General features: G+C 44.8%; 1 protein-coding gene across 1 annotated transcript; it reads left to right on the top strand.

Annotated features, from left to right (window-relative positions):
• Positions 1-46398: 46398 nt before the first annotated feature.
• Positions 46399-142773, top strand: Map1b (microtubule associated protein 1B). The gene is made up of 7 exons (XM_021644124.2): positions 46399-46698; positions 54713-54814; positions 118160-118242; positions 120579-120719; positions 127648-134131; positions 136991-137229; positions 138353-142773. The coding sequence occupies exons 1-7, from the start codon at positions 46515-46517 to the stop codon at positions 138506-138508; spliced, it is 7389 nt and encodes a 2462-aa protein (XP_021499799.1). The 5' UTR covers positions 46399-46514; the 3' UTR covers positions 138509-142773.
• Positions 142774-144179: the final 1406 nt, after the last annotated feature.

Below are 144179 nucleotides of genomic sequence, written 5' to 3'. Positions count from 1 at the left end.
GGCTGGCTTTCTCGGCCTAGCTGACACACCTAACTGAAGTCAATAGGAAAAAGCTTGAAGCATGAGCCGGGTCCGTTACTATAGTTAACCCTCAAACCCACAATCTCTAGCTCCTTCATTCCAAGGTTCAGAGACAACTGATGTGGTCCCTGAAGTCCCTGAAGCACATAACGTTAACTGCAGGGAACAGGCAGTGCCTCTCCTGGTTGACATCATCATGGGCCTGTGTGTATTTTTCAGGAAGCTATGAGCACCCACTGCACAGCTGCCCAACTTAAGAGACCCACTGTTGCTCCATATCTTAGATAACAGCATACATCTTTTGCTGCGGGGTCCTTTGCCTAGCCACCATGCCTCTTAGGCATGTGTCAGGGAGAGAATGGCTAAGGACCAGACATGTTCTGCAATCCTGAGCCTGGACCAGCCTGATCATCTTGCTTCAGTTATCTTCTCCTTATCAGGTCGGTAAATCCCACCCTTAGCAAATGCACCATCCAGGGCCTGGGACACCGGCCACAGTGGAGTCTCCTTGTTTGCACTGACTTTATTGGGGGAATGAAAAGCCACTCTCCATGAAGACCGACCATACCGTAGAAGATCCCAAACACTCGTTCCTAATTCTCTCCCACTTCTTGGCTCATGGAGCCAGAATCTTGTGGTTGGTTGGATATGGGCAATTTCTGTTGCAGACCTCATTCTATGCACCCTATGCGCTCTGAAGAGGACATAGATTTATATGGTGTATGTTGAACCCTTTGACCTCCACTTTTGACCTCAATGAGTTATTCATACAAAACAAGGAACTGAACACAATGCCTTATATTTTTAAAAAACAGACTAAGTTTAAGAGATAAAATTGTAAACTCCTAGAAAAAAATTAGATGCAAATTTACATGAGTGTGAATCAGACAATAGTTCCCTATATTTAACACAAAAAACATATAAAACAGGTTAATTATATGCTGTGAAAATTCAAAATATTTGTATTTTAAAACAAGAAAGTAAAAAGATGATCCACAGAAAAAGATGCAGTCTTTGTAACTAATATAACATGTCTAGCATCCAGAACATGTAAAGAGCTCTTACAAGTAACCACATTTGAATGAGCAAAGTATGGGAATCCATATTTTTCCTCAGAAGAGGTGTTCTGGCTGGTAAGCTCAAGAAAGGATGCACAGTACTGTAAGGAATTAGGGGAGTCAGTGAGATGTTACTTCAAACTCATTAAAATGAACAAGTAGAGTGCTGGGAAGATGGCTCTGTGGGTAAAGTGTTTGTTGCCATGCAAGTGTAGAGACTAGCATTTAGATCTCTGTCACCCACAAAATGCTAGGCAGGTGTGGCAGCCTGGCTATAATCCCAGTCTTCCAGGAGCAGAGAAAGAGAATCTCCAAATATAGTCGTCTAGTTGGACTAGCTGAATCAGGGAGCTCGGATTCAGTGAGAGACCAGCCTCAAAACACAAGTGGAGAGTGATTGAGGAAGACACTTAGTGTCAACCTCTGGATTCCATACATGCACAGACAGAGACAGAAAGAGAAAGAGAGAGAGAACTATGCAATCACACACATGAATGTGTACATGCATGTACATACCTATGCCTAAAATTATCAAGAAATGCATTAATAAAAATTAGTCAAAGGCAATTGTTGACAAAAATAGGGAAACTGAAATTCTTCTGCCTTGCTAGTGATAATGTAAAATAGTGTATTACCAACTACCCAACAGCCCAGAACTTCAGCACAACTATTATGTACAGCACAAAGAGGGGGTGTTAGCTACTCTTGGTAGCAATCTCTGTGGGGAAACAGTCTCGGGTGCACTCATCCCAGAGAAGGAAGTTTTTGCATACTTTGGTCAGTTGTGGAAGAGGAAAACTTTGTCCTCACTTCTGAGCCTCACCCGGGGAGGCTTTGCCACTCCCATGAGTCTCAGGCATTGAGGTCCTTGACATGGCCGCCTTTATGTCAACAACACACATTCACTCAAAACTTCATCCACTCCTTACGCATTCACTTGGGGCTTTTTCCACTCACCACACATGTGACCCAGTAATTCCTAAGAATATGCTCAAGTAAATTGAAAATTTTCATCTGACCAAACACTTGTACACAAATACCCATAGGGGGCTCCATTCTCAGACACTCCTTCCCTGATACAGCCAGAGGGCCTGCAGACCCTCCCGATATACGTTAAGTCCCTAGTTTGTTGTTTGGTTGTTTTTTTTTTGAGACAGGGTTTCTCTGTGTAGCTCTGGCTGTCCTGGAACTAGCTCTGTAGGTTAGGCCACCTGCCTCTGCCTCCCAAGGGCTCGGATTAAATGTGTGCATGGCTATGCCTGGCTTTTTGTTTTGTTTTGAATAAATCCTGGAAAATCCTAAATTATCTTTGATGAACAGAAAATAACATTGAAGATCCAAAACAGAGTAAGCTCTTGTAACATTGCTGTGTTTTCTAATGCTTCTATTGTTACACATTATTGTAAAGGCTACCACAGTGTGGAAAAAAAAATCACTGTTCAAAGCCAACAGTTCCTTTCTTGCAATAAAAAGGAAAATAGGCATCCTATTTGAGCCTATCTTTTATTTGCACTAGTTTTTTGTACATACTCTAAATGACAAAGTAAAGTTACAATTATAATTTATTTTCAGTTTCTGTGTTTTAACTCCATTAGTCATACCTTTCAATAAAACACAACTTATGAAAACATATTCATTTGTTTGTAACACATATATAACATAAAGATGCCTTACAACTTTGATAACTAAACACCATTATTATTTGCCTATAAAAGACCCATTAAAAATGTGGAATTTTACTCTTACACACAGACACACACACACACACACACACACACCTGACTAATTTTTGTGAGAAAAAAAAAAAGTTTTATTACATCAGAATTAGTAGAACAATATAAAGATAATCCGGTTGAGTGCTCTTATCAGGGAGTTGTGACCATGTATGACATTAATAAGTTGGCTGTGTAACCCTTAAACTGTCTGTAAAATGTTGTGGTAATGTAAATTAGTGTGGTTTTCTCCTGGAGTGAGAACCTATAGTTCTCAGAAGATATGGAAACTGACAGCCTGTGATGGATGAAGACACTTGTACTGATAGAATTGAAGGTCATGTTAGATGGTCCTGGTCCCGTGTGCGAGGAGATGGCCACTGTTCAGTGGCCTTTAAAGACAAGAATTTATCTTGCAGAAAAACAGAGGAGTGATGGAGTTTCCAGTACTCTCAGTGTTTATAAGGATCCACATGTCCTCATGGGACATGGAGGTGGTAAATTGATGCAGCGCTCTTCTAGGGTGTAATCATCTATCAGCGTGGAGGACAGTGAGTCCTGGGAGCACGTGTGCAAGGGAAGGAAGAAAAAGTGGCCAAGGACAGAGAGAACTGTTGTGAACTGAGCAGAAGCAGAAAAATCAAATGTGGTGGTCTAGATGAGAAATGTCCCCGTGGGTTCATGTATTTGAACACCTGGTCCTCTGGTGGCAGTGCTCTATCAGGAGATGATGAAACCTGTAAGAGCTATAGCTCGGGGAAATACATAACATTATAGATTTTCCCCACCTCCAGTTTCTCTCCACCTTGAACATGTGGTTGAAGATGAGACCTCTCAGTTTCCTGCTCCAGCTAACTGCTGCTCTGCCCCATCCCTGCCCCACCATATGGACTCTCTTCTTGAAACCATAAGCTTAAGTATACTCTTTCTTCCTTACGTCGCTTTTGGTAGTGGCATTTTTTTACAGCAACAAGAAGTAACTAGTATAGAAAGGCATTGGTAGGTTGGGCTTTTAACATGGTCTTCAAGGAAAACACAGAGCAGACATGATTAACTGCTCTTAAAAAAATTGGAGTTGGAGGGATGACTCTACAGTTAAGGGCATGCACTGCTGATCTAGCTGAAGAACTGAGGTCGGTTCTCAGTACCCACATCAGGTGGCTTTGTAACTCTAGATCTAGGTGACATAAAAGCTTCTTCTGGATTCTATGGCCACCTGCATTTGTATGCATGCACACACATAATTTATAAACATAGGTAAACTTTGTTTTAAATGTCTTGGAAGAGGAAGTCAAGCTAGGTGTCACGATCATGCTTAGTTAGCTTTTTCATACAGCCCAAGACCACATGTCTAGGAACAGAACCGCTGGCAGTGGTTTGGACCCTACTCTGTCAGTTAATAGTTGAGGTTAATTTTAAAGTACCTGTATTTAAACTTGAGTGGACAGAGACATTAATAACTAGTACATTGCAACTGAGTCTTGTTTGCAGATAGAAAAAAAAAATATATATATATATATATATCACCTGTGAGGTAGATTCTGGGGAATTTCTTACCTGTCTTTTCAGGTTCTCACTGAAAACTCGGGGTACCTGATCTTGCTAAATTCCTCCAGCAAGGCTTTCTTGTTTTTGTTTTTTCATTTTTCTTTTCTTTTTTCTTTTCATTCTAGGCTGGGTCGAGTTGACGATTAACACTAAATAGGACACAGAGGGGATGAGAAGTGATATTATAAATATGAATACATTAGAATCATTATTTCTAAGCAGCTTCAGTTTAATAGAAGATAAGTCTTTCTAATCAAAATTTTATAATCTGCAAGATATTATCCAGCTACTTGTGCCCCAAAATAATTTGACCAAAAACTGATGGTTGCTCATCAAAGATTCTGTGGAAGAAGAGGTTCTACAGAGATGTTTGTCTTAGTTGGCAATATTCTATAGTGAGTGATGTATGAGCTTGACTGTACAATATTTCTGGTGTAACTTGATAGCTAAGTTAAGGCTAAATGTGAAAATAGAGTTGGGATCATGAATTGGGGCTTTTTGATTCATTGTACAAAATAATGGGTTTCCTCTTTATATGAATATCTTACATGTACATCACATACCTGATCATGTTGTCTTTTCCCACTGCTGCTAGTTCCTCCATCTTCCAAAATAGTCTTCTTGACACTTTCACACCTTAAAAAAAATCTAGATTCAGCTGGGCCTGGTGACACATGCCTGTAATCTCAGCACTCTGGAAGGCAGAGGCCAGAGGATCTCTGTAAGTTCCAGGACAGCCAAGGCTACAGAGAGAAACCCTGTCTCAGAAAAACAAAACAAAAAACAAACAAACAAAAAAAACCAAACAACCTATATTTCACATGTAAGGGAAAACATACAGTGTTTGTCTAAGTCTGGCTTATTTTTCTTGGCATCATGATCTCCAGTTCCATTCATTCTCCAGAAAATGACATGATTTCATTATTCTTCGTAGATAAGCAAATACATATATGTAAATATGTAAGTAAATGTATATACAAATATATATAAGTAAGTAAATATATATACTTGCATGTGCTCTCTCGAATACACACACACACACACACACACGTCACATTTCTTTTTCCTCATATCTGTTAATGAATATCTAGGTTGATTCCATAACTCAGCTATTGTGAGTAATGAAACAAATGTGCATGTGCAGATATTTCTGCTGTGGTTTGAATTAGGTTCCATCTGGAATATACACAGGAGTAATATAGCTGGCTTCATTTTAGACACCCTGGAAATGTTAATGCTTGGGAAATGAGGACGGTCGCTCTCCGTGGTACTGAAACATCAACAGGCTAATGGTCCCCTAACTTGCTGACTTTATTCTCTTAGGAGTCGAGGCTACCAGGTTTGAGCAATCACCTGAATAAAGGCAGGGTGAGTTGAGGAGCTTTAAAACCAAAGAATGAACCAACCAAAGAATGAACCAAGAAGATTTCTTAAAATTCAGGATGCTATGACTGGAAAGGATTTCAGGTGTATCGGAGTAACCCCTTAGTCCTGCCACTGAGGAAACAGATGCAGAGAGCAAACTCACTTGTCCCATGCAGCAGAGACTCGGGACCACTGGAAGAGATACTGTGAGAAGTGGCTAGTTCTGGAGGGTTACTCTTAACATTGCCAACAAATAGTTCTACCAGTTGAGTGTGACCCCAGCGTACCAGTGCAAGGGCATCCATATATCATATTCAGTCAGGACTTCACAGAGCCCCAGCAGAAGCCCAGTGCAACCTCCTAGGGTCTGCGGACGACTTCTGCTATTTTGAAACGTGACCATACATCTGACTGGCCTATGGTGATTTCCAAGGCTGGGGTCTGAGGCAGCTAGGCATGTAAGAAGTGTACCCTTCTCTTACATGGCTGATGTCACTCAGTGAGGTTGTGCATCTGTCATTTGGTGACAGCTAGTGAAATGAAGAACAGGAGAAAGAACAGATGGGTGAGGCACCCAGGAATCCATCCTATAGAGGTTCAGTGAAGCAAGGGTTCATTGACGAGTTAATCATCTGGTTAATTTTTCAAAGGGAAATAAAAATAAATAAATAAATAAATAAAACAGAATTTGCTGACACAGATAATCACACTGGTCAAAACTGGGGAGGGTTTTTGGTTTTTATGGTTTGGTTTGGTTTTGGGTTTGATTTTGATTTTTGGCCTGGTATCATTTAGATAAACAAAGACATGCCTAAGAGATAAGATTTACATACATGAGGAAGCTACTTTAAAACTTTCATTTTAATTTTTATATAATTCTAACTCTGTGTGTGTGTGTATTTTTAACACCAGGCACTTGGAGACATTAATAACTAGTGAATTGAAGCTGAGATAGGAGAAAGCTTCCTGTGAGACAGAAGCCAGGGAAGTTTCTGCTTGCCCTTGCAGAGGCTCACTGAAACCTCGTGCCTCAGATGGAGGCAACTCAGGTGCTGTAACAGCCTTGAGGCCCCAGAGCCAAGAGCAGGTGCAGACTGCTGGCCTGCTCTCCCGGGGGCCTGGAAGAGTTAGACTGAGACTCACACTGTGAACAAAAGCCAGGAAGCAGGACCCTCTGGGATGCTTCAGGAGCCTGTGTCAGAGATAGAGACTCAGCCTCGGGTACGTCAGTCCTGCTTCTTGTCTGTAACCATGAGTCTTCAGACCCGGAGATGCTGAGGGTGGGTGCCTCCAGTTCTGCCTTGGTGTCCTCTTTAAATCATTCGAGCATTGCTGAAGACTCTGCCATGGCTGCTCTATCCTTCTCCCACACTAAAGGAGCATTCATTTATCTGTCTGTGCTCTATCTATCTATCTATCTATCTATCCATCTATGTACTACCTATCATCAATCTATTTATTTCTCTATCATCAATCTATACATTTGTCATCTATCTATGCATTCTGAATTATCTTTTCCACTTAAGTTGATGTATCATTTCCTTATAGTCATAAGGACTCCCTCTTGCAGATTTTTTTACCCCACAAATGAAGTGTACTGGGGAAGACCAGGGCCCCATTCTCTCATTGTGCAGAGAGAATCTAGGAGTCCAAGTTTGCCCCAAGAAGGACTATGACTAAGAAAGTGCTAGGTCAAAATTCTGCCAAAATGACCTTCCACCCACAGAGCTCAGATTTCCTGAGCCCAGGGTACATCTGACACCAGGGATGTTTGAGGAGACTAAGTAAATGATTGGGGGTGGAGTAAGGAAGGTTCCTGAAGGGCTGAGCCCTATTCCGGAAAGGCTCTCTGGAGGCTACAGCACAGCACCGGATCCTGCATTGCAGGCTGAAGCCGGTTTAATTGCTGGTAATTAAGGCAGGATCTATAGTTTCTGGGCATGCCCAGTGGGGGAAGGGCTGCATTTCTGGCCTCCAGTGAGCTGCATGGAAGCAATCAGTGCTCCACAGAGCTTGCAACACCGCAGCTCTTAGCCAGGCCTGTTGCTGGGCAGTTTTTAGCACCAGGGGTCTTTATAAAGCTGCTTTTTCAGGACAGAAACTTGTCTTTTCAAAGGAAATCAAGATAGAGTAGAAATAGTTAATCCTTATGGAGCATTTACTAAAGGTCTTGCATTGTTTTAAGCATGCTTAATTTTCAAAAGATAGCAGTGGGTGAATTTTTAATTGATGATGATAAGATTAGATAATTCACTCAAGATCCACAGTTGGCACAGAATTAAAATCTAATTAATTGGATTCCAGAATTCCAGCTGTTAGGCACTGTGGTCTTCAGCATGTAGTGCAAACTGGGAGCCTTATTTATAAGCCTTCAAGGTATATGGCTCCCCCATTCTTTTCCTCCTTTCCTTTCCTTTCCTTTCCTTTCCTTTCCTTTCCTTTCCTTTCCTTTCCTTTTTTCTCCTCCTCCTCTTCCCCTTCCTCCTTCTCTTCCTCCTTCTTATCCTCTTGTTTGACTGCCCTAATTTTTTTTATTAGGTATTAATTTTTACAAGCATTGCTTACATCTTACATTAGCAGCAATGGTGGAGCCTGCTGCCCAGGTGAGAACCACCAACCATGTGATGAACCTGTGACCCCTTTCTTGCCCATGGTCCTTGCCAGTGTCAGAGCTTGTGGACTGGTATGGTGACTCACTGGGTATCATGGCATTCTTCTGAGAACTTTAAGGAGTAGCCCAATGAAGACAACCTCAAAGATTTTATATGTGGAATTTTCACTGACCAGTAAGAATTCAAGATTCCCAAAACCCCACAGTGAGGTCCGGCTGTCTCTTTAGTAACAGACTGAAGAATTCCAGCAAACTCGATGGTCAGCATCATGATGGATGGTTTGACGTAGTATGCATCTTTAGGAACTTAGTGTATGCAGCCACCATGGCAGACAAGAATCCTGTATATGACATAACCTTGCTTGGCCGCTGTATCCCAGCCTGAGTGCCTTCATTCAGCCCAGTGGAGTGGGGATCGCAGAGAGCTGGCTGTGTTGCCAGCAGCGGACCCTCAGAAGAAAGCGCATCTCTGTAGACTGCCTTGCTCCTGGATGTGCTTGTGTGCCTCCATCTCAACTCACCCAATGACTTCCCTAGACAGAAAGGAAGAAGCCTTTGCCCATAACCCCTTTAGTGGCTCTGCCCACATCACTTTAAAATATGGAAGTGTCTAATAAAATTTGAGATTTCTGATTTTCTTGAGGGGGGAAAAAACCCTGCTAACACAGGCATGGCAACAATGAATCAGGTCTGGGTAGCCACTGCTCCTTCAGTGAGGTAGCCTGTCATTTTCCCAGCTTGTACCACTCCCTCATCTAAATCCTGGCCTATTTCTGGCCCTCCTTGGCAGGCTGAGATTGTGACAGTTTCCCATTAAGTAAGTATAATAGAGCACGAGGAAGGATTAGCATAAAGAGGTGGGGTAGTGAGGCTCAGATCCACCACAGCAAGGGCGCTTGCACTCTTTCATTCAAAGAGGAAAAGCTCATTGCTGAGTCCAAAGTATCCCCAGTCTCATTTGTCAGCTCACAGATAAGCAGAGACGAGCTGGCTCAGGGTGGGGTGGGAGTCGCAAAAATCTCAAGACTGCAGCTCCAGACCGCGCGTCTCTTCTCATCTGCTTTTAAGAGATTACTTTTCATAAGGCTTGGCCATAAGCTCTGCTTTATCATTCCTGCAGGTGCTTCCAGCTGGACAAAATCCTCAAGCTAAAAGCTTGCATCTTAACAGAGAAGAAGGGCATTTGGCTGTCTGTGGCCGGCCAGCCTCACCAGCCTGCTTGCTTTGGCGTAACCAAATGGAAAATCTCATCTGTGTTTTGAGTTTCTTGAAATTTTTGTCTACTCCTGGCACTGGCAGGATTCAAGTTCAGGTTCATGTGTGCACACCCACAACCCTGCCTATTAAAAGGCTCTAGGGACTTGGTGGGGTGAAGAGGCAGTCAAAGGGAAGGACTAGCATGAAGTGAGGGATGTGCAGCTTGTGACATACATTAAGGAAGCAAGAAGGGCCCCATAAATGCTTCCTAAGAGGCACAAGATCAAGTCCACACCCCGCCCCCAAGTTCCTCCAGGCTCCAAAGGGCTTTGTCTTAGAATACTGCCTTCTAGAGCCAGGAAGGTGTGATAGTGCACACCTTTAATCCCAGTACTCCGGGAGGGCAGAGGCAGGCTGTGAGTTCAAGGCCAGCCTTGTCCACAGAGCAAATCACAGCCAAGGCTACCAGAGAAACCCTGTCTCAAAAAAACAAACAAAAATATATCCTTCTATACATTAGAGAGAGAATGAAGTCTGGGCTACTGACACTGTGGACGGTTAGGCTATCCCCCTGGTGTCCTGGAGGGCAGCTGGTATAGAGAGCTGTGGGACACAGCCAGCCTAAGGGACAGGTCCAGAAGCTCAATACTGAACCCACAGGGCGATACTGGAAGACACCAGGAAAGGTGTGCCTGCTTTTCGTTTCCAAGTCTGTAGTTTAGCTGGGCAGTCCGGATGCTCCAGGTAACCCGGAAGCCTCCGGCACCTGGATACAAACGGCCTCTTGCTAAAGCAACACACCTGCAGCCAAGCTTGAAGAGCTGAGCTGGATCACCAGGACGCACACTGTGGTGTGGAGAGCTGCTTGTTAAGCTGCTTTGTTATGCTTTCACCTGGGGAAGCAGTTTTTGAAAAAGGTTAAGCGTTTCCACACCTTTTTTCTCTTTGTGTTGATGTGACTTGTTTTTGCTTTGCCTGTAAATAATGAAGCCTGGAATAAACCCGCACTGCTTCAGTCAGACTGACAGCCCTCTCAAGCCGATCCCGTATGTAGTGTGATTTGTTCTCACTCCCCACGCAGGTACTGGTCAACTCTGCTGGCAGGCTCCGGCAAGCTGGAATGTTCATGCTTTGCTCAGCTGCAAGACTCTAGCCTGCTATGTGCATGCTTTCTTTTCCTGGATTAGCCCCTCAAGACTCTTCATAGACGAGCTCGAGTAAAGTTGCTTTTTCCTCAGCCTTCACCTCAGAGCATCCTGGAGAATGAGTACAGATAGTGCAGCAGGACTGTTGTGGTCTGAATATGAAACCTCTCCCACGTGGTGTTGACTGCTGGCTTCCCAGATAGTGACACTCTTTGGGGAAGGTTCTGGAAACTCTAGGAGATGGAACCTAGGTAAAAGAAATAGGTCAGCAGGAGCCTAGTGGGGGTGGCACTAGGCCTGGGGGGGGGTACCTTGTGCCTGGTTTCTTCCTTTCCCTCTCTGCTTCCTGTCCACCTAAGGTGAGCAGCTTCGCTCTGCCACACAATCCCACCACTGTGATTCTCTGCCTGACTGTGAGGGGCCAAGACAGCAGAGTGTGAGCCTTCTGAGGCCATGAGCCATTCCAGCCTGTGTAAGGAAAAAAGCCTGGCGGCTCTTGTTTGAATTTCCCTGAAAGCTAATGCTGAGCATCTTTTAGTGCACTGACTGGCCATTTATATCTTCTTTGGAGAATATCTATTCAAAATTTTCACCTATTTTAAAATCATGTTTTTTATCTTCTTGAATGAGGTATGAGAGATTCTTAATATATTCTATATATAAGTTTATTATCTGATAAGTGATTATAATTCAACACCGAAGACCAATTGTTTTATATGTATGTATGTATGTATGTATTTTTTATATATTTATATATAATATATTTTATATTTATATATTGTTATATATGAATATATATGGAAATTTCTGTCGATACTTATACATTCATATATATGACATATATTCATATATTACATATATTCATATATTGCATATATGAATGTGTAAGTAGTGACAGTTTTCAAGTTAGCTTCCTGGTTGGGAAGACAAGCATTATGATTTGAACATGAAATGCCCTTCCTACCCAGGCTTCTGTCTTGAATGCTTGGTCCAGCTGATAGGGCTATTTGAGGAGGTACTTAAAATTTTAGGAGGGGGGAAGTAGGTCTCTGGGGAGAGATCATTGAGACAATATTTGTCCTGGGTCATGTCCTGTCACTCCGCCTGCATCCTGTCTGTTATGAGGTCAGGGAGTTCCTTTGCTACATGTTCCTGGACAGAATGCTCTGAAACTGAGAGCTAAAGCAAGTCTGTCCTCTCCCTCCACCCCTGCTGTTATGTCACATCTTTTACTAGAGCAACAATATAGTTAAGACAACAGCAAGCATCAAATGGGCTCTGAGCAAACGCTCCACTAGGGAGAAAAGGCGCAGCCCTGAGAAGGCACAGGACCACCGGAGGTGAGAATTCTGGTCTGTCAGATAACCCATATCCAAATAGGGAAGTTATGCACTGTCATGCTTGGGGGAAACACTAGTACATTTCTAGCACTGACTGCCCTTTCATGTGTTTTGAACAAGTCTCTGTGGTTATATAAACTGTATAACTCTTTTTCCCTTTCCCTCTCCCCTTCCCACAGCTGCTATCATAGTTCCTGACACCAAGTCCATGGCTGAGATGAAGCTGGAGTCAGAATTCAGAGCTTTCTGGCAAGAGCCAACCTGTTTCTCTCTCCTGGCTGTCACCAACAGCTTCTTTTTAGCTAGTGCCTTTCCCATATTTTCAGTTGTTCCTATATAGACAGCTTCAGAGGGCAGAAGAGCCTGCTGATGTCACCAGCTGAGGAAGTAACTAGAGACTGGGAAGGAACAGGAGGCCTGCCTCAAGGTCGCCAAGGGGGCAAGCACCTGGCTGATTGGGGATTAGCATAGATGTTACCCTGCTAAGTCCACAGTGCCTGTTTACTTCAAAGGTGGGTTTATAGCCATTTTAAAGAGAAAAAAAATGGCCCAGACTAGTGTGTGTTGTGTTAAGGGGGGTACAGATCACATTTTTAAGAGAAGAGAACCACCAAGGAAACAATAAAGGTAGAGAAAACAAAGTGTCTGTGACCCCAGATTCCCTAAGACCCTCTAACATACACTCTCCAGAGACAGAGGCAATGACCTCAAGCCAGCATGGATCTTTCGTTGGCATTTCTGTTCTATTTGATTTATCATTTAATGTATTTGTTCATTTAGGCCATGACTCATTGCTTCTCAAAATCTGTTTTTAGCTATTGCTTCTCAGTGGGATTTTTCCATGTATCGGGTGATCAGCTATGTGCCTAAAGGACAGTGTCTGCCTTTGGGATGGAAGACTGACCATCCAGTTTTATTAAATTATGAAAGGCTGTTGTAACAAACATTGCCCCCTAAACTTGCCGAGATCATGACGTCACCCTAACACCTTTAATCCCAGCAACCAGGAGGCAGAGCCAGGTAGATCTCTGAGTTTGAGGACAGCCTGGTCTACAGAGTGAGTTCCAGGTCAGTCAGTGCTACACAGTGAGACCATATTTCCAAAAGAGGGGGCTGGGGAAGGGTTGGAATGAGATGCAAATTATTTTTAATATGTCCTGAGGAATGATTCTGAAGTGCCTAAAAGAAGATGAAATTATCTACTTGAGTGTGGGGTTTGCAGAGAGAGGAGACGGGATGCCAGCAGAGCTAGAAGTGAGGCTGATAGCAGCACAGTAAGTAGACTTTGGAGAAGGGCAGTCATTCTACAAGAATGCCTCGGACTCCAGGGAACATAGATGAGGAACATAAGCAGAGAGGGAAGGGTCTCAGAGGAGATCAAACTCAGATCAGCAACATGGCAGACTGCGTGGCTGCTGAGACATTTCCATTTGTTAGCCTTCATTTCCCCTAAGTTTATAAATGATATTTGCATATGGCCTAGGTAACTGCATTGGTAAGTTCTGGAATGATATGCCAGATTGGCAAAATCTGGAAAAGAGAAGGCAAACTTGAATTGGTAAAAAATGAAATGGCTACTTTCCATTGTAAATGCCTCAGTGCTGGTTGGTTGTTCTAAATAACCAAACAATGCACTAATTTAAAAAAATAAATAAATAAATACAGTGGCTAGAGAGATGGTTCAGAGCTTAAGAGCACTGGCTGCTCTTCCAGAGGATCCGGGTTCAATTCCCGGCAACCATAAGGCAGCTCAAAAATGTCTGTAAGTACTGCTCCAGGGCATCCGATATACGAGCAAAACACCAATGCACATGAAGCAAAAATCAATTAATTAAAAAGTATGTAATTATTTAAAAACCCTGTGCCGAGCCAGCTTTACACCACCAGCTATGAAATGAGGTGAAGTCGTATAACTTCAAGACTGCAGCCTGAGATTCCATGCATTTTGGAGGAGGGTAAAGAAAGCGAGTTGTCTGTTCCAGTATGAGCACAGGAAGAAGCGTGTTCTTAACCCACCCCAGCGTCAAGCACCCGTCAGTACAATGTGGGAATCCCGCAGCTCAGGATCTCTGCAGACTCTCAGTGAGATGAAAAGCAACAGCTCACAGGGGATAGACAGTAATCGACCAATAAGCTTCGGCTCTATTTTTAGGTGCACATCTTTTGACGTCGCCATGATGGCACAGAGACACTGTCCTGAAAGAAGGCAGCCTTTTATTTGAAGAGGAAAATGCATTACACTTCTGGGTTTGTTCACATTCCTTTTCATAAACAGGTGAATTTCTTGGCCATATTTGCATATGTGTTTTCCCCTGTATTCTGTTTCTCTCAAAAATTAAATAGCTGAAAATAGTTTTTGGTTTGTTTTCTAAGTTTGACAACACTGTAGTCCAACAAAGCAGATCACAAATGCAGGGACCGGAACTGTGGCTGTGGCTCTGGTCTGCCAAGAGAGAGCCTGGCTTTATACCATGCACAATACCATGCACAAAACAACTAGATACAGGCCCTTGAAAGAGACGACCAATGCCTCACCTCTGGAGAACTCTAAGGTAAATGGGAGAGAGTCTCCATCTTTGCCCTTCAGGCAGAAACTGGGCACATCAGTGCGGGCATGTGGCACAATCTCATTTCTTCATTCTGCGGAGCTCCTGTCAGTTCTGAATGAAGTCTTCCATCACCGGCTCAGATACCCATGGCAACAGCCCTGAGCACTTTCTGAATAGTAACCCTGGGTATTACATCATACAGAACACTTCCCAGCAAGATCTTATTTAAATTTACACTGTGTTAGTGTAAGTTTACAGACACGAAACTGCGACCCCACTTAGGAGGCTGAAGAGCAACGCTTGGCCCAGGGCGGTCTCTGATACTTTCTCAGGGAGAGGAAACAAAGGCAAGCAAACATCTTCTGCCTTTCTGTGGGGTCCCAGAGAACACGGGGGAGCCAGACATGGACAGAGGGCCTGCTCATCGAGTTCTGGTATTGTGAAGCCAAGGTAGGCTCTAACGATTTCAATACTCTCCCATGGAGAGGCTCACAGGGCAGTTTTAATAGCTGGTGTGAGGATCACGTAAGTCCTCTCTGTGGACAGGAGGGAACTGGCCTCTGTGGCTGGTCCCTTCCGTCCTGCACTCATTCGGCGTCTTCTCCCGGCAAGCAGGGAGCAGCTGGGCTCAGTGAGCTGGAGCCCAGGCAGACCAATAACATGAACATGCGAAGGCCTCATTAGCAGAGCACTGAGGCTCGCTGCGCACATCCAGGGCGCCAGGCACCGACCGAAGGCTAAGTAGAGTCAGCCTCAGGTCAGAGGATTCATTGTACTGGAACACGGGACGTTTTTCTGCCTCACTCACTTAATATGGCTTCAGTGAGAGGGAACTCCATATTGTTTTCGAGTATTGGCAATGATGTTTAGGTGCAATGTTGACTTAAGTAACAAAAATACTACCTGTCAGTCTGTATTACATATATCATATATATGCAGACAGTGTGTCTACTAGTTACAGTGTGTGCAAAACAAATTCAAACGTAGTTTTTGTTGCACTAGCACATAGTTTAAGGCAGCCAGATGCCAAGTTCTTTGACAAGTGACCGTGCCAAACAGTCACTCCCATGTTTTTGCAAAACCAAGTTTCAGCATGTTTGAGAGTATTTATTTTTTGTTGTATTTTTCTTAAGTGAAGGCACAACACTATAGCAATGAAAGTGACTTTTTGTTTGTTTGTTTGTTTTGATTGTTTTTTTGAGACAGGGTTTCTCTGTGTAGCCTTGGCTGTGCTGGACTCGCTTTGTAGACGAGGCTGGCCTCAAACTCACAGAGATCCACCTGCCTCTGCCTCCCAGAGTTGTGGGATTGCAGGCATGCCCCACCAGGCCGGGCATGAATGTTGGCTTTCTGGCTTTTAATAAGTGTGCTGAAAGTCCTTGCTGATGTTTTGCCCCCTGCTGGTGCAGGAACACTCCTCTGTAGGAGTGAGCAGAGGGGCAGACCTATGCCATGGTGTTGCCGCCTTCCCGACAGTCACTACCTATCTTTTCTACATTGTACTGGGAGGCAAGGTTCTTGACTCAAGCTAAAAAATAAATCAATAAATAAAAATCCCCTGTATCCCTTTAAGAACTGTGAGGGGGGGCATACAGGCTCAGTAAAATGGAGGAGGAAGACAGATACACTGGTTTTTCCTGGTTTAAAAAAAAATTCCAGGAATGCCTCTTTTCAAAATTAGATAGATCTCATAAAATTTGACTGAGGCCATGCATGCAAAACTGTTAGCTATATCAATGACTAAGAGGTTTGTGTCTCTCACAGGATCTCACATTTTCTCAAACACTTCTGCACAGATGCAGCACAGACAGAGACATTTCGTCAGATGTCTAGCCGCCCAGATAAAACTGCCCTGCTTGTCATTTTTCTCACCTACAGCCCTAATAGGAGAAAAAGGAACCACACGTTCCTGTTGCCCTAGGCATCCCTAGGCCCTCAAGGGTAACGCCACAAAGAAATGGAAATCCTTTCAAAGAAGACATGTAATGATTGATCTGCTGCTATTTGGAAAGATAGAACTACCAGACTAGCAAGGGACTAAACTCATTTTGTCTGAATCCTGATAAGCTAGAAGGCTGGAGTCAGGAAGATACTGGCCCTTAAAAGCAGCCCACAGATCTAAACGCCTTGCTTACGTATTCAAGGAAAAGTGCTGTGTAAGGCTAAATTGCTGAGGCATCTGTCGGCCCTGCTGCTTATGTAACTGGGTGGAGCAATTGCCATTACGGGCTATTTATTTATGCAATTGCTGTCTTTCTGGGACATGGTTGACCAAAGGTGGACTAGGATCTATTTGTCTTGTTGTATTGGCCTTCTGCTGGATTAACTGAAAACAGCTCTTTAAATAAATTATAAAGCCCTCCAGATACCTCTAAACTATGGCTGTGCATATAAATATTTGGGGGCAGTCATGGCATAATGTAATGGGCTTCTAAGTCTTTCACAAATACACATGAAAGTGCTTGGTACACAAAGGCAGACTTCTCCAAATCACTGCTGTTTATTAACCAAAAGAGCTGTCACCTACAGGAGACATAGGCTCAGAGATTGGGGCTTGGAAGGAATTGGAAAACGCTGACTAGTTACTGTGCAACAGAAAGACAAGGAAAGCCCTCTACTTGCGTGCTTCACACCCAAGCTGAGTTGTTGGAGCTAAATCAGACAAACTAGGCAACAGCTCAAACAGCTCAACAGCTCAACCTGTTGGAGCTGATGTACACACCTTCCAAGTCCAGGCAGCTCAGAACCCCAGTTTTTACCCCAGCAGTTGCTTTGTGTTCTGTGGACCTGGGCTTGGTGCTTTCTGAGGAGCATTAATCACTTCAGCCCTAGGAGAGGCATGGTGCAGAAACACAAGCCAGCAGTGGAAGAGCTAAGGCGACCTTAAATTACTGCTAGAGTGCCTCAGGGGGACCTTAAGAAGTCCAACAGAGCCTTCCCCTTTCGGATCCAGTGCTGTGTCTGCCCCTCAAAGAGGGTGCCCAGCCTTCAGGCCATCATTGCATTCATCTTTACCACCATAGGGAAAGGACACTGCTGGAAACCTTCCTTGGGGGGAAGACTCTTGAAACAACACAAAGCGGATTCCAGCAACTTCTTTTAAGAAACTGTTTGACCTGAGTGGGATGACCTAAGTGTCTAACCCCAGTGCTCTGGGAGGCCGAGGCAGGCAGAATGGGACCCTGTCTCAGAAACAAAACAAACAAACACATAAAGCAAACACACAAGGAACCAGTGACCTGGCCTAGCAGTTAAGAGCTCCCACTGCTGTTGGAGGAGACCCAAGCTCTGTTCCCAGCACACACAGCAGCAGCTCCTAACTGCCTGTGGTGCAGTCTCCAAGGTGCCTGCACATACCCGCCCTCACTTAGACAGAATTTAAAATAATGCAAGTAAAGTATCAAACAAGCAGTACAAATGCAGCCCGTGCGGCGGTGCCTGCCGGTGATCCCACACTTACATCAGAGGGAGGAGGACCTTTTTCCGCCCTTGTCCAGCCTCATCTGTAGACTGAATTCCAGGCTGGCGGGGGGGGGGGGAAGGTTACACACTGAGACCCCCTCTCAAAAGAACTAGCAAACTAAACACACACAAATATATTTAAAAAGAAATCCAACTGAAATCCATCCATAGTCTCATTAGACAGATACAGTTCTTTAAGTATTTTCTAGGGACAGTTCTCCATAGAATTGTTATAGACAATAGACAATAGACAACCCCAAGCCAGACTGGCTGAAAATCAAGGGGCTGAAAAGCTAGCAAGGCACAAAGGGCAAGGTGCAGGTCGTAAAATCCCATAAAATGTGAAGTGTTGTTTAGGTTTATGTGTTTTCCTGTAGTCATGTTTTTTTTTAATCAAGATGATTTATTCATATTATTTCATTGAAACTAATAGATTCTTTACCCATCTTTACCTTCCCGTGACCTTGGCTTTATGATATGATAACTGTGTCAATTACAGCCTCGTTGGATACAAATCAGCTCTGGGACAGCCTGCTTGACAGTATGGAAGGAGCCACAGATAAACAGGGACAGCTGAATTAGCAGATGCAGAGGGATCGAGGACTCAAAGAGGAATGGCGGCCTGCAGGGTGGGGGGTAATCTTCTCAAGCCCCAGCAGGAAGGGACCAGCCTGAGCTCAGGATGGAAGAAAAAAAGCAAGCTCTGAGCTGGCCTCCTCCCAAGGCCACTCCGCTTCCTTCCCAACCTCCCCACCGTCCTTGGCTAACGGCTCCTCCGTGTCACGCAGCACGCACCTCACAGGTGTTCACCATCTCACTTCGTCCTCCCAGGAGCCCCGTCAGGTGAGCTGTTTAGTCTCTGCCGTAGAAATGAGAAGTCTGAGAGGCAGAGATCGGATGGCTTGTAGGTGGCTAGGGCACAACTCAAGGTGTATTAGCGCAGTGCCAGGCAGAAGTTTGTCATCCTTCCTGGAGTTTTTCTTTCTTCCTCGATTGCTTTTTACCCCCCAAGCTTAAACTACCTTGGTCTTCTGGCCCACCGCCTTCAACTTTGGGGAGCTGGTGTTTGCGTTCTTACGGAAGAAATACTGACGAGGCACTTAGCTTGTGCTGTCATCTGGGGGGTCAGCCATCTTTGTCAGCAGTAACGTTGGGGGTGTCGGGAAGAGGGTATATGGCTCAAGAAATGCATCGTTTTTAGGTTCTGCTATGCTGCTGACCGTCACTGAAATGCAAGGACATTTAGAAGACACCAGGTCCTAGGGCCTCTTTGAAGCACAATGTCTGAGTTGTTTTCAGATATCAGCCAGAGAATCCATTTCCTCCCACAGCCTAGAACTTTGAGAACCTCTCCTGCAATGGCTCCTGAGTGCCTATTTATATCTCTGTCCAGTTATTGATGAGCTGAAGTCTTTTCTTTCCACTGACGAGCATCGTTTTGCTATTTATTTTAGGTACATTTGATATTGTAAGAAACAAAACTTCACCTCCACAATGCCCAAGAGGAGCAGGGAGAAAGCCCTGCTTCTTCCCCCAGAAGAAGAAATTCTCCTAAGAAATCAGGTAGCAGAAGCAAGGAGAAACCAACCATGTCTTTATAGATGTGATGCTGAGAGTCTCCCACAGGTCACAAGCTCCACACCCTGGAGGGCTCAGCACAGTCTAGGCATTATCACGCCTCTACCCAGACAAGAGGAAACCCGAGTCACTTTCTGAGCTCTGCCCTACCCCCACCATCATAAAATGGGGGTAGGGAGGGGGTGCCCATCACTACAAAAACTGACATGGAATCCAACCAGAATTCTCTTGCTGGAACCCTCCAGCCTTTCGCCTCTCATGTGAGAACTAAAGGAATGATCTGGGAAGCAAAAGTATGCTTTTCAAGGATCAAGACACTATACCCTGATGCTTTGCTTCCTGTTAACTGTGAGCCCAGAGGAACTGTTTTTCACGGGTGAAGTCGAGATGGAACACTGCCCACGGTTTATTTTTCTAAGGACAAGCACGTGAAGACATTTGACTTGTAGGCTAGAGTCAGATTCAAATTGTATTCAAGAAATGGTAACATTGCATTGGGTGGCAGTGAATTATACTTTGGGTTTTTATTTATGGTTAGAGTAGGTATTACAGTAACTTGAATCAAAATTCCATAAAGAGTCCGGCCTGGTGGGAGGCAGGGAGATCCCAGATTCAAAACCTGCTTATGAATGAGTTCAAGACCAGCATGAATGCCTTGGTGAGACCCTGCTACAAAGTAAAAAGAGGGCTGGGGTGTAGTTCAGTGTTAGAGCACTTGTCCAGCGTGCGTGAGGCCCTGGTTTAATATGAGGGCTAGGGCATGGGCAGTACGTACCGCCAAAAAGATACACGGTGAAGTTTCCCATCCTTCCCTAGTCACAGCTACTGTCCCTGTGTGTCCTTCACAAGATGTCTGCATTTCTGTCACTTTCTCCATAAGTAACAGCACTTCATGCCCAGCACTCTGCCTTTTACCATTTTACAGCATATCTTGGAAATATTTAGGTATAGATACCTGACATGCCTTCTCCCCTTGCAGTCATATAGTATTCCATTACGCAAACAGACCATTGTTATTTATATACTATCTTCTAACATTGAACAATAACTTTCTGTGTTTTGGATATTTAAATCTGTTTTGACCACTGAGATCAGTTAAGTTTTTGTTTGTTTGTTTGTTTGTTTATACTTGAGCTAGGTTTTCTGTGCATGGTAGTTTAATAGATACCTCAGTTTGAAAGAGAAATGTCCCCCATAGTCTGGGGCATTTATTGCTTGGTCCCAATTGATGGTTGTTTAGATTTAGGGCCTGTGGCCTCATTAAAAGAAGCATGTCACTAGAGGAGGGTGTGATGGCCAACCTTTGATTTTCAATCTGACTACATCTAGGATTAACTAAAACCCAAGCATCTGGGCATACTTGTGAGCCATTTTTCGTCATCAGTTATCTGAGGTTGAAAGACCCACTCCAAATCTCGCCCATGCCTTCTGGTGGCAGCAGCATTAAAGAATATGGAAGAAGGAAGCTTTTGCTTTTTGCCTGCTTGCCTTCACTCTCTTTCGTGCCCTGTTTCTGAGGCATGCCTTTACTGGTGTTAGAACCCGTTTCTTGGGGATTCCGATGAGGAGTGAGAACTGGCAGCCCAGGACATCCCTTGGACTCCCAAGCTTGACTGAGATTGCTGGGACATCTAGTCTCATGGACTGAACACTGGGCCCTTGGCCTTTCTGTGGGGGGAGGGCCATTGTTCTACTACTCAAACCATAGCCTGTCAAGCTACACTAATAACTTCTGTCAGTTCTGTTCCTTTAGAGAACTCTTACTAACACACTGGGCTTTGAGAATTTAAAGATTCCACCATTTTGAGTTAGCTTTCTCTTTTGAGACGTGTTTCTCAGCTCTCGGCTTTCAGCTCTGGCCACCATGTCTGCTGCCCTGCTGTCCCTACCAGCATAGAGCCTGACCTGGAACTGTAAGGCCGAATAAACCCCTTCTTCCATAACTGTCTTAGTCATTATGCTTGTTACCATTGCAACAGAAAAGTAACTAATACACTTGGAGCCAGGGTTCCAAAAGCGTTCTTTTTGAACCACCATACTGTCACCTGAGAACTGGGTCTCCAGAATCTTACACCCACACAAACCGCTGGGTGGTTGCTAAAAAAAATTCTATCCCTTTGACAGAATTAAAAATAAATAAATAAAACGTATAAACTTTAATAAATAGCATTTATTATAGCTTAAAATGTATCTGTGTGTGCTTAAATGGGATTATGCTGGCATTGTTTTTAACGCAGTGAGCAAACTCGTTAGAACAGAAAATACACTGCCGCTGTTCCGCTCTGCCACTGAATTTCACTGGGTACAGCTCCCTTGGCCCTATACACAACGCACTAGAAAATGATTAAATGCCTCTAACTCGGAGTGCTGGCGATTAACCTTAAAGAACATTCAAGCTATATTTAATTATAATCCTCAAATCTGTTCTCCCCATTTTTGGAACTACATTATTCATATCATTGTCATAATGACATCTATTTTTTGATAGTGCTCAGGACTGAGTTTCACCAGCCGTGCTGTTAGAAGAGAGGCTCTTGGAGCATGCGCTTTAGTGGGTAAAGAAGAGGTTTGAGTGCAGCAAGCAGTGGCAGGCACAGTGGCCTGTCCTTGGAGTCCAACTGGAGAGCTAGTGTTCCGGATGGAGCTTCCGGGCAGGCCCTCTGCTGAAGCAGACCGAACACTGTGCTCCGGGAATCCCTTCCACTCTATGAATTCACAGGCCATCAGGAGATGCCGGCTCCCGGGCCTCAGTTACTAATAGAGCCTGTGCCATGCAGTATGCCAGCCTTTGAAATGAGAAGTTTGCAAAACATAAAAGTTCTAGTTTAGTCAGGTGGCACTTGCCTACAGGAGGCAATAGTCCCAGACTCCCAAATCTGGCTTCTGGAGGCTAGCATTTGTAGGATTAAACCATGGTGGTCCCAAGTGTAGAAAACCATGGTCACTGAGCTAAAGTGAAGTAATCTACGACCTGCACGTGTGCAAACTCTGTAGGTGTTCAGAGGGCGCATGCTCAGAAAACAGAGGCGTCAGCGTGATCTGAGGATGGAAAGGGATGCTCAGCAGACTTCTGCCCGAAGGCCAAAACAGAAAAAGAAAAGGAAAGGGGGGAAGGGGGAAATGGTTTCAACTAGTTTCAACTGGTTTGAGATAGATCGATAGAGAAGACCTCCAGGTCTCTGAGAACGAGCCGTCGTTTCCATAGTGACCATACATCGGAGGTGTTCTGGGTAGCGGAACCAATGAGGCATGGAGATGAGCTGTGGCACCTTTGAAATCCCTAATGAAAGCAGCTGATAAAGGAAGGGAAGCTGGAGGCTTTCTCCGGGTTTCCACCCCGCCCATCTGCTGCATTCCTGTTTGGAGGAGGCGCTTGGCCTAGGGGCTTTAACCTCCTTAGTCGGTGCCAGGTACATGCTAGGTGCCCAATGTCTGTTTATTGTGTCTAATTTTCTCTGCTGTCGTCTTAGGGGAATTGTGAGGATAACGGAGCTTGTGGGTACTCTAAATGGATGTCTATTATGTATTAATGCTCAAATTGGAAAATAAACAAAGGCGTGAATACACAAACCAAACTGGGACAGGAAGAAAGGAATTTACTGAGTACAATAATGAGCCTTAAATTCCAGAACCCCCTGTTTGCAAAACCCTTCCACAGTGTGTTTGCATTTATGACTTAAAAATACTTTCTTAAAGGCTCCCAGTGCTCAAAGCTTTAGAGTCACAAAATTTATATCTATCCTGGCCTCAAATAGCCCTTACAGTATGTATGAATCCATCTTCAAAAGTAGAAAAAAACAGTATACATTCCACACACACAAGGCAGGGCAGATACGGCTTAAAATGTAAAACTGCTTTTCTCTGTGTGGCTGTTTCATTTGCTGATTTCAATGTTCTATTTTACAAAAAGGATACATTTGTATCATAACAAAACTTAGATTTTTTTTTCCCCTGTGCAGAGAAATGTTCATTGAAGTTGCTACTCTCTTCCCAGTTTTTACTCCCATATGATCATTGTCTTATATCTTCTCATCTGTCAATAGCTGTCTCCCTCCCTCCCCTGTAATTATAACTCTTAACTTTGGGAAGATGATGTGTGAGTGAAGCTGGTTCCATCTGAGTGACAGTCTCTGTCTTCCCTAGACGGTGTGTTTACATCCGTGACTCTGCAGGCAGGAGAGTGTCTGTTACCGGTGTGTTTACCTCAGTGACTCTGCAGGTTGATAACGCAGGCAGGAGAGTGTCTGTTACCTGTGGTCTTGCTGTCTGCCCCCTCACCATGAACTCTGCCTGTACTCCACGCTGTACTCTACCTGTAAGTCATGTACCTTAGCCAGCTGGCTCCTGCCTCTCACCACCCCTGCAAGCAGGATGGACTGAAAACTCAGATTAAAAAGACCATCAGTCTTTGGGGCTTTGTCCTTAAACTCCAGAGCTAGATATACTTGGACAATACCATGGCAGGCCTGGTGCCTCCTAAATTCCACTCTTCACTGTGCTCTTACGTGCTTGGAATCACCTCCACCAAGAAGGGAAGACAAGCAATAGGAAAGCACTTCTCTTTCTCATCTGCCATGGCCTCGGCTGGGAGCCAGGTCTTTTGTTACATCTACCTTTCTTGAAAGCACTCATCTATCCCATCTCTGCATGGAAGACTAACAACCAGCATGCTGAGGAAACCGTGGCATTTAGAGTCATTTCTTTTGCAGTGCCCTCTGTGACCTGCCATGAAAACCAATCACAGCAGAAAAGGCCACACCATGAATGGGAGACTATCATCTTGGTAGGTTTGACTACATGAGGGAAAAAAAAAAAAAAGACAGAGGCCAGCCTAGAGGGGTTGATGGGACGCAGCATTCCGCCACAAGCATTGCATTAATTCATGTATTCACTTAGTCACTGAATAAACTTACAGTATGTCCGTCTATGTGCCAGGAAATTGTTTCATATGTCCTGGATACAGCCAGCAGTGAACAAATATCGTTGCCTTTATGAATTCACAATATGCTGAAGTCATTTCCTAGTCATTGTTAGTATAGTTTTAATTTTCCTAATAATACACAGATACAGAAACATACACCCAAAATAGAAAATAGCAGGCTTAGAGCTTTGTAATAAAGTTCAGTTACAAGTAAGTGTGTGCCTCAAGAATACTAGCATGGGCCAAAAGCCCTCTGCTTGAAATCTTAGTTTCGTACTTGAGAGCCATGGTACCAGCCTCTCATGGAAGATGAGCAAAGATGAGCAAGGCACAGCATCACTTTAGACCTTGAAGTTCTAACAGGGACAGGCTCACAGCCAGCACTCTGTACGTCAGGCATCACCGCATGATCATCATCATCTTTATCATGACTTAAGGCAAAAGCAAGAGGCAACAGCACAGACATGACATACTTGAACCCCAAGAGGCTTGTGGGAGAAGAAGGCTTGAGACACTGATTTAGAGACAGTGGAGGGACAGAGGAGAGAGGCCTCTTGAGTCATGCTGCTATGGTTTGAATGTGAAACATGCCTTCTGGTATCATGTGTTTGAACACTGGCCCCTGTTGGCAGAGGTGTTTGGGGAAGTTGTAGAACCTTTTGAGAATGGGCCTGGTTGATAGACATAGGGCCAGCGGTGAGGCTTGAGTGTCATAGGCCAGCTGAGGTTCAGGTCCAGGCTCTCTGCTTTCTGCTCTTTCACCATATCAAGAGTGCCACTGGTGAGAAAAATAACCAACAGTGATGCTAATAAAGGTGGACTCTGTTAGCTCATCAGAGGAGTTGCTGACGAGCCGCCAATGTCTTCTACCAGCCTGAAGTTAAATCTTTAGTTGCATCCTTGTGTGATTACTGTTAAAATACTATTGGCCTCTCTGCTTTTCCTTTCTGTCCTCTGCCGTATCCCAATCAGAGTCCTCACTTAGAATATGCCTGCCATTCAAACAAGTTCTTACTTTGGTATCTTATCTGGCCAGTTTTCTCAGTGCAGCCTGCAAGCAGCATGGTGCTTTGTTCTTCAGCCGACCTGTCTGGGGCTCCCCCTTCCTCTCCTTCACAGGGCCCTGAGACCACTTGTTGGCAAGTTCTCACTCACATTCTGTGCCCTCACTGAGGTCCCCCGCACGCAGCCTTGTCAATCGCGCTTCTTCCAGAAGCCATTTTTAGACTCACAAGTAGACTGACCTCCTTGCTGTCTCTGGGCTTCCATCTTGCATTTCCTCCAAGCTGCTTTTGCCACCCTGGCAGTCAAGTCTGCTCCTTTGCACAGGATCACAGCCTCTGTGACAGAGGAGATACACTGTCCTGTCTTTCTACCTCTTATAGGAGCTGCGGCAGATCCGTGTGGTGGTGGTGCTCATACAACGATGACTTGCATTAAGTGGTGATAAGATATAGCTACTCAAAAGGCATTCCAAAAAAACTAGGACAGCTGGGATCCTCCCGCTCTTCAGCTCCACGGCAGAAGAAACATGTCCTCCCCATACTACACAGAAGGGCTCCCTGTGTTATCGAACATACTGGCAATATTCTCCACACTCTGGACATTAATGCCGGGAATCTTCCTTTTGTGTGGACCCTTTGGGGATGGGTGTCCCTTACAAAACGCCCCAAGAAAGACAAGGGGAAAGAGCAGGGACCAAGCCCCAAGGTGGGTTTTCCCTATTCCCACCTTCTCAGATTGGCTTTGCTTTGCAGTGGAGGGTCTTGAAGGAGAGAGAGGAAGAGCTGAATGCCCAGGGCAATTGTCAGTGACATCTGGCCCATCGCTGAGCCCAGGAAACAGGCAGCTGAGACGTTTCAATGTAATCAAATGATCCCTGGTACTGAAGCCATAGGCTGCCGATAAGAGGGGTGAGGCTGAAAGCAAATCAAATCATTCTCTTCCTGTCCTTGCTTCCCTTCCTCCTCCCCTCCTCCCTCCTCCCTCTTGTTACTTTCTTCTTTCTTTTCAGAAAACCGCCCCTGCCAGGTGGTTAAAAGCCCTTGGCCTTGTGCCTGCAGGCTCGCCAACATTCGCTCGCAGGTTTGTTGCATTCTCAAGCTTAATTACTGTTATCGACCCTCTAGATTTTCATAAATTCAACACACTGAGTAATGAGATTAATAAAGCCAGTGAACTCCTTGGCCATGTACACAGACTATTTCTATAAAAATGCCAAACCTGTGATTAGCTTAGATTTAATCATCTTTTCTACCATCTTATAAATGTTTCTAATGAACCGATTTGCTTTCCAATGGGGGCTCTGCTTGGCCTGTGTTAGGTTTTTATTCCTCAGGGTTTGATTAGAGAGTGTGTATTTATAGCTTCCAACATTTCTGCAGTGAATTATTTCTCCAGTGAGTATGTATCTGAAATTCAACAAATCAGATGGGCTAGAAGTCATGACAGGAGAAAGAATTAGCTCTGGCAAGCCCTGTGCTGGAAATCACCTCTGGGCAGCAACTTTACCTCATCTAAAAATGTTTCTTGTCTGCTTTTAGGTAGCAGGGTCTCCAGAGCCCCGAATGATGCAATATGCCTGAGTACAGGATTTTATTTTTTAGTTAGGTTTGGTTTTTGTTTTTTCAAGAGGTTTCTCTGTGTAGCCCTGGCTGTCTTGGAATGTACTCTGTAGAACAGGCTGGCCTTGAAGTCAGAGATCCGCCAGCCTGTGCCTCCCATTAGCATTAAAGGCACGTGCCACCACCACCTGGCTTTTTTTTTTTTAAGTAAAGTACTAGTCTAAAAATTCACATTTTCACTCAACAAACATCACCCCACCCAAACTGCACACAAACAGCAAGACATAAAACCAATCAGATAGATAGTGTCATTGAACCCACTGGCCTTCTTAAACTTATGCACTCACAGGACAGGCAGACATCAGAACTTTAATTTTTGTTTGTTTGAAACAAGGTCTTGATAGTTAGCCCAGGGTAACCTTGAATTCCTGATTCTGTCTGAGTCTCCTAAGTATTGGGTTCCAAGGCCAAATAACCTTTTGACTTGTTTTCAGTTACGTACAATAATTGGTAATCGGTAAGCTTATTTTTGACAGACAAAATAAATAGGCTCCATCAGATCACATGTTAAAATTTGGTTTTATTAAGAATACAAGTAGACCATGGGCATGGATGATACTTTTTGCTTTTAGGGATGGGAACAGTCCTGAAAACTACAAAATCCTTTGGACTGAATTTCTGTCCTATTGAAAAGCTTGAGCCCAAATCAAGAAAAACCACTGTTGAAAGAAAGAAAGAAAGAAAGAAAGAGAGAGAGAGAGAGAGAGAGAGAGAGAGAGAGAGAGAAAGGAAGGAAGGAAGGAAGGAAGGAAGGAAGGAAGGAAGGAAGGAAGGAAGAAAAGAAAGAATCAGGGTGAAGCAAAATTGAGCAGGATGAGTCAGGGATATTTCAAGGGTGATTACTGGGAGCAGTGCATTTAATGAAAGCACCACATATGGAAGCTGTAAAAAACCTAACGTGGTTTCGACTTGATTGAGCAGGTCAGGCTCCGATGAACTGAGCTGGCACTGAGGGAGGCTGGCTGCTAATGCTGCAGCTGCAAAGCTGGGGGTTGTGGGACGGTTCTTTGGATACTCTTCCTTAGCCTCAACTTACAGACAGCTTCTGAGTGTGGAAGAGTGCTGGGGAAACTCTGAGGAAGCCTAGCTGGACCTTCGGAGATTACCTCATTTAAAGTGATGCTGGAGACTGGTCACATTGGGCACTGGATCCATCCAAGGATAGCAGGAGGCAGCAACACAAGAAGATACTCCCCACGTCACCTGAGAGGGTAGTTAAACTCCCCAGACTCCCTGTTCTGTGCACCTTAGTTGTTATTGTTGTTTTGGTTTGGTTTTGGTTTGTTTGTCTTCCCTTCAATACTCATTTGAGTAAGTACTGCCTTCACTCCATTTTAAAGACCAAAAAAAAAAAATATATAGCACACACAAGTTCAACTCCAGCTGTTGACTCCAAGAACCAGTGTGCACCAGGAGCCTCTGTCTGTAACCTTGGCTGCAGGGATGACTGGTGCCTTCTGAAGATTACAGCTACCACCTGGGGCCAAGAGGAACTTCTTGTAGCACTCCCATTCCCCACTACGTGATTTCCTCTGTTTAGGCTGCCACAGCGTTTGAAAGACAAATTAAGAGAGGCTCAGTTCATTCCCCCTCTGAAAGAGTCAGCACTAGTCAGGCTGGGGGAAAGCTTTAATGGCAATCAAATAATACAAGGATTAAGAAACTCTCAGAAAACGAATATTCAGGAGCCAGTGAAGGTCCAAACAGAAGCAAGGCCCATTCCCAGGTCACTAGGATCAAGGAGCGGTTCAGTGGGAAGGTGACATGTGCCAGCTGCTGAACCCCAGAACTAGAAGGCACTGTTGAGAGAAATGCGTGCTTGGGGATCATAATGAGGAAAACAGAAGTGTAAGGAATGCCTGCAGGGGATGCCTCCCTCAATGCAGGTGGCACTAGGAGAAAGGACCCAGCATACCTAGTGCCCAAGAGAGATGGACGCTTCAGAACAAGACTAAGGCTGGGTTCCTCCACGTGCTGCTCTCTGACTGCTTTCTATGAGGCAGACACCTCTGTCCATTCCATCCCTTGCTCCCAGTAGAGTGGGGGCCTTACAACATGGGAGGAACTGAGATTTAGATAAAAGGGTGGAGTCTTAGTTTGGATTTCTATTGCTGCGAAGAGACACTATGATCACAGAAACTCTCATAAAAGAAAAAATAAAAGGAAAGAAAACATTTAATTGGGGTTGGATTACAGGTCAGAGGTTCAGTCCATTGTCATCATGGCAGGAATCATGGCAGCACGAAGACAGATGCTAGAGAGGAGCGGAGAGTTCTACATCTAACGGGCAGGCAGTATGAAGGGAGAGAGAGAAACACTGGGCCTGGCTTGAGAGTCTGAAACCTCAAAGCCCAACCCCCAGTGACATACTTCCTCCAACAGGGCTACATCTCCTAATAGTGCCACTCCCTGTGAGCCTATGAGGACCACTTTTATTCAAACCACCACCACAGACGACAGAAAAGCTATCTTCTATCAAGATTAATTTTTATAGCAGGTAATTTGTAAGTCAGAGTATGTACTTGGGAACACTGAGCACTTTATAATGGTAAAGGAAGAGAAATAGGAAGTGAGCAGAAACAGGAGTCCTAAATCCCAACTATGAGAAAAATTGCTTTGAACTCCCTTTTCCTCCACTGTGACCTATGTAGTGAAACTCTGTCTCAAAAAGGTGTGTGTGTGTGTGGGGGGGTGTGTTCCTTGGAAAACTCTAAGAATGTCATTGTGGGAGGTAGCAGTACAAAATTCATATTCTGAAGATAGACCTCTTGTTCTGAAGCCCATTGTCCTGTTTCTTGAGCAGTTTCATGTGGGGAGGCAGGGTAAGAGGGTATGAGAACTAATAAGTCTGTTGGCATGAACTGTTCAACTCAGTGTCTGAACCCTGGATGGAGAGACGAGGACTGTCAACCATATTTTTAGCTATCTTTTCAAAGTTCCAGATACCAGGTCAGCAGGGAAATCGTGACGGGGCCTATTTCAGGTCAGCCCAGGTTTCCGCAGCTTCTATCCGGGTGAGTCTGCTTGGGAATTACTGGCCTTGGTATTTCTGTGTTCTGGCCTCTCCATGGAGCAACTGAAAAGGTATGTAACATTTGCTTACCCATCCATATTCAGCCATCCACAGGCTATGTGCTGCCAGGATGAGGCAACCACACATGGTCAACAGCATGGTCCCTGAAGCCAATGGAATCCCAAGACAATGTGACTTTGTTGGTACCTACCTCCTCCTCCTCCTCCTTCTTCTGGAAGATGAGCTAGAAATAACATATGCCCCCTGATTTCATCCCTGTCTACCTACCTCTTTAACCTTACATCCCTCTGTTCTCTGCTGTCCATCTCCCAACACACCAACCCTGATTTCACCCCAGCCTCATCTAGAAGACTCTCTGCAGCATGGCTGGCTTCTACTCCTTGTGCGGGCCATCCCAATGTCCATTTTGAAAAGTTCTTCCTTGGCCAAACAACCTCAAGATCCTTTTCCCCCAGACACAAACAAGGCCTCCCCCTTTGTTCTATTATTTCACAGATTTACTCTCCTTTGAAATTATCTTATATGTCTGTAACTCAGAGTGAATAGAGCTCATAAACTTTTCTTAAGCTTTCCGCACACCTCCCTATTCCCTTTCCTGCCTTTTCTCCCCATCAGTTATTTATCATGCTTTATATTTCTTCAGTTGGTTGTCTCTCTTCTCCCCCACTACAATGTAGCTTGATGATGCAGGTATTTGTGTTTGTTTAGGTCACAGCCATGCTCCAGTGGCTGACACAACAATCAGCATATAGTAGACAATTCAAACTATGTTAGTTGAAAACTTCACGTGCTCATTGTTATGGTTTGAATCTGAAATTTTCCCCATGGTTTCTTATTTTGGATGCTTGGACCCAAGCTGGTAGTACTTATGTAGGAGACTATGAAACCTTCAGGATGTGGGGCTGAGCTGATAAAGTAGTTCTCTACTTTACCAAGGCTCTGAAGGATTTTAGCCCCTGGTTCTACTGTGTTTCCTGTGTCCTGTTCAGTCATGGTATGAACAGCCCTTGCCTCACATTTTCACAGCCGTGGACAGAACTACTATGATTTTCCTTTCTGTCTATGACTCATATCCCCTGAAACCATGAGCCAAAATAAAGCTTTTCTCCCAGAAGTAATTTCTGTTAGGTGTTGTGGTCACAGGAACATAAAAGTCACCTGCACATTCACTGAATGGCTCCCTACAATAGAAGCTAAGTGGGGATTCAGTTGTGCTAGGAGGAATTGTGTCTTAATTAGGGTTTCCATTGCTGTAACAAAACACCATGACCAAAAAGCAAGTTGGAGAGGAAAGGGTCTATGCAGCTTATACTTCCACAGCACTGTTCATCATTGAAGGCAGTCAGGGCAGGAACTCAAACAGGGCAGAATCCTGGAGGCAGAAGCTGATGCAGAAGTCATGGAGGGGTGCTGCTTACTGGCTTGCTTCTCATGGCTTGCTCAGCCTGCTTTCTTATAGAACCCAGGACCACCATCACAGAAATAGCACCACCCACAATGAGCAAGGGCTTCCCCCATCAAGCACAAATTAAGAAAATACCTTATATCAGGATCTTATGGAGACGTTCTCTCACTGTGTGTCAAGCTGACCTAAGCCAGCACAGATGGAATGCTGAAGGTAAAAGTTAGAGCATCTAGGGTACAAAGGAAAGACTACAGCTGAATCGTGAACACTGGTTATTTGCAAGGGAAAGTTTGTGGTGAATTAGGTTGTACTGATTGCATGAACATTTCAATGAAGTAGACATGTATGTATAACAAAGGGTTGAAAGCTGACACTGCTTTTAAGTATACATAATATTAATAAGAGGGAAAAGAGCTGGAAATGGTTTCTAGCTCACTTCCAGAAGGCTCTACAATGAACAATGCTCAGGCTCATTACCTGCCAAGTTAAGTCTACATAGGGGCTGCTTGACTAGTCTGTCTTCCACATCATCTGCTTGTGTCTTTAACAGCTCCTGAGAACTACAAAGGACAAATACAGTAGGTTCCTAGAATGTGACAACTATCGTATCTTATTTTAAGGCACTTGCAAAAATTGTAAATAAATAAGGCGGCAAATAAAGCTACCTTAAAACTAACGTCTGCTCTGGAGCTGTATCACCTGTATCTTTCAGTAGATGTTACAAAAGCAAAAAGACACCAGGTAGTTAAATATGCTGTGTCCTCAACAACTGCTTTCAGGCCTGACACCCCGAGGGTATACAGTCAATGTTTAATGCAAAAATATACCAATGAGTGATTGAACTGTAGGCACAGAGATGACATAATTTCTTTATTTTTCAGGTGAGGAAGCTGACACACAGGTTGCTGAAGGAGACTAGTTTGGGATGGGATTGGACTAGGAAATGAAAAGACTGCTTGACAGCTTCAGCCTGCACCTGATGAGCTATTGCATCATGCTGTAACATACACCAGGGACATCTCTGGTGATTGTTTGGATGTAGGTAAGGGGATATTTTTCAAAACACTGATTGAATGTTTGAACCTTATCTTGCAGGGTGGTAAAGAGTCAGATACATAAATATTGGACTAAGCTCATCACTGTCATTAATTCCTTACTGGAATGCCCTCTTTGGTGTTAGTGGGAAAGGAAAAATGGATGCTTGAGAAGAGAGCATATATGATCACATACACACAGGCACCACATGCATGACACACATAAACACACAGGTATGTGTGAAAGCTCCCTACACGGTAACTGTGTGGTGATGCTATGTTAAGTAACCTGATGGTGGTAATTGTTTTATCCTATGTGACACAAACCATCACGCCATGCACATTAATATCTACACTTGTCAGTTTGGCCTCAAAGTTGGGAGAGAGCAGAATGTTTAAAATGCCCATTTCTCCACTTTTCCTGTTTCTTCTGTCTACTTGATGAGCATTGGTCCAATCTGTCTTTTCTCATTGTCATCTCTCCCAGGACCCACACAGTATCTGGGGCATGGTAGATCCTTTTAAAGGCGTTGCTTTAAGAATGTGAGTGGCCAGACAAATGTCTCTTTTTTTCCTAATACCACAACCAGAAAAGTGTCTTTCATCTGGATATCTGAACATGCTTTTCAGATACACACCCCACACACCCATACACAGTCCCACTGGGAAGTAACCAATCCACAAGTAACCACAGAATCCTAAGCAGAACCAAATCTTATAGAATAGCAACATACCGTCTAATAGGAAACCAGATACTTAGTGACCATGGACTTGAACAATGAAACCCAGTTTTCAGTGGGTCAGTGTTCACAGAATTTTCAGGTGCTCTTGTCGAGCCTCAGAATGTGGATGGCCAGGTCCCTGACTGCTCAGACAAGGAGCTCGAGCATGAGAGGTGGCAAGCCAGGGTTCCTGCAGGAAGCTTGCTACTATCCATGACCCAGCCTGGAGGGTGGGCAGGGTTTAGCAGAGCTAGCCAGAATCCCAGACCATATGAGGACATTCCAGACACAATCATGCAAAGAACAGTCTCTCTGAGTGTCTCACTCATTGCACTGGTGTCCTGTTGCTGTGTAACAGATTACAGCAAACTCGGTGACTTAAAATACCTATTATTACACAGTTCTGGAGCTCTGAAGGCCTGTATCTGGGTGTCAGCAGGGTTTTGCTCCTTCTGGGTTCACTAGAGGGAGACTCCATTTTCCTAGCTTTCCCAGCATCCAAAGGCAACCTACATTCTTGGCTTCCAGCTTCAAATTTTTACCTCCTCTGCCCCCTTCCCTTTCCCCATCCTTCTGTCTCGCCTTCCATGGTCACATCTTCTGCTCTGACTCTGATACTGAATCTTCTTTACAAGAATCCTTGCAACCAGATCACCGCACCTCAGAACCCTTTCTTCAATCACATCTGCAAAAGGTCCTTGCCATTAAAATAGCAGTTCTCAACCAGTGGGTCGCTTCCCCTTTGACAAACCTCTCTCTCCAAAATTAGTTACATTATTATTCATAACAGTAGCAACAAAAATGCTTTCATGCTTGGGGGTCACCACCACATGAGGAACTATATTAATGGGTGTCAGCATTGACAAGGTTGAGAAGCTCCCTCATTAAGATGACAAGTGCAGGCACAGGGATTAAGGTGGGGCCATTATTCTGTCTCCATTGCCCCCCAGACTCCATCTGAATTGTTCTCAACAGCCTCTAAAGGTGACCTTCTGACCCTCAGCTCTGATGGCAACTGTGTCCCTCCTGAACTTTCTGATATAATGGCTTCCTCCTTCACACTCTTTTTCACAATCTGGATCTGGCTCCTTTTCTGGGCCTGACACTATGCTTCTGTATAGTCTGTTACTTTCTTGAGAAGGTCAGATCCAACTGTGTTCCCACCCTCCTATGGGGTGGAGACCTGAAACAGCACAGGAAGGGTAACAGGTGCTATTGCTCTGTGCTCTGCAGGCAACACTGGCACTTCTCCCTGGTCCAGTGCCACCTAGATGTTGCCCCTAGGGTCTCAAGGCACACCTCTTACCTCATGAAAAATGTCTCTGTTAGCCAGACATACCCATCATGACTGTGAGCTAGGTGGACCGTCCCCAGGGGCTGCTGGTACCCCAGGAAGGGAGCCTGCAAGTGTACCTGCAGCTTTGCTCTCCACTTGAGCTGCAAACTGGCTGGCTACAGCTCTGCTGTGGGCTGGGAGGTTGCTCTTCTGCACTGCCAGCTGAGAAAGCCATCATCAAGCAGGCTTGGCTATTCTCAACATAATTCTCTTTCCTTTGGCATATAGTCCTTTGGTGTGTCACAATGACTCACTTGGCATTTGTACTTGGTAAGAGCCAGAGTTTAATGAAAAGGCACTGGACAAGAACTTCCTAATCTCATTTCAGTCTCCCCTTTGAAGCTTCATGCCAACTCAGGTGGAATCTTAGCTCCCCCAGCAGTGGACAGCTGTAAGTCTGAGCTGCCCAGTCACTGACACCAGAAGAACTTTGGGCTACAGTTAAAGTAGGCAGACGACAAGGTGAGTGAGGGAATAATAGCATAAAACCAAAACACCCACTCTCATAGATCCCAAAATCAATTGGGGAGAAAGATGAGACACCAAATGATTACATCATGTTGTAAAATCTCATATCAGCAAAGTGCTAAGGAACTTAGGAACTAATAAGTGATAGATCTCAGTCTACATCTGGATAAATCCAAAATATTAAATATTTAAGTCTTCAAAGCACTGGACAAAACCCATGGAAATTCTTCTTGTATAATAATTGCAAAGCCATTTTAAGGCTGAAGTACAATAGAGAACCCAGAAACCAAAAATGAAACAGCTGAATTAAGATGTTCTCTATAGCAAGATCTGCAAAAGAGTCAAAACAGATGCCAACCTGAAAAAAAAAATATTTGCAAGTCATACCACAAAAGGTTAATTCCCCTAATATAGAAAGAGTATACACAAATCAATAATAATAATAAAAACACAAATCATCCATCAAAATGTAAGTGAAGGACAAAGCATACAGCTCACTGAAAAGAAAACACATAAAAACCACTCAGCCTCCCTGATAAGACAGTGCAGCTGGGCTGGGGAGATTGCTGTGGAAGACAGAGAACTGAGTTCGTGTCCCAAGAACACATGGAAGAAGCCTGGGCAGGAAGGGGGTTCACAGCAAATCCTTGAAGCTACAGCCAGTCTCGCCAAACAGATGGACTCGAGGTTCAGCAAAATGTCTGTCTCAAAAGGTAAAGTGGAAAGTGGTCCAAGAAAGCCACATGAAGTTAACCCTTCCCTTCTCTGCCCCCATGCACCTCCGTGCACGCTCGCACGTGTACACACACACACACACACACACACACAAAGACGATGCAACTAAAATCATGGAGATACTATTTATTATCTATAATACGAGAACAAATAAAGTTTAAAAATAGTTGCATGTTGAGAAGCAGCCCAGGAGGCAGTCACTGGTGGAGGATATACTGAGCCAAAATGTAAAAGAGGCAACTTTTCAACGTCTTTCAATATTATAAATGTGCTTCCCTTGACTCAGCAATTTCTGGAGCATTTTTTTTTCCTGTGGAGAGCTTCTGATTTAAGAGGAATGACATAGACTGCAGTGTTGTTTGTATCACCTGATTTGTTTTCAACTGCAGTACTGCTACTTTAAACTTGGAGTCATCAAGACAGCCATGATGCAGTAAGATGCACACACAGGAAGGAACTCTATGCATTGGTCGAAGGCAATAGGGATGCCCGCCGTTCAAGATGAAGATGAGGGTGTGTGGAGAAGCACCCTCAGCACGGTGCAGGACCGTTTGTTCAGCTCACCACCATTTCTTCCTATATATGTGAGGAAAGTACCAGCTGTTTTCAGGAGTGAGCTCAGAGTGTACCTGTTGGCTGGTTTTGCACATGCTGTCCCTTCATGGAGGTTTGTCCTTTCTCTATGCCTGATACAAATAGATAGTTTAAATATTTCTTCCTGATACTCTCTTAATTGAACGTGTCTGTAAAATTATTAGAATGCTAAAGTTTGGGGAAGATATATCCTAATAATGCGTAAATAAAGAAGAACTTTCTTCCTTATAGGTTGAAGGAAGTCAAGGTTGAAGTGGTTGAAGTGGGAAGGTCAAGGAGGTCAGAAATGGACGAAAACACAAAGGCAGACACAGAGAGGAAACATCTGTAACCCATGCTGAGGACAGAGCCTATTTATCCAGATGTATTGAGACCCCCACAATCAAACCAATAGTTCAGCCTCGCATGTGGTCACAAGCCAGCGATCTCAGCATGTGAAAGGCAAAGCCAGCAGAGCCAGGAGGTCAAGGTCATCTTCTGCTACACAGTGAATTCTAGGCCAGCCTGGGTTGTATCAAACCCTATCTCAAAAGCAAAAACAAAAGAATGGCTCAGCAGGTAGAGGCAAGCGCTGCCAATCCTGATGGCCTGAGTTCAATACCCAGGATCTGACTGATGGGATGAAGAACCCAACTCTCGAAAGCGTGCACCAGGGCACAAACCCTCACCCACCTCGTCGTCCTCACACAGACACACATGTAAAACTTAAGAAATTAACAAACACAACAAGGACAGACAGACAAAAAGATCGTATTTAAGAACACATGAGTGCAAATGAAAAACACACATAAAAGGGGAGAAATATGACTTTGAAGATTCTTGGGTGGGGGCAAATAAAGATTTTCAATTCTTTTATAAGTCTATTAATCTGTTACGAGGAAAACCCATCGAGACTTACACTGTGATTTGGGGGGAGAGGTGGTGGTGTGGTGGGAGATCAGCAGCTGACTTCCTTGGAGGGTCACTTGGCCCATGTTAAAAAGCGGTTGCGCGTTCACCCCGTCTATTCTGCTCCAGCCATCTGAGCCCAGAGAGCTGAACACACACAGGAGCATGGTCACTGCCACATGGCTTAGAAGAAAACAAAGAGCTGCTGAAGGACTGCCGCCAGAGGGAAGAGAGGATGAGTGGTGGACATTCAGACTGTGGGCTCCTGTGCACGGGTCCTGAAAATGAGGTCGGTCTTCGTATATCTGAAGAAAGCTTCAAGGAAAGGCTGATATTATATAAAGTATTATTGACTTGGGGGCAGGAACTGTGTCTATGTGTATATAAATGTGCATATTTGTGTGCACAGGTCTACATACGTGTGTGTATGTGTGCATACACATATATACATGTATATATATGTGCATACATGTAAAACACACTTATGCACACACACAAACAGTTGCTAAATAACAATGGGGGAACCTACCCTTTATGCTCCATCCAGTTGAGGGTTTTTGTTGTTCTCTCATTTTCTGTTGAAGAAGCATCATGGGAGGGACCAGCTCATGCAGCTAAGAGGGATTTTACCACAGTTGCCTCCTGAGGTGATACTCCCCCACCCCCAGCATTTTACCAAAAGAAGAGGCAATTACCAAGGCAAGCATAATCAGACATAACCTAGTGGAAAATACTTCTTTATAGCTAAGCTTATGAGCACTGAATTTACAGGAATGCTTGACAGAAATAATGTAAATGGCCCTGAAAGAACAGTGGCCCTGCCAATGACACAGTACACAATACTATTAAAACAGTCTCTAATAGCTCATACATTATAAATCATTTCCCTAATTTCTTTTTTCTTCCCAAGCTTTTCTGTTTTCTATAGCGAGCTTAGAATTTGGAAAGGCAAGGCAATTAATGCTGAGTGAACACTGGCTATGTCCTCACGTCTAAAAGTGGCCTCAAATTACATTCTAGAATCGTTTCAATTTTAAATAATGTTTTCATTTACTCTTTGAGAACTTCATACAGCATATTTTGATAATATTCTTTGCCTTCTTCCAACTTTCCCCAGATGCTCCCTCCCCTTTCTATCCACTGAACTTTGTATTCTGTATTCCTAAAAACAAAACAAAACCAAACAAACCACATTACCAAGTGCTAAGGATGTTGGTGGGAACTGACTCAAGCCATGCAATCAAAATGATTGCTTTGTACAGGGACACAACTCAGAGACGCCAGGCTTTTGTCATCAGAGAGGCTTTCAGGTACTAAATGTACACAGACCTTATGTGGGGCACTGGGGCACTAGAAACACTGACGTGAGCTGTAAAGTGCTTGTGTGAGCACACGTGTGCACATGTGCATGCGCACTCCAGGAGCACTCTGGGATTGAAGATCTGGCCTTCATCCTATAGAGCACAGGGTCTAATGGAGAAGACAAACGGGTTTTAGAAATCACTTATATAAGTGATAGTGATCAATACTGTGGAGAACTGAGGCCTGGAGATCCAAGTGGCATATAAAAAGCTTACTTTGTGAGGCCTCCCATGTACTGATAGCTGAGGTGCCATCTGTTGGATTAAGGTGTATTAATCCGGAGCAGTGAACTAATCAGTGACAGGAAAAAGGACAGAATGGTCTACATAGGGAGGAAGGAAAGACTGAACAGGGGCCAGGGTGGCTGAGGGTGAGCCACAAGAGCAGGCTGGATTAGGGGTGGCCCAGAGGAAATAAGTAGGGGCTAGACTTTTCCGGGTGGCCTTGTAGGCATCTTAAGAAGTTTGGTCTTGGGATGAGCATGGTGGCACAGGCCTTTAGTCCCAGCACTTGGGAAGTAGAGGCAGGTAGATCTCTAAGTTTGAGGTCAGCCTGGTCTACAAAGCCAATTCTAAGGCAGCCAGGGTTACATAATGAGACTTTTTCAAAAGAAATAAATAAACATTAAACAAACAAACCAGAACAAAGACAGAAGAAGAAGAGGAGGAAGAGAAGAAAGGAAAGAAGAAGGAGAAAGAGAAAAATAAGGAAAAGAAGAAGAAGAAGAAGAAGAAAAAGATAGTTTGATCCATTTTCTTAGGACAATATGAGACTTCAAGAGGAGTGGAGTAAAATGACCAATCAGGTAGGATCATTCTCCTTGTGCTATGAGGGTCAGAGCAAACGTGGGAGCCAGTCGGGTGACCCTGTTGTTACAGAGGGAGAAAACAACCTAATAACAGCTCTGATGACTAATTTTCACTGTTAGCATGACAGGATTTAGGATCTCTTTGAAGGCATCTTTAGCACGTCTATATGGGCATTTTCACCAAGGTTTCACTGAACAGAAAAGACCCATCTTGAGTGTGGACAGCACCATCTCACTGCTGGGGTCCCGGAATGAAGAAAAAAGGAAATGGAAGAAGCAATCCTGTCCTCACTGTGGACACACAAGGCCAGCGGTCTCGGGCTCTGGGCACCTCAGCTGGGGCTGCTCTTGTTGCCACACCTTCCCCTGCATGAGGGGCCCCACAGGACCATGAGCCAAGGTGAAGCCCTGCCTCCCTCAAGCTGCTTTTGCCACAGCAGGGAGAAAAGCAACTAATCCAAGTATTGTTTATAATATAAATCAAGTTAGAGAGAGCTCAAATAAATGTCCACCAACAAAGGATTCACCGATAAGTTATAAATAAACATAATGCGTTACTATGTAGCAACAGAAAAGAATGAGGAATATATATATCAATATATCGATATTATATATATATATATATAATATTACCATTGTTCGTCTTTTTTTCCTGTACAAACTGTATCTTAAGCTAACCAACTGACAAGGTAAGGATTCTTTTAATTAATGCCTTCTTGCAGTCAAATAAAAGCCCAAACTTCTTAAAATGGCCTACAAGGCTTCACAGAAAAGTCTAGCCCCTGCTTCACTCATGTATGATATATGTATATATGGATATAGATAGATAGATATCAATTATATATATATATATCTCATTTTGCCGGATATATTATTGCATAGTATTCATTTGCTAAGTTGTTGTTGCTGTTGCTATTTGGTGCTAGGGATTGAGCCCAGAGCCTGGTACAAGCTAAGTATGTGCTCTGCCAAGAAGTTACATCCTCAGCCCTGTATTCGAGTTTTTAAAAGAAAAGACTGAATAAGCCCAGGCAACCAGGGCGGAAGGTGGTGGTTAGGTGGGGTGGAGGCGTGAGTGGGGTGCTTCTAGGGAAAGTCAGGGAGCATGGTAAGAGGGAGTATAAGTAGGGACTGAAATCATCTGGATACAAATTGCCTTATAAATTTGACCTTGAAACCATACATTCATAATTATAAGGCAAAATTAAATTTAAAAATCAACTCAGAAATACTGGAAATGAAACCAATGAATCTATGTATTGAGTTAATGGCATCATCCTATAAAAAGGAATTAATTAATTAGACTACATAAAACTGTATGCCTTAGGGAGATAGCTATTGAGAAAAGAAATTGCAAAAAGAAATTGCAAGCTGCTTTCAGTAATCCTGTTGATACTGGTGCCTTGCTACTATCCCAACAGTGCTGTGTTCATAAGCTAGAAAGGACAAAGGAATGGTCATTCAGTGTCTGATGACTCAGTTTGGGTTCTCTAGTGTGATACATGCTAAGAACAAAAACAACTGCAAAATGTTGATCTTTTAGTAACCATACAGCTTGCAAAAGTGTTGCTTTTTGTTTGTTTGTTTCATCTACAGCTATTGTGAATATAGGGCAGAGAAAAGGAGGTACTCTGTTCCAATCCTGTCCTTGTTGTTGGGAACTAGAATTCCAGGTATAGGACAAAGATGAAGGATAAGCAAAGCCCTCGTGGTCTTCCTCCTGTTACTAGTGTTATTGTCAACTCATAGTGTCTTTCATCTTAAAACAAAACAAAGACCCCTCATCAGTGGTAGAGGTCTCTAGTCATGATTATGGTCTCTGAGTCCTATTCTTCATTAAGTAGCGTGGGTTCCTTAGAGAAATGGATAAATCCTGGTTCTGAGGGTAAATACAAGGTAAATGGGGAATATTCTGTATACTTCTGGCCAAGACGGGGGAAATGAAAATGTCAATAAGAACAACAGCTCTACAGTAGATATTAATGTTGGAAAAATATCAGTCACTTTGGGAGAATGGTATGGGATGAACAATGTTGAAAATGAGTAAATAGCCATGTATTTGTCCTTTTTTCCTGTACAAGCTGTACATTAGGCTACCAAACTGACAAGGTAAGGATCTTCTACTTAATGCCTTCTTGCAGACAAATAAATAATAAAATATTATACTAGAAGTTTTGTATTCTTTTTTATTTTGTTTTGTCCTGGAATTCACTCCAGGCTGGCCCTGAAGTCACAGAGATCTGCCTGCCTCTGTGTCCCAAGTGTTGGGATTATATGTGTGTAGAATTTTCAAATTCTTAATAAATAATGTATTAGGTAATGACCTAATGAAAATAACAAAATGAAACCACTCTCATCTATGAAGTATAGTTGCAGAAAACCCAAATCTGGCCAATCTTTTGCTTAACTGACTTAGACATAAGGTCTCGTATAGCTCTTGCTGGCCTCCAACTTGCAGCATAGCTAAAGATGACCTTGGACTTTTGTTTCTCTTCCTTCTACCTTCCAAGAGCTTGAATCAAATACAAGGCCTCATTCTTGACTACCCCCAGCTCTCTGATTAAGCTCTCAGATCTTCCTATTTAGAAACAAAACTTTCAGGAGACAGAGAATTATTCAGTAACAAAACATTCATACACCCAGCAAAATTCAGACTTTGTGACACTCTTGAAGACAAATGTTTCAACAAAAACAGTTTAAGGAAAGCAAGAAGAGCGGGAGAACACAGAGTAAAGATCAACAGTTGGAACATGGTGTGGTGGAGCAAGCTTTTGATCTCAGCACTGAGGAGGCAAGGCAGGCAGATCTGTCATGGCCATCCCTGGTCAGCATGGTGAGTTCCAGGACAGCCAGGGCAAGCAAGCAAGCAAGCAAACACAGCAGCTAACAATTGATTAATTTAAATATATAGTACTTATTTTGACCTTGACTTAAACAAGCGAACTATTAAAAACATCATTCCCTGAAATTATAATCTTACATTAACTTGTCTAAGCTGTATATGTTTTAAATTGTTTATACTGAATGGTAAGCAACAATAAAACATCAATGAACCAAAACCGAGTACTTACCACACACACGAAAGACACTTTCAAGTACTTGTTTAAATCTCGGATGGGGATGGAACCTAAACCATTGAGAGTGGCTGCCTACCAGGTGCACAGCTGTGGGGTTCATCCCAGCATGGCGACAAATAAACAAACCCATAATCAGAGCCCTGTCCAGAGGCTGGTACTCATGGCCACTATACACGAAAAGAGACCAGAACCTGGTACTTAAGCACCTTGCCTAAAGTCACATAGCTAATAAATTATGACCTCGGGGAGGAAGTGGCAGAGCAGGTCCCAGTTTTATCGCCAACATGTCTGGATGTGGGGGATTTTACTCCAGAACTTTTTTGTTTTTTTAAATCTATACATAGTACCTCTCATAATAGTGAGGACCAGGGTTGTGATAATGGAGAGAAGTGGATGGTTGAGGAGGCATCCAGAAGGTCAAAGTAAAACTGGCCAGACTCCATGCAGGGCTGGCTGTACAAGGTGGCTAAGGAAGGTTCAGGGAAGGGTCCCACGTGTCCCAGAGGGTTCCAGCTTGCAGTGTGGGATAGATGGCGCTACTAAAGAGCAGGAGAAGTGAGAGGTCAGGTCTAGAGGGTAAAGATGATTCAGGCCTGAAGCACAGCCAGCTCACAGTGCCGTTGGAACACTCAGCTGAAGTCACTGAATAGCTTCCTTATAGGTGAGTTCTTTTTCTCTGAAACTGCCTCCTTTTTCCTGGGGGCGGCGACATCTCTAACTTAGAAGAGCAGTTGACTATGCTGGGTTTTGGTTCTGGTTTTCTCCTAGAAGTGTTGGTGGAAGAGTCCCTGCACACTTCATAAAGCGACGTTTGCTCCTTTGTCTAAGGCAGTGGGGGCGGGGATGGCATGTAAGCAGCCATGCCTTGGTTGCTTGTTGTCCCGTCCACTGGATTAGGTGTTCCCGAAGTCTCTGTCATTCACCCTTCCCTCTCACAGACACAAACATATGATTCTTCCCACTTTTGCAACAAAGAGAGCGAACATATAAAAGAGCCTAACTACTTGCCTGGAGCCACAGAGGTAAAAGTAGCTCCCGTTGCTCACCTCCATGCTGCCATTCTAGCTCTGGCTTGTGCGGTGGGTGTGGGTGAAGACTGGGTGGCTCGTGGCCATGGCCTTGTTCTACAGAACATCACAGTGAAGATGCTCTTTCTTCTACTGCATTTTTCTCTTTTAATTGATTAACTAATGTGTGCAGAGGTCAGAGGACAATTTATGGCAGTCAGTTTGCTCCTTTCATTGTGTGGGTCCTGGGGGTTGAACTTAGTAGGTCCTCAGTCTTGGCAGCACGGACTTTAACCCACTGTCATCTCATTGGTCTCCTGTTGTACCTTTCATCCAACATTCTACTGCAACACATTATACAATTCAGTTAGGTGTTGGTATATTTCCACACAGCTCAGTTTCTTATATCAGATAGTATATACCTCAGCCTCACTGAGTATATTGTAACAGTATGTAGCAGAAATTCAATTGTTATCTCATTTTCAGAGCTACTTCCTATTTATTTGTGTTACAAGTATTTCTGCGTATACAGAAACACGGACTTTTTTTTCCAAAATAAATTTAAGTAAAATAAACGAGGTAAAAGAGCACTGACCCCAATTTGAAAATATTAACTTGATTGTGTTGAGAGACAGCTAGGTTATTCGTCAAGCACACCTCTCTGGGTATGATTGTTGGGCTGTTTCCGGAGAGGATTAATTAATGGAATAAGAACCACCGTGGATGTGAGCCATACCCCACAGGCCGGGCCCAAATGGAAGGAAGGAGGAGAAGTATCACTGCTCCCTGGCGTTGAGGAGGTGAGGAGCCCTTGCACTGCCCCCTCCCTCCACCATAATGTCTGCCCTACCTCAAGCCCAAAGAAACAGAGGAAACAGACCATGCTCTGAAACATATGTTATGGACAGAAATCCATCTTCCCAACCCAGCCTCTGGCAGGAACTGGTGACATAAAGCAACAGAAACCCTCTAACACACACAGGAGTGATGGCATCTCAGAGAAATGCAGGAAACTCGATGAAGCCACTGTGGCGGCTGACCTCCGGAAGGGGGTTCTTCATCTCCTTGCCCCCACCGTGGGCCATCCTGCTGCCCTTAACTGAGTGTCCCACTTAAGCAGCTTCTGTCACCTGTGACCAAATGTCTGCAGCAAGCTTGTTGCAGACCCCTAAGGTCATAGGTCAAACATCATTATCACCACGATGATCAGACAAGCATAGGCTTTGGTTGCCCACCAAATATCCTATCCAGGCTTCAAGCAAGAAATGGGGCAAAGGCATACGATGATCATGTAAGTCATGGCAGTCAACGCCTAAGACCCTGGGTTATTTTGAAAATCTTACATGGCTTTTTCTCTTTCTTTCTTTCTTTCTTTCTTTCTTTCTTTCTCTTTCTTTCTCTTTTTTCTTTTCTTAAGACAGGGTCTTATGTATCCCAGGCTAGTCTTGAACTCATTAGTAGCTGAGGATGACCTTGAACTTCTGAGCCTCCTTCCTACACCGCCTGAGTGCTGGGACTCAGTGTTTTTGTTGCTGGCATAGGCTTGCATTCTAACAGCTGAGCTACAGCCCCTTCAGATGGTATTTTAAAACTAGTAAATACTCCTATATTAAAGGTTTATTAGATGGAAATAAGAGTCTATTTTTCCTATTCCATCTAATTCCATCTAATTTTCTTCCCTAAAACTCTGATGCCCAGTTCTGATGATGATGCAGTTTGCCCTCCTCTCCTGATACAGAAATGTATTCATTAGATTTGTTAAAGATGAATGTATATGGTAGCCTTTAGAAACATTATTATGAGTTCTTCTAAATATAGACAAAGGCAATAAAAACCTCCAGAGCCACATGTATCTTAAAAGACATCATTGTCACACAAAATAATTTTGCCTGTGTATCCCCCAAGGAACTGAAAAGCACATTCTAGTCACTGAAATCCTGCTGGGCAGAGACAGTATCTTCTCTATTCTTTGTTACGCCTGATGCTATCTGTTCAGCATATTAAGAAAAGAAATCTGTATCTAACATAATAGGTCTGCCTCTTCTCATTCATTTCCCATGAGCACCAGAGGCCAGTTCTTTTTCAGCATTTGTCCTTCCAGACTAGACTCCACAGTCTGAACAAATCAGGCTTAGGTCTTGCAAAGTATCTGTTAAGTGAAGGTGAAAAATATTCTTGTTGTTGGGGGGGGGGAACTGACAAAAACGCTTTTCTAAATCTACAAGGTCAAAAAGACAGGTTCGTGCTTTTGGGTGGGGTACCCTCACCCAGTGCCCACTAGGACTGCCACGGCTACTCAAATCCCGACTTCACGTGGATGGGACTCTGGCAGAGGACAGATGATGTGCAGTCAGACTCAGGACGTACTCCCACTGTGAAACGGGAAGTCATTCCCACTCTCCGGCACAGCACAGTTGAGGGTTTGGGGCAAGAAAGCTGTGCGTACGTGAGGGTGGTGATGCCCACCCGCCTCGGGGCTACAGCACAGTTCTTCGGGTCCCCCAGAGCCTGGCTCCTGGCCCTGCCCAGACCATTGTCCACACACCTCGTCCCTCCAGCTTCCGGGCCGCCGGCGAAATGATTTGCTGCAGATGACATCAGCCCTGGGCCAAGGGCTGGAGGAGTGGAGGCAGCCACCACGAGGATGTGCCGGGTGGTCCTTTCCTCCTCCTCTTCCTCCCAGGCTCCTAGCCTAGTCTCCATATAAACGGCACCGCCTCCCGGCCTCTCACTCCCCGCTCCTCTCTTCCGCGCAGGGAGAGGGCGGAGGGGGAGGCGGCGCGCGCCGGGAGGAGGGGGGACGCAGGGGGCGGAGCGGAGACAGCACCTTCGGAGATAATCCTTTCTCCTGCCGCAGAGCAGAGGAGCGGCTTGAGAGGAACACTTCGCCCAGGCTTTAGCAGGGCCGGCAGGATGGCGACCGTGGTGGTGGAAGCCACCGAGCCAGAGCCATCCGGCAGCACCGCCAACCCGGCGGCATCCACCTCGCCCAGCCTGTCACACCGCTTCCTAGACAGCAAGTTCTACTTGCTGGTGGTGGTCGGCGAGACGGTGACCGAGGAGCACCTGAGGCGTGCCATCGGCAACATCGAGCTGGGTAAGCGGTCCCGAGGCCCCCGGGGACGTGCGTGGGGACACGCGCCAGCACGACCCCACCCAGGGCGCGATGGCCACCTTGTTCTCCCGCACGCCCCGCACCCACGCCTCTCCAGGCCACCTCCCACACTCCATCTGGACTCTTTTTTTTTTTTTCCCTGAGCTAATTTCCAAATTATTCTATTTGAGATCCAGAGAGAGAATCTTTCATAGCCCTGAGGGTGGGTCACCTGTCCGGGTCCGTGGCCACCGCCGACCTGGCCACCTCCTCTCGTGCTCAGTGAAATGCAGGTGTCAGGGGAGCGGAGGCCATAATAAAACCGCAACTGCAGGCGGAGAAAGGGTGGGGTGGACCTGGCGGAACGGCGCCTTCTCGGCTGCGATCTCGCCCCAGCCAAAGGCTGAGACCTCCTCCCTCTCCTCGAAAATCTGGGGTCGAAACACCATGTGCCAAGGCCCGCATGGGAATCATCCTTAATAGCCGCCTCATGCCCCCCGCCCCCGACACACACACACACACACACACACACACACACACACACACACACCACGCACGCATCTGAGAATGGAGAATGCCTTTTCTGACTTAAAACTTCCCGATCCGTCCGTTCTTTCCCGGGAATGACTAGGCTAGTCCTAGGGCCACGCCCGGCCCCCCACCCCCACCCCCAAGGAGACAGGCGTGGAACCCGTCCGCGCTCTGTTCCCAGACGAAGCCCGGCCTCGCTTCTGCCCCTGAGGTCCAGGCTGCAGCTTTCGGAAAGGACAATGGGGCCCCCAGGTTGCTGGTTGGGCTTCTCGGAAAAGTCTCAGCTTCGAGAGCTGTGGTTTGAATGGGAGGAGGGGGTGGCAGGGTAGGGCCCGCTCCTGGGCTGCTGCGCGCACCGGGGACGGGCTCTGCAGAGCCCGAATAGCGGTTCCCGGGGAACCCTGGGCGGGGCTGGGAGGGGTCCGGGAGGACACAGCCTCGGGCGGGCAGCGATCGACCCGCCCTTTCAGCCCCACCCGGCCTGCCGCAGTGCCCGCGCTGGGCAGCCGCACCTGCCCCCGCACTGCGGCGCCCCCGGCTGGCGCCGAGCTCGCTCTGCCCGCGCTCCGGCCGTGGGGGGGCCTCGCGCCCACCTTGGCTGTGCGCGGCTTTGTTGCGCCCCCCGCCCCGGTGGGCAGCTCTGGCCCCTGCCTTATTCCGGCGCCCTCGGCATCCCTCCCTTCCCTCCATCCCTGCCAGAGGGCCCGGGGTCTCCGCACAGCAGCACCAGCCCGAGCGCTCTATTCTCTCGGGGTGGTGCTGAAACGCCTCTGCCAGGAGACACCGGCTGGTGGGCGTGGTGCAGTCCGCACTGCGGTCTCTACGGCAGCCCGAGGCGGACAAAGGGCGTTCACGCAGCCCTCTTTTCCCTCTCTCTTTCACGCCAATAAAGATGGATGAAATGATTTTGGTTTAGATGAATAAATAAATAAACAAAAGCTTGTCACCTGCCTCTGCATTTGGAAATGGCCACTTGTCCCTAGAACAAAAGGCAGGGTGGGGACTGGAGTTGCAGACCGGTTCTTTTGTTTAACTTTAAAGCACGGATTTTCCCTTTCAGAAGAAAAAAAAAAAAGTGAACAGAAAGCCAGACGTGATTTTCATTCGGAAAAAAAAAAAAATCAAGAATAAGAGATTTCAGAAGTGCAACGCTTTTTCTGAACGACCCAGTAAACCTTCATTTTCACACTACGGGCCTTTGATCAAATGCTTCTCAACTTAGTTTATTTGCACATTTTTTTTTCCACCTTGGAAAAACTCACACGTGCAGACTTTGGGTGTGGCTATTGTGGGAATTAATGACTGGATGTTTTTGAAGCCTTTTTAGCGTATTATTTCCGGGAAATAATTAATACGTTAAGAAGTGCTTTTTCAGCTCCAGAATTTTCTGGATCACCCATTGTGGTGCCAGGAGAGGGATCATCACGCCCATTTTCAAAGGCTGGGGACTGAAGGAAGGCAGGAAGGGTGAGAGACAGACTCAAGGTCACGTTGCGAAGCGGTGACTGGAGAACCGGTGCCGCAGCGTCACCGCTTGCCTGACCGGGTCACGATGACAGAGCTTCAGAGCTTGTCTTTGTACAGTTGTCCACTTGTGGGCAGCTCGTGGTGCAGGGAGGCGGCTCAGCCGTCACCTTGCAACCACAATTATCTCCCTGCTTTGTTGCCACAGCGTTTGATCGCCGCTAAGGTGCTCTGCCCCAGGCTTTATTCAATCCTCTTTCTGTAAGGAGAAAATAGATGCAGCCGAGGAATTCGGTGGTGTTCGTCCAGTCTTTACTCCTCTTGACACTGGTAGCATTTTAGTGCTAAAATCCAGATTTGTCTTCCTAACACTAAAAATAAATTTTTATAAAGGATTCGATATAAGTATTTGAGAGAGAGAAAGAGAGGAAAAGGCACAAACACCATAGGCAAACGGTTCGCCGAATTTTCACAAAGTGAGCACACCTGTGTTGTAAAGCTAAGAAATAGCCATCACTATGATCCACGTCGCCCCACCCGCCCACCCAACGTTCACTTTGCAATCACCGTGCTTTTCTGACTTTTAATTTCCTAATTTGGTCAGGTTTCTTGCATGGATCTCTGAAATGGTTGTATCGATCTCGTTAAGAATCAACCAAGTGTGTGAGCCCAGCCGTTTCCTTCAGGGCAGTGACAGATGTTGCTGATCCTCCAGGGAGCGCTCTCCTGGGTCCAGGGATCTCGGATGCCGCGCACACTGCCCGGCTTTTCAAGGAGAGTGAAAATCCTGCTTCCCCAGCTTTTCAGACAGCCTGAGATGACTTAGCAACAGGGTGGGCAGGCTGCGTTTCCTTGGCTTGCCACACTGCTGCTTCAGCTGGCAGATCCCAGCTGGGCCTCCTCCAGAGGTCACTACCGTGCCCCGCTATTGTTGCTGGTGCCTGTGGGCTATGTCGTGTGAAGGAAGATGAAGCTGCTCCAGGAGGCTCAGCTCTGATGAGCTGCCTGCAGGCTGGGAAAACAGCTTCTCTCATTTGTTAGCCTTTCTTATTTCCTCTTCCTTTCCCATCCAAACTCGGGCACTGTGCATTTGGAGACCCTGGAGACCGGCATATTTGCCATCTGATTGATTACCCAGAGCACTCTAGAAAGGCAGAAAAAAAAAAAAAAAAAAGAACCCTGCAGAGTGATGGTAGATAATGCAGTAAATCAACAGGCCTGAAACACCCCAGTGTGGAGGCTAAGTGCTTCTTGAGGCTAAGGAAGAAAAATGGTCACTCTTACTTCCTCAGCTGTGTCATTTCTTCTCCAGAGCTTCAAACAATAGTGCCTCCTTGCACTGGTCCAGCTATCCTGATGTAGTTATATAGGACTTGATTCCAGACCATAGTGGCTGCCACAAACTGATTCATTTGTCCCTCCCTAATTAGCCCCAATGGGGAGTTAGCCTGATATTTTTATATTTAGCAAAGTGCTGGCAGTTAGGTATATTTTAGTATCTAGGCTCTATACAGCAATACCCATCAAACTGAATTTTAAAGCATGGTGCAGTGAGTTTTTGTGCCTTTTTTTTTTTAAGAAACCAAATGTTAAGTGTCAGTCTGATGCTTTCAATTATAGTTAGAAGGCAGCTGTCTGTCCAAGTCACATAGGAAATAAGCAAGGTATGCTAATGAGAAGGTAGATGCGTGTGAGTTGAGCTAGTTACATTGTCATAGTCTGATGAAGCTTTACTGAATACGCTCTGTCCAAAATTATAGGCAAGAAATGAAGAATCCAGAAAGGCTTTGGGATTCAATTTTCATTTTCTTCTAGCAAGGGGGGGGGGGGAGTGAAAACTATATATGGTAGGAGTTGAAGAGATGCTAGAATGTGTTACGTTTGTTGTATTTGTCTTTACACACTTCCGAAGTCAGAAGGCAGATGGATTCTGGCTTGTGCTGCCTACTAAGGGCTCTGTGATCCAAGCTGAAACCCCCAAATGGAGGGTCATTAAATCAATGCTTTATTGTAAATCTTCCCTTAGAGCTAGCTTTTCAAAGTCATTTCTAACTCTTAGATTAAGAAATAAATCCTTATAAATCACTATTTGCTTTTAATCTAAGATGTTATCTTAGGCCTTAGTTTTTTACTGTTAGTGCTTTGAAATGTTGTGTTGTCCGTGAATGATATTGTTTGCATTATACACGAATATGTGACAAAGACTCAGTTACCGGCTTTGTAAAGAGAAAAGCAAAGGTTAAGTCAAAGGAAAACTGGGAAACCTTTTCTCTAAAGACCTGCTTAGGGTTTTCTTTTTAGTTGCTTCTCTGGTTTATGCCTCTATCCTCAGTCCAGGTCACCTTTTAGTGTCATTTTCCAAATAGAATCACAGGATCTGACCATTCAGATATTTACAAGAAATATTCAAAAGCCTGTTTCTCAAAGGGAACAATTAAATTGGGCCCATTGAGGAAAATAACTTGCAAAGGGCCCAGGTAACTTTCACATGGACCCTCTGGGCATTGGCGGGCAGTGTGGTCCATTCAGCTTTTTTCTTTCTTTGGGCTGCCGCTTTCTTAGAAGTATGCAGTTTTCATCCGTTAAAGAAGTCCTTTTTGGTTTTCCTTTTTGGCTTTATTAAACCAAAAGTTCTTGCAAGATGAGAGTAAACTTTGTGTAATCCATCCTGCAGCCCTGTAGGGGAGCCAGGGTATAAGGCTCCTCTTCCTTCTGTACCCCAACCTGCTCTGAAATGCCCTTTCCCTTCTGTCAAAAACCATGTGCTTGCTGGCTCCTTTGTGCACCGCTACCACATGGGGTGAGAGAACTGAAAAGAAAATACATTCTGAAGCCTCCTCTTCACCTGGGATGGACACAGTGACAGTGCCTGCCTCCCGGGCTGAGCCAGAATCTTGGAGCAGCCTGGAGCATTTTGTGGTGCCAGATGCCCCTTGAACCAGTCCACCCAGGCACTTGAAACACAGAGGTTTCCTACCTCCAGCTGCTCCAGTTAGTCCCTGGGTAATCCAGTAAGGACAAAGCCCTTACTGGCTACAGAAGCAAAGCTTCAATCAAGAACTTGTCCTTCCGATATGGGGATCATCAGAAAGAAAGGGTCAGGAGCATGGCATGTTTCTCCTGCTTCAGAACCTCTCTCAGGACCTCTTTCAGAATTCTCTCTGGCTGTGGAGTCCAGAGGAAGACTGTGGGAAGGGCTGGCTCATCAGCATCGGGGATCCAGCATTGGCTCTCAGACATGAAGGGAAGATATGGAAACTTGCTAAAAATCGGTCACCAAGCATTACTAAAGTGTTTTCTTTCTAAAACTGATAATGCTGCAAAATGTTCATTCCCAACTACAGTAACCAGGAAGTCCATATAATCTTTATTTTATAAATTGCAGCCGTGTTTGCTCATCGTTAAGAAACGCTTAGGCTGAAAACTGCTAGCTTAGAAACAGAGAACCCTGAATTTTTACTTTCATTGGGAGTTTACACACAGGAAGTTATTTTTCTCAGCTGTCTACTGGCTTAATTTAAAAATTAACTCGATGGCTTTCTTAAAGCCTAGCATTTTTTCCTATGGTCAAATTATATATGTAAAAATACGTAAATGGACACACAAGGAGTGTTCCGCCACTTGCGTCGTGACAAGGGGAAATGAGAAACAACAGTGCAAGAGCAAGCGGGTACCTCGCCCCAGACGCAGTCACTCAAATCATGTGGCCATTTAGATGCTACTCCGAACAAAGATGGAGAAATAGTATGAATTTAATTTAAATACATATGTCTCATTATTAGCTTATTGACCCGGCCTGACAAGCCGAAGACAAAGTGGAGCTCCATCAATGGTTCCAATTAAGCCACTCAGACAGGAACTCAATGGCTTTCTGCACGAGGCTAGTATAGAGTGTATATGTTGAAGTAAAATATTCTAATGAATTCAGACCTCTCAACCTGTCAAGCTCTGCAGGGAACAAAAAGAAGCCATTTATCATTTCTCTACTAAAAAGACCCACAAACTCTCAACATGCCTTTCTTGTTAAAATTTAAATATTCCATTAGCACAAATGCAAACTGAGGCCATTTAATGTTTCCAGGGAGACTCATAAAATTTTCCCTTATAATTTAGCCTCTCCTTAGGAATGTTAACTCTTTCTTATCTGAATGCTTCCCTCTATTCCTATGAGAAATTCTTTCTCTGTCTAAGGGGCATACAGCTCTTTGAGAATGTTCCTCCAGTGGAAAAGGTCTTTGTCCAACAATCTAGAAGCTCAGGCATCAGAATTACAATTTCAAGGCCAGTATGTTGTAGGCTGGTTTGGCTATGTAGTAAGACCCTGTCTCAAAATAAATAAATAAACAGATAGATAAATAAATAAATAAATAGATAAATGAAATAAAAATGAGCATGAAAGAGAAAGAATGAATTTGAGGATATCTTTGCATGCACAGTGAACTCTACAATCTTTTTCTTTAAGATTTATTTATTTATTATTTATACAGCATTCTGCCTGCATATGTACCTGCACACCAGATTTCACTACAGAAGGTTGTGAGCCTCCACCTTCTGGGTTGCTGGGAATTGAACTCAGGACCTTTGGAAGAACAGCCAGTGTTCTTAACCTCTGAGCAATCTCTCCAGCCCTACAATCTTTTAAAAGATGTATTTAATATATCTTTAATCAAGATATTCATATAATTAAGAAATATGTTACACATCTTTACTGTATGTTCAATGCACACGATTATTCCTAAGATAAGAACATTGAATCAGTTGTAAATGGTGGTAAACAGGCATACATTAAGGATTTAGAGATGGGCTTCATGCACTGCCATTTAAACTCTGTAGGTTGATGGCACAAATACTAACCAGTCAGTCAGTTACTGACCTTTTGGTTAAAGATAGTTCACTTGCAGAGTTACACCTAAGGGCTCAAGTCCCTCGCTTAGGAGTTGGCTGAATCAGTATTCGTTGCTTCAGAAACTGGTCCTTGCCAGTGGAGGGTGCTTACATCAGTGTACACACTTGTGGCACCATGTACTGGCTTCATCACGAGCAATCTGATGGGGAAGGCCTAAGTGCACACATGAGCACGTGCACACACACACACACACACACACACACACACGCTGTCGGGGCCCTGCGGCTCACAGCTCTTCCTGGCTTCTAGCCAGGGTTCTCCTAACATGATGCTCTCTGTTTTCCCTCTGAGGCCTCTCCTTTGGGATGAGGAGGGGGAGGAAGGAGTAAAGAAGAACCTGGGAAGTATGCCCAGTATCAGAAACCACCAACCTCTTGGTTGTGGGTCATTCTGGCCCCTGATGGCTCCCTCCAGCCTAGTGCAAGGATGGTCATGCCCATTCTCAGATCCATCAGAGTTTTATCAACTATAAAAAGTTGCCTTTTTTTCTGCTTCTGGATAAAAAATATTCAGTACAATCCACAATTGAATAAAAACACTCCCTGATAAGTTGATTAGATAAAATAAATGACTGGTAGAACTACTAGGCCAAATCTTGAGTTCTTTCTACTTATCAAAGATCACACAAGTTTGGATTGAGAAACCAAAGTCAAAAATGAGTAAAAGAAAGAAACCACACAAGCACACAGCAAGAGCATCCTTCGAGAAACAGAGACCCTGGCTTGAATGGCAGATGTCCATCCCACCTGTTTCAGACCCTGGCAGCCTAGTGGTGGAGCCCGAGGACGCTGGTGCTAGCCTGGGGCCTCTTAGCTAACTCTGCCATCTCTGCCCTCCCTCTTCTTCCTTGATTCTGCTGTTCCCCTAAGAACTATTTCCCCACCCTCCAGGAGTGCTGCATTTATGTTTCATGAAGGGCAGAACTTCAGCCCCAGTGTTAGTTACCCCTCCTTGGGGTCCCAGTAGAAGGGCCTCCCTTTTTCCATTTGTGGGCATCCACTGCCAGCCAAGGAGCCCTCCAGAAAAAGGCCTGTAAAACATTTGTAGGGACACTTTCCAAACCTGTGTGAGATGACTCACTGGAAGCCTGCCAACTGTCTTCCTCTTCCTCCACAGGGATCCGATCATGGGACACAAACCTGATTGAATGCAACTTGGACCAAGAACTCAAACTTTTTGTATCTCGACATTCTGCAAGATTCTCTCCGGAAGTTCCAGGTGAGGCTTTTGTTCAGTGTTAGCCTAGAACCTGAAAGGATGAGGGCAGTGACCTTTCGCTGTCAGAGTATTGCCTGGAATGTAACCAACAACAAACTTCCTGTTGTTGCTAGAAAGCTCTTTGTATTTGTATCAATGACTTTAGCCACTGCCTGAGAAAGTGGGTTATTTATGGTGTGAATGCTTAGTGAGAGGTTTTAAAGTCCAGGTTATTTTCCCTTTTGGTTTCAGTGTACTCTGTCAGACCTCAAGGGATTACAGGCTACTTCAATATTACTTTTACTCAAAGCTATGAGTACAGATTGGGTGCTCCTACTTCCTCCAACTCCCTTCTCTAGAAAGAAAAAGGACACATGGTATTTCAGACACAAAAGATGTTTTTCAGTTCACAAGATTTTCCTTAGTGTGGGGAAGAGCCTGATGTCCCAGACTGCTGTGATAATAGCCTTTCTTTCAGAATAGAAAAGAACGCAACGGGAGAAGCAAAGGTAAGGACACAGACAGTGGTCATATGCGAAGTTGTTCCCTGACAGCGCGCTCTGTGAGAATGTGCCCCGCCCACATCTCTGAGTTTTGGTGCCGCTTATGCGGATTCGGATCTTCCTTTGTGAGCTGAGCATTTCTCCCATCTGGTCCCATTTGGCCATTACAGAACAGTTTCTGGCTTGTGAACTCCCTAAACCCAGGTGTGTCCCTCAAAAGGGTTGGCACTGAAACGATATTACATTATATTTCTTGACCATCATGTGAATCTTAGGTAAATCAAAAGTTTCCTGTCTATATGCTTCTGTTCTCTGAGTTCTTACTGGCATTAACAGACATCAGGGATGAAGGTTGGGCTGTCTTAGAGTGCTAGATCATATTCCATAATCCCATCTGTTTTGAGGTTTGAAACCATTTGTGAGGAATGGCTGTGCCTCCATGAGTCACTCTTAACCCGGTAATATGGCCGTGGGACCTTCCCCAGTTTTTCCTTTAGAATTTGGGACTAGAATATATATGGTTCAATGACCCTCAACTGTAGCTTTTAAGCACAGAACTGAATGTGTAGAGAAGATGGTGGGTGAGGTGAGTGGGCGTTGGAGGGAGGTTATCTGGAAGCCATCAGCTCCAATTTGCTAAAGACTAGCTACAGCTTAAGGTGTTTCCTCTGGTCATTGCTGTGTTTTACATTTAGGTCTTGCAATCTCTGTAACCATCTCCCAAAAGCTAAGTGCCCTTTGCCAACAAGCATGTTTGTTTCAACAAGTAAATGCCAAGCGCCTGTCACTTCTCTGTAGTTGTTTTGGCTTTCTGTTTTGAAAGACATTTTTCTTTTCTTTTGTAAACATGTGGCTTTCATTGTATACATTCATATTTGGATTGCCTTTCTATGATGACAAATGTGTATTGCAAAATGAAAGGTTGCAAACAAAAAAAAAAAATGGCTGAAGAGTTAATTCTTTCCAGACCAAAGGCTTAGCTTGAACTACTCTTGGAGACTAGAAAGAGAAAGCTCTTCAGTTTGCCGAGTTAGCCTGCCATACCCTGTCCCTCCTTCCTCTTGCTGTCTGTCACCTGCTAAGAATGGGTCACCTATCTAGGAGCATCAGTGCAGTGCTCGGTGATGGGTTTGGGGACTGGTTTCTGGGCACGCAGCATCATCCTTAGCATTCTGGCCAGCTTTAGGATGAGTTAATGTTAGGACTGTCCCTCTCCAGAGTGCAAAACTCAACTTCCCTCTGAGCAGAGCCTTGCAGTGGTTTCCCTGTGAAGGCATGAAATTTTCTAACCAAGACTGTGCTACAGGTTGTGTAGCCCTTATCTAAAATGTTCGAGACCAGAAAAGCCTTAGATTTTAGAGATTTGGAGTTTGGGACATTTACATGTTTAACTGCCAAATCTAAAATCTCTAATGCAAAATCTAAAATTCGTTGATGGCAAAGACCCCAAACTGTCCATGACAGAAGCACAATTGAGATTGCATCTCAGGGTTAAAAGACGCCAAAGGGGAAGAACGTGGATTGGGTTGGGCAAAGATCGCAAGATTTTAATTTAAGTCCAAGGAAACCTTTAGTGAACTTTCTTGAACAAGCTGGAGAAAGCTGGTCCCATTCTAAGTGCCTTCAAGCCTAGTGGTCCCTCCCCCACTCCTTGAAACTCACTAAAAGTCGAGTTGTATCTCTCCTTATAGTGGAATTAGAGTTCCAAGAATCTGTCTACTTAGAGACCAGGAATAAGAGAAGTGATGGAGTTCTTAAAAAAAAAAAAAAAAAGCCATTCAGTCACTTTAAAACTATTTAAATGGAACCTGGCACTGGCATGTGCCATATACTCTGAAAGGTGAGCAAGGTGAGTAACCCAAGAGTCATGACCTACGTCACACTTCTGTTCTTAGGTGAGGAGGAGGCATTTAGCAGTCAGTGACATGAAGTCCTGTGCCCTATGCATCAAACATGTTTTTCTTTTTTGTTTTTTGTTTTTTAATTGGTTGGTTGATTTGGTTTGGTGATTTTTTTTAGCTGGTAGCAGTACAGCGGGATATTTGTTATCATCCATGACTAGGTAGACGAGGGCTCAGTGGTGATCAGATCTACTCTACGCTCATGTTGATTGTTAATTCTTTCATTGGTTTTGGGAGTCAGAGGCCATGTATGAATGAGTGCTCGTCTTAAATTGCAAAGGGCAGACCGTGTGGATGGGGCTAGGATGTCACTCCCGGACCAGTTTGGACTTTGTAGTGTGGCTTTGGGGCTCAGTGGGAGACCACTCTGAACAGTCATGTGGGACCTGGGATGCTGGTGGCCTTCTGTACGGCGGGTGGGTTGGCACGGTGGGGATTCTTCCGAACATCAGTCCAGAGCTCTTCAAGTCCTGCAGAGTGCTGGCAAGCTCTAAAATGTTTGGATTGGACAGTCACTGACATCTATGCCGGCGTCTCGAATCAGCCGAGCATGGACTGGCTTCATGATCGCTTGGTACACACTCCTGCTGTGTACCAAGCCCATTCATTGCCTGTGGATTTCCCCTGACCAAGGCTTTCCGGCCCCATGAAAGCTGGACTGGTAGGCACAGTGGTCCCAAGAGAACAGTCTCATCTTTTACTCAGGAGAGGGCTCAGCAGCTGAGCTGTTGCCACGTAGAACAACCTGTTATTTCCCCTTCTGTCTCTGAATCCACATGCCATCGTAAAGCTTTTGTTTGTGTGTATGATTTTTATACCTTAATGATGTTGGACCTGAGTCACTGTTGCAGGTCTCCAGGAGTGAGAATGGACAAGACTTTCCGAGGAAGCTCAAGCTTGCCATGATGCATAGAATTAATTCACTTCCATTTCTATTGTTTCTTTCCTAGGTCTAACTGTATACCCTGCTTATAGTTATAAGGGAAGTTATCTTCTGAGAGCAAAGGAAGTCTATGATTGTCTGTAATGGGAAAACACCCTCTCATACAAAAAAAAAAAAAGTCATTTCCCAAAAGGCCAATCTTCTCTTTTCTCTCACTTTGTCATTTTTATCTATTCGTTAAAATAGTTAAAAATTTTGATAACCCCAGCTTCTTGCCATTAACACAAGGTAGCAGTTACATATTCTGGAGCCTGCTCCCCACCTTTGTTTTTAACCCTGTCATGGCTTTTTCTGAATGATCCTGAACACTTAAACATTTTCTGTCTCACATTCCATGTTTGCGAATCAGAATGCTGACTTCTATTTCACATAGTTTAGATGACAACCAATTGAATTAATACATGTAAATGCATTGAAACCAATTTTCTGGGGTAACTAAATATAAATGAATAGCCACCCCCCATCTTCACAGGGAAAATCTGTGTGACTTGTATGTGCGGTGATTATTTTTGTCTGTGAGAAGTACCGAGTTCAGATACATGGCTGGTTTCTTTCTTGTAATAATTTTTAATTTACATGAAAGAAGATCCTCAGAAGCAGCTGCCTAGGGCATTCCCAGAAGGCATGTAGCTACTCCTTTTGTGAAGAGGCAGTGAGATTCTTTGAGTTTAGTCATAGGTATATTTTCAGCACTGCTCTCAGTTCTGTGGGCACCAGAGCAAAATGAAGTCAGTAGGGCTAGAACACTGAAGAGTGGAGCCACAAGAGAGGTTAGACCGTTTGCATAGAGCCAGAGCAGAGGTTAGACCGTTTGCAACATGGCCTACCATGCTGAAAACAAGGATGGGGATGTGGGGGTGAGCCCTCGCTGTTTCCCTTGCTCTGATGACCCAATCCCTCCAAACCTCATCCTCTCCAGCCCACCAGCGCTTCCTCTTCTCTCTTCAGCCACCAGCGACTGGAGTCTCTGCCAATTTGAAGAAACTCACATTTCCTGTGGTTTATTTTCTTAGTCAGCTGAATAAATAGAACAGCTTTGGCATATTTACACTCCGTGACTGGTTTTATCACCACTAGCTACTAGACCACATTCACAGAAGCCCTCATACAGTTGGGATTGATTTTGAAATGTGTACATGGGCTGTTCTGTTTGAGAACTAGTGCCTTTCCTGTACAGGATGAAAGATAAATAAACCACAGGTGAGTATCTTTAGGTCTGTGCTGAGTGACTGCTAGAAATATCCTTTCCAGAGACTGGTATAGGTAGAGAATGAAAACCAGTCCTTTAAATTTCAGCCAGGAGGGTCTTTTCCTCACTTTCACGTTAGTGTGATGAGGTCTCGTAACTAATATTTGCCTGCAGAGTTGTAAGAAAAAATGTGACAATGCTCTTAGGATGCGTTTGCCATTTCTGGGTCTAGTCCTGTATAATTATGGCTTAGTCGTGTATGCTTAGAATACATCACTGCCTTAGAGTGGGGAGCCATGGATATATTTTCAGCCTTGCTCTCAGCCTTTAGGTAATAAAGCACACAAAATCATGCTGCTATTGTGTTCAAGGGACTGACCACTCAGGGAACTGTGCTCTCAGGAAAGCCAGGCTTTGTCCTGCTGCCTGTCCTAGGTTCATACACAGGGTAGGGTCCCTGTCTCCAAGCCCACAGTGGCTCCCTCATCCTTTTTCAAGATGACAGAAAGAACTCTGAGGTTAAAATGACAAGTCTTATTTTCATGAAATAACCAGACCTCTCTTTAATACTCTTTGAGGTAAATGGTGCCTGTGTGAGAAAGAGGTATTTTAATGCAAATCCTCAGCCTCCTCCCTACCCTCCTCCTCAAGCCTCTGTAGCCTGCTTGCAGGGAGGGCAGCTCTGCCTGCCTCTGTCCCATTGTTCCCCTTCAGACTGCAGCTTAGAGCCTGCCATTTTCACAACAGTCGGAAAGCTAAACCTTTCAGAGCCTCATGGTATGTGTAGCCCAGGTTTGGTTCCTCTGAGACCTGCATGCCTCTCGGCTTTGAAAGTTCGGGGGCTCTTTATATTCACATCCGAACACACTAGGCGATTTCCCTCTTCTGGTACAGGTGAGGCCAACATAAAGGAAAAAGCATCGTGTCACTGCTATGTACAGGCACCTTCATTCCTCAGGGAGTTAATGGTGGCTCATTCAGACCACCTAGAAATAGCTATTCTTCCTTTTTTTAACCTGGGGAGAAAGGATGTTTTAGTCTGCCGACAGTAATGGCTCTCAAACGGTTCCTAATGGGCACTGTGGATACTCCACACAGACCGACACAGGCAGGGAAGTGTCAGGAAGTGGGCTGCTGGGCTCAGGGGCCACATCAGGGAATGCCAATGACCTTCCACTGAGTCCAGCTAAGTGCAGCCCAGAGCAGCTGCCGTCACTCCTCAACAAGGGCGGCATCACAGGCGGGCTCCACGCTTTTTATCTCCCTTTTCAGGGACTAAAGTGCCCATGATTTTCGTCAGGTTTTAAAAACCCCCAACAGTGACGAACCACACAGAGATGAACCCAGTTCCGCCCTTGCTCGGTCCACCTTTGGGTCCTCGTGGGCCACACCCTGCGTTTGTGGTAATGTGCTAGAGAGAGTGGCAGATGAAGGGTGAAGCTTCTGGAGTCTCAGGATCATGGTACTGAGTACTTATCCGTAAACAAAGAGGTGTGAAGGGAAATGTGGGGGAGGGCATCCCCACTGTTCATAATTTAGGTGTGAAAAGACATCATTCATTCTTTTAAAACTCACAGTTATTTTACAGAGAAGAGGCTTCCTTAATTTACAGTGTGTGTGTGTGTGTGTGTGAGAGAGAGAGAGAGAGAGAGAGAAAGAGAGAGAGAGAGAGAGATTTTTACTCTTAATTCCTGAAGACGAGGAGTGAAGATGGCAAGCCTAACGAGTTCCATGTTTTGATTGTTCCGACCCCGGTTGGGTTGTGATGACAAAGGTTGCCCAGGTACCAGCACTCCTCCCCCAGCAGCAACCCAAGACTAATTGAATGCTACCTCGGCAACGATCAAGTTTCTCCAAACATCATGCTCTGGGGCTCACCGCTTTTGTGTTGTCACTGTGGTGTGAGGGTGAGCGCTATTGTGTGTGAAGTTGTGTTTCCTTGGTCCTGGGGACACGTGGGGAAGCAAGAAGTAACCTGGGGAATGGAGCCAAAGGCCCTGGGCAGCTAATGCGGATGAAACAGCAGCAACGTGACTTCAATAAACTCTCCCAGGGCCTAGTGCGCTGCCTGCTCTTAGGACGAGTGAGATGAATGTTCCCACGAAATAAAACCAGAGCGTCCATGTGGGCTTTGAGAGGAGAAGCAAGTGATTAGAAGCAAGCACCCAGAGCCCTGCGTGCACTACTGCTCAGCTTAAAAAACCCGAAGGAGTCTGCCTCTGACCGTTGCTGCATGTTCTGGAGGGACTGAGATAAAATCCAGCATCCTAAAGACTGCCTGGGAGGAAAGGCCCTGCATCTGCCCTGTGCTCTTCAGGCGCTTTCCTCGATAAAATGGGATTTCAGTAGTTACGAGAACAGTCACTATTGAGTGTCTGGCCCAGATTCATGGATTCCTGTGGGAGCCCCACCAGGCTAGTGGGGGATGGAGTAGCTTAGCTATGAGTGTTCAGCTCTCTGACCACTCACCGGGGCCAAACACCTGGCCCTGAGGCCCCACCTCACAGTGCTGCTTTTGGGTTTATGAAATTCAGAAGGAAAAAAAAAACACATTTGGCAAAAATAAAACAAAAACTAAGAGCAGATCAAACATGGAATATACCCTGCTGCCTGGGTGAAAAATACTCTCCTGGCAGACGGCTCTGTGGCCATCTTGTGAAGTCGGTACAGCACTTTCAAGCGTTCACCAGGAAAACTGTGCTTGCAAAACACCACTGCAAGCTGCTTGCTAACTGCAGCCGGTGTACTGAGAGGGCTGGAGGCAGCGGGCACACTGGATGCCCGCTTAGATAAGGAGTGACTGTTCGCTCACCTAGAATTCCAAGTGGTTTCTCAGTACAAAATTCAGAATTTGAGTGGTTCAGGTCAGTGGGAAAAGATTTTGTGCAGGTGTCTGAAGCCCCATGAGCCCACAAGGTGTTCAAGCACTTACGTGTTTAATGCATTGTGTGTGTGAGAGAGAGAGAAAGAGTTTTAGTCTTACCCACTGGAAAGGAGACAATCTCCTTACATTTCATGGTCTGTCCCCTGAGATGGTGCCATTGTCAGGCAGCCTGTCATTAAAAACATATGCAACAGACCCAGTTTGGTTTGGAACTCTGCAGGCATAAGATGACTCGCTGCTAAATCCTAGCCTGAGAGTTGGCTATAATTATTTTCATAAACAAGACAGCTAAGCTTACAGTGTGTGCAAATCAGGAACTTGTAAGAGAGCCCTGTAAATTCTTTTCATTGAAGATATGCTAAACAAACAAACAAACACAAAACAATGTACATAGAGTATGCTCCAAAATATATGATCTTTGCAATTTGGAACATGGATATTGAAATCTCTTTGTGGTCTGGGAAATTTTGGAGCCAAACTCAAGTATTCCCTAGTTTGAAATTTTGTCGTAGAGCTAACTTTCAGTTAACTTTTGGAAATAGCTCTTTTAAGGATCCACAACCTCTGAAATGACAAGAACAGAACTCTGGCTGGTTGTAGATGCTTAATTTCCAGCCGATCTTCATCTCTAAGTGCTGAAGAAGTGAAAGAATCGGGAGACACTAGGAGTGATCGTGAGAGAGTGTAGTTCTATGGAGGTAAATGTGAAATAACCAGTTCACTGCCCTCAGACTAGGTAGAATGGACGCTTTGGAAAAGGCCAGCTCCTTTGTCAGGCGAAGCAGGACAGGGCTGCTCCCTTCCTCAGAGGCTCTGAGAGCCTGACCTGTGCAGTGTCTCTGGCCACATAGAAGCCTCTTGTCAGCCCTGGAGCTTTCTGAAAAGTTGTGGAGTCCTTTCTTTTTCTGAAACAAGTAAAGAAATAAACTGCTTAAAGGCCGTGCAAATGTTCTGCCCAACACTCGCAAGTGGTCAAAAAATGGACAGGAATTCTGTGGTGAAACCTGTTGGGGCACTGTAGCATGCTTACCCATTGCCATAATCTACTCTGCACAAACTGCTTCAGTTTATTAGCTGATTATAAATTTTGACCAGTCGCTTCCCCTGTGGATCAGGCTTCTTCAGAAAACAGTTTGTAAAAGGGTGGAGGGGACTGCTGAGACCACTTCCGGGTTCTATAATCCAGGGCGCCATGAATGCTCCCACAGTGCCTCAGCACCGAAACACTACAGGCTTGTCCGCCATTAAGCTTAGTATGTTTTTGTTTGGTTGGTTGTTTTTTGTTGTTCTTAAACAGGGTTCTCTGTGTAGCCCTGGCTGTCCTGGAACTTGTGCTGTAGACCAGGCTGACCTCAAACTCACAGAAATCCACCTACCTCTGCCTCCTGAGTGCTGGGATGAAAGGCGTGTGCTACCACTCCTGGCCCATTTAACCCATTTTTAAAACCCAGTTTAAAAGTTCCATGAACAAAAATTCTTTCAGAAAATCTGCCTGTCCCATCTACTAGGACTGTCAGTCAGGAAAGACCTACCCCCTAAGGACGCTTAGACTCTGACCTCCCAGGATGGGGACTTTGGGCCCTTGCCTTTTCCCATCTCTGTGGAAAGTGCAAACCAGACAAATCTTAATTGTGTTTGCACAGTGGCGGACACCTGTGAGGAAAGTATTTCAAAATTCAAATTTGTGGGTGTTCTATCTACACGGTGCCCAATAGAAAGGAACTGCATTGTCTTTTCCCGTTTAAACAAGAGCTTGCATGTTGGTGCTGCCTTACTCCTCAGACTAGCTACAAGTGTTTGGAAGGGGACGGAAAGATTGCAGCCTATAAAGTCTGGGACTGACCCTGATTTGAGTGTGTTAAAAGTCCTAGGCTCATGGTTTGTGGTACATAGTTGAGAATGGCCTGCATTTTAATGAGCATGATCAGCTATGCATATCTTGTCATGTGAACCTTCAATTAGCACAGCATAATTTAACAAGTCAGTACACGCAGATATGAATACCCTTGGGGCGCTGTGATCAGATCAGATTATTACCAACAATGTGTGATCATCACCAGAAAGCCGTGGTTATCCAGATGGAAAAGTGATTTTTATGGTAATATGGCTTGTGATTGGCTATTGGCATCCAAGACCCTATTTATTTATTTATTTATTTATTTGCTTACTTACTTATTTTCGTTTTTCAAGACAGGATTTTCCTGTTTAGCCTTGGCTGTCCTGGAGACCACGCTTGCCTCAAACTCTGAGATTCGCCTGCCTCTGCCTTTGCATGTGTCACTGCTGCCTGGCTTGCCTATGAAACCTTTAAGGTCATGGCTCAATTTGTCCCATCTCTATTTTGATCAAGCTTTTTTATAAAAGCTTATTTTAGTTTACTTATTAAACTCTGTATGACATTATTGTGTGTTGACAGCAGACCATACAGAGCATGCTCAAACGTGAAGGAAAAGATTTGTGTATAGTAGCATTGTTGGTGATAATGCATGTAGATGACAGTGTGGTGGCTAGAACTCAAAGGTTCTGCTTCTAATTCCTTGTGGGGTTATTCTCCAAGTTTTAAAATCCGACGAGACAGTTGTTTTTAAAAGCAAACTTCTCAGAATTCACTTAGAATCACTTAGACTCAGTTTTAAACATCAACCTAAGATATATTTAGACCATTTCTAGTAAATATGGATTTGGAAACTTATTATTCCTTCTTTCTAGAGGGATGTGTTTAGAGATATGAGAGCGGAAAGAGAGACAGAGATGAGATTTCTTTATCTTTCTCTATTTAAGTTCACTCTTTAAGTAAATATTGTCATTCATCGGAAGCATGGGCCAAAAGGCCCTCTCACTCAAGAGGAAGCCCTGAGTCCCAGCCACGCCTTCCTTCTTCCTGGGCCTCATCTGTGGAAGTGTAATGTTTAAAGCACAGTTCTTTTTCTCCATCACACAATCCCGTAAAAAGCCACTCACCACAAAATCCAGCCAAGATTTAGAGTAGTGGTGCTCAGCCTTCCTAATGCTGCGACCTTTTCATACAATTACTCATGTTGTGGTGACCTTCACCCATAATATTATTTTTGTTGCTACTTCATAACTGTAACTTTGCTACTGTTATGGATCATAATATAAATATCTATATGAAGGATATCTGATAGTAAGGGTAGTTTGACCCCAAAGTGGTCGTTACCCACAGGCTGAGAACCACTGATCTGAAAGGAATGAAAAGTGAAATTATTTTAAAGATCCTATTGCCCAAAATATCCTTAAATCTTATAATTTTTAAGGCTACATTTTGCAGTCACTTACATGTCCATGGATCATAGTGTGTGTGTGTGTGTGTGTGTGTGTGTGCAAGCATGCGAGGGCATATTACTTTTTCTCTTTAAATTATGGTTGAGCCCCATATGAGCATGTTTCAGACAATGATCATCCACATATGCAACAGAGGGTCTATAAGCTCCTCATGGAGCTGGGCAGCTCCCACTCTTTGGGGATGCCTTGACAGCGTAGTGAAGCATCTCGAGCTTCCGGCCATGCTGGCGTAAACACCGGCGCACTGCTAGTGGCGTGAGACTGCAGCGCGTTCTACTGTGACAACACACAGGGCCAGTTGTGATCATCAGCTGTCACTAGCTGACGTGCTTGCTAAAATATACTTCTTACTGTGACTTAGAATACACTCCTACTTGTGAGAAAAAAATGTTTTTTTGCTGGAGTGTGCTATGTGCAAACAGTAACAGCCCCACCTATCTCCTGTCCATCCATTGTGCTTTCGTGCATGTCTTCATTCACACACACACATCCATATCATCTGTTTCTCTCTTGTTCTTCCTCTCTTCTTTTTATTTTTTTTAATACCATGTCTCTCTACTCTCTAATCATAGCCATGTTTTCAACAAATAATATTGGTGTGGGTTATTTTTAGACACCCAGCATGAGGTCAGTGTTTGTTTTTAAAATAAGCCTTACATCATGGTCAGTTGGATATGTCCTGTCTACTTTTCGTTTTATTGTTTCATACATAGAGCAGAGATTATTTAGAGCCTTCAGAATATCATTCCAATACATAAATACAAATGAAATAATGTGTCAAAATAACTCACTCCGTGAGGATCATCTTGAAATAGGATTCCATCCTTAGACGCTACCAGTGAGGCTAGCACACTGGCAAACTCTACCCAGAAAATGGATTTTCCATGCCTGGTATGCAGGCTCCTCACAAAAACTGAAACTAGTTAGCAAGAAAAAAAACAAGTAAAGTTCCAATTTACAATTTAAAAAAAAAAAGAAATAAACAAAAACATACTTTGAGTAAGTAAAAGAGAGACCACAGACCTTAAATTAATCATAGAGCAGATTTCAGATCAAAACCTTTCAGGGTTCTAACTTTTCAATGCGGTTCTTCTCCCAGTTTCAACAAACTTGTAAGAAGGAATGTGGCTATCTTTTAACCACAGATACAAAGAGGCTTTACGCTAAAGAGCCTTAGAGGGTGATGCCAGGAGCTAGGCCTACAAGGGCAAGATGATGAGTCATGAGGTGTCACCGGCTCAAAAAACTATAGAGTGGAAAATAAGCTATATCAGAAAAATGAAAACTTGCAGCCATTATTGACACTATAAGCAATTTCTTTGTTATGCATTTCCTTTAAACATTAAGGTGTAGGATATTTATTTATAAACTATCAACTTTCAGAAACTGAACAAAGACAAGTGACAAAGAGCCAGGTTCTGAAGGCAATGGGCAGAGCCCTTCACTGGTGGGCCTGAGTTGAAGCTTTAATCACCTCTGTGCTCTTGTGGATAAATTCATGAACTCCAATGTTTTCTAAACTTTATTGCTAAGATTCCTTTTATATTTACTCTTCTGTGATTTTTAAAATATCACCAACCCATAGTGAAAAAGCCATTCATATATTTGGTAAAATCCTTTATATGTAAAGGTAGCCGTAACCGTTAACTATGAACATAGCCAATGGGTCAAGCAAAGTTGTGTTTGTGTGGAGTTCTTTGGCATTCGGAATAAAACAGAAGAACCTGCCTGGATAAATGAGAAATGCAACTATGCCCACTCACCTGTTCATTCCCCCTGGTACATATTGCTTGCTTGGGGAGTGTATGGACTGTGTCAAACATGAGGTTTAATAACAATGTGACGAATAAATAAAGAGCTGGTCCCCATACAGATCTCCTGGGGAACTAATTCTCCATCAAGATGAGGAGGCACTTACCAGTCACACAGACATGTATCTCAAACTGCCGAGTTAGGAGGGGAGGGTGTGGTGCTGTCTAGAGTATGACAAAGAAGCAGATCTGCTCAGAAGCACAAGTGAAGGGATGTCCCGGGAAACTCACAAAAACAGGAAAAGTCTTTTTCTTTTATGTTTAAGATGGATGATGGATGCTGTTTCTATTTCTTTCTTAAATATAAAATTAGCAGTTTGAAATGCCTAGTGTTACAAGTTGAGGGGTACGCAGGGTTTTTTGTTTTGTTTTGTTTTGTTTTTCATAGACTGTGTGTGGATCACTGAGAGCTTGCAATCTTCTTTTGCTTAGGAAATAGGAATCATTCAATATCTCTCTACAGATGTGTTAATATTCTCGTAAGGCTTGCACTATTTCTGCTGAGATGTAAGAACAAAAGTTAGAGGACAGGAGCTGGAGAGATGGCTCAGAAGTTAAGAACACTAGTTTTTTTTCCCCAAAGGTTCTGAGTTCGATTCCCAGAAACCACATGGTGGCTCACAACCATCAATAGTGAGATCTGGTGTGCAAACACACATGCAGGCAGGATGCTGTATAAATAATAAATAAATCTTTTTGAAAAAGTTAGAGGCCAGTACGAGTCCTCAGTAACCACTTAGACCTGGGATTAGTTACAAGTGGTAGGAGGGCAGCAAAAATTCCAAGGACCAGAGAAAGAAAGCCATGCAAACATATGGGCATCAGAACTTGAAGGTTTGGGTTATAACTGTTCCCAAGTCTCTGTAACAGAACCACAGCATGCTGAGTGGTCCTCAGAAGGTCATCCTTCTCGGCGTCTTCTTGCCTGCCTTTGCCTACAGGATGCTTAGGAGGAGGTGATGATGCTCCAGTCTCCATCAGGCCAGTTATCACCACTGTGTGCTCTTCATAGATCAGTGTGGCATCACTTCCTTGCACAATGGTTCGCCCTCCTTTGGATGGCTCTCTATTTCAAAGAGAAGATATCTGCCATATTTTGGGAATACCAGTTATCTTCCAGAACTTCACCTTATTCCTTTTAGAAAGCCTTTTTCTCTTTCTTTTCCTTTCTATCTGTCTTTCTTTCTTTCTTTCTTTCTTTCTGTCTGTCTTTCTTTCTTTCTGTCTTTCTTTCTTTCTTTCTTTCTCTCTCTTTCTCTCTTTCTCTCTCTCTCTCTCCTTCCTTCCTTCCTTTTCTTTCTTTCTTATATAATTTTTCTCAGACCAGACTACTCATTTTTTTCTTGTACTCTTGGCCCTTTCTAAAAGTCCCACTTTGAATTCTGTTTGTTTTCTCCCTGGACACGGACATGTTTGTCTAGGCTCATCATCTGTCAGCAGATAAGGCTGCGCGGCCACCTTAAAAGGAAGAAGCCTCAAGACATGGGTATCCCTTTCCCCTGAAGTATGTCTTGCAGCCTAGCATTGTGTCCAGGTGTGAAGGACTGAGTTCAAGCCTTTCCATTCCTCTTGAGTCTGACAAAACAGTTAAGGGCACGTGCTTGGCGCCAGAGCACACAGGTTCAGATTTAAGCCCCGTGTCACACTTTAGTCCCTTGGGCCTCAGTTTTCTTACTGATAACCCTGACCTACATACAGAGGATTTATGAGTATTAAGAGGCTACAGGCCATGTGAAGGGTGGAAATATTGAGACCATAGTGAATGATCCATGAATTTTACCTGTTATTAACATGTTGCTTTTTTCCTTGGGTGAAACATGCTAAAATGTATACTTCAGTTCCTTTTTGTGCATTTCTTCTCTTGTCCTTTGCCATACCTTTGAGCATCATTTTACTTTATATCATGTGGGCATGTTTGTTGTTGCTGCTGCTGTTGTCAGTAGTGGTGGTGGTGCTATGTGTTTGCAAAGACTCATAAATTTGAAAAAGAGCGTATTCTTGTCTGTCTCCATGTCAACGCACTTCTATAACTCAGCCCAAGTTGAGGCAGCCATTGTATGCTAGAATCTCTGTTGGTGAAAATCTGCCACTCAAAGCTCTCACCATGTTACAAACAATTCAAAAGCTGTATTTTCAAGAGGGAGATAGGCACTTATTTCATTTTCATTCATTCCATTTATTTTCATTTATTGAAAAGTATTCCAGTGAGGCTGGCTGGCTCCCTGGTAATTAGCAGAGCATCCTCTGTTTGTTTGTTTTGTTCTGTGAGGCAAGTCTCAGCAGGCTGGCCTCTAACCTACGGTGATCCTCTCCCCTTTGCCTCTCCAGTGCTGGGGTCACTGGCATGTGACACTGCCCTGAACTCTGGTAGAATGCTCTTTTTCTAAGTCACATGCAGATATTTTGAACTGTGATCATCAGGCTGGTTAACGTCTGTTTTTCAGGTTTGCAGATTTTCCTTAAAAAGGAAAATCTCTGTCCTGAAATACAGTGCTTTTAACCCTTTGGGGAAATGCTGAGAAGCGTTAGGAAAGCGGCTTCGTCTCGGCTCTGTTTAAATTGCTCCCACCACTGGCCACTCCGTAGAGTGCTTTATCGCACACAGTCGCCTTGAACTTCCACTTTCCTGACAATACTAGCTCCAAGTTCCCTGGAGCCCAGTTTTGTTTTGTTGTTTGGTTGGTTGTTTTTTTTTTTCACTTTTCTTTGTCTAACCAGGGCTCTTCACATTTTGAAACTGATTTGAGATCCCTGTCTTCCTTATGGTATGGTTCAAAACACAATCCCTTCCGGGAGCCTCGCCACCTACCGAGAGAAGTGTAAGATTCATCCCTAGTGTCACTCTAAACGTTGCTATTCATGAATTGCTTGAAAAATGCCTAGATTTGAATAAGGCCTATTGGAGTGTTCCAGTCTGCCACCATTCAAGCCCACTGACTTCTTTAATCCCGTCTGACCAGAGGTAAAATAGAAACTTCATTTGTAGAAATATGTCATAGAATGTGCTAGCTACTGTCTTGTCATTTTTGATACACCTAAGGGACGTGTGTTTTTAAAAGGGACTTACGAATATTATTTTAACAAAGGAAAAAAGTGTCCGCTGGTAAGGTTAGTTGCCTTCATATAAATCAACACACCGTCCATACCCCAGGCCTTATTGTGGGTATTTTGTGCGGTGAGTGTACAGGGTAGCAATGCTTTTAAAAATGCGCTTTCCTGTTTGTGCTCATTTGTGAGATTTTTTTATATATATATACATTTGGGTTGTCTTTTGAGACACTGCAGTTCAACTGGCTCAATAGGGGGAAAGTGTAGTTCTACTTCACTAGTCTCTTGGAGATGTTTTCACATCAGAAAATGAAGGCTGGCCAGTGTAGTCCTTTGATTTCTGCTCCTTTTTCTATTGCCACAGCAAGACCCCACACTGCATTACTGTGTCCCATTGTATTCCTCAGGAAGCCCCGGTGAGAAGGGCTTGCCTGCAGCTCACACCACCTCCCTGATCCTGCATATTAAGCCCTGTAATTATAGCAGACATTACATCGTCTTCTGTCCACACCCACCCTCCCTGAAGGATGATGTCATTGCATGTCAAACAGGGGATTAACATGAAGAGAGACATTCTACTGGCTTCTTTCTTTCTTTCTTTCTTTCTTTCTTTCTTTCTTTCTTTCTTTCTCTCTCACCTCTACTAAAAAGAATTTGGTTCTGATAAATTTTGCTACCAATGATTGTTGCCTTGCTTCATAGGAGAAGTTTTTAAAAGGAGAGGAAAAAAAACATCAAGCAAAACTTGAACACATACAAACACACTGGCCTCAGGAACGGAGATGGGCACTACAGCTCCGTCTATTAATTAGTGAAAGCGCAGGCACACAAAGCGTGTCTGGGAAATCGCCTCCTTGCCTTACAAAAGCACAGTATCATTCTTCTCAAAGCCCACAATGGCCCTGGGCCCTGCAGCAGAGAAAGGCTCTGAGAAAGGAAGGCACAGCGCAGACACTGCTGGGTGGAAGGAGGATGCAGGCAGCTGGTCCCCTCCGTCTCTGAAGTGTTTGTTTTCCATGATGGCATTGATGAAGGGTGTCTTCAAGTCCTGTTTGTTAAATTTCAGGGTAGAGCGCTTCATTGCCTTCCCATTAAAAGCAAGTGCAAGTCAGGGCCCAAGGTGGAAGGAAGCCAGGTGCCACAGGGTTTCTGAGCCTAGATTGGAGTTTATCAACCGTTTCCATTTCTTCCAACAAATGTAAACATAGACTTGGAGAAAAATAAATAAAATCAGTAATTAAAAAAAAAATAAGAAGCTAGGCAGCAGTGGCACATGCCTTGAATCCCAGCACTCGGGAGGCAGAGGCAGGCAGGTGGATCTCAGTGAGTTTAAGGCCAGCCAGGTCTACAGAGCACGTTCCAGGACAGCCAGGGCTACACAGAGAAACCCTGTCTCCAATCAATCAAGCAAGCAATCGTTATTCGGGGGCTAGAGAGATGACTCAGCAGATGAAAAGAACTGGGTGCTCTTCCAGAGAAGCTGGGGTCAATTCCCAGCACCCACATGGTGGTTTACAGCTGTCTGTAACTCCAGTTCTAGGGGATCCTACACCCTCATATAGGCATACATGGAGGCAAAACATCAATGCATGTGAAAAAAATTTAAATATGAGAAGCAAATCCTTTTCTGATGTGTGTGGGGGAGTTGTTGTTTTGTTTGGCGCAATCTGATACCTCTCTGGGGAAAGTTAGGCTCAAGTACAGGCTGGTCTTGACTTGGCTGTGTTGCTCTGGGCAGCCCACCAAGCTGCTGGGAGCTTCAGCCTGTTCACCTGTGCAGCGGTGTTGGCTGGCCTCAATGGATACACCTCACAGGCTAAGTCTGGCAGCTCTCAGTTGCTCTACACTTCCTCAGATCAGTTCCTTTCAGATGCTAGCGTCCGAGAGTACAGTGTGAACGAAAGGGCGAAACCTCTCTTTCTTTCCCTCCCCCAGTTTTATAAGGCAGAATCAGGCAAGGAAATTAACTCCAACCTGCCTAGCCCCTCTCCTTGAGGAGAAGACACAGGGCTTGTGAGATCCAGGCCCACCTGCATTAAAGAGCCTTTGAAATTGCAGGGGGTTTTGTTGCTTGGTTTGGAAATTGAAGTTTTTAAACATTTCCCAAAGCACTGAAAGGAAAAGGTCCACAGGGACTAGCCTTGATGGTTTCACTCAGGTCTCTGTGCTTGTAAACCCAAACCCTCCTTAGCATTTAGTTTCTTTGAGTCCAGACCAGGTTTCCTTGTCAGGAATGACACTGTATACACATTACCCACTTTTCCATTCTTGTTCTGCCTGGGAGGGTGGCTGGTGAGCTGCTTTTCTTTCCGCACTTGGTTTTTAGTCTGCTTTTTTTGTTTGGTGGTTTTGGCTTTTTTGAGACAGAGTTTCTCTCTGCAGCCTTGGCTGTCCTGGATCTTGCTCTGTAGACCAGGCCGCCCTTGAACTCACAGACACCCACTGCCTGCCCTGGCCTCCCAAGTGCTGGGATTAAAGGCGAGTGTCCACTGTGCCTTTCATCTTGTTTGTTGTTCAGATCTTTCTCTAGCTGGGCCTTGGTTATATGAGTGATATTTTAGGGATAAGATTCTGAATGATGTTTAATTTGACCCAAAGTCTTCAGTTGCAGTTCTGTAAGGTCTGGGTTACCTATTTGGTTGGAAGGACCCTGGGATGCGTCTGAGGGTTCTGGAAAGACTGACCTGCTGAGATCCGCTGTCATGTTGCTCCTGTGTAGGTAGAGTAGGAAGAATGGCGATGCCACAGCATGTCTCGGCTCTGTAACTATTCCACGCAGAGTCAGGGGGTTCACCAAACTTGGCTTTGGGCATGGGCTGTCATCTCAGTTTCCCCCGAACTCTCTTCTCGATTTATGGGATGTTGCCTTCACTCCAATGCCAGTAGTCCTTGGGTCCCTTGGAATACAGCATAGCTCTCCTACCTTGTCATCATGGTAAGGCTGTTACAGACAGGTTGTTATTACTTGCTCTAGAGATCTGGAATTACTGTCTGGAGATGGCCACATCCTCCTCCCCCAGGTCACTGAAGGGACATTAGGGCTGTCTTCCCCATAACCCCACGTGTGGCCTGCCCAAGCTCTCAACATGGCCATCATCTGACTCATCCATGGTTTGGGTTTCTGGGATGAGGTTGAATCTGCCTCCTAGGACCTCCTTGCCTGGACGAAGGGAAGAGGGAAATAGTCTTGGTTGCTTTTCACAATCATTTCGGTCTTACCTCCTGCCAGATCCTGCCTGCTCTAAGGCAGCCTGGCCTGAAGTTTTGTTCCATTTCCTCAGTTGCTGGTCAGCTACTCTTCTGGATCAGAGAGGGGACCAGCTTTGTTTTCAACCTTTTTCTCGTTTTGTTTTTCCTTTGAGAGGAAGTCTTGCTGTTCCTCAGCCTGACCTCACGTTCCCTGTGTCTGCCTCCACCTCTAGAGTGCTGGGATCGTGGGTGGGTACCCCACATCAACTTCTTCACATCCCACAGACCCCCACTCACCTTTAAGAAATAAACTATGATCTTGAATTTTTTTTTTTTCTCATTTAGTCCCAACCTAACAAGCCAAATGGGGAAAATCTTGTCTGGAAGTTGCTATTTTTTTTTCTCCTCCACCAAACAAAATCAGTTGTTTTCAGTGTTGCGGGTTGAATTCAGGACTCTGTGCACACACTTGCCATTGGGCTACGCTCGCAAACACCTGCATTCATTTTATTGCTAAAAAAAAAAATCTATGTGCCTGGCTCAGGGTATTTGCATTTGAGCATCTCTACTTGTACAGAGGCTCAGATTTGTACAACTTCTGCTGTCCAGGGATGAAGCTCCCCTTCCTGGTCCTGAGGGCTGTGTTCACGGCACGGAGTCACAACGGCTTCTTGCGATAGTTTGGGCCTTGGTTTCTAACAGAACTCCCAGGGGCTGAGTAATAGTTGACAGTCCCCGGAGCTCAGCTCAGTGCGGCTTCCTATAAAGAGGGGGTCTACTCAGTTGCTGTCTGTCTAGGCAGGTCAGTGATGGCACCGGGATGAGGTTGAATCTGCCTCCTAGGACCTCCTTGCCTGGACGAAGGGAAGAGGGAAATAGTCTTGGTTGCTTTTCACAATCATTTCGGTCTTACCTCCTGCCAGATCCTGCCTGCTCTAAGGCAGCCTGGCCTGAAGTTTTGTTCAGTGTGGACCTGCGTGGATCGGAGCACGAGAGACCCACTGTACAGTTACTGTGTCCAGCTGATACTTCTGCAGCACCTTTGAACACACTGCTTCTCCTAGAACCGCACCCAAGGGACTGCGTGGCCAGTAAGCACGAGCCGCAGCTCCTGTTTTATGAGAGTCCCTGCCTGAAGCTGCACTTTCTCGTTGGATTCCTTGAAAGTCTTATGAGCTTTAGCTGATAAGACCCATCCTGAACCTGCCGCAGTATCTCCTTTACTCCCTACAAGCTTTGGCTTTAAAACAAACAAACAAACAAACAAAAAAACAACTCTTGCTTGGAGAGGTTTCTAATACAAGTAAATGCAAAAGGCACCTTTACAAATTTATCTCATCACAAAATTTGGAATTTGAATTACTAGGATTCCTTTAAATAGGTCTCACATATCTGTGTCCAAAAGTCACAGAATTCAGAAGTAGCTATGATAGGAATTAGAGCTCCCCTTTCCCAGGCATGTCTGACATGCTGAAGCCTCTTCCGTCTGCCCCCCAACCTCAGTAACCCTAATATTCGAATGTGACTGAAGGTCTGTAGTCATGGGATTCGTGTGTACTTCCAGAATGTCCTAAAAACCTCTGATCAGCTGTTCATCTTTGGTCTAATAGTAAAAGAACTGGTGTGGGGAAAGCACCAATGCACTTACTACCTTAGACGTATGAGTAGCTACCAACCATTCTGCTGTTTACCAGCAGATGGCATGGCTTAGATCTTATTGCCAAACAATTAAAAGTGATTCTGAAAGTATTTGCCCCTAATTTCATAGTCAAAGATTTAATATCCTTGTTTTATAAAGAGTTCTTACAAGTAACTAAATAAAACCTTTAAAATGGGCATATGGCATGAACATTCACTTACTATACACACAGGTGATTAGTAGAGAGAGAGAAACATACACACCAAATGGCCAGTACACGGCTGAAAACCACACAGCCTTTATAGACGAAGAAATACGAGTGAATACAAGAAGATAAAGTTTTACCTGCCAACCACATGGCTTTGAAAATAGTACTTGACAGTGTTGGCAAAGAGCACAAGCCAGGCTCCTCCTGTTCTGCCACTGGACACAAACAACCTTTCTGAAATGGGAATTTCAGCAAAAAAATTAGGTCGTAGAAGTGCACAAGCATTTTGACTTAATAGTTCCCTACCAGACATTTATTCTATTGAAATAAGCAGAAGTGTGCATAAAATTAGGTAAAAATGGCTTGCTGTCTCATTATTGATGTATGTGAACAGCTCACAAAAAGACTGAAATTCTTGACGGTAGTGAACGGTGTAGTTAATGATGGTTAACCGGGAAGATGCAGAGTTCAGCCCACATTGCAAGTCATGTGTCACTGGACACAAGGTGCTTGTGAGTAAAAGGGCAAAGTTCGTGAAGGTCATTTACAGTTTGATCTCAATTTAGTACCCAAACAATGTTTGTCTTTGCAAAACACACCCAGATTGGCTTGAGCTGTCATCGGGTGTTTGCACCTGTATCTTCTCTGTACCTTGCACGTTTTGTGCAGTAGTCACGTGGTACTTTACAATCAGGAAAAGGCATAATAAGCCTTGTTAAAAAACGACAAGCGTAGCATTTGAGGCATGAATCACACCCCCACTTTGTTTTTCTCATGAAAATGAGATTTGGTAGTAAGTTCTGCATCTAGGGGAGATCTAGCATGTTTGAGTCAGAGGTTGAAAAACTCTTCAGACCCTAACCTCAGAAACCTCAGACTCTTGTAATGACACAGCGTGAAAAAGCCGCGATGTCGGCCTGAGTTAAGGAGTCTGGAGCAGATACAGAAAGCAGCCAGGAGAGGAAAAAATGGACTCTGACACCTAGTTCCCCTGGGAGTGTGCAAGCACTTTACTGACTGTATCGAAGTGGAGTGCTGGCTCTGGCACCCAGGGGTCCAGATCCCCACTCGGGCTGCTTGCAGGTACAGTTTGTACTTGACTTAGGACGGGTCACCAAGTCTCCAGACTCTTGGGTTTTCTGCCAGTGTTGGATTATTATTCTTGTTTGGGATTTGGCATTCTGGTACCCTTAGAAACGGTACCAGCCCTACATAGTGAGGTGTGATTCTGAAGATGACTGGCCAGTGCTGACGCAGATGGAACCTCCTTCCCTGTCACACTCTTACATCCAATGTGTTTTAGGTCAGATGGTCCTCTCTGTCTCTTCTTTCTCTCTCTCTCTCCCTTTCTACCTCTCTCTCCCTCTTTCTCTCCTCCCCACTCCTTCTCTTTCTCTCTCTCATCTATATAGAACTTAGACTGGATATGTATACCAAGGGTGCTGCCTCCAGAGTGCTGGAGCAATCCCTCAGAAGCACTGAAACTGAAGGTGAGCACCACCACACCGAACGGCCCAGTCATTTCTGATCAATAAAACACCAGGACATAAGTCCTTGGGAAGGACTGCAGTTGACAGTAAGAAAGACAGTTTAGCTTTCTCTTGGGGAATCACAGGAAACACAAGCTTGTTGTGTTCCTTTGTAGACTGAGGCTAATTTGCCTCTCATCTCTGGTGGAGGTGTTTTTAAAATTGAGACTTCTTAGGTAGCAGATCTTCACCTCTGTTCAAGGGATCTTGTTTTTTGTTTTTTTAACCTTAGAGACAAGCATTCAGGGGCTGGACAGTGGTGGTGCACACCTTTAATCCCAGGACTCAGGAGGCAGAGGCAGGTGGATTTCTGAGTTTGAGGATAGTCAGGGCTACACAGAGAAACCCTGTTTCAAAACAGGCAAGCAAGTAAACAAACAAAACCAAAGGCAAACATTCAGAAATATATTATATAGGAATGTTGTACGAACTTCTCTTTACTTGATTCCAATATGCAAAACACATAATGACTCATACTTATATAAATTGAGGCGGACGTTTAACTCAACATTAGCAGTATCTATCTTTGCCATCTGTAATGCTTTGTGTTATTTGCATTTAATTTTATTTTAGCTTGTTAGAATTACTGTAATTTTGATCCACTGTTTCTGTTCAGGCTACGCTAAAGTCTTGTGGGACTCACTTTGAAAGACACTGGCGTCGAGCTTTTGGAAAAGATGTCCAGGATGGAGAGAGAGGAAAAAAAAAAGTCTATGTATTAGGACAACCTTTAAATAGTACTTACAGATTTCCTTGCAGATAATCAGAAAGGGAGTGAGGAGAAACAGCTCTGGGCAGATGAAAGAGTGAGACAAGAACATGAGGAGGCAGAACAGGCCATAGTAGGAATGATGTTTGGGGGGCTTGACCTTTCCTGCTACTGATCTGTTGCACCCTATGTGCTCTTGGAAGTCACAAACAGATATCAGACAGAGCAAGCCAGGTATTTTGAACATGGCTGGCAGGCAGGCTGCTGGGCATCTGCAGTCTCCCAGTGGCTTCTTTGAGAGCAGCCGCGCAGGTAGCTTTCTTCCTGGAGCTGACTTACTTAACGGTCACGCTTTGCCCACAGGGACTTTGCGTGGTGACTGGGATCGACCTGGAAAAGGAAAGTCCAAGGTGGCCCCTCAGAACAAAAGCTCGGCTTCTTAGGTCTTAGCTTTGACTCTTTTCCCACATGGCTGAAGATGATGGTGGCTTCCTTCCTCGGCAGCTGGGAGGGGGGTTGCATGATTGCTCCCGGAAGCATAATCTCGCCTTTCCTCAGAGGCATCAGCAGTATTTTTATTAGAAAATAGTGGGTCTGTCTTTCTTGGTGCTGGGCATTGAACCCAAAGCTGGAGAATGCTAGGCAAATGCTTTACCACCAGTCCCACCGCTGATCCCTCATATCTGCTCTCTATTATTTTATTATCATCTCTCTATTATTTTTTTGCTTTTCTTTCTGCTTTTGGTTGCTTGTAAAGATTTTTTTTAATGTATATATGCACACGTTGCCTTTTGTGACACAGCATTTTTATGTGTTTCAGTGGGGAAAAATGCAGTTTTATTTCAGTGGTTTCTTTTGCCTTTTTAATTGCCGTGACAGCTCGGCCACCTCTAAGCATGGCTGGTGGCACTGAGCAATGGTCACCAGGGCTCCAGAACTTAAGTGGCTGTTGGTCCTTGAGCAGGACTTGGCAGCTCTGTGCCTTTCATCTCTTCAGCAGTATTGTAACGGCCTCTGTTACTCAGTTAGAAATAAAGAAGCATGACTTTAGAGCCACCATTCAGGGTCCATTCCCACAGTCACACCAGCCCCTGGGCTCAGGAGTTCTCTGGAAATCATGAACATCACCCAGGGACAAGTAAGCAGAGAGTGACCTTTCCTGCTACTGATCTGTTGAGACTCTGAAAGACCAGACCCCGTCCTGCGTGAGCCACCAGGCCTGTCCCCATGTCACACTCAGAGAGTCTGACCAGGCCCCAGCATGACTTTCTCCACTGACCCCAAGAAGGGCTCAGATTCCTTCTATTTGGAAATGCCTTATATGGAGAGGTTCTGAGGCTATTTTTGCGTTTGGTTTGTAAGAAGATTACGTTTTTTAAAAAGAGAGAAAAGGAAGAAAAGCCTAAGGCAGTGGATATCGTGTTACTAAGAGGCTTACATAAAGAGAAAAACACTCTGTCCAGTCCTTCCCACCCTGATTCTGCAGTAAGGTGGCAGTTTTCCATCCATCTGCTGCTTTGGGCTGACCTTCCTCTGTGCTTCTTGTCTTTGGATCAAGAACTCTCAGTGAGAGAGCTGCCTGCCTGTGTCTCCCACACAGCCTGCAGAGAGCCTGCAAAGCTGAGGTGCCTTGCCACGTGCTTCTGTAATGGCTGCCTTTTGTTATTCCTGGAGCCCAGCCCTAGTTCTAAATCCTAAAATGCTGACAAGGCAAAGCTAAAGAGACCCTACCCAGCCACAGGCTGGTTGGTGGTCCTCCCTTTCTTGGCTCTGTGCCTGGGCCAAGTGTCTGGAGTGGCCATGTGGCAGCAGCAGTGAAGGGCTTAACAAATAGGGTGCTCTGCCTGTGTGACCTGTGACCCTTCTACCTCCTCTAAGAGGTAGAAAACCTCAAGTTTGATTTAAAAAAGGAAAAAAAAAAAGTAAAGTGAGGCCTTTGAGATGGCTTAGCAGGGAAAGGCAGCTGCTACTAAGTCCGATGATCTGAGTTCAATCCCAGACGTATACAGGGGAAATGAGAGACCCTATTTCTGTAAGTTATCCTACTCTGACCTCCATACATGTGCCCTGACATACTCCCTCCCAGCAAATGTGTGTGCCTGTGTGTGAGTGTATGTGTGTGTGTGTGTGTGTGTGTGTGTGTGTGTGTGTGATTTTAGGGGGCTGGAGTGAAGGCTCAGAGGTTAGGGGCACTGTCTCTTCTTCCAAAGGACCTTGACTCCTAGCATCTACATTGTGGCTCATAACTGTAACTCCAGTTCAAGGGGATATGATGCCCACTTCAGCCTCTATTGACACCAGGCATGCATGTGGGACATGGAGATACATGCAGAAAAAACACACAGATTTAAAAAAAAAAAATCAAAATTTTAAATGCAGTTTAAAAATAGTATGAATAAAGAGGTAAACTGAGCTTGGTACAGGCTGTGGAGGGAAAGAATCGAGGAGAAGTGAGGAACTTCTAATACAGAATACATCTTATAAAGAATACAGTTCATGATGAAACATTTTTTCTGCTGTGATTTTTTTTTAAGATTTATTTGTTATGTATATAATGTTCTGCCTGCATGTACACCTGAACGCCAGAAGAGGGCACAAGATATCGTTATAGATGGTTGTGAGCCACCATGTGGGTGCTGGGATTTGAACTTAGGACCTCAGCCAGTGCTTTTAACCTCTGAGCCATCTCCAAGCCCCGTGATTTTGTTTTATAGCCCAGGTTGTCTATAGACTCCTTTTATAGTCAGGCTGGCTTCAAGCTCATGGCAATTCTCTGGCCTCTGCCTCCTGAAGTGCTGGGATTACAAGTGTGCACCTTTGTAGCTAGCTGCTTATTTTCTTTCTAGATGGGTGGGTAGCTGAGGCATGGAGTTTGCAAGTGATTTGAAGACAGCTTATAATCATTCTAAGTCTGACTTATAGCTCACCCACCAGAAGTAAGGTTTCTTGAAGATGAAATCCACAGTGGCGTGTGGATTGCTGTGGTCTTGATAGATTCAAATTCCTGGTCATGTTCTCAGGGTGTGTAGAGTGGCTATAGGAAGACACCAATACTGATAAAATGTAGAAGAGTCTTTCATAGATAATCAGTATGACTTGATTGGGATACACACACACACACACCCACACACACACACACACACACAAAGTGAAAGTTAAGCCTCAAGAGTTTACTAACAGAGGACTACACTGCCCTGCTGAGATGCCCAGTATAGACTGCTGAGTGTAGTGGGAGAGGAAAACAAGCACACTTCCTTTTTAGGGAGTGAGGAGGAACCCCGGGGATGCCGTGCTGCAACACCCTGCACCAGAGTGGCCAACTCGAAGTCGTCTTCGTGAAGACTGTGGCCACTGGATGATGTCACCGTACCGCCAGAGGACTCTCTGGCTTGCCACCAGACCGAATGAGCTCAGCTCTGGTTCTTCAGTTCATTTGTCCTTTGAAAACATCTCCCTCTTGTCTCCACCGGGGAACGGTGCGGCAGAGGTTTCTTTCTGAGCTTCCTCCATGTGTCCTCAAGCTGCTGTAACAAAATGTCACCCACCAGGTGGCTTACAAGAACAGGGAGTCCTTGTGTAAGGCTCTGGAGGCTGAGAGTCCAAGAAGCAACCCGCGAGCTGGTTCCTTCTAACTCTGAGGGAGACTGCTCCCGCCCTCCTCTCTTGGGCAGTCGCACTGTCTCTTCGGTTGTCCTACAGTCAACCTTCCTAATGCTGAGGTCCTTTACGGCAGTTCCTCATGGTGTGGTGAGGAATGGTTTTCGTCGCTACTTCCTAAGTGTGATTTTTGCTACTGTTATGAGTCATAATGTCTATGTCTGTGTATTCCAATGGTCTTTGGGGGGTCATGGTCCACAGGTTGAGGAACACGGGTTCTAGTGTCTGCCTCCAATGTCATATGCCATCTTTTCCCTGTGTCTGCCTGCTCTCTCTCTCTCTCCCCCACATATGCCATCTTTTCCCTGTGTCTGCCTGCTCTCTCTCTCTTTCCCCCCAATATGCCAGCTTCTCCCTGTGTCTGCCTGCTCCATCCCCCCTCTCTCTGTCTCTGTCTCTGTCTCTCTCTCTGTCTCTGTCTCTGTCTCTCTCTCTCTCTCTCTCTCTCTCTCTCAGTTCCTCAAGACAGGGTTTCTCTGTGTAGTCTTGGCTATCTTAGACTTGCTTTGTGGACCAGGCTGGCCTCAAACTCACAGCAACCTGCTGCCTCTGCCTCCTTGAGTGCTGGGATTCAAGGAGTGTGCCACCACATCTGGCTTCTCTCTTATTTTTTTAAAGACATTTTTAATATATATTTGTATGTATGTGTCCGTGTGAGTGTATATTCGCAGGGAGAAGGGATGCCTGTGGATTCTGGAAGAGGATGTCAGACCTCCTGGAGCTATCTATAATTGGCAGGTGTAAGTGCCCTATGAGGTTCTGGGAAATGAACTCGGATCCTCTGCAAGAACAAGAGGCTCTATTAATCACGGAGCCATCTCTTAGGTCCCCTATTTTCCCCCCTCACGTAAGCACACCAGCCATTGGATTAAGACTCCACCTAGTCTTGTGTGTTCTAATTTGAGCAGAGGTCATATGTTGAGGGTCTAGGTAGATGAAACTTTGGGGAAAGACCAGTCAACTTAGTGTGCTTTTCTTTTAGGACCCTCTCTTGAGTCTGCTGTAGATCGCAGAACCCAGTAGCTGAGTCAGCTCCCTGGGACTCCCGACTAAAGAAACAGAAAAGGTAGCTTGACCAGGGCTCAGTATTGAGCCATGAGGGCGTCTCCCTGGCATGAGGTCCTTGGCCTGTGACATACTTTGGATGAACGGGTTCTACTCTGGCCTGTTCCAAGCCTTCACCCTGGCATCTCTCTCTACGACTCAATCCTAAACCTAGTTTCTCCATCTGAGGCAGCTAGATAAAGAGATTCTGGTACACTGAGTGCTAAGCTTGGTCCTTTCACATCGAAGGTTTGCGGGTGCTAGGGAGAGTTTGAGGCATGTGACTCTCAGGGAGGTGCCCTGGGCCTTAACTGGGCTGTGTGGGAGAGGTGCTAGAATGGATCCCTTCTTCTGGGTAGGACACAGATGCCTCTCTTCTCTTGCTATCGGGGCTGCTGGGGACTGTCGATGCTTGTGCATGGTGCTGAAGGGCCTGTCCCTGCCTATCTCTGGTGCTTCCTGTGAATTATTTTCTGTTTGGGTGAAAGTCATTCTCCATAAAGCTGTGAGGGGCAATGTTTGGCACAGACTCCCTTCTCAGTTCAATTTGTCAGTGTTTTTAGAATCACTTTTGTGCAGACTAAGTCCCTAGTCTGTTGCAGGGGGGACAGTGGCCTCTAAAGAAAGCCATAGACTACTTGAGCGTATTTTGAATATATGCCTAGGAGTGGTATAGCTGGGTCTTGAGGAAGCGCTATTCCTAATTGTCTGAGAAAGTGCCAGATTGATTTCCAAAGTGGTTGTACAAGTTTACATTCCCACCAGCAGTGGAGAAGGGTTCCCCTTTCTCCACATCCTCTCCAGCATGTGTTGTCACTTGAATTTTTGATCTTAGCCATTCTGACGGGTGTAAGGTGAAATCTTAGGGTCGTTTTGATTTGCATTTCGCTGATGACTAAGGATGTTGAGTATTTCTTTAAGTGTTTCTCTGCTATTCTATATTCCTCTATTGAGAATTCTCTGTTTAGCTTTGTACCCCATTTTAAAATTGGATTACTTGATTTGTTGCTGTTTAACTTCTTGAGTTCTTTATATATTCTGGATATTATCTCTCTGTCAGATATAGTGTTAGTGAAGATCTTTTCCCGATCTGTAGGCTATCTTTTGTTCTGGTGACATTGTCCTTTGCTTTACAGAAACTTTTCAGTTTCATGAGGTCCCATTTATTGATTGTTGTTCTTAGAGCCTGTGCTGTTGGTGTTCTATGCAGGAAGCTGTCTCCTGTGCCAATGAGTTCAAGGCTCTTCCCCACTTTTTCTTCTGATAGGTAGTGTGTCTGGTTTTATGTTGAGGTCTTTGATCCATTTGGACTTTAGTTTGTGCAGGGTAATAAGTATGGATCTATTTGCACTTTTTATATGTAGATATCCAGTTAGACCTGAGGAATGGATACAGAAATTGTGGTACATTTACAACAGAATACTACTCAGCAATTAAAAACAAGGAAATAATGAAATTTGCAGGCAAATGGTGGGAATTAGAAAAGATCATCCTGAGTGAGGTATCCCAAAAGCAAAAAGACACACATGGTATATACTCACTTATAAGTGGATTTTAGACGTATATTATTGGGTAATCATACTAAAATCTGTACACCTAAAGAAGCTAAGCAAGAAGGAGGACCCTGGGTAAGACGCTCAATCCTTATTCATAAAGGCAAACAGGATAGACATCAGAAGAGGGAGAAAACAGGGAACAGGACAGGAACCTACCACAGAAGGCCTCTGAAAGACTCTACCCAACACGGTAGTAAAGCAGATGCTGAGACTCATGGCCAAACTTTGGGCAGAGTGCAGTGAATCTTATGAAAGAGGAGGAGATGAAAGTCCAGGAGGGAACAGAAGCTCCATAAGGAGAGCAATGAAACCAAAAAATCTGGGCTCAGGGGTCTTTTCTGAGACCCATGCTCCAACTGGGGACCATTCATGGAGATAACTTAGAACCCCTGCACAGATGTAGCCCATGACAGCTCAGTGTCCAAGTGGGTACCCTAGTAAGGGGAACAGGGACTCTGACATGAACTCAGTGGCTGTTCTTTGATCACCTCCCCTTGAAGGGGGGAGCAGCCTTACCAGGCCACAGGGAAGATAATGCAGCCAATCCTGATGAGACCTGATAGGTTAGGGTCAGATGGAAGGGGAGGAGGACCTCCCCTATCAGTGGATTGGGGGAGGGCCAAAGGAGAAGAGGGAGGGAGGGCAGGATTAGGAGGGGACGAGGGAGGGGCTACAGCTAGGATACAAAGTGAATAAATTGTAATAAATAAAAAAAATTAAATATGTTGTATTTTGATGAAATAAAGTGTTATAATGTGAAAGAAAGAAAGAGAGAGAGAGAGAAAGAAAGAAAGAAAGAAAGAAAGAAAGAAAGAAAGAAAGAAAGAAAGAAAGAAAGAAAGCCATAGAAACCCCAGTGGGTGGGAAGTGTTTACCAACTCCATATGAAATTATAGAAAGGTCTTAGGGAGTTGGGCTGCATAACATCAACTTTGTATTTCTTTGCTGAAAGAAAATACTAAGTGTTGGAGGAGCACAAAGAGAATGATATTAAACACGGAACGATTTTAATCTCTGGCATCCGCCCACATACTTAAAAAAAAAAAGCCCCGTTTCCATTGTCATGCACCTGTCCTGACTCTGAATGAGGTCTTTTTCTCTCTTGATTGATGGTGGTCTTGAGATCTTGCTGCTTTTCATTAGCGATGTGGCAGTGCTAATGTGCTGTCATCCTGATGGAGCATAGTACAGGGATTGTTGTAATTATTGAATGTTTGCACCATCAGCAAGATTTTGAAGGGAAATGTTGCACAACTCAGAAGTGGCCTCATTTTACCTGACAGGATTCCATTCAGACTGCAGGCTTCTCCTCCCTGAGTGCCAGTGATGGCTGCAGGCAGTGATGGTGGGAAATCGAATGATCCTGAATCTTCCGCTAATGAGGGGATGCCTGGTGGTCCCTGCAGAGTCCTGTTCTAGATCTCGGATTGCATCCATCCCTTTTGTTTCAGAAATGCCATCGATTTATTACACATGAAGTGTACTGTTCCTTCTGGGTCCCGGGCTGACCCACAAACCATATCCATTAATCTATATTCAGGAGTCTAGGGAGACCTCAAAACGGGGGTGGAGAAGAGGAGTCCTCAGAACACCTAAAATCGGATAGAGATGTGCCAAACAGGGAACTCACTTGGGAAGAGCTACCTGCACTAAGTCTGTACTTTTCTTTCCCAGAGTCTTTGTTGCGAGAAAGCAGTTCATTCCTTTGAGCTACTGGAGCTTTGGGGTTCCACTTGTGAGGAGGGAGACTGAACGCCTCATTAGCTCATTAAATCAATGTTTTTCAGCGCAGCATGATAACCAAATCAGGAATCCATCTGAATAATGCCGCAGGGCTGGAGCGCACAGCCACCCCGCTCACCTAATTTGAAGTAGAATGTCTTTTTCATTAAATCTAAAAATAATTTGAGGCAGGCCATCTTTCTAGGGATTTCTGGGAGGGGATGACGTTCCGGGGAAGAGGCTCTGTCTTTTCTCAGATAATTCTGGTGCTATGCAATTTTGGTTGTCCCTTGGCTCCGGCAAGCCTCCACCCTTCATAAGGGCTTTGAGGATCTTCATCTTCTTTTTGACTTGTCTCCATATGTAGACCAGCATGGCCCACGGCTCCCAATTTCCCTCCCTGCCTTGGCCCTTCTAGTCCTGGGATTAGAAGTCATCTTCAGCTTTTTGAGCTTTGTTTTCTTTAGAGAGGCTCTCTTATGTACCCCAGGCTGGCCTGGAGCTCTACTGTGTGCCCAAGGATGACCTTGAACCCCCCAACACACACACCTCTCTATTTCTTGATTACTGACGTGGGCCACTACATCAGGTTGATTGGTGCTGGGTATCAGAGCCAGGCCGTGTTAATCAAGTGCTCTAACTGAACCGTGTCCTCTGCCTTGACTGCCGAGGAGCCAGAACAAAATTTACGTGCCTTTCACCAAGTGCTCACAGGTGTGGGCGTGTTTGACTGAGAGACCCTAAGGTATAGAGTGTTCAAGTAGCAGGTTCAAGGTCACGTGATCTAGAAGGAGCAGGGATGAGGTTTAGATTCTGGAGGTCTCAATTCCAAAACTTCTCAGATACTTCTGGGAAGATCTTTGAAAGGGAACTTCTTGCTCTGTGTGGTGATTCACATCTTTATCACGCCTGTAATCCCAGTCCCAACGTTGGAAGGCCAAGGCAGGAGGATTAAGGATTGCTACAAGTTCAAGGCCAGCCTGGGCAACGTACAGTTTGAGTTTCTGTCTCAGTACTCCCCACCCCCTAGATTATAACCAAGCTAGCAGTATTACTTTTGGTAAGAAAGCTGCATTGGAAGGCCTTGCTTTGTCAGTGGCCTAACATCTCAAAGCTCACCTGTGCCTCATTCTCTGTGCTCCAGCAACCAATCTTCCAGGAAGTGCAACCAAAGAGAGGAGAAAGGGAAATGGATGGCAATGACCAGCAAGCTCTTGGCAAGACCCTGAAGGCCAAAAGTCAAGGCTGGCAGGGTTCAGTGCCTGTCTGTCCCTGCCCAGTCTTTCCTCCTACCGCAGGTAGAAGACTAGTAGTGTGGTCTGGTGGCCAGGAGGGAAGGGACGGCTTAGAAGTCATGGCAGAGGAGAAAGCTCCATGGAAGGGAGCTGGTTCTGCTGCCTGGGAAGCCTGCTGACCACAGGATGGATGCACCAGAGGGGGAGCCCGCTTGCTGTCATCTTGGCAGAGTCACATGCTGGAGACAAAGCCTCTAGCCAGCTCAAGTGAAAGGTTAGGGTGAGACCCCTCTGGAGTCTGCAGAGTGGAGTTCAGTTTTGGTCTCCAGAACTCCCTTTCCTTACAAAGGAGACAGTCCCCCAAGCCTTGAGGCTGCTGGGAGAGCAGTAGGGTGTGCACAGGGAGGGAGGTCTTTGTTAATCATGCATGAAGTGTTAGCCCAATAGTTTTGAATTAAAACTAAAAAATCAACAACAGAACACCTAGGATAGCTCAAGCATGTGTCAGAACCATATGGCAGGGCAGAGGGGCTGTCAGCAATGTAAAGAGACAAGAGTTTCTGTGACAGTATGAGAGCCAGGAATCTGCGTTTGTAACAGATTATTCTCACCAGATTATTCTCAGCCAGACAGCTTGTCTGACTTAAGTCTTGGGCATCACTGCTGCTTCAAGCTACCTTGGATGCTAAGGATGCACCTGTGAGGTGCTGTGATGGGAATAAAAGCAAAGGCAGGCAAGAGGGTTTGTGGGATGGAGAAACAGGTTCTGTATAAAAGGCAGCATGCCCAGGCAGAGCCAGCAGGTAAAGGACTTCTGGTCCACCCATCTGTCTGTCTCCAAAGGGGAACATTTAGAGCTGGTACCTAACAGCGCAGAACTCTATCTTTAGGAGCCCACCTTCGCTGATACTTCTGTCAGGCATTCTCACAGGCTCCCACACACTGTGTGATTATCTGATGATTACGTCACCCCTCACTGGGATGGGAACTGTGTCTAGTTGGACACTAGCATTCACCACGAGCTTGGCACTTAGTAGATGCTCATTACATAATTTTTAACCAACTGACTTATGTAATATATATATATGTGTGTGTGTGTGTGTGTGTGTGTGTATACATAATATGTTTGTATACACACATATACACACACATACATATTAGTTAAGCCTGTTGACAGCTTGGTGGGGCAGTATAGGGAAAAAATCTCAGATTTTCCCTTTTCCTAAATAATGATTTATTTTGGTGGTATAGTCTCAGGCATCTGTTCAGAGAGCCCAGGAGTGGTTGGTGATTGGTTACCAAGATTGTTATCTTACTAGTGAGAGGCTGCTCCAGGGTCCTAAGATTAGAAAACTCGCTTTTCCACATAGTCTTCTGGTTCAGTGGGGCTGCATGGGTCCTCCTGAGAACTTTGTTTGGAACCGTGGAGACAGTGGGATGTTTGATTGGACTAGAAAGTGGGGTGGGCTACCATGGGCTACATCCGAGCAGAGGTTTTAGGTTATATCCATGCATGGTCCTTTGTTGTAGAAAGTCTCATAGAAGACCCCTGTGCTCCACAAGGAGCTCCTGTCCACTCTAGGTCATACTGACTCCCCCTTCTTTCATGATTCCCTGCACTTTGCCGAAGGTTTGGTTATTAGTCTCAGCATCTGCTTTGTAGCTCAGTATCCAAGTGGGTTCCCTAGTATGGGGTACAAGGATTATTTCTGACATGAACTCAGTGACTGGCTCATTCATCTCCCCTCCCCCCTGAGGGAGGAGCAGCCTTGCTGGCCACAGACAGGGACATTGCAGCCAGTCCTGAAGATACCGGATAGGCTAGAGTCAGATGGAAGGGGAGGAGGACCTCCCCTATCAGTGGACTTAGAAGAGGACAGGGAGGAAATAAGGGAGAGAGTGGGATTGGGAGGGAAAGAGAGAGGGGCTACAGCTGGGATCCAAGTGAATGACCTGTGATTAAAATAAAATAAAATAAAAAGAAAGTGGGGGGAGGGGCAAGAGATGGGCACAGCAGGGATGATTTTTCCCCCCATAGTTCCTTACACATTGCAGATCTAGCAGGAAGTGAGACGTGATGCAAGTACAAGCTGAAACTTATCCCTGGATGGTTACCTCTTTGAGTCTAACTTTTCTTCCTAAATATTAATGTAACCACTTAATCCTACTAAATATTAAGTTTATAAAGTTGGTTTCAGAATTTGGCTGTGTGTGTGTGTGTGTGTGTGTGTGTGTGTGTGTTGGTATCTTATTTTTCCTTTCCACAGTAAGAACGGGGTCCAGACCATTTGCATCTTGTACCTATCTAACTTTTCAACTATTCTCGTGAAATGCAGCTGAAATTTATTTCCACTTAGTTTTGAGCACAATGAATGCTGACTTGGTGTCAGTGTAAACAGACCGTCTTGTGTAGGGCGACATCATGGTTCCCTAGGACTCCATGCCTCTCTTTGTTGTTACTGTATACTGGTCACCACTGCAAGATTCAGTCAGTGTTTTCACACTGTTATTACTGCAAACAACTTTCAGTGTGTTCTCTTATGGTTTAACCTTTATCTTAAGTGGCACCAACTGTCTGTGAGCTGGCCACAAACCTTGTAGAATGGCATGTTCTCCCTGTTTACCAGTGAAAGGTAACTTAGGCCCAGAGAAAAGTAGACCCAGGGCGGCTTTATCCCCTCAGCTATCTCTGTGGTAATCATGTGAGACTTACCTGTGTGACAGCTGGCACTGGGGTAGGTCAAGTGTCGGATGGAGCTTGGTAAAGCAGATAGGCTACAGGGAAGTCATTTACCAGAGAAATTAAGTGAAGACAGGAGGCCCAGAAAATGTGGCTTTCCACTATGGGAAAACGCTTTTGTGGAGAAAGACGGGTAGCGACTGCTCCTGGGTAAGTGGCCACACTCCCCTCTAGCTGTTGCTTCACCTGGGATATCTTAGTTGTTCACAGTGGGCACACGCGAAGTTTAAAAGGGTTTATTGGGTTTAAAGGGAACTTCTTAGCTGTGAGGGTGAAATAATATAATCTCAACCCAGCAGTACTAAAATGGGTGAAACCCAGGATTCAACCTCTGTCCCTGTGGTTTTGAAAAGTTCCTCCCTGCTTTGTGCTAGTATTGTTATTATTACTGTGACTAGTGTTATTATTACATTTAGATAATAAGTAACTACCAGTATATGTGTGACTGCTCCCTTCTAACACCTCAGGTGGACTTTTTTTTTTTTAGTCTTGTTTTTGAGTAATTTTAAACTTACCAGAGAGTTGCAGTGGGAATGCAGATTTTGTGTCCTCAGCTATCTCCTTTCCCACTGTTGTAACTGGCCCTGCCACACTGCTTTTTGTTAAAACAAAGAAATCAACACTCATGGAATGTTATTAAAATACAGATTTCTCCAGCTTTGCCCATGAAATTTTCCTAGGCCATTGCAGGGTCCCACATGGCATTTAGATGATGGCTCTTAAAGGTACAAATCAAGACACCGTGTGTGTCCAATTACCCTATGCCCAACTGTTGTATCTGCATAAGGACTTTGTGGTTTTCCTCTGGGAGTGGGGCCACTGCTGAATGAGGCAATCCTCCTCTTGAATCTGAAAACAGTATTTCATCATCTATAAACCCAAGACTTCGACCCTGTTCCTTTCCTTTGTTACCATTGTTGGCCAACAGTGGGTCCGTGAGGGAGAAGTTTCTAACTTTAGTGTAGAAATTAACATTTTAATTGAGGAGAGCGTCCACTGTACATGATGCCTTTGGAGGGAGGGTAGGCCCCGTGCCCCTGTGCCTTACACTCACTCACTTGCTGATCTTGATGAAACAGGAAGCATGTTTCCATCAAGGGAGTCACGAGGAAACTAAGGCCGTCTAAAGTCTGAGAAGAAAGCTTGTCTTAGGCCCCAGGAATGAATGTAAGACAGCAAGACACGGTCAGGAAATTGCACTGTGGCTGTGTCTGGTGTCTGGGTCTGTGAATTCTGACCAGACTATAGCCAAAGATTTGCCTAGCTGCCTCGTATTTGCTCTCCATCTGTGTTTGCCCAGTCTTTTTTGCATAGATTTGTCTTTCTTTCCTTGCCATTTACAAACATGAGGCAACATGTTAGCTGTGCTCTGTAACCTAGCAACAGGCCGTGTTGCTTGCCTGACCAGAGTTCTCACAGGAGAGCCTGGGAGTGAGGGCATGGATTTGCCAAGCTCATGTCATCCTCCCTGCAGGAAACTTTCACACATATTCATGGGCCATACAAACTTGATTAGAATCTTTACTGACTCTGGTATAGGTGTGAGGGCTTCTTATGGGCTAAAGTTTACCGATAGTTTTTGGGTTTGTTTGTTTGTTTGTTTTTCCAGTATCCAATCTTTGTGATCATCTTACCCAAAGCCTGGAGTCATGAGGGATTATTTATGAGGACAGAATGAAAAAGAGGGCTGGTAGGACCACACACAGCTAAGTGTCCCGGGATGATGGCTTGAAGATAGAGGGATCTTATCCCTCTCTGTTCCCTGGATCACTTCTGTTAGCCTGTGGTCAAGGAGATAACGAAATCCCTTCCCCCTTGCTTGGGGACCTAGGGCTTTGAATAATGGAATGGAAGTGATGGAAACAGCTCCCCTCTGAGCTGGGGTCCTTGTGTCCAGCACGTTTCAGAAGGCTCTTCCAAACCCTCACACTATCAGTTTTTACCCAAAACAACAGGAAAAAACAAAAACAAAAACAAAAACAATCCCTTTCCCACATAAGCTAACAAGATGACCTTCAATACATGCTTTTTCTACAGTAATAAATAACCCAGCCTGGTCACTCACTTCTGCAATCTCACCCTGGACTCCAGAGTGAGAATCTGTCTCAAAAACTAACATACTCCCCTAAAATATCTCAATTAAAAAAAAATAAAAACTTGAGAAATGAAAACATCTCTAACCACAATCTGCAGGTTAGAACTTGTATATGGTTTATCAATATGCTCAAAAAAACAAAACAAAACAAAAAAAAACAAAAACACTAGTATATTGAACAGAGGCAAAACCAAATCCTGTTTGTGTAGAATTTTTGTTGCTTTTTCATTTTCCTTCTGACTCCAGGGGATTCACTTATTGCATTTCTGTCTCCTGTTCCCAGGCCCCTCTCACCCCTCTGTCACATTCAGGTGCAGGACACACCATCAAATTTCTGGAAATATGTATATGAAGTGTTTTCATGACTAGTGGAAGCACGATTTAGGTCCCGGGGACTGGGATGGTCCCAGGGCCCAAGCGCAACCCGTGCTCAGGGGCTTTCCTCCAATGGGATGTTAGCCTGACATATTTTTGGACCAATTGAGTGTTTTGGTTTTGGTCTTTTTCCAATGTGCCTTTAACAACTTCATCTATTTATAGACAGACACAGAGGTAGTGTCTCCACAGCAAGAAGGGGCATTTCACAAGTTGTAGTTAATTCGGTCAGTACAGATGGCCATGAGCAGGGGAGAGTAAAAGCGAAATGTTTCGTTTCCTTCGGCTGCATCCAGCACTCTGCCCCGCTGAGCTCATGAATTTTGTCAACGACGGCTTTCCTGGGTAAACAAGCAGGTCTGCAGCCAGATGGTGAGGAGCCGGTGGGATGAGACCTTTGGGCTTAGCGATCAGAGCCACCCTAAGAGATCAGGCTTAATGCGGGTCACCGGGGCCTTTCCTCCTCCTGCTCCAGTCTGCTAGCTCTGCGGTCTCCACTGCGCTGAGAATCTGAGGGACGTTCCCTGTGCTGTGAACTAGCCGGCTGCCGATTGGGCCAAGGACTGCGCTTCCAACAGATGTCTTTTCTTTGGGAAGCTTTGGTCTGAGAAATCCGTCCCCAGAGAGGCAGAACCAACGAGGGATACGTGAAGAGACGTGTTTGTATGCTTGTGGACATACTTGCGTGATATGAGAGGGGTTGGCTAGGGTTGCAGGCTGGTCGAGGATAAACAGTTCCACACAAAGCTGGAGAGACTGGGGTCATCAATGGTTAGTCCAGCTCTGAAGACTCAGAACTAGAAAATCTAACGATATAGCGCTCACTCCAAGGCAGAAAGTTTAAGACCCGAGGAGCCATCAGTTCTGTTCGAGTTCAAAAGGTCAGAAAAAAGTCTGGAGAAATGACTCAGTGGTTAAGACTTCTGGCTGCTATTCTAGAGGATCTGGGTTCGATTCCCAGCACCTATATGGCAGCTCACAACCCTTTCCAATATCAGTGCTAGGGGATCTGACACCCTCTACGGCAGAGGTTCTCAACTTTCCTAATGCTACAACCCTTTAATGCAGTTCCTCATGTTGTGGTGACCCCCAACCATAACATTATTTCATTGCTACTTCATAACTGTAATTCTGCTACTGTTATGAATTATAATGTAAGTTCTGTGCTTTCTGATGCCCTTAGGTGATTTCTGTGAAAGGGTTGTTTGACCCCCAAAGAGGTTGTGACCCACAGGTGGAGAAACATCTGCCTCTGTGAGCACCAAGAATATTCAGGCAAAACATGCATGTACATAAAATAAAACAGTTAAAAATATTTTTAAAAATAAAAAAAAGGGGGGGGACAGAAAAACCAGGGCAGGAGAAGAGGAATGTCCCGGAGCCAGGAGTCACAGGACAAGTTCACCGGTTCTCTGGCTTGTTCTGCTGAGGCCCCCAGCTAACAGCATGGCACCGCCCACCCTGGCATGCCTTCCCTACCCAGTCCGAGGACACACATGCCAGCCTCTTTAGGAAGCCCTCAGACCACCTGTTCCTCTAGTTAGTCCTGAATCCGGTCAAGTTCACACGTAGCCTCATTTTGGCCTCTCCATATCACTTTCCCAACAGCCGCGTTTGGAAGGACCATGATGTTCTGATGTATCCACGGTGGTTGCTTACAAAGATTTTCTAAAGCAGTTCATTTGCTGTTCCTACAGCCTTTGATAGCCTTCAGTAGCAACCTTGATGTGCGGTGTTCAAGAGGCTGTTGAAGCATTTTCATCTTAAACTCATATCTGGCCTCATGAGGTTTCTGCCCCAGAATCTTCATCCCTCCTCCATTTCTGAAATGCTGGTTTTTCTTCAGCCCTTGCACAGCGCTAAAGGCAGCAGGGGAGTCCCATGAAGCATGGCAGAGCTGGCCTGTGACGCACAGTGACCTGCTCTTCAGCCTCCACTCCTTAGATGCCAAAGTTCTCTTGAAAAAGAGAGGCATTAAAAAAAAAATAAAATAAAATAAAAAAAAAAAAGAGAGGCATTGCTTGTGGTCCAACAGTCTTAAGAAATGTCGAAGGAGGCAAGGCATTCCTTAATCTCAGCCTCCAGTAACATACCATAGAAATGATCCCTGAAAGTATAGTCTTAATCTCAGCATAATCTTCTTAGAAGGAGGAGGAGGAGGGGAGAAAATGAACAGTAACTTGTGAATGGAATGGAATGGCCCATGGTGAACCATTGGACACTAATTGGCACTAAAGGCATAAACCTGGGAACTGACGTGGTTAAGAGCACTAGATAGACGTTCTTACAAAAGACCTGGTTCAGTTCCCAGCAGCTCCGTGGTGGTTCGCAGCCATGACTCCATTTCAAACTCCATTTGAGACCTCTTCTGACTTCCAGGAGTACCAGGCACACATGGAGCGCACATACATACAGGCAGGAAAAGCATGTATGCACATAAGGTAAATAAATCTCCCCCCCCTTCAAACAAAGTGTCAATCTGGTAGAGACTTAGGGACAGCAGAAAGACAAGCTGTTGACTTCTGATCCTAAGGAGGCTGTTAAGTCTCAGGGTGTTAGTGATAACTCACATCTGTATGAAATAATGGGGTTTTTGTAGGTTATCTCACTTAAATCTCATCTGCATAGATAAGAAGGGACAGCATTCTCATTTGAATACAGAGAAACCAAGACCTGGTAGGATTTAGGGACTCTGGCATGGTTCTGAATTCCATTGTATGGTATGGGTGCAGCGCTTCCTCTGATATACACAGGGACTCGGAGCAAGACCAGAGGACCACAGAGCTCCAGTTGAGTGTCCAAGCGTGAAAGGGTCTCTCAAAGGAGCTGGTCTATTCTGTCCTATTCCTCACTCTTTTGTTCAGATGAGAGCACAAACCTATGGGACCTCATAAGTCACAAGGCAGAGGCAGCATGCTGGGGGTCAGACCACAGGCTTTTTCTACCATACCATTGCTGGTTTATTTGTTAAAGGAAATCGGTTTTAAATGGTTTTGGCTCCCCCAAACATAACCTAGTGGGTTGGGACCAACACTTATCCAGTACTTAGTAAATGTCAGTTAAACAGATGGATGAATGGTTGCCTGACTTCAGCTGGACCTGTATGCCGATCATCACATTTCCTTTTCTTTGTCTTGACCCACTTTTCTACCCAAAGGTGATGTTGTTTTCATTCAGTTTGGAAATCGCAGTTTAGACAGTCGCTGACAGGTTCTCCGAGTCTGTGAAGGGCCAGCAGTGGCGCATTGAGCTGCTTTCCTATCGTATTGTGGATTAATCAAAGGCCTTGTTGTTGCTGATAAACACAAATCTCCAATTTCTTATTGCGCCTGTTGTTTTTATACACTTATGTGGAATGCAAATAGCAGTGAGACACAGGGTCAGCAGCTGCAGTTGTGGTGCAGTGTGGGAGCCAAGAGACTAGATGGAAATGGAATGCTGAGGACGGCCATCTGAGGTCTGGGGAGGATGCCCTCCACTACAGGGGGAGGGGAGTGGCCCTCTCTTGTTGATCCTGTCCCCGAGAGTGGAGAAGGATGACTAGTCTTTCCCAATCATAGCCATGTCCTAACGAGTGCCGTAAAAGCAATTCCCATCTCTCCATAATTGCTTCTAGGTGGATGGGGATGAACGGAGGGCAAGGAAAGATAGTGCCCAGAGCCATTTAACTGCCGTGCACACTGGAAGCAGTTAGTAAATGCTGGTTCTTCCTTACTCCTTGGCCTGTGGCTGTTACAGTCCTAGCAGCTGGATGGACTAGCAATGGGTGGTGGGAATCTCCTGGTGATGCAAACGGAAGTCAGCTTCCTATCCTGTCCTCCCTTCACATCACTGTTCAGGCAGTTAAAACAGTTGATGAATGAGAGGAGTGTGTGAAAATTGTGACTGGAACCCCCTTACCAACAGCAAGCGGGAGATACACACTGGAGCTGTCACATAGCTAAAGGAGCAAGGTTTTCAGAGGTGTTGGACTTACATAATTTGGAGGGTGATGAGTTCAGAAAAGGACAACTAAGGTGTGGATTGGAAAAATAAGGGCAGTTTGGGATTTTGGTGATTGCCAGGTGAGGTGTAAAACTGATGCTCAGTGGAAATGAGCAACAGATACAACCCAGGCAAAAAGAAGCTGCTGCTGGTTTGGGTTCATTACTCTGGCTGGTGCAAGAGGTTAGTAAATGCTAGGAGGTTAAAGTTTAGAGTGTGCTAGTGATGGTGGTGCCCTGCTGAGGGGGGAGAAGGAACTGGGTCCAAGGAAGTTCTTCTTAAACATCTATCTATCTATCTATCTATCTATCTATCTATCCATCCATCTATTATATATCTACCTATCTATATCTATCTCCCTACCTATTATCTATCTATCTATCTATCTATCTATCTATCTATCTATCTATCTATTGTCTATCTCTATTTACCTACCTATTATCTACCTATCTATATCTATCTACCTAACTATATCTATCTATTTTTATTCTATCATTCATCTGTCTAGCTTTATTCTATCTATCTATCTATCTATCTATCTATCTATCTATCTATCTATCTATCTCTATCATCTATCATCCATCTATCTACCTATATCCATCTGTCTGTTTGTCTATCTATTCATTGCGAGTATTTGTATGGGCCTGAGCATGAACTTGTGCAAGATGCTAGAAGATGACTTTTGGGAGCCATTTCTCTCTTTCGACCATGTGGAAAGTCAAACTCAGGTCATCAGACTTGGTGGCAGGGGCCTTTACCCGCTGAACTCATCATTGCCAGTCAATGAAGTCATATAAAAAATGTATGGGACTTGAAGGGCTCATTTCTGCACAAAGTTAGAGAGTGGGGCACTGCACACAGGTCAGGTTACCACAGCCGTTGGAGCTAACCCTCTGTACTGAGCTCCGCATGGAGCAGATTTAGTCCCCTCAGCAGCCCTATAAAGTGACACTGTTACCGTTGACCAGTGAGGAGCCTGGGGCCTGAAAGATGAAATAACCTGCCCAAGGCCATAGCAAGCAAGTTGTAGTTCTGGGATCTGGGCTGAGAGTAGCCGGTTTCCAAAGATGATCTCACTCCTGTTAGGAACCTTCTACAACTGGAACTCAAAAGAGTAAATCAGTTCTTGATACCCCCAGCTCCCAGAGCTGAGCTTTCTTTCAAGAGTGTTTAGGAGTTAATCAGAATGTAATGTTAGCTGGTCAGTAACGCCTGCTTTCTTTTTAGGAATCCTTTAAGCCTCTTTGGACTCTTTAAAAAGAACAAAATTAGCCAGGTGCCGTGAGGCAGAAGCAGTTGGATCTCTGTGAGTTTGAGGCCAGCCTGGTCTGTAAAGTGAGTTCAGGATAGCCAAGTCTACATAGAGAAACCCTGTCTCAAAACACAAGAAAGAAAGAAAGAAAGAAAGAAAGAAAGAAAGAAAGAAAGAAAGAAAGAAAGAAAGAAAGAAAGAAAGAAAGAGAAAGAGAACAAACCAGGGTGTACCTGGCTCTGAGAAGGCAGATGCCCCCTACCTTGCCATTAGCCCTGACTTGTGTGGGCTGGGACATCATTAGCTCAGACAATCCTTTTCTGGGTTGTATGTCTACAATTATCTGTTAGCATTGACCATATGGTGTTATATTGCTGGTAAACACCATTACACCCGTGATTTAACTTGTGCCCTGGAGAAAAGTATCTTCTCGTTATCTTAATGGCCAGAAAAAGTTGGCATTGATGGATATTAGAGGGCGCTTCCAATATATCAGATGATGAAAATAAAGAAAGGCACCTTTGTAAAGATTCAACAGGAACTTCAGGGGCCCCAGGAATTAAAGAATTTCATATTGAATTCACACTGAAGTCTACAATAAGGGGAACACACTCCTGGGACTAAATAAAGTGAGATCTGTGACTTACGATTTAACTTGAGGTGTGGGAAGGAGTCAATGTTACCCAGAACCTCTGTCCACAAGCAACTGTCTTCAGCTGGGCGAGGGGGGCTCCAGCTGGCAAGTTAGCCATCACCTGTCTTTATCTAGTACCTTCTATAGCATGATAATGTGACTTTGGGGGTTGTCATGGGTGGTGGCAAATGTGTCTTTGAAGTGAAAAAGAGAATGCACTTTAGCCAGTTCTTCATTTCCGCTTCTCTGTGTCTCCATTTTCAGTTTCTGTAGAAATGGGAATCTGGAAACAGCTGGAAAGATTTTCTTTTTGTGGATTAGGGACAGAGCATAAAGGGAGGATCTCAGCATATGTTAGGAACTAAACAAAATGCTCCCTAACCCAAACACTTCCTGTTGCTACTTCCTGGCTATTTTTGAAAAGACATAAAAGTGAGTAACATCTTTAATCAAGAGCAATGGTAGCATTAGGTCTTTTATTACACGTTATATTTTTCTGTGAACCTATACTTATTTTCCCAGCTAGAAATAGCTGAAGTTATTTAAACAATCATGACTATTATCTAAGCAGTGAGTGTGGGCTGGGAACCGACTCAATGATTACACTGTTTAGAAATAAACCTTGGTTTTTTTTTTTTTTTTTTTTTTTTTTGCACTCCTTTGAGGTAGGAAGGGTTCATAAATGTCCCTTTGTATCGATGTAGTAGTGTAAACATTTTAATCTGTATCATTGTAAGCCTTTAGTAGAGTGAATAGGGCCAGTCCTATTCCTTAAGATAAAAATAGCGAGAGCATCAAAGATTCATGATGTTGGGTGTGGTGATGATGCTGTAATTCCAGCGCTCGGAAGGCTAAGGGAGGGTGACGGCTGTGAGTTCAAGGCATGCTTAGGCTACAAGGAAAGGCCCTGTGTCAGTACTCCTCATCCCCCAAATGACTGGTGAAATCTGTTAACCCTCTGAATGCAGAAAATAGAACAAACAGTAGGACCCATTCTACTACAAGATCAAGGGGTCTGGGTGTGGCTTGGGAGAGGCTTTGTCTCTGACCTTAAAGAGAAATCCAGACTGACCATAAAAATCAGTGATGGCTCACTTGGCCTGGACCTCACAGTGGTACCTAAATAGGGGAGTGGGCCTAGTCTTGGCCCAGAGAGAGATGGGAGACTTTTTTTGCAGGTCAGAAAAATGTGGAGCACAGTTCCCATTGGTTTAAGTACTGAACACCGTTTACATCACACAGATGTTGAAAGATGCCCTTGCACCTGGACAACACAATGGCTCTATCAGGGAGCCTGCAGTTTTCCCACATTTAAGAGCTCCAAGCCAGGGGACAAAGACGAGCCAACCCTGACTCAGCCAAAGCATTTGGCACTCTGTGTACGATGAGGAAAAGGCACACTTTGATGGCAGCTTTACCGTTCTCTCAGTTGCCCTGGACCTCGCTTTCTCCATCAGTCCAGTGAAGTGGATCGCACAGCTCCAGTAGACGGTTAGAACTGGTGTTATAATACACAGAGAACGCGCAAACAAACTGTCAGGAAATGAGAGCTGTCATGGCCCCTAGGAATCCTAACGGCTTCCTACAGACGGAACAAGGAAGGGAATATGGAAGAGGCATGTGATGCCTCACCTCCAAGCCTTTTCTTTTCTACCCCTCAGCTCACATGGGTCCTGTTAGTGATGTAAGAGAAGATGTGTGTGTGGGGGGGGCGTGGAGAATCAGCTTTGAGATGGAGTTCAGAGCCTCGAGACAAGCTGGTGCACTCAAGCAGAGGGCCGTGCACCAAGGCAGTGGTGCGCGCTCGCCATACCAATGAGGCGCCCAGTCTGCCACTGGAGAGGTAATAGCACACGTTCAGGAATGCTGGATGCCACCTGGCCAAGCGGTGTGGAGAAGAACCAAGTTAGTGGTGGCAATTGTTAATGTGACCTTTTAAAGACCCTCCCTGCTCAGAGCTACTTTCAAAGGACTAACTGAAAAAATCTTTGAAGTAAGGGCTCTGAGAGCTTTGGATGACCTTTTCCTTTTTCTCCCTGTTTTCTCTGACTCTTCAGAGGAGACAGGAAAATAAAGTGTGTTTAAGAGAAAGACATGCTGGAAGACAAAGTTAACCCCTAACTAAAAAAAGAAAAAAGAAAGAAAGCTCTTTATAAGTACCTCGTTGCTTGTTCCCTGCAGCTACACACATGACCACATCACTTCATGGTGCAATTTTGAAGTATTTCTAAGGAAATATTCTTTGTAGAATTTGACTTCATTGCATCTGCTCTATCACCTCTGCAAGCCTCGGGTACTAGCTTGTTTGCAGTCAGGGAGAATGATCCGACTTGGGCAAAAATATGAATTCATCACCATGAAAAATCCCTTCCCTTCCCACTTAGAGCCCTGTACGTTTTATGACATGGGTAGGATATTAATTAGCACAGCGGGTACTGCTGAGAGGAACCTATCACCCAGCTCAAAGCCCCCTTGTTTGTGTTGTGTGGGGCTCTTTCATCCATGGCATGCAGATTGCCACAAGCGGTCTCTGAAGACTAGAACCAAAGCATGGGGAGTCTGTCACACAAAGATACTGAAAGTTGCTTATTAAGATCTCCCTTTAAAGATTTATTTTTACTTTATATGTATAAAGCTAGCACTGTGCCTGCATCTATGTGTGTGCAGCGTGCACATGTAGGGGGCCAGGAGAAAGTGTTGGGTCCTCTGGAATTGGAGTTACAGATGCGTGTGAGCTGCCTAAAGTGGATGCTGGGAACTAAGCAGTGTTCCCCTGGAGGAGCAGCTAGCGCTCTTAGCTAACTTAGACCCTTGCAATAGTTTATAAATCAATTATGTTTCCTAGCTGTTCCTTTTCCAGAAGAAGGGCAGGATATGTGGCCAGCTCTAAGCCAACAGTTTTAGCCAAGTGGATGAGATTCCATGTTTTCGCCCTCAGCGACCCAAACCGGTAACCTAAGAGTTGAATTTGAACTTCTCCTGCAGCCCAGCTGTGGCTCCCAGGGAGGAATTTGAGAAATATCTAGATTAAGAATCAAAGGCATCTTTCATGTTGCTTGAGATGCCATCACTAGTTGACTACTCCCCCTCCCATGTGATCGAAGGCGGGGGTGGGAGGGGGTGTCCCATCACAGAAGGTAAGAGTTTTCAGGTCGTGTAGGAGTAAACCAGTCTTCTTCTGGCTGTGCTAGGCACCATGGGATACGCAGCCTGGCCTCAGTCTGTCATTATCCTCTAGCAGGCCACCGGACAGTCAGTCTTTCTGAACCTTACTGTCTTTCTGTCTTTGTCTGTAAAGCATAGGCTCTGCCCATTCAGACCCCCCTTGAGCAATAAGCTGCAGGAATCCTGTTTGAACTGCCCAACTCCGTTCCAGAGGCTGTTTCCCAGGACCTGTAGCTTTATGCCTCTTGCCCAGCTTTGCCCACTATCCTCTTCTATCCAATAGGCTCTAGCTAAATGCCGTCTTACTCAGAAAGCCTTTCCAAGTCCTCCTCCTGTCCTTAAGAGCTTCTTGTCCCCTCCAGCATGTGTGGAAGCTGGAAGGTGTGGGCCATTTTGTGTTTTCTGTTGGGGGACAGCTTTTTCAGTGTTTGGAGGGTTGAATTCACACCCAACAGAAAGACAGGGAGGCCTCCACACAGGCGTTCACTTCCCCTCACACTAACCGGGGGCCTTCCACTATGTTTTTATTATATATATATATATATATAATTTACAATATTATATAAATATATAATATTTATGTATGTATACATATTGTATGTATGAATGTATACTGTTTTACCTCTATTCTATTTGCACATTACATAAGAAGGCATTTACTCTGTACAGCGACAGGCAAGACAGGTACTGGCAGCCTTACCACTTTGTAGACGTGGAGATGGAGTTACTAAGAAGTCACTTTCTTGGAGTCAACAAAGCCATTACAACTAGAGCTGAGCTGTAATTGTGTGTGTGTGATGGAGGGGGGTGGGTGTATGGGTGGGTGTGATCATATGTGTGCGAAGTCAAGAAGAGGGACATCCTGTTCTATCACTCTCTGTTTTCTTCTTCTTTTCATTTTAATTTTAAAAAATTTATGTATATAGGTGTTTTTTCTGTATGTGTGTGCAGCACATGCCTGATGCCAGAGGAGGCCAAAAGAGGACATCAGATGCCCTGGAGCTAGAGTTACAGACACTTGTGAGCCACCGTGTAGATGCTGGGAATTGAACTCCAGTCCTCTGGAAGAGCAGCCAGTTCTTTTAACCACTGAGCCATCTCCCCAGCCCCTTTGCCTTATTTTCTTTTTATTTAATTAATTTATTTATTCACTTTACATCCCAATCGTAGCCCCCCTCCCTCCTCTCCTCCTGTCCCCATCCTTCCTCCATCTTCCCCCTCTTCCCTCCTAACCTACTCCTTAGGTAAGGGAAGTTCCCTCAACCCGACCAACACATGAAGTTGAATCAGGAATCAGCACTTAGCGCATATTCTTCCTCTGTGGGCCTGAGGAGGCAGCCCCAATGGGGGAAGTGATAGAAAAGCAGGCAGGAGAGTCCATGTCAGAGATCCACATGATGGCCAAACACCCATCGGCTACGTATGAGTAAAATTTTCTTGACCCAAGGTCTGTCACTGAACTTGGAGTTTGACTGGTGGCCAGCGATCTGCAGCTGTCCTTCTGTGTCCACCATTCTGAGAGTTGGAGTTAGAGGCATGCACAACCACCCTGAGCTTTTTCCTTAGGTACCTAAGACTTGAACTCAGCTCTTCATGCTTGCACAGCCAGCACTTTTATTCACTGCATCATTTTCACAGGTCTCTAGGGCTTGAATTTGAGCTTGTGAGGTCTGGTTGAACTCATGACCGTTAGTCAATTCATATATTAGAAGCTCTTTTGGTGGAGTTTGTAGTCTGGTTTGCCTATATGGAGACAAGAAGATAGGTAGATGGCATTTCACAGTTCAGGTGAAAGGCAATGACAAGCAAAGGTAGGGCTGTGACAAGTGTGATGTCATCCGTTGTTCAAAATTCAGAGTGTGTAGGGGACACATTGTGATTTAGAGTCTTTGGGGCATCTTGAATGACACTAATTTTCCTGTTGTTTGGAACCTCTTCGCCAGCTGCGTGCATACACTATGGACCTTATGTACCGCTCTACTGTTGAGTTTTCAATATCATGAGCAAACCTTGGTAGCCTAAACTGAAGAATAGGAACCAATGAAGCCAGCTCTTTAGAACTAAAATGTTATTTGGTCAGGTAATGACTTTTTAACAATTTAATGACTTTTTGGTGTAATCTTGCCTTGCCTCCTGGATCAAAAGAAATGGTCATATGCCCTATTTTAATTTTTTGTCGGTCACTAACAGATATTTTTCTCTCACTGGTTTGATTGGTTTTTGCCTTTCTGAACCCACAGGAGCTTGAGTTTTTGTTTGTTTATTTGTGGGTTTTTTTGTTTGTTTGGTTTTGTTTTTTGTTTTTTGTTTTTTTTCAAGGCAGGCTTTCTCTGTGTAGTTGGCTGTTCTGGACTCATTTTATAAACCAGGCTGGCCTCAAACTCACTACCTGCCTCTACTTCCCTAAGTGCTGGGATTAAAGGCGTGTGTCACCACACCCAACTTCACAGTAACTTCAGTTTTTCTGGCCATTATCTCCTCTGGTCTTGGCTTGTAGAACTTCTTAGTATATACTTATTAAAAACATACTGTTCAGATTATAGACTCAAGCCAAGAATCTGTAATAAACCAGGATTTTCAAAGGGGTGCATCCGGTGACCGGAGAGAAAGCTCAATTGGTAAAGTGCTTGCCACTCAGGCAAAAGGACCTGAGTTGAGGTCATTAGCATCCACATTAAAAGGCTGGGATGGGCTGGAGAGATGGCTCAGTGGTTGAGAGCATGTACTGCTGTTGCAGAGGACCCGAGTTTGATCACTCACAGTAGCCTGTAACTCCAGCTCCAGGGTGATCCAATAACTCCATCTTCCAAGAACCCTTGCACTCACATGCATGATAACCACTGCCAAGAGAGCATGTGCCTGTTGGAAGATAAGGTGGTAAAGCATGCCAAGAGATACCAGAGAAGGAGTTTTTTTGTTTTGTTTCGTTTTGTTTTTTTAAGCTGGGTACCAGTGTGCAGGGAAAATAATGGTACTGAGAATCTTTTCCGTAGCTTTGATGCCGTTAACTGTTAGAAACAGGCATTATTATAGTCAGTATGTCATGTAGCTCAGAATCACTTGTTCCAAGGTCCAAGGCTCACACAGCTGGCACGGGAATTTAAACCTAGGCTTTCTGACTGCAGTTCCAGGCTCTGAAATTCTAGACTGTAACACCCTAACCGTGGCTAAGCAAATAGAAGAAAGCCTGCATCACGTAGAGATAAATCTTAGCATATTAAGCCTCGGTGAACTTTTCATGTTCTACAGAGTCTAGGGAGAGAAGAGAAACACTCGGACTTCTTTCCAGCATCTGATAGTTATGGGCAAAAATAACATTCCAGAATATTGGAATACATGTTTCTGTGAAAATGCATATGACTTTGACCCAAAGCATACTGCATGCACTGTACTTCTCTCTCTTCCAGTTGGACCGATATCCCAATACCCAGAGCTGTGTCACCCCTAGAGGTGGTTGCCTTCACACCTAGCATTGTCTCCTTTACGTCTTCCTTCCATGATCTAAAGCCAGCGAGACCTGGGAGTCCTCCCCCACAGGCTCCCTCCGCAGGAAGCCCACGATGACCCAGCTTGTCTTTACGACTGTTCTCAGATGATGCTTTTCCACCCCCAGACAGCCGCAGTGTCTGGCCCAGGTCCAGACCCAAAACTGAATTAAAACCTCATTAAGTACTTAGCAAGGAAGGCTGTGTAGTGGTTGGCTGGGAAACTGAAAGCCGAGGAAGGCAAGGGGTGGGCATCTCTAGTTGGCAAATGCCAGGCTGTGAGCTGGGAGGGGCAGGCTAGGAAACAAGACAAAACAGGGCCTCTTCTCTGCCATGCAGACGTGTTTGTGAACCTGTCAGATTGGTGCAGCCACATAATGTATGCTAATTACTAGATTTCCTTTTTTTTTTTTTTTGGTTTGTTTCCAGGGGAAATGCTCAGTATAAAAAGCTCCAAAACCAAAGAGGAAAGCAGAAATGCCAAAATGTAGAGTTTAGAGGACAGAGAGGAGGAACAAAGGGAAATAAGGGATCCGGGTTTACAAGATGGCTTCCATTGTTCTGCTCAGTGCCACAGCTTCATGCAAGCCTGGCTGGCTTTCGTCGAGCAGAGGAGGTGCGCCCCCCTGCTCGGTGGACAGTGGGGCCAGTGTTTGAGATTTATGAATTCCATTCTTTTAAAACTAAAAGCAAAAACACAAAAGCCTACAGTGAGCAAAGCTAGGGTGAGAAACTAGAGACATTTGATGTTAAATACTGGTTGGATTTAGTTGAACAAAGAGAGTTGGTGGATTTAGGTGAGGAAGTTGTTCGTTCTATTGGGTGATCTCTGTGTCTATTAACCTGTGAGTTTATTGCTGTGGTCAGTGTTTAGAGGGCTGCCCCAGGCCTTTAGTTCCAGCACTTGGGAGGCAGAGGCAGGCAGATCATAAATAAGAGAGGAATAGTAAGGAGGAAAACATGTGAGCAAGTGTGGGGTTTTCATGTTTATATGTGCGCTCAGCCCAGGACAAGATGGACCCCACAGATGCAGCAGAGACCTTGAATGTCTGTTCATGGGCTTGCATTTAAAGACGACACATTTAAAAATGGAAGAAGCACAGTTGGGATTCTCCCACACCCACCTGAGATAATCCAGGGAGGCAGCATTTTGGTTCCCCAGACAGAAAGTACAACACTGGTGTGTCACTGGTTATGGATGGTAGCACCTAGTACATCACTTCAGTTGGCAAAAGGTCTCCAGTCTTTTGAGTCTCACCTTTTTAAGTCAAGATCTTGAACCTAGAGGTCCCTTTCTGAAGGGCCACTAGGTTGGTTGCTACCACTGCAGGTCATTTTACCCACTTGGCCTTTACTAGCAGAAAAAAAAAAATCTGGCTCATGAGACTGGTGCTAAGGCTCAGGTGGTAGAGTGCTTGCCTGACATGCACAAAGCCCAGGATTCGACCCCTGGCATTGTATAAATCATAGGTGGTGGCATTCTCTAATCCTAGCACTCAGAAGGTAGAGGCAGGAGGATCAAGAGGTCAGGGTCATCCTCAGCTGCATAGTGACTTTGAGCTTAGCCTGACAAACATTAGATCCTGTCTTAAAACAAAACAAAAACAAGCAAGCCAAATCCAGTTCATGTTATTTCTCCATGGTCTAGACCCAAAGACTGGCCTACAATGGATAATTGTTTTAACTAATTCTAGGTTTAATGTGTGTTCTGTCTTCTATCTGTATTTTTCTTTTTCTATTTTCCTCTTCAATAGCCAAATCCTAAAGAGGACTAACACAGCTTTTGGGTTGAAGGTAGGATAGCTTTGAGGATGAGGAACAGCATGTTAGTTTGGTTCTGAAATGAGCAGAAGAGGATTTTAAAAGGTCAGCCTTTCTTTGGATTTAATCAATGGTTGGAGTTTTGGGTGGCAAATTAAATGTCAGATAAACGTGTTAATGGATTCTGAGAATCAATAGGTGGTAGGAAAAATAAGTTGAGCCTTTAGTGATCATATTTTATCCCAAGGGAGATAATTCTAGCATTATGTTCAGACATTCGGAGAGTAACACAGGAAGCCAGTGTAAAGGTGATTTTAATGAGGCTGTTATTGACCATCAGAGAGGCTATTGTCACACTGTCTTGTTTCTCAAAAAAGAAAACACAGAGCCGTCTAAATAACCTGGGAGACTGCAGAAGTACAGAGCCCCAGGCTCTACTGACCTCCCGAGTTGGAATGTCGAAGGGTGTTTCCATATGCAGGAGAATTTTATGAAGCCCGTTGGTGGCTGGCCCATTTTAGCAGGCCTGTAAATTACCATATCCTAGTGTCTATGGAGGTCAAACAAGGGGATCTGAGATTGAATTTGCACACCAGGTATGACTTCTCATTAAGCTATTTGGTACCTGGAGTAATCTGCCTCAGTTCTGTGGTTTGGGTCCAGCATTAGAACAGGCTGCAGTTACAGGCTACCTTGTGTGGGGTGAAAGTAAGTAGGAGAGTTAGGGAGTTCATCTCCCCTTTGTTTTCTCCAGCGCCTCCATCAGCCTTTTCCTGCCTTTGCCTGCCCTCTAATTACGGGCATTTCTCAAGACTATAATCAGAGAGAAGCAAGCAGCACTCTCCAATAGCATCGACTGAAAATACACCCTGATCTCGCTTAATCCATGACCCAAGCTTCAGATCCATGTTTCTGTCTGCTACTGGCCACAGCCACCTGGGCGGCCCACGAGGATGTCAAGTGCAGGACACCCCGTGAGAAACTCACTGGCGTCGGCCTCTCTTTACTATCTGCTCCCACCCCAACTCCGGCTCTCTCCTCATTCCTCCCCAATCTAACACTTCAATGATGCGCCTCACACTTAAACATGGTGGCTCTACCTGTCATCTCAAGCCCACAGGGACTAATAAGGTAGGAAGATTGGGAGTTCAAGGACGAACTGGGTTAAATAACAAGTTTGAGCCTAGCCTGGGCTATGAATAGTGAGAAGCAGTCTTGAAAAAACTTAAATGAAATAATAAAATAAAATGGTGCTCCAGTCACTAGCCTGGCTCCATAGACTAGCCACTGATTCTGGTCCTTATCCCATGGGACAATCACAGCCCTGGGCTTCAAGTTCCTCATTCTTACCTGCAAAATGGAGGCATGTCTTCCCAAGTGCACATTAATAGAAATGGACCTAAAGAATTTAGGTCAGTGTTGACCTAGGGCAGATATTCAAACTATCATAGCTATTATTATTATTTATCCCTTTATGTTGACTGGGCTCCTGCTGTGTATGAGACAGTGTTTCAGGTAGGTTTCCTGAGATGGAAGTGCTGGGAATGCCGAGTCTCCCCATTACACTGTATCCCTTCAGGGCAGAGACAGTGCCCGTTGGTATTTTTACCCAAGAGCTTCTTTTATGAAGATCCTGCTGATCTGTCTGAATTAAATTCCAGAAAAGGCTGTCCTCTTTCAACAATTCACATCGTCTTCACAAAGGCAGTAGGGGCCCTTAAGATTTTTTAAAACTCTGTTTGAAACTTTATTATCAAGAAAGTCCAGCTGGGTTTAGTGGCCCAGGCCTCAAATCCCAGCTGCTCAGGAGGTTGAGACAGGAGAGGATCACAAACTCAAGGTTCACCTGGTCAACTTAGGAAAACCTTTTCTCAAAATAAAAAATTTAACAAGAGCAGGGGTGTGGCTCAGTGGTAGAGCTCTTGCTTAGCATTGCTTGCTTAGCCCTAGTTCATTCAATACCCAGTACCACAAAACAAACAAACAATGCCCCCAAAGTCAGCAACCACCAAACCAAGGAGAGTTACATCTAATGGTGAAAGCCTAGGAAAATGTTGTTTTAACGTGATGAAAGTGCTGTTATTGTAAATCTTCTGGTTCTACCAAACTCTTGACAAAGACACATACCCAGTAGTTTTCAAAATAAAAATACCCCCCAGCATTATTTATTAAAAAATCAACATTATTTATCAACATTCTCCAATCTAAGAAAATATACCCCACATGAATCTGTCTTTAAATATACATAATATATGTTATATATGTGATTGATTGACTGATTTGTTTATCTATCTATCTATCTATCTATCTTTCTATCTTTTTTTTTTTGTTTGTTTTTTTGAGGCAGAGTTTCTCTGTGTAGCCCTGGCTGTCTTGGACCTCACTCTGTAGACCAGGCTGGCCTCAAACTGAGAGATCTGCCTGCCTCTACCTCCCCAGTGCTCAGATTAAAGGCATGCACCACATCCAGCTATAAATCTAAACTTTTTTAAAAATAAAGACTTGTATGTGTGCGTGGAGGGGTGTGGCTTAGTAGTAGAGCCGTGGGTTCACTCCTCAGCACCACCAGAAAAACATTAATTTTAAAATATTAAGACATTTTGCGGAACATGGGGTGGTGAAAGAAATGGGGATCAGGAACCAGATGGGCTGTATTGACACTTGGTTGAACAGCTCACCTACGTCAATTTTAATTTCTCTACCTGTAAAACAGGAGGGATTAAAATGATGCATTTTTTTTTTTTTTTGTGATATGTATGTAGAAAAGGCAACAGGGAATAAACATCAGAATGACCATCTTGTGGATCACAGATAAAAAGCAGTGCTGGTGTTTGGTACCCACACCCAGCATCCACAGGAAATCCTTTGGCAGCTACAAGCCAGGCTCTGTAGACCATGCAGGCCTAACCTGTCTCTGAAGCTTCCTCCTCTGTTAAATGAGGAGAGACAGGAAGACATTGTCACTGGGGCTCCTTCAGGTGTCCCATGTGAGAGGAACAAATTGAGATTCCTTCCAGAAGGAGAGTGACCAGCCCTCAGTAACCTCATGGGGAGGGCACCTTACGTCTTCAAGGCAGAGGAAAGGACTCCGTGCTGGTGCACAAGGAGACAGACGAGTTTCCTTAGTGTTAAGAGCTTTTTGTTTGCTCGTTTGTTTTTGGTTTTGCTTGCTCTGTTTTGTTTTAGTGAGTTCACAGACCCGACCTAATCTCAGCCCAGGGCAGGTGGTTCAGAGCCTTGGAACAGGGTATATGGTGAACACAGAGGAGAATACACTGCGGGGGCTGCAGTGCGATCTGTTTGAATAGCCTGGTGTGGTTCTCATGGACCAAACAGGGTAGATTTACATGTTCTAGATGTGCCTTAGATGTCTGTGGTATCCAGGCGATGTTGGTAACAGGGCCTCAGGCTGTCCAGCCACTCTCAACTAGTGCCCATAGTGACTGTTGCTTCCTGTAGATGACCTCCAGGGAGGCTGATTTTTTTTTTTTAAATCTACTTTGTTGATTTTTCTTTCTTTCTTCTGCCATTGTTCACTTCTAACACTTGATAGTTTGTGTTGAGGCTTTGAAAACCCAGTGAAGATGATCTGGGTGTGGTGGCAAACACCTTCAATCTTAAACTTTCAGGAGGCTGAGACAGGAGGATCATGAGGTGGAGACTAGCTTGAGCTACATAATGAAAGTCTGGCCCCCAAACCAGAGGTCTAGAGAGATGGCTCAGTGGGGAAGAGTGCTTGCTTTTTTTGCAGAAGACTAGAGTTTGGTTCCTAGCATTCAAGTCAGGCAGCTCACAACCACCTACGACTCTAGCTCCAGGAAAGCCAATGCCCTCTTCCAGCCTTCAAGGGCATGAACATGTGCAGACATGTGCATACACATAAACAAAAGAAAGAAAGAAAGAAAGAAAGAAAGAAAGAAAGAAAGAAAGAAAGAAAGAAAGAAAGAAAGAAAGAAAGAGAGAAAGAAAAAGGGATGGTGGGAGTAATCAATGACAAAGCAGAACAACAGCCTAAGGGAGAGGGCTGAGGTGGGAGAAAAACATGACAGAGGATTTAGGAAGCAAATGGGAACTCTGCAAGAAGAATGGAAGCCATGGCCTTGCATCCTCCCCCTGCATGTTCTGCCCCTGGTGCTCAGCTGAGGCACAAGGGAAGGTGGAATGTAAAACCAGGGTTCCCCTGCCAGCAAGGGCAAAGCCAGCCTGTTGTAGCCAGAAGGCTGGGTGGTTTCTACGTTCTTGGACCAGCTTGGGACAGAGAGAACCGTGGGAGTCTAGGGCTTCAGTTACTTGTTTCCAGGTTGGGAAAACATAAAGCCTAGAGGGCAGAGCACCCAAGGGAAGGATGGATTGAAGGCCCAGCAGCCATGGAAAACCAGAGCAAAGCCAAAGACAGTGAAAAACAACAACAACAAAACAAACAAACAAAAACAGTTAACAATAGGGAAAATGAGATGTAAACTCAAACCACTGAGCTTTTCTGCAACTCCAAACCAAGGTGATGGAAACAAGTTACGTCACTCACACTCATCTGCTTGCTGATGTTGAGCAGGGTTATTTAAAATGTGGCCCGAATTTGTGTATAATGGGATTCGATTTTTTTATTCTCCTGAAAAGCAAATGGCCAGAACTTGAAGAGCAATGTGGCTTTCAAGTCTATGCCTCATAGTGAAACATTAGAAAAACAAAAACTTATTTTCAACAGAAAAGAAATGTTATTTCTGGGAATATCAGGGGGACGGTGGGGGAGTACTGAGGAGGGTTGATTGTGGCATCCAGATGGCTGTCAGCTGGCCCATGCTGTATGTTAACCTCTTACAGAGGGAAGTCTTGGAGTTACAATCGGGCAAACTTTATTTTGGTAGAGTGGCTCAGGAGAATGAGCAAAAGGGATATTGTCACATCCTTGACCTTGGCCATGAGATGCTGGGCAAGTCATTAGACTCCAGGTTTGTGGTCCATGAAGAGGAGAGAATATTTGCACTCAGGATGTCTTAGGAGTGTCAAGAGACTTAAACAAACACCTGCAAGACCAAATGCTTAGCTGTCCTGAATCACTCTCCATGTTTAAGGTTCGATTGCTGTGTTCCTGGGATGGGCTTTCAGCCTCACAGTTAGTTTGTGATCACATGGAAGGTGCTCCTAGTCAACCATGCCTATAAAGTCAGCCGACCCACTGGATCAGTCTTGGGTAGCCGTTTACCTGTGACCCCATTGCCTCAGAAGCCAGGCTAGAAGAAGTTCCTTTCCCAAGCCTAAGGTTAAACAGGTAAGTCAGAACTGATGAACAAGCTGACTAGATGTGAGAGGGCCTCAGAGAAATGGAACTCCCTGGAGGGTGAGAGGCTTTGTCTCCCTGGAGGGAAGTGGTATCATTTCCCGGTAAACAGCTGGCTTTCTGTTTTCTGTGTTGATGCCGCCATTGGTCTTTGGGGATGCTGGCAATCAGGAGATACCAAGTCCCCCAGTACCTTTGTTTTCTCAAGTTTCTCAGAAGCAGTCATAAAGGCTTTAGCTTCTGCCCTGCCTTGTGGTCATGTCTCTCTAGGCTGAAGTGACTTCTTGCTCTCGGAACAAAACATGACGGAACAAAACATGATGGTGGCTTTGTTTGTTCTCAGGTTGCCTCAGCCTCTCTTCTAGATGCTTCTTCCCACCTCTGTCCCTGAGTGCAGGGGGGAAGGGATCTGCTAATTGTGGCCTCTTAGAAGCTGTTACCTGGTAACCTATGCTCACCCACTCTGGGTTTCCTGTTCGGAAATACAGGCAGGGTAGAGGGACTCAGGGGAGAGAGACCACCTAGGGGCCTTCACAGCTTCCTGTGCAGCTTCCCCGCGTGCTGGCATCACCTCTTCCCTGTGAGGGAAGTTCAGTGGCAGTTCCTGCTGAGCCAGGGCTTGCTCTCCACCCAGAGGTAATTCCTTCCATGCCAGCTCTGTTTCTCTTCCAATTGACCACACATTTGCCCTGAATATGATGTGGGTTCCTAGAGTTAGGAAGCCTGGTTATGGTTTTAAAGAAAAACCTGTCATTAAAAGCTGCCTGGAGACCTGTAGGTAATTACCGACCACAGGGCTATGATCTCCATGCCTGTGAAGCACATCTTTTGCTTATTGCTTTTATCCATTTAGCTCAACTTTACCAGCAAAGTGTTTTGAGTGCAAAAGTTTGAGGTGAGAGGTTTGCCCACCACAGCCCTACTGTGAGGAAGAGGTTGGGTTGAAGGTCTGTCAGCACTTTCTCCCTGCTTCCCTTCCTGCTTTAATATCCAGGGGTGTTCATAGCCATTGACTGACCAAACCTTATGTTTAACTAAACAGCCCCAGGCCATCTTTAGCCCAGGCATTTCTCAACCTAACCCTAGGATGCTCTTTAATCTTTACAATGGGGGTCTATCTAGTGTTGCTTCACAAGACCAGGTGCCTTTTTCAAAATGAGTCAGTCTAGTTTTTCAGCTGGCAGAGGCCTAGAGAGGTGATGACGAAGGCATGACAGTGGTGGGAACTGGCAGAAAAAGGGGTAGGGATGGGGCAGCAGGGCTTTTCTCCTTGCAGGAGCTCCTGGCCACCATCTTGGCTGTAGGTGATTCAGGTCCTTCTTCATCTTCTCCATGTCATGCAGTTTAATAAATTGAAGTTGTTCAAATAAAGCTCTGGCTTGTAGTCATTAAAAGGGAGTTCGAGACAGATCTTGCACTCATAAGAACTACTTAGAAGCTTTTATCAGTTCTGTGTTCATCAGAAGGTTTCTTGCTACTTTGATGTTTTGGTATGGACTGAGGAAGTTTCAGGGTTGCTTTGGCCCCAGCAAAGATGCTACAATCACCCAGTTACTCATTTTGGGCTCTGTGTGTAGTAGAGAAGATCTACCCATGTGTACAAGGAGAGTCCAGATTTCCTTCCTTCCTTCCTTCCTTCCTTCCTTCCTTCCTTCCTTCCTTCCTTCCTTCCTTCCTTCCCTCCCTCCCCCCTCCCTCCCCCTCCCTTCCTCCCTCCCCCTCCCTTCCTCCCTCCTTCCCTCCCTCCCTCCCTCCTTCCCTCCTTCCCTCCTTCCCTCCCTCCCCCCTCCCTCCCTCCCCTCCCCTCCCCTCCCCTCCCCTCCCTCCCTCCCTCCCTCCCTCCCTCCCTCCCTCCCTCCCTCCTTCCTTCCTTCCTTCCTTCCTTCCTTCCTTTCTGTTGAGACAGGGTCTTGTGTAGTCCAGACTGGCTTTGACTTTGACATGTGGTCAAGGATGATCTTGAGCTTCTCATCCTTAGCCTCCACCTCGGAAGTGGTAAGATTACAGGCATGCACACCATGACCAGTTTATGCAGTGCTTGAGGTCAAACCTAGGCCTTAAGTGTATGCCAGAGAAGTGTTCTACAAGCTGAGCCACATCCCACCCGAGGTTCTGTGTGGCTGACTTCCATAATGAGTGTGCCTGAATTTAGCCACAGTCAAGCACTGAAGCCCAGGAGAGGGACTATGTTTTGTGTCTTACACTCATACTGAGAGGAAAACCTTAAACTCCCCCAAAAGATCCATTAACTATCCTAAAAGCACGGAAATGTCTATTTTTACCTTAAAAGATTTCAAAAATCGCCTGGATGTAGTTAAACATAAACCAATAAAACAACCCAACTTCAAAAGACACATAGATCCAATTAAATCAGATTTTCAAAACGGAAAAAAAAAAATCCTAGCAATAACTGCAAAGTAAGGACTGTTTGAATTTCAAATACGGCTCTAGGAGACCACAGACAAAAGCCCATTGTCTGAAGGGTCCCGCTGCTTCAGGGGTCCTCATCATCTTTTGATTCTGAAGTGGAGCAGACCCTTTGTCACACAGGAGCCTTCTCTGTTGCCCCCACCTCACCAGGTCAAGCCCCACAGCCATGTGGAATTTTTTAAGGAAGACTTCAAAGACATTTTTTTCATATGGAAACTGAGTGACACAACTCCATCACTCCATGTCCAGCCTCCACAAAGCTGAGGAGGGTTAACTATTCGGAGTGCCCCTTGATTTCTTTATGAGGTATCTATGGGGACAGCAGACTACAGGGTGAGGGAGAAAGGCTGGGAACTTCTTTTCTGAAGCGACTGAATGGGACCTTTACAGGCAAGGGTGGTGGCTTCTCCCTCAGAATGCCTGGCCCTCTTCCCAGGGTGAAACATTCCCCAAATATGCAGCTTTGTGAGCGTCCCAGCTGCCTGAGCAGACAGCCGCCTACTGCCAGAGAGCAGGCACCCACGGGTGCTGGGTGTGGGGAACTGACAGGTCTCTCAGCCAGGTCCCTGGCCTTGCCAGATGCTGGGGAGGTTTAGCCTTTGGTTCTGAATCTTGCGGTTGAATGGGGATGACATTCCAGCAGAGACAGGAGCTCAAGTGCTCTGGCTGTCTTTAGATCCCTTTCTTTATTCAAATCACCTCTATGGAAAGCCATCTTGGTGCACACGCATTGTCAGTGTCTTCCCTCTGAGTCCTTACAAAGATGGACAAGACCTCATTAGCTGAATTCCTGGGCAGACTGTTTTGAAAAGCGACTTAGGAAGAGTGGAGGTGACCAGCAGCTGTTACTTGGCATTTGTTTTGTTTGCAACTGAGGAAGCCAAGGAGGAAGAGAATGTCTGGTGGACGGTAAGAAGCCCTCACAGGGAACAGCTGGAGACCTCTCTGGGGAGGGCTGAACTGTGTGGGCAGAGTGTGACCATGTTGACTGTTTTCGCTTTTGATGAATGCAGTCAACAGCATTGTGGGCAGTAGAAAAAGGGCTCAATTGGGTTGGGGACTCTTAGGGAGGGGGGGTGCTTCTACAAATCTTGCTTAAATTTGCTGCTGTGACTCCTACAGAGTACAGTTAATGACAACAATCATACCCAATCTCATGCTGTCTGGTGCTCTGGGTGCTCACATCAAAGATAAGAGGAAGAAATAGCCACACATTTCTTGGTTTTAAGCTTCTTGGTTCAAGTTCATTCCTTCAAAGATACTGAAGTCTTTGTTCCAAGGAAGCCACAGATGGAAGGACTTAGAGACCACTCCGTCGTGGATGGATTTGCGTGATTTTTCACTTTATCATCTACTTATTTGAATTTGTGTTTGCTTTAGCTTTAATTGTGCATGGTTGTCAAATGGGAAAACAACCAAAAAACCAAAAGGCAGTTTTTAAATTAATTACAAAATAAAGCATTCACGAGAAATGAACTGTTTTCCATGGTTTAGCATTTTTTTTGCTAAGCCTCGGGTCTTTGTCTGCTCAGGCAGTTAACACTGTTCTTATTTCGAGTTTCTTCTTCACTGGTTGTTTAGAGCAGGACAAAGCAAGCTTCCATTTAATTTTACTTCGCTCTGTGTAAGTTCTCTGCTCCACCTGACCACCCGGTATTCTCTGCTGACATCTTGCTCTTTAAGCACATCTTTGGTTTTGGTCTGTCGGTCTTTCTCCTGGCTCTTCTGCAATATCTGATGTCTGTTTTACCCAATCCAAGTCTTGGTAACCAGTGTCATAGAAGTGAAAAATTTGAGGGGTCCAGAGCTAGGCAACCTGGGCCAGATCCTGACTTGATCACCTACTTGTTATGGGGTCCTGAGCTACTCATTGTCTTCTGTCAACTCTTTGTCTTCCGTGGGAGTGGGTGATGGTCATGGGACCACGTATGAGAGTTCTTAAGGGGGACTGAATGAAACTGTATATGTCTCAGAACAGGGCTTGGCACCACTATCGTTTAGTTTAGGCTGCTTCTATGCCTCACTGGGGTTTACTGGTAAATACTACTGTTAGGGAGAGCAAGAATGATCGATAATGGTGACATGGTAAAAACGTTGCTATGGGGCTGTTTCTGTTTTGTTTGATCCTTGATAATACAAAGGGGAAAACTCTGGCCAAGGAACTGCCATATCATGTATATCCATAGCATTGTCACTCACATACATGAAGTGTTCTCTTCAGGGATTATTTGGCTGTCACATCAATTCTTTATTTTGTGATAAAATAAGTATAATAAAAATGTTGCCATTTTTAACTATTTTTTAAATGCACAACTCAGTCAGGAGTGATCATTACAAATCCATGAGGATGTAGCCCATGGCAGCTCAGTCTCCAAGTGGATTCTCTAGTAAGGGGAACAGGAACTGTTTCTGACATGAACTCAGTGGCTGGCTCTTTGATCATCTCCTCCTGATGGGGGAACAGTCTTACCAGGCCACAGAGGAAGACAATGCAGCCAGTCCTGATGAGACCTGAGAGGCTAGGGTCAGATGGAGGGGGAGGAGGACCTCCCCTATCAATGGACTTGGAGAGGGGCATGGGAGGAAATGAGGAAGGAAGGGGCTACAGTTGGGATACAAAGTAAATAAACTGTAAGTAATATAAAAAAATTTTAAAAACAAAACCAAAAATCTATGAGGTTGTATAAACCATCATTTTCTTTTTTAAAATGTTTTCATTACCTCTGGTAATTACTATTTTGAATTTACGTATCTGGGCATATCATAGACATGAAATCTTATTTTTCCATTTGTGTCCAGCTCTTTTCATTTAGTGTAGTGTGTTCTAGGTTCATCCTTGTAACATTAGCAGAGCTTCATTTTTTTCTGTGCCTGACTAGTATTCCATTGTGAGAGGACCACATCTTATCCAATGACCTATAGACATACCCTTGAGTTGTTTTACCTTTTGGCTACTAAAATAATACTGTGATTAACACTGGCATAAAAATATTAGTTCAAATTTCTGCTTTCACTTTGCACCCATAAATGGAATGGCAGGGTCATACGTGATTCTTTTTTAGCTTTTTGAAGATCTCTAATCTATTTTCCTTCTGTGTTTTTTCTCTGTTGATATTTCCCTCAGATTCTCTTCTGTTTTTCTGTCTTCCAAGCTTCATTGTACTTCCAAACAGAAGGCATGTCCTCCCTCCCGACCACGTGGCCTCCTACACATTTCCAACGGGACACCCCTCTCTGTCCCTTGTTTGCTGGTAGAGCATACATCAGTGACTCTGGCCACATTCATGGGAAGGCTTTCATCTCCTTGTCAAGGCAGGGTAGTATTTGTAGAAGGCCGTCTATAGGTCTCTGCTGACTTATGCCAGTGGCTGATTAGCCACAGGATGGTACTATAAGGAGTAGGTATCAAAGCCCTGCAGACATATAAGCAAGGTCCCTCATCCCAAACCACACCTTGCTTTTTTGTTCTCCGTCAATTTTGTCTTGGGGTGGGGCAATTTGTCCACCCTGCCCTGTGGGACGGTTGCCCTCCACTTCTCATTTGCCCACAGTTTCTTCACTTTTCTACAAGCAAGTGAATTAATTAGTGAACACCCCAACAGACCATGAGCCTGCCTCAGACAGCCATTCTGGCTGCTGGGTTAATTGTTAGCTGGGTTTCTGGCCGTCATTCATTTCACAATGAGGCTCCTAATTAATCTCCAAGCAGTTCTCACCAGAAGAAAGGCCGTTAGGGAGAAACATCCCCAATTACCATGAGAAAGGAAATGTCAAGAGCCCCGTTGAGTTTTCCTGGCATCCCTCCCTGGTCTTAGATGAAATTCCCCGCCATTGGGTCAGGAGGCTGCCTAACCAGCGACCATGAAAGACCCAGTGTGAGAGCCAGGCGGCCCCAGGCTACACTAACTCAGTTCTGGGTTCAGCCTGCTCTGTGTACCCACTCCTGCACAGGAGCACCCACTGTGTTTCCCAGTTTCCAGGGCCACATCTGAGTTGGAAATTCCTTTGCTGTCTGAGTAACAGGCGAGCAGCTTTCATCTGGAAAAGCTAAAGTTCTCTTCTTTGTGTTTTTTTTTTTTTTTTTTTTGTGCCTTCAGGACAAAAGATCCTACATCACCGAAGTGACATCTTAGAAACAGTAGTTCTGATCAACCCTTCGGATGAAGCGGTCAGCACCGAGGTGAGTGTTCAGCTCTGTGAGGTCTTAGAGCCTCACAGGATGGCCACCTGGCTGCTCGGAGCGGGTAGGTGGGTGGGAGTTGGAGCGGGATGAAAGAGGGAGGAGTCCCAGGTTCCCAGCCTTCCTCCATGCTCAGAGCCTAACTCTCTGCATCTAGTCTCACCCCAAAAAGCCTCTCCCAAGGAAGGACACAGTAGCCAGTGCCAGCTGGAAGCATATTTGTGGAGGGTTGTAGAACTGGAGGGATGCATCGGGTATGTTGTTGCCAGGGTGGGGAGCAGGAATGTGGTGGACTGAGCAGGACACAGACTACAAGCTCAGAACTTGTAGTCTGGAACTCAGAACATCCCAGTCGCATCCCTGTTTAGAGCCATCCAGGCTAGCCCTCAGCTATAGCTGGAAGGCAGCACAAGAACCAGAGACATGGTCTCTAGCTGGCTTCATCATCCAGGGTCCGCACCTACAAGCTGGTGGCCTCAGTCTGGTTATCTTACTGCTTCCGTGTGCACCTCTGTGCAAAGGAGATCATGGCAGCCCCTGCGCCGAATGTTCCTGTTTGATGCTCTCTGCAGGGCTCAGGGCTTAGAACAGAGTGTGGCACAAGGTGGCTCAGATGTACATGTTGGCCATTGTTACTGCTATCATAAGCATCACATGAAATTATTGCTAGAGAGAGTAATTGGGAATTTTAGGACCCACCTTGACATAAGAATTTGATGGAAGCCAAGAGAACCCCTGGCCCTTCAGGCCAAGCGCTGAGAGAGCTGTTTTTCCATCTCCTTGAAGATAGCATTGTTTCTTAAACATTAAAGTAGCCAAAGGCCCTGGCAGCATCACTGTCTATGGTGTCTTCTGCCCATGCTTTAGCAACTGTGACTATCTGGTTTTCAAATTGGGATATAATTCATAAACCATAGAATCCATCCACTGAAAGTATGTAATTTTGTGATTTTTTAAAAGTGTTTACAAAATTGAACAGATATCATCACAGTTTAACCCTGAAACATACCTGTCATTCCCTAAAACTTCCTAGGCCCATTAGCAGTCCCTTTGGCTTCTGGCAGCCCCTATTTTTTCTCTCCAGATTTTTCTGTTTTAGACATTGCATATCAATGGTGTCATACAACACGTGGTCCTTTGTTGTTCAGCTTCTGTTGCTCAGCTTCATTGCTTCAAGATCCAGTCTTGTAGCGTGTGTCCGTTCTGCACGCTTATAGATGGTTGAAGAGCACCCTTTTGCATATGTATACTACATCTGATTATTCATTTCTTGGTTGCTGGCACTTATGTTGCTTTCAGTTTGGGACTATCATCATCGGGCCTGTTTTGACCTACTTCTGCCTGCAAAAGAAAGAGAGAGAGAGAGAGAGAAAGAAAGAAAAAGAGGAAGGAAGGAAGGAAGGAAGGAAGGAAGGAAGGAAGGAAGGAAGGAAGGAAAAGAAAAAGCAAGCAAGCTTTTTTTTTTTTTTGAAGAATCCAAGCTAATGTGGATCAAATGAGTCTGAAACAACCGCTTAGGTATGCATGTCTTCCCTTGAGTGGCCAGCAGGGTCCTTGGGCAGGCGTCACAGCCTGTTTAATTTTGAATATTCCCTGTGCAGAACACGGTGTAGGGTACGAAGACCGTGCTCAACCAGCATGAACTGGGCTCGGAACCTGGCCCTGAGGGTGCTGCTCCTGCACAGGGCTGCTGGCTCCCTGCCGCTGAGAGTTCACCGAGAGTTCTTTAGCACAAGTTACTTTCAATTCAGTTTCCCAGATTGCCATTCAGGGGTCGCCTTTGCTTTTGTTCAGTGTTAAGCACCTTGCTGCTGGCGCTGGAGTCTGCTGCGTTTGGCATGGCGAGCTTGCCCTGTGGCTTGGAAAAAAGGAATCCTGGGTAGGAAGGGATGACATGAGGCCTACTCGGGGCTGTCCTTTCCTGAGGATAGCTGGGGGACCCGGGGTGGCATATCCTGACCTCAGATGCTGCAGGCTGCTAGCAGACACTTTCCAACAGCTGTGGAACAAATGCTTGCCAGCTGTGAAGACTGCTTTGAAAAGAGAAGGCAACTCAGGGGAGAAAGTCAACAACCACTGCTGTCTTTGGTTAAAGCAAAACTCTTAATGTGGTGTCCACGGGCCCACTAATATCCACAGTAATTAATTTTATGAATAACTCCCACAGACAGGGCCCCGTCCAACACTCCCTGCCTCCACGCTCAGCTGAAGAAAGTAGACTCTTGGAATGAATGTGTTCTGTTGGTAGAAAGCTTCAGGCACCACCGTGGTGTTGAAGCGCGGTACCCCAGCTCTACGCACCCTCACTTACGCCCTGCGCCTGCGCTGTGTTTCAGGTGCGCTTGATGATCACTGACGCCGCCCGCCATAAACTGCTGGTGCTCACCGGACAGTGCTTTGAGAACACAGGAGAGCTCATTCTCCAGTCTGGCTCTTTCTCCTTCCAGAACTTCATAGAGATCTTCACCGATCAAGAGGTGGGTTCCGCGCGGCGAGTCTGAGCTACTGCCTGGGGGTGTGGGGAAGGCAGGAGGGGCCCATCTGAAACAAGCAAATCTATGATCCAAAACGACTTAAGCCTGGGCTGGAGCACAGTTGCAGTCGATCGATTGATGGATGATTGGAAACACGCTTCCGCTGCCGGTGTGGCGGGCAGTGGAAGCGCAGGAATGATCAATCTTTACAGATGGCGGAAGTGCTAGGGACCCTGGAAAGTACAGAACTCCAGGAGAAACTCCGGCTTTCCTGTTTTCTGAGAGACTTCTCCACAGAGCTCTCAGGCTTCAACAGGATGTCCCCTGCCTTGATCTCTGTCAGGGGTGGTGCTGCTTTTCCTGGCCTGATTATTTTAATTTCTCTTACTTCTAGTGAGTGGACCCTGTGTTTAGAGGGAAGCAGTATGAGAAGCCGCGGGTGGCGTGGGGAGTGGAATGAGGGGTGTGTTTATAGGAATTACTGCAGCCATTTAGACTTGAGATGGCAGCCTTGGCGTCACAGAGAGATCGCTGTGTGCTTATCCTCTCAGCAAAATCGGTTTCAGCCAGAAGGAGGCCTCAGTAAAACCCTGGAGAGATAACACAACAGTTTCCCCCCTCCACGCATGGGAGGGGGAGACAGCGCAGAACTGTGGAAAGGAACATTTTTAAGCAGCATGTGGAGCCCGAGCTCTTTCAGACGGTGTGAGGTCATCTGTACCTGGAGGCACATAGCACCAGTTCACCAGAGTGAGAAAGATCCCTGCCTGGCAAGCGGATTCTTGCTCAGAGGCCTCTGGGCTCACTCACAGCTGGCCTGTGCTCTCACTTCAAGGTGGAAGCTTTGCCTGTGTCTTTCTCTGGAACTGCATTCCCTCTTCCCCAGGGCTGAGCCAAACACCCTGCTGTATCACGCAGGCATTGCTCAATTGCCCTGAAATGCCAGAGAAAGAGCATTTGGACTGCTCTGAAATTGGTGAATAGACACAGGTAGCAGCTCTTGTCTCAAGATCACGTTCTTAGGCCGTGTGTTATGAAGGGTTCTTGGGCCCTTGTCTGGCATTTCAGAGGTCAGCATCTTGTCCCGAGGAGGGGAGTGGGCTGTAGAGGAAGTGACCCAATGTCATGTTGGACTGTCAAGTGATGTACTGGTAAGATGAGCTCAGCCCTGAGCCCTGGGCTCATTTACATGCACAGGGTTCCTTCCTGCATTCCTGTTCGGTTCTGCAGTTCCTTTCAAGTGTTTGCTTCTGCCCACATCATGGTTGGTTTTTATTTTTTCCCCATGAAACCAAACAAGGGAAATGTGTAAGAAAAAGCATTTTATCATTGCCAGGATTTTACATAAGGAGGTATCATATGTCATCTGTCAGGGCCTCAAGTAAACCCCTCTTTGAAAATAAGGAATAGTTTCATACAGTTGTTATTGAAAGCACTTTTAAAAGTTCTGGATTTTTGTACAGTGGGCTATGCGTGTGCCCAATTTTACCATTAGCTATAAAGAAAAAGAAAGCCTTATCGAAGGAATTCAAGTTCTGTGAAGGGAAAACTCTAGGGTTTGTAATCATAAAGGTGGATTCTGTACCTTATTATACCCGGCAGCCATCATTGATGCCATGGGAGGTCATGTCCTCCTCTCCTACCCCACCTTCTCCAGAGAAAGTCATTCTCAGGGCACAGGAAAAGATCTCTTCTAGACCAGATCATTGGTATCAGGGTGCTGCTGGAAGCTGAGGCACAGGGGTATGTAGAATTCATGCCTACTGCCCTGCCAAACCAGAGGAACTCAGCCTGTGTTTCCCTTACGTAAACATTGAGGAAGGATGCTATAACTAAAGTGAGTTGAAAATTACTAGGGACTGGAGAGATGGCTCAGAGGTTGAGAGCACTGGCTGTTCTTCCAGAGGCAAAGGTTCAATTCCCAGCACCTACATGGCAGCTCACAACTTTCTGTGACTCTAGTGTCAGGGGACCCAATACCCTCTCACCTTCAAGTGCACTGCCTGCATGTACTACACAGACAGAGATACAGGCAAAATTAAAATCTATGTTTGTTTGGTTTTGGTTTTCAAGATAGGGTTTCTCTGTATTGGCCTGGTTGTCCTGAAACTTGCGCTAGACCAGGCTGGCCTTTCTCAGAGATCCTCTGAGTTTGAGATCCACCTGCCTCTGTCTCCCTGAGTGCTGAGATTAAAGGTGTGCGCCACCGCTGCCCATCTTCATAAAAAAGTTTTAAAAATCACTAGATAGACTAGGCCAGTGGATATTTATGTTTGGAACTATGATTATGTCTTGGAAGAAGACTTGCAGAACAACTTGCTTGAGGTCATTTTCTGTACAGTCTTGCTCCATTTATCCAATCCTTGGAACACATTAGTTAAATGAAAAAGAATCAGAAACATAACTTTAGAAAAACTTTTATAGGCACATTTTCAACCTTTCCATGAAGAGGCTTTTCTTTTTGTTTCATTATATCTTCAAGAAGGTTCACCTACAGTACCCTTCCACCCATCTCCTAGATTAATTATCTTTGTGTTTACTCTTAGTTATCTATAAAATGTAAAAGGTCCTGTCATAATGGATATGAGGGCAATCCATGCTTTCAGCCTGGTCATTCTTTGACACCTTGGAGTTATCAAACAGGTGGTATGGTTATTTAAAGCCCAGAAGACAGATGCTGTACTCTAGAGAGAGAAACATTAAGAACTCTAGAGGCAAACAGAAGGATTCAGCAGGAGGGCCTTATTTCAGGAAGTTTTGTTTGTTTAATTAGATTTCACAATTTGGGTAGAGGATCGTATAGTTCAATGGGAAGGTGCTTGCCTAGCATTCCCAAGACCATGGGTTTGACAAACAGCAGCAGCAACAACAACAACATACACACAGAGAGACAGAGAGAGAGGTCACAAACAAATAAACACAGCTTGTTACATATTCTGACCTAACCTAGACACCATATTCCAGAAGTCACCTGACCAGATTAGGGTCACCAGAGCCAGCAACTTGTACAGTTTTCAGTCTAGTTAAGTTTAAAAGCTTCCAGTTTTCTCCAAGCATGAGTAGATGTCAATGGAGAAGAAACGGAGGCCTTGAGGCATTCTGAAACTTAACATAATATGGAGAAAAGGAAAACCCGTTATTAATATACCTTTTAAGTACAGTACTTCAGTAGAGAACCTAGCTTGTGAAGGACCTTGAAGTTTAAGCTTCTTTAACTTCATGTAAACCCATTTGACTGTCAACTAAAATCCCCCAGGTTTTCCATGGATATTGTTGTTAAGCCAAATCTTCTTGTTAGGATGCCTCCCTGTTCACTGTTGCCTCGTCATCATAGCCTCAAGTCCAAAGCTTCCATAAACACCTCAGCTCTACCTACTCACATTCCATATGCCTCCCGTTTTGAAGCTATGCTCAAATTTGACAAGCATGTCTGCTCCATTTTCATCCTAGTCAGTACTCAACAGGACAGAAGTGAACTTAAAGCAGCCTGCCCCAGATTGTCCTCTGGGCTGACATGAAGGAGCGCTGCTTGTGTGGCTGCCTGTAAATCCACCTAATTCTGCTATCACATGATTCTAAGACCCCGTTAAATGTCTTGCCAAAGCCGGGAGATACACTGTCTACAGTGTTTCCTCTTCGGCTAAGCACGTCACTTAATCAAAAAAGAAAATGCAGTTAGAAGTCCATGGTTTAGAAATTAAAGTCTGGTTTTGTTAATATCTCCAGTAAAGCCATTTATTCCTTTATCTTCCTTCCTCCTTCAGTGTGCCTGCACTTCATCAGGAAAGGTAATTAACAAAGGAGACAGTTTTACCCCACAGCAGTATTACTCCTACTCATGTCTGTCGTCCATCTTGTAAGAGCCATGGTGACAGTCTCTGCTTGATAAGCATGGGCAGGTACTTGTTAGAGCTTCAGGGAGACAGCATGTGTTGAGCTGACCAGTCTCAGTGCAGTATAACCTGGTATACTTAGCCTGGTTAAATACTGGGGAAACAAAGGTAAGGATGCTTTCACTGTAGTTGGGTTTGCTGTGTGGTTGCTGTTACCGTTAACGTGGCTTCCCAGTTCACTAGGAAGCAGCCCCAGTTGCAAAAAACTAGTCATCGTTTCCTTACTACGGCCAGCATCATCAATTCCTTCTTACTGATGTTACCATTCACTGCGTGGACCGAGCATCACTGTGGACGGGAATCTTGAGGCACCTGTTGCCCTTGAATCCTGTCCTCGTCCTAATACTTGTCCTAGAACTGTGGACTCTGGGAAAACCCAGAGGCTTTAGGTCTGTTGGGTAGTCCCAAGGATGTTGTGATATCCTTATCTCCTTAACTGGCTTTCTCCAACCCTTGTCTTTGAGTTCTTGTTTCATTGGGTACAGCATGCTGATGTTTTTCCAGAGAAATTAGATTTTCCCTCTCCACGTAGTCTTGTACAGCAGTGCTGGGTTGCCTTTCTGATTGCCTTGAATCATAGTTTCCTATCCAGTGATGGCTCTTGGATGTCTTTCATGCTTCCTGACTTCCTCAGAATTCTTGGCAATCTTATATGTGTTTGAGTCATTTCCTGCATTTTCATAGGAACCCTCTGGGAAAAGGTAGAAAGATGGAAAGTAGGATAATATCCCTCAAGTCTTTTTACTTTCTCATTGAATGAGGTGACTATATATTTCATATTAAAAAGTTAATGATTGGGGGCTGAAGAGAGGGCTCAGCAGTTAGAACTGGCTGCTCTTCCAGAGGACTTGGGTTCTGTTCCTAGTGCCTATATCCATAACTTTAGCTCAGGGATTTGACTCCCTTTTCTTCCCATCATAAACACTAGGCATGCATATCGCACACATACATACACACAGGCAAAACAGTTATACACATTAAACAAAATAAATAAATCTAAAAAAAAAGTTAATGACTGAATAACTTCAGACACACACAGCTAGACTATGCCTTCAATATGCTTCAGATCAGCGAAACTGGATCTCAAAGATTAAAATGAAATGAACTTAGTTTTAAATTTTTGCTGTGAAAGACTTATCAGTTTGGATTATCTTTAATTTGTGCCCTAAAATGTAAAACATGAATAGTTCTCATGTACTCTGTATGAAAGTTAAGAATGAGAGAACCCTTACCATGTTGAAATTGTAGCAGTGACACACATCATAGATAAGAAACCGTATTTTTAAATAAATAAATAAAATGTAGTAAAAAAATTTTAAAGGACGATGAGATGGAGATGGCTCAATGAGTAAGGACTTAAGTTTCATCACCACCTCCTTCTGATCCACATGTTATAAGGAGACAACCAACTCCAGCAGGTTGTCCTCTGACCGTCACACACATACACCATGACACACATGTGCCCAACAAATAAATAAATAAATGCATGAGTAAATGCAATAACAATGAATCCTTATTCATGTTTACTTGGCTAGCAAGTAATCTGAAGAAAGATTCCCCCAAGGATGGCTGACGTTTATAAGAAATTATTTGATCAGGGATTCCCTTCACACTATGGGTACCTCCATTTGCTATTTTAGTTTTCTTAGATTCCAAAACAGGAGTTGAGTCTTAACTGTTTTATAGAACATTAGTAAGTCAAGTAAGAGGAAAAAAGCCCAGCGTTGTTACTTTGGTATTTTGTGACATCGACTGTTATGCTTTGGCATTGATAGTCTGACAAAACAAAAATGACTGTTCTCCTGCAATCTAACGTAGGAAAGTCTGGGCTCAACACATTGTCTTTGTGCACATACCCTCACAGTCATAGCTTTGGAATGATAGTACTCTGGAATTCATTGAAGTAAGAAGCAAAGGGTAAGAGTGCAGAGCCAATGGCTCAGGAATGGCCATTTGTTTGAGCCCTGAATCATTTGCATCAGGATACAGAGCCCTTGTCACTTGAATCTCTGAGCTGATGTGTGAGATTTGCTGAAAGAAGTTTGGAGTTTATGACATGATTTGCCTTTGCTGAGTCAAAACTGATAAAAAAAAACCAAACCAAAACAACAACAAAACATGGCCTTGATACTGAAAAAGAAAACCATTTCTGTAAACCATATTTGCTATTTTGGTGCTGATTCAGTTTTCCAAATTCCCTTCCTTAAGAAGTACTAAGTGGCATGTTGGAAAACACAGAGAAAAACAGTGTCTAAAGCAAATGAGATCTTATCACTCACAGCTAAAGTAAAAATCTATAATCCATGGTGAAATGATGGCTACAGCTAGCTTTCTCCTGTGATAGTCTAGTATTTGTTAAAGAACATCTTTGCATGACAAATACCCAAATGGCAGTATTCAAATTATTTTATAATTGCTGAGATATAAACACCAGTACCCAGATAGTTCCCTGTTTTAGAACTGGAGCAGGGTTCTGGGGCAAGGGCATAGAGGGAGAGGATTCTACAGTAGGAGCCACAAGATAGCAGAGGGTGCATATGGGGACTCAGACCAGAGGCTGTCCGCCTTCCAAAATTCAAGTGTATCAATAATTTAATCAGGACCATGGCCAAGTAATGGTCAAGTACTCACAGGCTTTCTCTGTATAACCCTGGCTGTGCTGGAACTTGCTCTGTAGACCAGGCTGGTCTTGAATTTAGAGAGCCACCGGCCTCTGCCTCCCAAGTGCTGGAAATAAAGATGTGTACTACACTGCTTGGCTAAGCCAAGTGCATTTGTTGTTGTTGTTGTTTTGTTCTTTGTGACAGAGTTTCTCTGTGCAACCCTGGCTGTTCTGGAAGTCTCTCTGTAGACTAGGCTGGCCTCGAGCCCACAGAGAACCATCAGCCTCTGCCTCTCAAGTGCTGGGGCCAAGTATATTTTTGATACTAGCCCTGTTCATTAGGGCTAGTATCCTATAATAACTAAGAGTAGATGGAGGTGATGAGCCAATGATGACATCACTTAATCCTTTTCTTCCTTTCTTTTTTTGAACCCAGATTGGGGAGCTCCTGAGCACCACCCACCCTGCCAACAAAGCTAGCCTCACCCTCTTCTGTCCCGAGGAGGGAGACTGGAAGAACTCCAACCTTGACAGACATAATCTTCAAGACTTCATCAACATTAAGCTCAATTCAGCTTCTATCTTGCCAGAAATGGAGGGACTTTCTGAGTTTACTGAGTATCTCTCGGAGTCTGTGGAGGTCCCTTCTCCCTTTGACATCCTGGAACCCCCGACCTCGGGCGGATTTCTCAAGCTCTCCAAGCCCTGCTGTTATATTTTCCCAGGGGGTCGGGGTGATTCTGCCCTGTTTGCAGTGAACGGATTCAATATGCTCATTAATGGAGGATCGGAAAGAAAATCTTGCTTCTGGAAGCTCATTCGGCACTTGGACCGAGTGGACTCCATCCTGCTCACCCATATTGGGGATGACAATTTGCCCGGGATCAATAGCATGCTGCAGCGGAAGATTGCAGAGCTGGAGGAGGAACGGTCCCAGGGTTCCACCAGCAACAGTGACTGGATGAAAAATCTCATCTCCCCTGATTTGGGGGTTGTGTTTCTCAACGTCCCTGAAAATTTGAAAAACCCAGAGCCCAACCTCAAGATGAAGAGAAGCGTAGAAGAAGCATGCTTCACCCTCCAGTATCTAAACAAATTGTCCATGAAACCGGAGCCTCTATTTAGAAACGTAGGCAATACCATTGAGCCTGTCATCCTATTCCAAAAAATGGGAGTCGGCAAACTTGAGATGTACGTGCTTAACCCAGTCAAGAGCAGCAAGGAGATGCAGTATTTTATGCAACAGTGGACTGGCACCAACAAAGACAAGGCAGAATTAATCCTGCCCAACGGTCAAGAAGTAGATATCCCAATTTCCTACTTAACTTCAGTCTCATCTTTGATTGTGTGGCATCCAGCCAACCCTGCTGAGAAAATCATTCGTGTTCTGTTTCCTGGAAACAGCACCCAATACAACATCCTAGAAGGGCTAGAAAAACTCAAACATCTAGACTTCCTAAAGCAACCACTAGCCACCCAAAAAGATCTCACTGGCCAGGTGCCCACCCCCACAACTAAACAAGTCAAGCTGAAACAGAGGGCTGACAGCCGAGAAAGTCTGAAGCCAGCTGCAAAACCACTTCCCAGTAAATCAGTGAGGAAGGAGTCCAAAGAAGAAGTTCCTGAAGTCACAAAAGCTAGTCAAGTGGAAAAAACACCCAAAGTTGAAAGCAAAGAGAAGGTAATAGTGAAAAAAGATAAGCTGGTAAAGACAGAAACCAAACCTTCAGTGACAGAAAAGGAGGCGCCCAGCCGAGAGGAACAGTCCCCAGTGAAAGCTGAGGTGGCTGAGAAGCAAGCCACTGAGAGCAAACCCAAGGTCACCAAAGAGAAAGTGGTGAAAAAAGAAATCAAGGCAAAACCCGAAGAGAAGAAAGAGGAGAAGCCCAAGAAAGAAGTGGCTAAAAAGGAAGACAAAACACCTATCAAGAAAGACGAGAAACCAAAAAAGGAAGAGGTTAAGAAGGAGGTCAAAAAGGAAATCAAAAAAGAAGAGAAAAAAGAGATCAAGAAAGAGGTTAAGAAAGAAACGCCCATGAAGGATGCCAAGAAGGAAGTGAAGAAAGAGGAAAAGAAAGAAGTTAAAAAGGAAGAAAAGGAACCCAAAAAAGAAATTAAGAAGATCTCCAAGGACATAAAGAAATCAACACCTCTGTCAGAAACAAAAAAACCAGCTGCACTGAAACCAAAAGTAGCAAAGAAAGAAGAATCCACCAAGAAGGAGCCTGTTGCTGCTGGGAAACTCAAGGACAAGGGGAAGGTTAAAGTCATTAAGAAGGAAGGCAAGACCACAGAAGCAGCCGCCACAGCTGTTGGCACTGCTGCCACCACAGCTGCTGCAGTGGCAGCAGCTGGAATAGCTGCCAGTGGTCCTGCCAAAGAACTTGAAGCTGAGAGGTCCCTTATGTCATCCCCTGAGGATCTAACCAAGGACTTTGAAGAGTTAAAGGCTGAGGAAATTGATGTGGCCAAGGACATCAAGCCTCAGCTGGAGCTCATTGACGATGAAGAGAAACTGAAAGAAACAGAGCCTGTAGAAGCCTACGTCATCCAGAAAGAGACGGAAGTCATCAAAGGTTCTGCTGAGTCACCCGATGAGGGGATCACTACCACTGAAGGGGAGGGTGAGTGTGAGCAAACTCCAGAGGAGCTAGAGCCAGTTGAGAAGCAGGGGGTGGATGACATTGAGAAATTTGAAGATGAAGGAGCTGGCTTTGAAGAATCCTCAGAGACTGGAGACTATGAAGAGAAGGCAGAAACCGAGGAGGCTGAAGAGCCAGAAGAGGATGGGGAAGACAATGTAAGTGGGAGTGCCTCCAAGCACAGCCCCACAGAAGACGATGAAAGTGCGAAGGCTGAGGCTGATGTGCACATCAAGGAGAAGAGGGAGTCTGTGGCCAGCGGTGATGACCGGGCAGAAGAAGACATGGATGAGATGCTGGAGAAAGGAGAAGCAGAACAATCTGAGGAAGGTGAAGAGGAGGACAAAGCAGAGGATGCCAGAGAGGAAGACTATGAGCCTGAAAAAATTGAGGCTGAAGATTATGTGATGGCTGTGGTTGACAAGGCTGCGGAAGCTGGCCTTGCTGAAGAGCAGTACGGATTCCTGAGCACATCAGCCAAGCAACCTGGAGCCCAGTCTCCTGGCCGAGAACCTGCATCTTCTATTCATGATGAGACCCTACCTGGAGGCTCCGAGAGTGAGGCCACCGCTTCTGATGAGGAGAATCGAGAAGACCAACCCGAGGAATTCACTGCCACCTCAGGATATACTCAGTCTACCATTGAGATATCTAGTGAGCCTACCCCAATGGATGAGATGTCTACTCCTCGTGATGTGATGAGCGATGAGACCAACAATGAGGAGACTGAGTCCCCCTCTCAGGAGTTTGTAAACATTACCAAATATGAGTCCTCACTGTATTCTCAGGAATACTCCAAACCTGTTGTTGCGTCATTCAATGGACTGTCAGAAGGGTCAAAAACAGATGCCACTGATGGCAAGGATTATAATGCTTCTGCCTCCACCATATCACCTCCTTCATCCATGGAAGAAGACAAATTCAGCAAGTCTGCTCTGCGTGATGCTTACTGCTCAGAAGAGAAAGATGTGAAAGCCAGTGCCGCGTTGGACATCAAAGATGTTTCAGAAGAGAGACTTAGCCCAGCCAAGAGTCCATCCCTGAGTCCTTCTCCACCATCACCCATAGAGAAGACTCCCCTGGGTGAACGTAGTGTGAATTTCTCTCTGACACCCAATGAGATTAAAGCCTCTGCAGAGGCAGAAGCAACGTCAGTGTCTCCTGGAGCGACCCCTGCAGTTGTTGAAGAGCATTGTGCCAGTCCTGAGGAGAAGACCCTGGAGGTAGTGTCACCATCTCAGTCTGTGACTGGCAGTGCTGGCCATACGCCTTACTACCAATCTCCCACAGAGGAGAAGTCCAGTCACCTACCTTCAGAAGCCACTGAAAAGTCCCAGGCGGCTCCAGTGAGTTTTGAGTTCAGTGAGGCCAAAGATGAGAATGAGAGATCTTCCATAAGTCCCATGGATGAGCCTGTGCCTGACTCAGAGTCTCCTATGGAGAAAGTTCTGTCTCCTTTACGCAGTCCTCCCCTCATTGGATCTGAGTCTGCATATGAAGACTTTCTAAGTGCTGATAGCAAGACTCTTGGCAGATGTACTGAAAGCCCCTTTGAAGGAAAGAGTGGAAAGCAAAGCCCAGACAAAGAAAGCCCAGTTTCTGACCTGACTTCCACTGGTCTTTACCAAGACAAACAGGAAGAGAAAAGCACAGGCTTCATACCCATAAAGGATGACTTTGGTCCAGAGAAGAAAACCGATGATGTTGAAATCACGAGTTCTCAATCAGCTCTGGCTTTGGATGAAAGGAAATTGGGAGGAGATGTATCTCCAACACAAATCGATGTCAGTCAGTTTGGCTCTTTCAAAGAAGACACCAAGATGTCCATTTCAGAAGGCACTGTATCAGACAAGTCAGCCACACCTGTGGATGAGGGCGTGGCAGAAGATACCTACTCTCACATGGAGGGCGTGGCCTCAGTCTCTACTGCCTCTGTGGCTACAAGCTCATTTCCAGAGCCAACCACAGATGATGTGTCTCCTTCTCTGCATGCTGAAGTGGGCTCCCCACATTCCACAGAGGTGGATGACTCCCTTTCAGTATCTGTTGTGCAAACACCTACCACTTTCCAGGAAACAGAAATGTCCCCATCTAAAGAAGAGTGCCCCAGACCAATGTCGATTTCTCCTCCAGACTTCTCCCCCAAGACAGCCAAATCCAGGACACCAGTTCAAGATCACCGATCTGAACAGTCTTCGATGTCTATTGAATTTGGCCAGGAATCTCCTGAGCACTCCCTTGCTATGGACTTTAGTCGCCAGTCTCCAGATCACCCTACTGTGGGTGCGAGTATGCTTCACATCACAGAAAATGGGCCGACTGAAGTGGACTATAGTCCCTCTGATATCCAGGACTCTAGTTTGTCACATAAGATCCCCCCAATGGAGGAGCCGTCCTACACCCAGGATAATGATCTGTCTGAGCTCATCTCTGTGTCCCAGGTAGAGGCTTCCCCATCCACCTCTTCTGCTCACACCCCCTCTCAGATAGCCTCTCCTCTTCAGGAAGACACTCTCTCTGACGTAGTTCCTCCCAGAGATATGTCCTTATATGCCTCACTCACATCTGAAAAAGTGCAAAGTCTGGAAGGGGAGAAGCTCTCTCCAAAATCCGATATTTCTCCACTCACCCCACGAGAGTCCTCGCCTTTATATTCACCTGGCTTTTCAGAGTCTACCTGTGCAGCTAAAGAGAACGCAGCAGCTCGCCAGACCTCCTCTTCCCCACCAGAAGATGCAGCATCAGCAGAGCCCTATGGCTTCCGTGCCTCAATGCTATTTGATACAATGCAACATCACCTGGCCTTGAATAGAGATTTGACCACATCTAGTGTGGAGAAGGACAGTGGAGGGAAGACACCTGGTGACTTTAACTATGGCTATCAAAAGCCTGAGAAAGCCACCAGGTCCCCCGATGAAGAAGATTATGACTATGGATCATATGAGAAAACCACCCGGACCCCCGATATGGGTGGATATTACTATGAGAAGACAGAGAGAACCATAAAGTCTCCATGTGACAGTGGGTACTCCTATGAGACCATTGAGAAGACCACCAAGACCCCAGAAGATGGTGGCTATGCCTGTGAAATTACTGAGAAGACTACACGGACCCCTGAAGAGGGTGGATATTCATATGAGATCATTGAGAAGACAACACGGACCCCTGAAGTGAGCGGCTACACCTATGAAAAGACTGAGAGGTCTAGAAGGCTTCTGGATGACATTAGCAATGGCTATGATGACTCCGAGGATGGCGGCCACACACTTGGGGACTGTAGCTACTCCTATGAAACCACTGAGAAAGTTACCAGCTTTCCTGAGTCTGAAAGCTATTCCTATGAGACATCTACAAAAACCACACGGAGCCCAGATGCCTCCACATACTGTTATGAGACCATGGAGAAGATCAGCAAGACCCCGCAGGCATCCACATACTCCTATGAGACCTCAGACCGATGCTACACTACAGAGAAGAAGTCCCCCTCAGAGGCCCGCCAGGATGTTGATTTATGTCTGGTGTCCTCCTGTGAGTACAAGCATCCCAAGACGGAGCTCTCACCTTCCTTCATTAATCCGAATCCTCTCGAGTGGTTTTCGGGGGAGGAGCCCACTGAAGAATCCGAGAAGCCCCTCACTCAGTCTGGAGGAGGGCCCCCACCCTCAGGAGGAAAGCAACAGGGCCGCCAATGCGATGAGACTCCACCCACCTCAGTCAGTGAGTCAGCCCCATCGCAGACTGACTCTGATGTCCCCCCAGAGACTGAAGAGTGCCCCTCCATCACAGCTGACGCCAACATCGACTCCGAAGATGAGTCGGAGACCATCCCCACAGACAAAACCGTCACGTACAAACACATGGACCCCCCACCAGCCCCCATGCAAGACCGGAGCCCTTCTCCTCGTCACCCTGACGTGTCCATGGTGGACCCCGAGGCCTTGGCCATTGAGCAGAACCTAGGAAAAGCTCTGAAGAAGGACCTGAAAGAGAAGACCAAGACCAAGAAGCCAGGCACAAAGACCAAGTCCTCTTCACCAGTGAAGAAAGCTGATGGGAAGTCCAAGCCTTTGGCAGCTTCCCCCAAGCCAGGAGCCTTGAAGGAATCCTCAGACAAGGTGTCCAGAGTGGCTTCTCCCAAGAAGAAAGAATCCATGGAAAAAGCTACGAAGACCGCCACCACTCCTGAGGTCAAGGCCACACGTGGGGAAGAGAAAGACAAGGACACCAAGAATGCCGCCAACGCCTCCGCATCCAAGTCAGCGAAAACCGCAACAGCAGGTAGGTGGGGGTGCTGGGGTCCACTTACACACCAAGTGCGTGTCTTCATGCACATGGCTCCTTCTCTGTTTGGCCTTTTGCTGGGAAGACCGGAGAGCATGGACTAATGCTTCACCTTCCCTCTGCCTTCCTCTTCTGCTTAAAGGTACACCTCTTGCCCCAGTGTGGCTCAGAGATAGTAAATTATGTGGCCCAGTGCCGCAGGGATCTGTGTGGTGGAACTGCTGGGTTGGTGTCATTCTGGGCAGCAGCTACAGGCCTGTTGCAAACCTTCAGAAATAAACCCTCAGGCTGTTCTGGGAGGCTTTAGGCCTCCCATTGACCTTAAAAAAATCACATTGGGAGCCAGGTGCGGTGGTTCATGTCTGTAATCCCAGCATTCAGGGAGGCAGAGGCAGAGGTGGGATCTCTGTGAGTTTGGGGCCAGCCTAGTCTGCAAAGTCCAGGATAGCCAAGGCTACACAGAGAAACCCTATCTTAAAAAAGAAAGAAAGGGAGAGTGAGAGAGAAAAATCAATCAATCAAGCAACCAATCGATCGATCAATCAATCATACTGGGGTGATAGACCAGGAGCTCCCAAAGGCCTGTGGCGTACCAGAGGTTTCCTGGCAGACCTGGAATCTTCAGTCTAGGCCCAATATTTATTCTGTAAAATTTAAAATATAAAATTCTTTTTCAAACTACACATTTTTTAAAAGCCATCCATTGAAGCATCTGCTGTATTTTCTTACCTGTTCACGGACAGTGTGATTCCAGTTGAACAATAAGTATCTAGTGGAAAAAGAGGAAAACATTTGAAGGCTGTTTCTTCTTCCTTCGTACCTGTGGCCTCACTAACCAGAATTCTTCTCAGCAGGAGCTAAGCAGCGATTTCCAATGGCTCCAATTTGCCACTGATACCCAGCCTTCTCCATTTCTGAGACTTCTCTTTCCTTTGGTGAGATAGGTTATTGGTTTGTAGCCCAGGCTGGTTTTCATCTTGTGTTCCTCTTGCCTCCACCCTTTGTTTTGGGTTAATAGGGTGCCCAGGCTTTTGATGGGGTGGCTCGTTGGCAGCACAATTTCCTCTTCTTGTTGTCATCATTTATATTAATACACTTTGTTTGCTTCACATACTCACCCAGAGATCTTCAAAACACAAAATAATAGACATTTATCCAAATGTGCAAAGCATAAAATTAATTTAAGCATTTCCTTGCTCTATGAGGGGAAATCTGAAGGATCAGCTTCTGGGGCTTTCAAATCCAGTGCTTTTTAGTACATTTTGGTTACAACCTCAGGCTTTTATTTTATGGTGGACATCAGATTTTGTCAGGCGTGGCCTTTACAAAATTTATGTAGAAAACAAACTGACTTTCTTCATGATCAGATTAAACATAAAACCACTAAATAGTTTCCTCCCTGGTCTGGGAGAGTTGACAGTTGACTTATACTTAGGAGAAAGCATGGAATTCATCTAATAGGTTAAGTAAAAAAAAAAAAAAAAAAAAAGTTGAATTTTGCCAAAACACTATCATTTTTTTTCTTTTGATGTTAGAGCTAAGGATAGGGGCTGGTAAGATGGCTTTATGGGCAAAAGCCCTTGTCGTGCAAGCCTGATGAGCCTTAGGTGCTGAGGACCATGGAGGCCATATGGGTTGAGGTCTGAGCTACTTCCTAGATCAAATGTTAGGGAATCCTGTTTAGCTGTGGGTGGGGGTCAAAATACTTTTAAGAGATCCTAAAAAGGATTATTAAGGTCACCAAACTATGGTTTGCCAAATATGAATGCTTCTTTTGGATTTTTAACATGTTTATTAATTAAGGGCTCCTTTCTCTCTTTTGTCCAAGAAATTTTTATACAACCCTGGGTATACAGACATATAAATAGATATATAAATCAAACATTTACTGATATGAACTTATATAGAAATTTACTTTAAATCAGTTCTTTGGTGTATATATAGTATTTATTAAAGATGAAAATCTGAATACTGATGAAGTGAATGTACTTTTCATTTATACATGAAGAATTAAATTCTAGCTGAATATTTGATACTGTGGGACAGAGAAAGCCATCAGCATTTTTCAAACTTGACCAATAATTTTGTTTTATAATAATCAATGCTGAGAACATTGCCTGCCATAAATATATATAAATAAATATGGCAGAAGTATATTTAGGGCCATTTCGGAAATTATTTCCCAGCTCCAACCCAAAATTTCTTGAACATTTTTTTTTTGAAGCTCAAGTCAGTAACAGTGTTTTGTTTTTAAATCAAACGTTTTAGCACAAGCCAATCCAAAGTTACACTAATTTGAAACTTACATGCTGAGGTGATGGTGGAAAACTATGAAAAGACTTTGTTTCCCTAACGAAACCATTATGTTTCCACAAGGGCTGCTTGTTTCAAATGCCATCCTTGCCCCTGCAGTTATGACAGCACACACAGATGCGGAGGGTGATCAGGAATGCCTTACTGTTGAAAGCTTATCGTGTCTAGTTGTTCAGTTCCATATGGCACCAGGATCTATAGCTTATGCCTCTCACAGAGCTCTTACAGAGCTTTTCAAGTTAAAATGCACGTTAGTAGGTCCTTCTATCTAATTCCTTCTTTTGAAAAGTCCTGGAAACTCTTCATACTTCTTCATGGGTTGTCTGCACAGGGAAGCCATCTCATTCTGTTTCTCCTATCGAGATGACAAACAACCATGGTATATTGTCTCAGATTCCCAGCGTTTGATATTCTGTCCAAGGTGCCAGGGAAATGGGAATACTACTAGCCTTTCCATGTCCCAGAGGACCTAGCCGGGCATATCTATGGATGCATCAGTGTCTTCACACTGCTATGACCCTTGCTTTGTCTTTGTTCCCAAAGGACCAGGAACCACTAAGACGGCCAAGCCATCCACCGTGCCTCCAGGCCTCCCTGTGTATTTGGACCTGTGCTATATTCCCAACCACAGCAACAGTAAGAATGTTGACGTGGAATTTTTCAAGAGAGTGAGGTCATCTTACTACGTGGTGAGTGGGAATGACCCCGCTGCCGAGGAGCCCAGCCGGGCTGTCCTGGATGCCTTGTTGGAAGGGAAGGCTCAGTGGGGAAGCAACATGCAGGTAAGACTGTGAGGCCTACCTCTCAGCTGCATTCAAGCTAGTTCTAGAAGCGAAGAGAAGGAACCGTGCTTGAATAGGCATCTTTGTGATTGTGGGTCCACATATGGGGCCCCTGAGTATTGCACGTGAAATATACTGCACAGAAGGTTAGTTTAGCATACAGAAGGTAACCCAGAGTAGAATTCGTGACAGGCCCACCATCAGTGGCAGTGGAGGAGAGCAGTGGATGGAATTCATGCATCTATAAAATTACCTGAAGTGAATTGCTGCCACCCCCCATCTCCACCCCACCATGCTGAGCACTGTGTGTGTGAATCAGAGTTGTCCTGTGGAATTGATGCTAAGGAATTGTTTTCACTCATTTGTGTTTCGCGAAGCAGACTAGAACTAGGAACGTGGTCGCTGGGCTAGGGGGATGTGGGTCAAGTCCTCAGGTAGAGTTCTAGAGTGGCACCACTGCTTCTCAGGGTATTATTATCCAGCTCCAGACCCTCAGGGCTCTTTCAGTCTCTGTGTTCCTACTAGGCTGAGATTACTGGTTATCTGATTTGTGTTTCAATCACTCAGCGACCGTGTTCGCATCTTCAATAAGATTGCTTTCTAATACTTCCATAGTAGTCACACGAGAAGTACCAATCAGTACCCCACTCCTATCTCCCGCAGCCTGCTTTCAGGCCAAAGGGTGGGTTTCTAACGGTTTTGAGCAATAACTAAAACATCTTGGATTAAGTATGAAGTATAGTCTGTACAATATTTCCCCTGTGTTAATGGAAATATGAGAAATTATACCTAATCCAAACACCCCTTAACACAGCAGCGTTAAGGAGCCAACAGTGAAATTTAGATGAATGGACTGGTAAGTTCCTAGCTGATTTAGATTCTCACCTCCAAATCCTTCTCTCACTGAAAAACAAACAAACAAACAACAACCTTTTTTAATTTGCGAGTTTGGTTATGGCTCCCGGAAAACATCAGTTGAAAGCTTCATTTGCATTTTTTGGGAGGGAAAGATATTTTTCTTTTGTTCCCTTCTTCTCAGGAGCCAACCAATACCTTGTTCTGTTTTAAATCCCGGCGTCCATCTCTGCTGCCATTTAAATATCACCTTTCTCCCCCTCTGCAGGTGACTCTGATCCCGACACATGACTCCGAAGTGATGAGGGAATGGTACCAGGAGACCCATGAGAAGCAGCAGGATCTCAGCATCATGGTCCTAGCCAGCAGCAGCACGGTAGTCATGCAAGATGAATCCTTCCCTGCATGCAAGATAGAGCTGTAGAAAGCAGCCCTGCGCTCCACGGGATTTGAACTTTGTTTCCAGAAATTCTTGAATTTGAAACTACCTTTTCTAAAACGTCCATTCATCTAATTAAGTCACTGAACACTTACCTGCCAAACGCTATACTGTGTCACAGTGATGCAAGTCACTGAGATTTCTCAATTTTTGCTGATTGCTAAGGGAAGTAACCATTTTCCCATAATAGAATTCAAGTTACTGCAAAATTACCTACCCTCGTTCATCTCTGCTGAATATTTGGAAGCCATGCACTTGCGCACCCAACTGACTTCTGCTAGGTATTGGCATTTGTCTTAGAGAGAGAAAGAGAGAGGGGAAGAGAGGCAGCTGGAGGGGAGGGAGATGGGGGCAGTGAGGGACCAAGAGAATGCAGGAGAGAGAGAGTGTGAGAGAGAGGAAGGATGAGGAAGAAAAAGAATGCAGGAGAAGGAGAGCTAAAGGTGGAGAGTTCTGCTAAGATGCCCGGGGAGAAAGCGGGCAGGATGGGGTAGAGAGAGACGTCAGCAAGTACATCTGCATTTCCTCAGACCGCCGTGGTGTGGTCTACACCAGTGCAGTTTTCCGTTTTCATCAGAGGCATCAAAGAGAGTCTTAACCTCCTACAGCATGTTTCTAAAGAACAAAAAGAGTGAGCCTGTTCCGAGGGCATGAGATTTTTCACGCCTTAATTAAATGCCTTTCCTCTAAAGGCTGCACACACCGTCACGTAGCAAGTGCAGACTGGACATGCACGCGGTTGGAGCCCCACTCAGAACTCTCAGATGTGTCAGACACAGGAGTAGGTTATCTAAGGCATGCTCCCAGCATTTGTCCACCCAAGTCCACTGAGTCAGCCTGCATGCGGCAACACCCAAGTCCACCCCAGTTAACTGAAGCAAATACCAAAGCAGTTGGGAGTACATATGGGAGATACTTTGCCTTAGGAAGTGACTTGAATGTACAAAGATACCTGATGCACTTATTTTTTAACGTGAGACAGCAAGTTTTTAAACCATCCGTGTAGGACTGTAGCTGCTCCAGGTAAAGGAGCGTGTGGGGAGGGAGGTGTTAGAAGCTCACCTGATTGGTCCGGTGGTTTAACGCTGAGTCGTGCTTGCTGAACGCCATCACTCCAGATGTACCCCTGGCCTCTCAGCCAAACGAGCTGCGCCTTTCATTGCGTCTCTAATACTTCAAGATCAAGATGGAAACGGCTTCAGGGATCAGAACTGGGAAAACAGTGAATCTTACGGTGGAAGAGATTCCCAGCAAGTGTACAGTATTTGCCTTCATTTGTCTTGCATTGGCTATTTTAATTCTCCATTAATTTCAACGCAATTATGGGAACACATGTACAAAAGATTTTTTTTTTTAAGATACGTGCGCACTTTTCTTAGATGAACTTTTTAACGAATGTTTTCATTTACAGGAAAATGCAAAAAAAAATCAAGTGATGATCTTTTTTATTTTAAGTGTTTTTGTAAGACAAAAATTGAAGGTTTTTGAGGTTCTGGCAAGATTTGAAGTCTGATATTGAAGTTGTAATATTTATTAAAAACCCATAACCATCAGAAATGGTGATACCTCCCACCCTTTGACTCTCATAACCTAACAGTCTGATACATGCTGTTTGAGAGTGGGTGGGCGGCAGGGTAGGCTACATTGGGGCCTTAGAGCATCACCTAGTACTGCCCCACCTCTCCTTCCAGGATTCTTCACCATGAGGTAAAAGAGCCCAGGTCAGAAGAACCCCAGCAGCAATTTGCTTGGGGGCTTTCTTTTCTGAAAAACATTACTTGAAAGAAATAACAGATTGAAAACAAATGAATTCCCAGTTCCTACGTTCACCAATGTAGAGTTCAGACATAGAGTCCAGCGTTGTCTCGCTGAACCACAAACCCTAAGGCCAGATCACGAGGACAAGTGATGTCAAGTTTCAAGTGGCAGGTCCGTGTGCCAGGGTTCAGGGGTGGCAGAGTTCTCAGTGACAGCCGTCCTGTGCTGTCACACTAGGTTTCCTGCAGACGATGGAGTAGTGGACAATGACCTCATTTTATTTTCTATGTTAGTTATTTATTTCAAAATTTACATTTTAGTTTATTTTCGTCTGTGAAGTATATGTTTCGCACTGCTATTTACTCTTGAGGGTTTAAACAATACTTTCTCCAGGGTCCCCTCACTGAGGACCTGTGCAGTCTACTTAATGCTGTGAATCACATTTTCCAAATGTTTAATTTTTTAAAGAAAATTAATATTCTATTTTTGTTAGGTGTCTCTAGGAATGCAATTTTTTATTTATTATCCTATTTCTTTCAAACCCACAAAAATAATGCATGAGAGGTACAAACGTCATATATGATAGAAAAGTCATCGTGATGAAGACAGACTCCATTGACTATAACCTCATTTGCTTCACACTTCATGAGACAAGTGATACACACAAGGTAGTTATTTAATGGCGCTGTTGGGCTGGTCCACATAATACACAGAGAGAAACAGTTTCTAGCCTTCTTGCCAAATCCAGACATCTGGGTGATTTTTCTTTCATAGACGATGGAGTTATTTCTCAGTTTACCAAATTAAGTTTATTTAGCCTGTATATTATTTTGTTTTAAAAGTATAAACATCTTAGAAGAGCCATAGCCAGCCTTCAGTTATAACCACTCTACCCAACACTCATTATCTTTCCTACAGGTTCTAATAGGAAAAATACTATTCAAAACTGTCACCGATCCACTGGCTCTGATTCCTACCCAATCTGGCAGCACCCTTTTGCACCCGCCGTTCTCAGTGGTGGCCATGGGGCTGAGGACACCAGGGTGAATTACATTTGCTTTACAGGTGGCTCCTAACTTCCCAGGCACCCCTCCTACCTGCGTGGCTAGTCTGATTTTGCTAGTTCCATACATACACAATTAGTTTAGAAGCAGCCATCACAATGGACCATGTACATTTGTGGTGAGGACTAAAAAACTGACACAGACATCTAGAAGATTTGTGCATACGATCCTTAATCCAATTGTATAGATTGAATATTTGAGTGGAAGGGATTTCCACCCTGTTGAAACGATGGAATTCTATTGAGCTAGCACTCCTGATCATGACCTTTTTGGTAGTGTTTGTAAACAAAATTCTACAGAGACTAAATCTTAGAGATAATCCTCCATTTTCAATTTTAACCAATCTGTCCTCTTTTTCCAACCCCAACCCCCATGCATGCTTTCTCAGTCTTGTGATGGGACTGGATACAGTGACCACCCCCCCACCCCAAACACCATTTTCCATGAAATTCAAAAGAAAAAAAAAAACTTTTTTCTTAATGTTACATATAGTGAATGTTTTCCCCAGTGTATATTGAATGTTTTAAGTGTTTCCAATAGCTTATGAAATTTAGAAGCTTTCTAATACTCGTTTTATAAATTTAATCATTTGCTAATGGGAATTTTACCACCTTCCATTTCTGTTACAAATCTCGGCTCCAGGGAGCGACGCTACAATGCTACAATTCTGGAGTTGCTTTTCTTGCCTGTCACAGGAGGTCCCTGCTCGGCAACGACCTTTGTGAGTTAGGATAATGACTTTTCTTCTTTTCTTTCTTTTTTTCCTTTTGTACTTCAGATGTAGGGAAAAAAAGGATTCTGTTTTCATGTGAAAGGAACTGTAAGCGTTTATCATTTAACCAGCTGAACAACACACCAAAAGCAGCCTAGAGATGGACACTGCTTTGGTAGCAATTAGGTCTTATTCACCTGGTATTTAAACTATTTACAATTTCAAACAAACAAACTGTGACTTTATGAATTCATTTCAAGGGCAGCATCCAGAACTGAAAAGGAAGAAAAACAACAGCTAATAATAACCACCACGGGCTTCTCCGCGTGGGTGGAGCTCCAGAAGCAGGGGCCCTGGAGAGGCTCTGCTCAGCTGCCCTGGCCCCAGCGATGGTTCTTGCTTTTTCGCACCTGCAGCTCGTGTGCAGCCCGAGCCCGGCTGTGGAGAAGCTCACTCCTCTCTCTTGTTCTGAATGGTGTTTGTGTCAGTCTGCAGCTGTGTATGGTATTATGTCTAATAATCCTGCATCACTTCCATCCTATCCAGTCATATCTAATGTAGAAAAATTAGTTTCCAGTGAAAGTAATATGTAGTGCTTTTATGATATTTGTGTGCAATATCCCCTCTTCCATTGAGGATATTTGATGTAAAGGAAAAAACAAAACAAAACAAAACAGAAACTCAGTTCCACAATAAAATGCAAAGTGGCAAAAGTTCACTCGTGTACTGAGACATCTTTGGCTTTTTCTTTTTCGTCATCTGTATTTTGTCACCGTGATCGGGCTTTTCGTGGTGGGCTCCCTGGCTGTGGATGATCAGCCAAGAGGGGCCTAAACTGAGTTTTGCAACTTATTTTTGGTGTCTTTTATAGTCAAGCAAATAGCTGCTCAGGGGAGGGGCTTTGTGTGCACAAGAAAGAGACTTCTGGGTGTGGCTTTTGCCATCAAGTGGACAGACAGTGATGTCTAGGAGGCTCCCTTCCCAGCAGGGGCCCAGCACACTGCAGGAATCTTTATACGGAAGAGGGCCTCCGAGGGTGTTTTAAAGATTAATATTTTGAACTCTGGAGATGAAGGGGGGGAGGACAAATGCTTTTATACCATTAGGTAATAAAAAAATTATTTATTTATTGGCTTTTCAAGACAGGGTTCCTCTATGTAGCCTTGGCTGTCCTGGAACTCATTCTGTAGACCAGGCTGGCCTCGAAGTCGGAGTTCTCCCTGCCTCTGCCTCCTGAGTACTGGGATTAATGGTGTACCACCATTGCCCAACTGACAATGTCTTTTCATAAATCTTACAGGTTCGACAAGAATAAGCTCCCTGTTTTCCTGACAACGTCAAGGACAGACAGGGAATCTGATATGCATACTCACTGTCAGTCGCACACGGCCTAAGTAATGACCTTGCTTTAAACACATATTTAAACATATATCGACATGGTCTGAGGGGCCTCTAATTTTTTTCTTTTTAACTTCCTCAGTATTGTACAGGCAATAACATGTCAGGGCTGTAAGCAAAGACCAAATTAGAGGGAAGAAAAGGTGTTTTGTTGTTGTTTGTTTGTTTGTTTTGTTTAAGCCCAGAAGATGCTAGACCAAGAGGCAAGCTTCCAGATGCTACCCTGTCGGAAAGCCCTTCTCATGGCCCTTGTTCATAAAGTGGGATTTTTACAATGCTTATCATCTTTGGTGCTGCAAAGTTCACATCTGCATCACATTTTCTGCTGTTATGACACACTAAAAGCCAAAACGTGGGCCTCTTTCAGATGAGGCCCCTTCTCATCCACACCTACTAAGGCTATTGGATGCCAGCAGAATCATAGTCCCCTGACTTCCATGATCATGTCACAGCATGTCCATTTGAGAATTCCAGACTTCTAACCCAGTTATACGCTGGGAGCAAGAAAAGTCATCATTTGTCCCTTTCCCTGAGGAACCATGTTCAGAAGGAGTAACAGTCTACCCTTCATTGTATATCTCATAGGCATATTTGATCAAGAAAGAACCCAAATTGCTCTCCCAGGATGTTTAATCTCTGTCACTCCAGAAATGCTCTTGAGTGCCCTATTCATAGGTCTTAGGCTGAGGGTTCTGAACTATCAGTTTGGACTGGGTTCATGGCA

This window comes from Meriones unguiculatus, chromosome 6 (genome assembly GCF_030254825.1).
Source record: "Meriones unguiculatus strain TT.TT164.6M chromosome 6, Bangor_MerUng_6.1, whole genome shotgun sequence".
Lineage (NCBI taxonomy): Eukaryota > Metazoa > Chordata > Mammalia > Rodentia > Muridae > Meriones > Meriones unguiculatus.
This window is presented reverse-complemented; position numbering and strand designations above follow the sequence as displayed.

What these genes read in the sequence shown, in the direction of transcription:
- Map1b (XM_021644124.2), top strand. Translation starts at nt 46,515, where the DNA reads ATGGCGACCGTGGTGGTGGAAGCCACCGAGCCAGAGCCATCCGGCAGC. An exon ending in ATGAAGCGGTCAGCACCGAG is followed by an intron (nt 118,243 to 120,578) that starts GTGAGTGTTCAG and finishes GCTGTGTTTCAG; the next exon opens with GTGCGCTTGATGATCACTGA. An exon ending in AGCGAAAACCGCAACAGCAG is followed by an intron (nt 134,132 to 136,990) that starts GTAGGTGGGGGT and finishes TTGTTCCCAAAG; the next exon opens with GACCAGGAACCACTAAGACG.